General features: G+C 48.5%; 1 protein-coding gene, 1 long non-coding RNA gene and 1 pseudogene across 4 annotated transcripts in view; 2 read left to right on the forward strand and 1 right to left on the reverse strand.

Annotated features, from left to right (window-relative positions):
* The window catches only part of LOC129383637 (uncharacterized), a 25,817-nt gene extending 15,438 nt beyond the window's left edge, over positions 1-10,379 (forward strand). For 2 of the 3 annotated variants that reach the window (XM_055068256.2, XM_072290148.1), the window contains 2 exons: positions 527-790; positions 10,034-10,379. In XM_055068256.2, the coding sequence (XP_054924231.2) occupies positions 527-790; positions 10,034-10,198 (429 nt within the window). In that variant the 3' untranslated portion in view covers positions 10,199-10,379. The remainder of the gene's footprint in view (positions 1-526; positions 791-10,033) is intronic. The other variant, XR_008611495.2, reaches the window with a different exon arrangement.
* A 7,533-nt stretch (positions 10,380-17,912) lies between these two features.
* LOC129383599 (uncharacterized) lies at positions 17,913-22,981 on the reverse strand (annotated as a pseudogene).
* A 2,201-nt stretch (positions 22,982-25,182) lies between these two features.
* Positions 25,183-108,689, forward strand: LOC129383636 (uncharacterized). The gene is made up of 3 exons (XR_008611494.2): positions 25,183-25,317; positions 69,261-69,280; positions 108,552-108,689. It is a non-coding gene; the product is annotated as an uncharacterized lncRNA (long non-coding RNA).
* The last annotated feature ends 35,490 nt before the right edge of the window (positions 108,690-144,179 follow it).

The following is a 144,179-nucleotide window of genomic DNA, read 5'->3' on the forward strand; positions in this document are numbered from 1 at the left end:
CGTCCACTTGCAGATCCAGTGACCGAGCATGATGAAACACGTATGCGAGACAAGCTTCGCAGCGCCGGCACAGAAATCTTTATGTCGTCATTGGAGCAGATTTAATTGGCAGCTTGTTGCTCTCTCTCCGAGGGCTCGCGGTCATAATCACGTTGTGTGATGGAATCAGCTAATGCTCCAGAGGTGTAATTGGATATTCGTTTGGGAGAGGTCGTCATCTTGCAGTAGACATAAATAAGATAATGAAGTTGTTACCTTGACAACACTTGCGAGACACTGCCTCTTCAGGTGTGCTTGCTATGCGTGCTAGCCTTGCATAGATTTCCAACCGACCGACCAACCGACCGACCGCTCTGGACGGTGAGTGAGCGAGCGAATGAGCGAGGAATCAAAAGTACGTGCCTCTTATTCGCAGTTACAGCTAACGTGGAATGATAAGGGAACGCCAAAGCGTTCAAATGTCCACGAGACATGTGGGAACTGCGTCCATCAACCCCGTCTCCTGAGTGAGCGCGCACATGTGCAGAGTTCCGTGGTGCAGCTGGTGAAGCTCGGCTGGGATGGTCAGCTACCGCTGGCACTTTCCCTGACGCTAGCCGTGCACGCGTACTGGCCCGCCGTAGGGTCGCAGACGCTGGGCGACGACTGCGAGCAGGAGCGTCCTCTGGCGTTGGAGAGCGTTTGCGCCGAGCCCACGACGTACGACGCGGCCGACATGACCGTGAACGCGGTGATGCTCCGCGGTTCAGTGCTGCTCGCCTACGAGGACGCGCGGAGCGTCCGCGAAAAGGTGCGTGAGCAGCGCTGCCGTGTGCGCGACGGGCCGCGATGTGCTGTGGTGTGCCGGGAATATTAAAGAGACACCATAGGAAAATATTAAGTTGAGCGAGTTTGAAAGATTAGTCTTTTGCACTAACGAATTCGTCATTCGTAGCGAAACAGAGCTTTCATAAACGAGAAAAAAGAAAATGGAAAATCGGAGTGGCGCCAATGGTAGGTGGACTGTGGTACCTTTCGTATGACATCAGCACTGGCTCAAGTCGTGTGGAAGCAACGTGGACTCGTCTGTTTTGGCGCGTGTGGTTCAAATTGAGGAGTGGCAGTGGGACCTTCGGCGGCAATGTTGTACGCTACGAAGTGACATATCAGTAGACTGACAACGATGATAGACTTCCACACAAATATCCTATCGATCTAGCTCGATTTAAAATCATTGTTTGCTGTTGCTTTAAGAGCAAACGGTGGCCTCTTGTGCATGGCGACTCTTGTGCAGTTGCAATAACGTAGGCAAATGGACAAGTCGCTAGGATGAAGTTTAGAATAGCATATGTAAGTCCCGGACTGCTGATTCGTGATGACTACTAACTAAATGTTCAGAACCGTAACGGATCCTATAAGGAAAACAAATGCCATTTCTATAAAAAATATTAGGGAAGAGTGCCAATACATGCAACCTATGGAAACGCAACTTTTTTTTCAGATAGAAGCAAGAGAGCGCGACAAAACGAAAGAAAAATACATATTCGGGTTTAGTTACAGCGCAATAAGGACGAGAAAGGTTGAATAATAGAACAAGAAAGCTTACTGAGCTATTAACGAGCCTCACAAAATGTGCCAACTCTCCCATCTCTGGATCTCCTGAATATGTATTAGAAATTTGACACTCGACATTTTTTATAGACTAGGTACCGTACAGCGAAGTATACTTATGCCGCTGTAGCTTAGGAAGTTAATAACCTCTAAAATAGTAGACTGTTTGCTGAGCTGGGTTATAGTTGGCCTTTGTTGCATGCTGCCGCGTGTGGCATTGTGCTTGGGAAGGTCGGCCAATGAGAAGACGAGTGAGCCATCCAGAAGTTCACGATGAATGCGTCGGTGATAAGCGAACTTTATGATGTATGGAAAGCCTAACAAATATTGTACGTCATGAATAACATGCACTTAATTTTAAGCAATTGCATATTTGCAGTGCTGTAATTGATCGACCGTAGTGTTGTCTCGGTAGCGCTACCTGAAATTCTATTACTTTTTCCGTTACCCAATTACGCGTAACGAGACAAGCTGTTACGGGGAAGCAGCTTTGGGCATTTGGATTTGGCGGGAACTACAATAATGAATGCCACGCACAGGCGCACAGTATTTGTCTCTGAACGGACCATAAAATGTTGACGAACAACTTCAAACGGCGTTGCTTTGGCTCCATAGCGATGGCCACTTCAGAAATAACGCCACCAAATCACCCCCAACTAATACCACCCGCTTTTCATGGGCCCTGCCATTGGCGCCTTATCCGAACGACAGCAGGAATCGCGCGCTTCGTTTTCAAGGGCCCAAACGCCAGCGTCGCGGAATTGAGCAACCACTGTGTTGTGCGTAAGGTGTTTGTGCTTATAGACAGCATGACGGTCACTGAATTTGCTCGCTGCTGCTGCCGCACTTCATCACGCCAGTGTTTTAAAGCGAGTGTCCGCGGTCATCGAGTGTGATGGGTTCATGTTTGCATGCGTACGCTGACACCATGCTTGTTACTTTAGTTAGTAAGCGAATGTTTCCTAGTTTATACGGCTGATATAAAACTACTATCCTTACTCGTATTGCTGCCTTCTAATTCGCTATCACAATCGCTACTATGCCTTTCTTGCGAAACTGCGATTTTTTTTTTTGCTACGAGGGCATTTACATTTGTTTAGGCAAACTAGTGACGCGGCAGCTTTTTCTTTCTTTTCCGACAAAGTCGTAACATTTTTTGGGCAACCAATTTCTAGTTTTTTTGTCGGAAGTTAGTCATAGAGTAGTCACTAATTCTCGGAGAGCTTGTTTGCAAGAAGCCTGAGAAAGTGTTGGGAGGTAGTTCGTGCAGTTCTGGTGATAAAAAGGAGTAATATTGTATTTAAGCTTTTAAGAAGAAATACAACATGATAGACTGATAACTTTCTATAAATTACTTTATTAGTTAAAGCAGATAGGCGACGATTGGTCGACACTCCGTTTCGAATTGGATTCCAAAACATCGTCGTCATCATCTCCACAAATGTAGTTAAGGAAAATCTTTACTTTGAGGCCAATTTCAGAATACAGATGATGCCGCCTCCGTATTATAAAGTGGAATACAAGTTTTCCCGAACCGACATCAAATGCAGCTAAATCTTTCGTTCATATTGTGCTTTTTAGCGATCTAACTCAACTAGTTAAGGAACCCACGCTCACCCAAAATTCAGTGCCATCGACCTTGCATTTTTTCCTTGTTAGTCATTTGTTGTATGAAATATCACATCATAAATTGGTGTTTGTGAATGTCATGATTAAGGAAGTGACTAGAAGCCAAAAAGACAGGAGCGCATGGTCATATATTCTTAAAATTAAATTATGGGGTTTTACGTGCCAAAACCACTTTCTGATTATGAGGCACGCCGTAGTGGAGGGCTCCGGAAATTTCGACCACCTGAGGTTCTTTAACGTGCAGCTAAGTCTAAGCACACGGGCGTTTTCGCATTTCGCCCCCATCGATATGTGGCCGCCGTGGCCGGGATTCGATCCCGCGACTTCGTACTCAGCAGCCCAACACCATAGCCACTGAGCAACTACGGCGGGTGTCATATATTCTTACCGGCTAATGACGTCGAAATACTACACATGTTAGACTTCGACATTTTCTCGATTTACCATGTTTTCTTAATCAAGAACATGTACTGTTAATGATCCTTGGTGCTTTTTTTCAAGAACCTTGTATTTCAGCGCAGTTGTGAGTTTGCACCAACAATTGTAGAACTCATAAGAAATGCAAGCCAATGGATTACTAAATCATTGGTACGCTCGTAACAAAAGGCGAAGAAGAAAAGAAAACAACATAGTAAAAATCCATCTGTGCCTAGCGTGCACAAAGCCTGCGTCGCGTGCAGAAAGTTGAAAGACAATATCAAGAAAGCAAAATATTATCATAATGTCACTATAAAAGCTTCTTTCGTCTCAAGCAAAATTTTGGCAGCTCTTCTGCCCTAGGAAGAAGTCGCCCCTCAACATCTCTGCAAATGTTATGTCATTTCCGTAAATGGGACTATTGTGACTAACAAAGATAGATTCGCTAAGTGCTTTGACGAGATTTTTATGTTCAGTGTTCACTGATGATGATGGTGGGATGCCATGTTCTATGCGGCTTACCGTATACTTCCTATAAGTAAGATCGTCATGTCTGGCGAAGGAATTCTGTCGCTGCTTCTTAACATCGACTCAAAGAAGTCCTCTCGCATTCACGGCAGACCTAACGCTTTTCTTGCTATATGGGATGAATGTGACTCAAAGTTTTTTTACATAATATTTAACAAATTATTGCCACAGGGTGAGCTTCCAAGCAACTCGAAGTTTGCAAACAATATTTCCATATCGCAAACAAACAACGCCTCTATCATGTCTTCCTACAGACCGATTTCCCTGCTGTGCTCATGGGCAAAAACGTTAGAACAGATCATATTCAAGCACCTATTACTTTTTATTGAAGAGCACAATTTCACTAGCGACCAGCCGTAAAGGCTTTTTAATGGCTGCACAATTACTGGAAGGTGTTCATGATATTACAGCGGTCCCAGACAGCAAGACCAAATTGATATGGTATTTCCAGGCTCCGAGAAAGCATTCGATCGCGTATCCCATCGGAATTTTTCGGCAATACTGAAACCTGTACTGAAAAATAATTCTCTGGTTTCATGATTTGAGGCCTACCTTTATTTCCGAAATCAAATGGTTGTTATCGATGACTTACGTTCGCAACAGGTTAATTCAGGAATTCTTCAAAGGTCACTGGGGTACTTCCTTCGCTATTTTAATAATCAATCAACAGTAAAAAAACTGTCTTTTGTTTAAACCTATAAAGGCTTAGGTATTAAGTTCAGCACCGATATTAAGTGTAATGAGCGTGTTGCTTACATTTAAAAGAGAGCTATGGGAAGTCTATATAGGCCAGGCAGGTAGCTGTGGTAATAAGCGTCTGAAAGAACATAACGCATCCTTAAGCGGGGACCAGGCAAGCAATCTGGCAGTTCATTGCAGCAGCTGCAAGAAGTGCAAAAAAAGTGCGCCACTGTTTGGTCAGGGGGCCATTTTAGGGAGGACTAAGACTAGATACGAGCGAGAAATCTCGGAAGATTTTCACTTTGGAAAGGAGAAAGAAAATATTGTCAGCGATGCGCATTTGTGTTCACCCACAGTGAACGTGCTTACCAATTGGGCAGGTAAAAGGTGATTAAAAACTGACATAGATGCATGGGTCTTGGGAGGAGTAGAAATTTCGCATGCGTCGGCTGTTTTCGTGCGGCAAGGTACTTTTCGAGGTGTTATCAATGCACATGTCTTGGGAGGAGTTGGAGATGCGCATGCGTCGAATGTTACGTGCAGCAGTTGGAATTCCAACAAAGTACAGCTGAAAGTCTAGCGTCCGTCCGTGTCTAACGCTTTTTCCTTGTGTGCGCGTCCTTTGTGTTTCGGTGGTACCCCTTTTTTTAAGTTCATTAAGAAGATGTTTGCGTGGATCCGCCTCTAAATTAAAGCGACTTGAGTAAAAAGCTTTTGTTCGTTCAGTCCTAGAATCTGTGGTATGGAATCCCCACAGGCAACTGAAGATTAAAAAAAAAAAAAAAAAAACGAAATAATTCATACGGCTATACGGCTTGTCTGAAATTGTTACAGTTCGCTTATACATGCCTCAGCATACTTTTAAAGAACGCTCACCCGGATACACTACACACAACACGATTACCTGACCGGCTAAAGTATATGTACCTATTTTACTAAGAAAAGCTACCAATAAATAAGAACGCGTATATAAATGATTCCATCGTCACTCAACGCAACCATAGCATTGGAAAAACTGAGGTAGTTTCCTGTGGAGCACAAGCAATGAAAATTTTGTTTTTTTCCGGGCATGGTCAGTGATTGGAACGCCCTGTTTGCAGATACGGTCGGCTGCACAACCGTTCAGTCAATTCTGTTTATGGTGGACCAACAATAAGAGCGCTTGTTTTTCCTCTTTCCCTCTTTTATTTAATTTTGACATTTTGCATAACGAATCTGTACCCTATTCCAAATTATTTCTCACTTTCATGATACTTTCTGCATGCCTTCAAACAGCATTTCGTTATCGCACTCTGCATCGATTCTCTCGCTTATCTTTAGTGCTCTCGGTTATCCTTCGCACAGTTACTTATTTTCTGTATTTCCAGGCGACCTACATTTATCTTTCTCTATTGTATAGGTACTAGAGTTTATTCAAATATTGTTTTTATTTTGCTGTTTCTTCCTAAGCGAAAGACTGTCACTCTGTGCATAAGTATTCAGAAGTTAATCAAAGTCGTCTCGTCCATGGTGTCCTGCTGCCGCACAGCTATTACTCTTATTATTACTACTGCTACCCGCTGTGTTTTTTCATTGTATGACCCATTCCTGGCTAAGGCCTCGTATCAGAGGTCGGCAGTATTTCTGAAACAAAATAATTTTAAATTCATCCCTAGCACCTGATATATAGCTCCTTTTCGCACTAGTCAGTAGATACGTGGTGTGCAATTTTTCTAGGTAGTCTACACTTGATTCGATTGATACTTCACATTCGATTCGGTGTTCGATACTTATTTTTCGTATTCGATTCGTATTCGAAAAAAGTTGAAATTCGCCCAACTCTACTTGTAATAAATTAGTGCGACATAATTTATTTGTTTGTTTTTTTTTTACATTTTGAAGGTGCTAGCGGCGCTCCTGTTGAGAGGAGGATTAGAGGAGAAGAGAGGAAAAGTTAAAATGGCGCTTTCGTGAAACACGCCTACGGAGCTTAGTTTTGAGTCGAGGTAGATTTTAGAATACGTTCAAGAATAGCTTCAACACTCCTAGGAGTGCTGAAGCGAGATGCATTTTGAGCCCGAAAGGATAGCTTGTTCAATGTCTGCCTTCCGTGTGGCAGTCTGTACATTGCTTGCGTTGCGTGTGCAAAAGACTGCGCTACGTATTTTCCGTTTCCGTGGAGGTTTCCGTACCCTATTTGTCCAGATCAGTTCAATCGAGCATAAGATCTCCTTATCTGTGTATGCCACACACTGCGTACTGCCTATAACTAAAATTAGGCTACGCATCAGCTGCAAAGTTTTTTTTTCGAAATTCTTAGGCACTGTACTGTGCATATATACGTCGGTGTAGTTCTGCGTGTAAATACTTTTGTACGCCGCAGTCAACGCTATATCAACGAAATCATGTGTTTGACATATGGAAGACATTTACCTTACAGAATCATGGTTCTTGCTTACAACACCCTATTTTTTTCTACACCTTATTACTGTCTGCTCGCGTAGGGTACCATATCACCTACGAATCTAAAGAAGATACATATATTTCAGAAAAAAAATTGTTCGAGCACTATTTAACTTAGCTTACAATGCCCACACATCAGACTTATTTCCGAAAGTAAATATAATACCCGTGTTTAACCTGTATAATTACAAGTTAAGTCAAGCTTTCGAATGGGAGGTAAAGGATAATTTAAAGGTTCTTCATGAGTTATCTAATCTCAGCAGGAACACACATTCTTACATGACAAGGTGTACGGAACAGTGGAAGGTGGTCACTCCGCGAGCCAATTATTCTACACAAAATATATCATACACACTACCAACACTTTAAATTTGTTTCGGAAATCAAGTCTTGATATTGATATAACTGATGTACGAGCTTTACGTGAACATTTTGTCACTCATTCTTTCTTAAATAATTGAAGAGCGTTTTTCAGGTAATTTGTGTTTTTGCGTTTATTTTTTCTGCGTATTTCACATGTAGTCAATTGCTATGTATATATATATATATATATATATATATATATATATATATATATGGCTGATATATGGCTACGTGTATATATATATATATATATATATATATATATATATATATATCCTCTTCAATCGCTGTTTGCCTTGTAAAGGAGGCTGCGGGCTCTAGTCAAGTCGCTTGCCTCTAAGCGACTTTTACCCGCAGTCGCCTCCATCACTGATGGAAATAAAGAAATTATTATTATTATTATTATTATTATTATTATTAGCGTGTATATTATTGTCTGCTCAAATGGAATTGAGCAAGGATGAAATGGTACAGTGGCACGTTTCGGAATGTGCTGGCGCTATTTTGATGTCCTGTGCATTGCAAGGAGTATAACATGCACTTCATTTTCAACAACTTATTTCGGTCAGCTGCACTGACCTTCATGCGTAAAGAACTGCAGCGATGTTACGAATATTGGCCCTCTGTACTGGATGAGGCGATAGTACCTCGAGCCTAAGCAAGGGGAACGACTACTCGCTGAGATGGACAGGTTTAAAGCATCTCACAGTCGGACGGTGCTGAGAAGAACATAAGGGCTGCCAGCGATGGCCCCACAATGACAGACGCTTGGAATTTGCTGTAGATTCGGAGATTGGGAGCGTCCTAAGGCTTTGAGGTGGCTGGTGACGTCATTCGTTGCCTGTGCCATCCCGGAGACATTTTTACAATTGCTAGTAGGTACAGCTGCATGGCATGGCAAGAACTTTATTTTGGTCCAGAGAAACTAGGGCCTGAGGGCAGAAGCCCCCAGGCTAAGTCGGTGGCTCCGCCCACGTAGGCACCGGTAGGCCAAAGGCTAGGCGTGGCGCTGTTCACAGTGCTCGACGTTTCCGCGCAGGCACGAGTAAGAGCGGTTGCGAGAGAGAAAATCTGGGGGGCCTTTGCACCTTGAATATGCGAGTCTACATAAGCAGAACAGAGGAGGTTTCTTAACGCGTGTTGTATGCGTTTGTCCCCTAGGCATGCCGGCATTGCGGAGTGCGGTCCAGTTTGTTTACGCTCCGCCGCTGGCTACCCGCGCGGTGAGGCAGTGGGCACGGACGACCCATTTGGTGATCGCTGTGTCTGAAGGGGCAAGGTCCTGACTGGTGTTGTCACGGGTCGCTTATTTAGTCGCGACGATTGGATTGAATTTTTACAAGCACTGCTACAGGAGGGCACATGTAACCGGCAAACGCAGGCCTCAGTAGAGCACCTGAGGTTATATTAAAGCAGGCGGCGCAGGATCTCCAGGGCACCCACGCGGTAGCGGGGGGAGCAAAGCTCGAAGCAGGGCGGCCCGTGGGTTGGGGCCACGGGGGTTGTTCCCGGGGGCGTGCCAGGGGGTGTTCGCATAAAAATTGGCTGTGCGCGATATTGGACAACCAATCTTGTACTCCCCTGGCACGCGCAGGCCTCTGCGAGCCCCAACCCACGGACCAGTCCGGGTTCTGGCTTTGATGTCCCCGTTGCCGCTTTGGTGTCCTGGAGACGCCGCTATTAATGCGAAATAATAACACGTTGTTTTAATTAGTAAGAGACACGATTGAATCAATATCTTTGCGTCGAGCCGCCAACTTGCAATGCTAAGTTCAGCACTACCGCGCCCCGCGACTTCTGCCGGCACGCCTAGGGACAAGCGCATACAACACGCGCTAAGAAACTCCTCGGTGGTGCCTAGGCAGAGTCGTATATTCAAGGAGCAAAAGTCCCCAGATTTCCTCTCTCGCACCCACTCTTACTCGCGCCTGTGCGCAAACGTCCATCGTCTCCGCAAGTGCCACGCCCCGCTGTACCTACTGTACCGCTGTATTGGAAATACGCATCCCGTGGAGGTAGTTTCAGGTGCTGGAGCCAGAACATTCGCACTACGCGGAGGGTTCCCAGTCCTAATGCTCTGTGGACCAGTTGGTGCCGACCTTGGTTGACGTCGTTACATGGCCCTCTTTGATGTCAGCCTTCCGCCTGACATGGCATTTCAGGAGCTTTTGCCTCTATGTTGGTATCTTACTTTCCCTTCCTCAACGCGATAATTTTGCTCATCGGCGTCGTTGACTTCGCGTCATTGGCTGCTGAAGTCGTCTACTCGTTGCTTTAGTTCGCAGGGTGGTTTTCCCCATGACTCAAATTGATTGAACCTGTAAATGAATGAATGAATGAATGCGTTAATGCAGTGTTTTCTGCGTTTATTCGTGAGGTGCAGGTGCGTGCGGTGAGCAGGGCCCTGAGTTCCGACGGCGTCGTTGGCCAAGTGGGATGGGCGCTGTTCGAGCTGCCGTTCGAGGATGCCGCTGGAGTCTGTGCAGCCAATGAAAACTTCCCGCGGGTCCGCGCGGCTCGACAAGAGCTCTTCCCTACCGGAAAATGACTGTGCGAACTGATAATATACAAGCAGTCACCAACATATCTAGAAGAGGGCGGTTAGGTGGACTTGTTGGTCAGATATATATTAAAGTGGAATTAGCCGTAGCGCAACACCAGGACATGGACACAAGAATCCCTCCGGATCAGTCATTTCTCGTTTCCATGTCCTATTGTTGCGGTACAGTTCATCCCTATTCAATGAGAAACGCTTACTAGTGCTTTTTTCAGGTATTGTGGAACGCAGTGTACTAGTGTCCTAGTGAGAACGACCAAAACAATATTTGCACGGGACACACGCTAAATTTGAGCAATGCTCGCGGACGCGTTTTTGCGACTATGAAGAGAAGGCTAAGGAACCGAAGCGCGCGTGTGACATCGCTGCTGGAAGTAGTCCTGCAATTTTGTGGGCATTTCAAACATTAAAATTTAAAAACGTGATTGTTGCATTTTCTGCAGCACGTAATATGCGATAAAACGTATCATTGATCGATCGCTTATCGATAAGTAATCTTATCTTCATTTTGTCCTCTCGAGTTTACCCAATTGAGGCTGTCGAGCGTTTTACTCGTTCCTCAATATAGAAACTGCGAACGCGTATTCTTGTTTGTGTTCGTCGTATGCTGACCCACCTGGCAACACCCCTCGGATCTTGAGGACCAGCTCCTGAAACATGTGTATTGGAGGAAAGGAAAATAATGCGCTGTTCCAAACCCGCATGGACTACGCAGTGTATGAATACATATCTACATATGTGGAAGCTCCACCCTCGTATACACTTCGCTTCATGGCTAAGAGAAGCTGTCCTCGAGTATGGTCATTACTACGTGCAAGTATCCGAGTAGTGCAGGCAAAACTTGCAAGTAGTGCAAGTATCCGAGTAGTGCAGACTGGAAAACAGTTAATTAGGGTCTGATTTATCTTGCATGAGTAATAGACAAATCGCGCAACAGAAGGTCCCCGGATTGATGTAGGATGACGACATTCTGCCACTAACGGACAACGCATGTGATTTAGACACTTGCGAATATTTGTGGCAAGGCAGCGACAAACCTAGACCTTAAGTTTACACAGAAAAATCGGGACTTATAATCTGTAATGAAAGGACGAATAATTACATGGTGTCAATTCAACAGCAAGTCATACGCATAGTCAAGCACTGTATATACCTATGCGTATATACAGGGTGTCCCCTGTAACTTGAGCGAAACATTAAAAATATGCAAATACAACGTAGCTGAACAGACTCAAGGTAATGTTGTTTGCCATCGCTTGGAGATACTCAGATTAATTTTTTTATTTGGCCTAATTAAATAACTAGCCCTAAATAATTATTCAACTTCTCAAATATTATAATTCGGTTAAAAGTGCCAATGAAAAAACTGTATAGCAACACGAATACTCCCAATCAAACAAAAAATACAATGCCTCATAGCCCCCTAAGACAGAGGCTACGAGCCCTCAGTAAAGTAAAGCGAACAGTACTTAAATTCTTTCTAATCACGCATACAACATACAAAGCAGCATGTCGAAGAATGTCATCATCAATGGCTCATACCCCAGTAAGCAAGCAAAAAATGCAATGACTCATAGTCCCGTAAGTTTCATGGCTACTCACTTTGCGTGAATTAGCTGCGATGACACTATCTCTGTTGTTGTTGTCTGTGATTTCAATGTGTATGTGTGGGCATCGAAAAGGGAGCGGTTTACGCGTTCCGTGTTGCAGACATACCCCTTGCGATGCCACACTGATCAGGCCCAACAGTCCATCCAGCGGCGTACGTGCACCGATTTGACATTCTCAAAGAATGTGATTGCGATTGCGAGTGAAATAATGACGACCCTCAGGACAATAAATGAGTTTGTACCTTTTGTTCAAAATTATGTGTCACCTCCGAGTCATGTGCTAAATAGCTTCGCTCGTCAACCACCTTCACGGAGTGGAATGGCTCATGATTTTTTTTTACTTTCTCTTTGTCTTTCTTTTTTCGTTTCTTTCTTTGTTCTCTCTTTCATTCTTCTGTTCCTTCTTTCTTTCCTTCGTTCTTTTTTTCCTTTGGTTTCTTCATTCATATTCAGCCACTGCATCTTTGCTTCCTTACGACGGTATTAGCCATGCCTGATTATGTCGTTCTTTTTTCGGGAAGGAGCTGCTGGTATTTTTTGTACCATTCCTCTACTTATCTTGTATCACTCTTCTACTTTGTATCACTGGACTAGACACCGCTTATTGCGGGAGGGGGGTGTATGAGCTATTGCTACGAGCCACTTGAGCCCTTCGCCTTAATAAACCGTGTGCCAATGTAGCCGTGTGGTTTGGGGCTGCTTCCACCTCGGGCACTAGGGTCGGAACTCATGTTTCCCTTGACTAGCATACTTATGTCAACATTAATTCTAAAAAAAATCCGGTATTTTCTTTCTTTATGTGTTCACAATAGACACTTAAAATATATGCGGCAAGGAACTCACCCCAATACTTCAGTACTTTTTGTTCTAACACACATGTGCGCGCTACTCTATTTGATACAATGTACTAAAAGTTATCCGTTGCTCTCCACCCGGCAGCTTAATGACGCCAGAAAACCGACCCTGATGCCACCAACGCTTATATAGTAATCGGGAGCACGCACAATGTTCTCGCACACCTTGTGTGATATACCGTAGCGCTGAAGTGTTTCTTGTATAGCGTAGGAGCAGAAGCAGAAGTGCACTGTTGGGCACAGGTGCTTAAGTTGATGAAGTTGAATTGCGCCAAGAAGACCCATCGAAGCAATCGCACCTGCTTTTTAAGAAGCCTACTGCACCATGAATATCAAGGCAGTTATTTTTTAACGGCGCCAAACTTTAATAGAGCAATATAAATCTTGCTGACATTATTGTTATCATTCGAGTGTTGAAATTGCTAGCCTCTAGATACGGTGTAAGTTGATTAGTTGTTTGCGTAATAAACGAAGGTACGATAATTAAATTGTCAATAATTGATCTTAGGCAGCTAACGGACATGATTAGCTTGGAGCCAGTCTTCGAGATTATCTAGCTGAGCGAATAATTATTAAACGTGCGTCTGTATTGCACAAATGTTTTAGAAGTAATCTATTTGAAAGCATAACTGATGCTGAAAAAGAACGTTTATAAGGGCGACCTGACCGAGCCCAGTCTTTTGTGATAATCTGATCAATGGCATCGCTCCGTCCGTGAGTACTGTACATTCCTTGCGGCCCGTCCGCTTTCGATGTACATTCGTTTTTGCTCTCGAAATCAAGCAGTTTAAAGCTTTAATGTCAATACAAACGCGAACGTGTGCCGCCGAAAACTTGCTTAGTCGAAGGAGGGATGCACGACGCAATGATGGTGCAGATTTAGCGCGTCATCGCCGTCAAGAGGCAAGGGAGATAACGAACGCGAACCGCTAGCAGCTCCTCGCGAGACCGTGCCGATGGTGATAGTGCCGTCGAGACAAAATACAGGGCGGCAGTACTAACTGCACAGGCGCGTTCACAGCGGAGCTATGTACCTTTGGCCCGAAATGCATTTGTCGTGTCAGGGAGCAAAAATGCCGGCCGATCCCGGAGGTTGCGGAGTATCGGACTGTCATGCGGCGGAGGTGAAGCAGGCTTCGAGTGCTCCGCCAATAATAATAATAATAATAATAATAATAATAATAATAATAATAATAATAATAATAATAATAATAATAATAATAATAATGAAGATGCATTGTTTTCCGTCGATGGGTATGCTGGAATCGCACATGGCTTCACGCGCAGAAGGCATTGCCATATATGCAGAGGAGGAAATGTATGTATACTACCATACAACCTTAACTCGTAAGAGGAGAGGGGCACCGACTGTGGAGTTGTGTGTGCTGTACAAACGAAAGACGGAATTATGATATCCACTGTCTATATATATTCAGGCACACCCAACTGTGGTATTAAGAAGTTCATGACCACGCACTTTGCATTGGTTAGCCGCGATGACACTACCCTTGCGATCACCATTGGAGGCTTCAATGTGGGCATTTCAAAACCAGAAAAGAAATGGTTCACTGAGCTTGTGCAACAAGAATTTGGTTTGAAGTGCTAGACCAATCGAAGTAACTCAATTAAGTAGCAACGGTCGTGCATAGATTCTACTTTGGCCAAGGTTCTGTCTAAGGTTGTAAACGGGCCAACCCGCATATATCACAGTAACCACAAGGCTATCGTCACTACCATTACCAAATGGTGAAAATAAATATATGACCCCTTGTCTAATCCTATCTGATGTGCTACAGCTTAAATGGTCATCCATCTCCACAGAGTGGAATGGCTCCTAATATCTATTTTTTTCTTTGTGCGATGGTTTCGCTTTCAGAAAGTGATAATGGTATAAAGGCAGTGCCATTCAATCTTGTCTCTGTGGATATAAATAAGATTCAAGTAAACTCTATATCCGCGCCGTGCTTGCTTAGTGTGTGTGGTGTTGGGCTGCTAACCCTTACAAAAATGACTTTAGACTGTCTATAGAAAGTCTATAGACTTTTTATAGACGACCTTGCCTTTCTATAGATCCTATAGAACCTATAGATTTGAACTTTTGTTGATACAAAGTCTATAGACTGTCTATAGACAAAAGTCGATAAAGTTTCTATTTCTTTTTGTCTATGCGCAGTCTATAGAAAGTGTATAGAAAAAAGTCGATATGGTGTTCGTTTCTTTTTTGTCTGCTTTCCCACAACATACACCTATAGACAAAAGTCGATACTGCCTCTATTTATTTTTCTCTATCATTTGTCTATAGACTTTCTATAGACAAAAGTCGATAAGATTTTTATTTCGTTTTGTCTATTCGCAGTCTATAGACAGTCTATAGAAAAAAGTTGACACGGTGTTCCTTCCTTTTTTGTCTACTTCCTCTCTATACACTACATATACACGAAAGTCTATACAGCCTCTATTTATTTTTCTCTGTTATTTGTCTATAGACATTCTATAGACGAATGTCGATAATAATTCTATTTCTTCGTGTCTATTCCCACTCTACGTAGTTCTTCAAACATGCACATGCACACACACACACACACACACACACACACATACACACATACACACATACATACATACAAACACACACATACACACATACATACATACACATACACACACATACACACACACATATATATATATATATATATATATATATATATATATATATATATATATATATATATATATATATATATATATATATTGTCACGAAAAGACAATGTAAGATGTGCCTGGCGTAGGCGAGGCAGACAGTTGTACAAGATGGCGTACAATAAATTCAAGCCGGCGTCCTCAGCTTCTACTTCTTCTACCCCAGCGCCCGTCTCTTGCTGAGTGCGCGTTCCAGTCCCAACTTCTTTTTCAGCGCTGGCTCGTGACACCTAGCGGCAATATTGCTGCGCGACCAGCTGCTCGAGTCACATTCCTTATTACGTCCTTATTCTACCAAGCACAAATTTACTAATGCATGTCATCCGAAGACCAATGGTCTTAAGGAGCGGCTTCATCGAATAATAACAGACATGCTCTTCATATATGTTTCTGATGACCATCGTGACTGGGATACTGCTCGCCCGTTTGTCATATTAGCGTGCAATTCATCACGCCACGACACTGCACGTTACTCGCCGTTTTATTTGTTGTGCGGCCGAGATTCAGTATTGCTTTTTAATACAATACTGTCTACCCCTCAAGAGTCCGTGTCTTAGTATACAAGCAATGTCATTGCTCGAGCCCAAGAAACACGCCAAGTTGCTCACCGTCGCCTTTGTGGTTCTCAGAACAAGAGTAAAAGCATTTGCGACAGTAGTCACCGGGACGCCGATTATATTCTCTGGGATCTTGTCCCTCTTCGATCTCCCACCCGCCGTTCCGGCCTCTCGGAAAAACTTATATCCCGCTATTCCGGCGCTTACCGGCTCCTCTGTCAGGTAACCTACGCAACCTACGATATGTCTCCGGTCACACCTACTACTCGCTTCATCCAGACTTCCAATGACGTCGTTCAGGTCAGCCGCCTAAGACGCTACCAGTCTTTTTCTGCCTAAAAAGCAGCGGGACGGCGCTTCTACGCCAAGTGGAAATATGTTGCGCAGCTCTGCACAAAGCTGAGGAACATGAGCACGAGCTTAGGTCTGAAGAAGTGAACGGTTTAATGACTAGCCTGCTTTGTCAATTACTGTAAAAAACTGTACATTCTGTAAATAAAAAAAAAAAATATGCGGTATTACGTGACAAGACCATGATCTGATTGTGAGGCATGACGTAGTTGGGGAATCTAGAAAATTTAGACCACCTGGGCATCCTTAACGTACACCTAAATCTAAGTACAAGAGTATTTTCGCATTTTTGCCCCCTTCGAATTGCGGCCCCCATACTGTAAATATGCTACCCGTCTTGCTTCTTCTTTCAGCAATAATATTCTAAATCGAACCTAACCGGAAGCTTTAGCTCCTACATGGGAAATGAGCGATGGTTTCTTCTGACAATCACTGCACCGAAATTAATTAGTTATGTTGAACTCAAAAGAAACCGTTAAAATGAGATTTCAGAAACCACGAATTTTTATTTAGCTTCCACTTTATTTAAATTCTGAAAATATGCGAAATTTAAAGAAACGCTACCTGAAGTATACAACCCCGCACCTCACCAACTAAAAATAATGTCGCAATTCTCTAAGCTGAATTTAATATTTCATTTATTGCGGACGAAAATGATATAACATATGCCACCCTGAAATACATCACTAACTCCTGAATGTGGCATTCGCAAAACCTTGACAAGCATTGTAACAACTTCACATACGTCATAAATTCATACGTCAAACTTGCCCGATTGAGATGCTCCAATACAGAGATGTGATATTAGATTTTGATGCTAACGAGCGGATTTGTAAACTTTGTACTTCTATTCTTTTTTCAGATTTACTGATTTCCGACGTCTTGTCAATACTTCTATGGCCTAAATCAAAATTATTTTTGCTGCAATCACTGCGATTTAACGTTCTCACTTAAATGCTACACGTTCTCTCTTCAATGCAGCAATTCTCATTCAGGTCGTTGAGCTGTTTTTTACAAAATCATGCCTTTTACATGTATTTGAGCGGCCGGCATCGAAGATAGGCCCTAGCTAAAGCTTCCTCTTATTCAATCATTCCAGTTCTATCGGAAACCCACGAAGCACAAAGCTGACTATATGGAAGCTCACGGCTGCAGTGGTGAACAAATAATAGAAACCAAAGGGAAGCTTTGCGGGAGCCGTTATCTCGGCCAGACATCTCACACGGAATGCCGACGAGCTGTCTGGCAAGGTGTCTAGCAAAATCGTCGATTCATTGCCAGTCTGGCAAGTAGCAGATAAGGCCGATACATGAGCGCGCTCGTTTTCAAGTACCGAGGTGAAGCAACAGTCTCAGGGTGCGCTTCTTTTTATTATGTTTTCTTTTGTTGTGCGTCATGCCATACGTCACGGCGCGAATTTCAAATCATTAAGGTGGATGCGCCACGTGGTGGCGAAAAAGGAAACCAAACGCTTGTCCAGAATTCCTGGGTATGGTAATGAACATCCGACAGTATCACTGCGCACCAACTTACCCATACCATCAAGAAAGAAACACTCCTAATTCGACATGTGTCCACAGACTACAAAACATGTTTTTTTAGAGTGATAAAGGTATATAAGGTAGGCTGACCCACAGATATCTGTGCTTCTTGATGTGACTTATCTTTAAGTAATCCCACTCGTTAGGGGAATGAGAGCACGACTGACATTAGCACAGTTGTCGAAGTCGAGGGCAGCTAGTGCCACAACCCCTGCAGTGTAAAACAAGGAAACACTCGGGAGACTAAAATTTGTATTTAACATTGTTGTTGTGCTGACGCAAACTGTAATTCAGACGGGGTCACATTTGTCAAATGTAGTATTTGCCACAAGGCAAAGGAAGCCTATTGACCACACCTTGTGCACTTTCTTTAAATTTGATTTAACGTCTTTCTTTTCGCAGCTAGGACGTACAACTTCGCTGGATTTCTTAGCTTAGAAAGCTTGGCAGGCTTCCCAGGAGAACAAAGTTTGCCACGCGGAAACTAGCTCAGTTTACCATATGAGACTATCCCGAACACAGACACTGAGGTCACAAATGCGTCGGCGGCAAACAAAGCAAAGTCAGGATCAGGTTAGTTCTGCGCTGCAACATGGTTGACAGAAATGAACGCGGTGGTTATTGCAATTTAGCAATAACCAATGACATTAGCGGGTCGAATTCGCAAGGAATATTTCATAAGTAGTCTTTCATAGGCTGACAGCCTTCACTAATGATATGTTCAGCTGTAGGACTAGCTGGAAATGATGCTTACGAAAAATTCTAGCGTAGTTTTTTTTTTTTTTTTTTTTTTGCGAATACGGGCCACGGCTAGCCGAACGCATGTCAAACGGTCGACTTTGTTAATGTGTGTGAATTCTGTTTAGGAATCAGCCGTTGCGTTATTATTTTTTGACGTAATGACAGAAAACGTTTGAATGACGTTTTGACGTAATGACAGAAAAAAAAGCGCAGTTTCGCCCGAAAGTCGAAGCCTCAATTGCGACAGCCAGTTAGTAGACAGCTATACGAAGCAAGGCTATATCGGCCGTATAAAGTTGTAAACAATCGCTTACTAACTGAATTAACGGGCGTGGTGTCAGCGCGCTGAAGCAAACTGAAGTAACCACGTACTCCCAAGAAGATCAACCGAGCAAAGAACGTTTATTACGGTTATCGCGTGCAATATATAGCACACATCAAGAAAGAGGGGAAGGGACAAATAGAGAGTAAGGGACGAAAGTGATTACAGCAGGTGCGCCCAGCTTCATAGGCACGTGCGGTGCCATGACGATACAACAGTCTCCTCTTCTCTTAGGGAGAGAACCTGTCAGGGGGACGTCTCGAACGGGTTGACCTACGTAGTTCCAGGGTTGTGGTCTCATCCGTCGTATTCGCACTAGCGGTCTTGTCGACGGCTCTGTCACTTGCTCCGAGTCCTGCACCACCACACGCGGTTGCACTTCGTCCAAGTGTCGTCGCATTAGTTCAACCTCCGGTCCCTCGCCAGTCACCATACGAGACCCCTCTGTTGTTTGGACACGGGCTTGAGTTCATGGGTTTCCGAGGCAACCGTACTTTTGCACCCAAATTGTTTTATCCTTCTGCAAGAAATCATTGGCAAAAGGGTAACTGTAACGCTCTGTTTCTGACGGCAACAAGTTATCTAATCGAGAGCGTAGCTCACGCCCCATCAGCAGCATAGCCGGCGTTTTTCCGCCCGATAGCGGCGTTCGTCGGTAGTTGTGCAAGATCCTGGCCAGCAGCGTTTGCATTGATCCTTGCCTGTTTTTCTGCATGCTTTGTTTTATGGTACGCACCACTCGTTCCGCCAACCCATTCGATTGAGGTTGATATGGTGCAGTGCGCATGTGCTTTATTCCATTCGCCGTAGTGAAAGTCTGGAATTCCCGGCTTGCAAACTGCGGCCCATTATCTGTGACGATTGTGCGCGGCCACCCAAAAGTGCTAAAGAGGGTGCGCAGTGCATCTACGGTCGTCCCAGTTGTGGAAGTTCGCAACGGCACAGCTTCCATCCACTTACTGTGGGAATCGACCACAATTAATAGCATGTAGCCATCCACCGGACTCGCGAAATCGATGTGCAGACGAGACCACTGCTGCCTGGTTTCCGGCCACGGGACTGGTACCTGGCGTGGAGGCATCGGTGCAGCTTGAACACATAAGTGGCACGTCTTACCGAGCTGCTCAATATGTTTATCAATGCCGGGATACCAAAGCAGCGAGCGAGCTAGTCTCTTCATCGCGGTGATTCCTTGATGTGTCTCATGAATCAGCTGCAACACTGCGTTCCTGGCTGCTTTAGGCACGACGACTCGGTGGCCCCAGAACACCAGTCCTTCTCTCACAGTTACCTCGTTCCTCCGGAATAGGTACGGCTTCAGAGTGACTTGCTTCATGTCTAAATGCCGAGGCCAGCCTTCCTGTACCCACTTCCGCACCACAAGTAACTCCTCATCTTCGGCCGTATAGCGGGCCAGTTGTTTGGCTGACAGCACTCTACTGTCCAAACAGGCGGTGAGAAGTACGTACTCACAGTCATCAGCGCCGTCCTCGTCTCCGGACACTTCCTTGGAAGGCGCTGCCCGTGGCAGGCGGCTGAGTGCATCAGCCGGAACATTCACCTTGCCGTCCTTGAACTCGACGATGTAGAAGTAGGTGCTCAACTGGAGGGCCCACCATTGTATGCGGGCGGCCGCCATGGCTGGAACCGGCTTATCTGAATTGAAAATACTGACTAATGGCTTGTGATCAGTCAGAAGTGTGAATTTCCTACCCAACAAATATGCCCGGAATTTCGCTACTCAAAACACTAATGACAGGGCTTCCTTTTCAAGCTGCGAATACTTCCGCTCTGCGTCTGCGAGTATGCGGGAGGGGAAGCCAATGGGTTGCCTCATCCCCTCAGCTGTGCCGTGAGAAAGGACGGCTCCAATGCCGACTGATGAAGCGTCACATTCTAGTATCAACGGTTTGTCCGGGTCGTAATGGGCAAGAAATTCTGCTTTACTTATCAGTGCTTTGACCTCTTGGAACGCCTGCTGCTGAGCAATGCCCCACTTCCACTCAGCCCTGGCGCGCAGTAGTTCGTACAGAGGTGCAAGGAACGTGGCTGCCTGCGGTAGAAACTTTTGGTAATAGGTGACCAGACCCAAAAATGACCTTAACTCGGGCACTCCCGTGGGTGTGCCGACGTCCAGAATAGCCTCAAGATTTTCCCTTTTGGCATGCACGCCCTTATCGTCGATTTTCTAACCCAAAAAATCAACCTCATTCTCACGAAATCTTGACTTCTCCCGATTCAGCCGCACCCCGAACTCGCGGAACCTTCCCAGAACTCGGCGTAAGGTGGCGGCGTCATTCAGCTTTTCTGCAACGATTACGTCGTCCAAATAGACCTGTACTCCGGGCAGTCCTTGCAAAATTGTTTCCATGCGTCGCTGAAATAGCGCTGGCGCAGAGGCTACTCCGAACGGAAGGCGTGTGAAGCAAAAAAGGCCCTTCTGTGTATTCACAGTCGTGAGCAGTTGCGATTCTTCGTCTAACGCAATTTGATTGTAGGCGTCCCGGAGATCAATAGTTGTAAAAACTTCACCGCCGTTTAACGTCGCCATGATGTCCTCTATGCGCGGGAGAGGATACTGGATGGTATGGCAGGCTTGGTTGACAGTAGTTTTCAAATTGCCGCATAAGCGAATCTTTCTGTTACGCTTTACCACCGCCACCACGGTGCCGCCCACTCCGGGTGTGCGACCGGGGCAAGAATTCCATTTTCAACTAACCGATCAATTTCGGCCTCCACTTTTTAAACGCAACGCGTACTGCACCAGCCGCGCCTTACAGAACCGAGGAACAGCATCATCGCGCAATGGCAAACGGGCGGGCGGTCCCTTTATGAGCCCTAACTCGGGGCGAAACACGTTGGAAAATTCTTGTAACAAGACTTGAACGCCATTGCCAACTTCACGAATGGCTGCACTCTCACCTGCCTGCGTTGCGCTGAGCACCGGCTCCCCAAGAAGCTCCAGCGCTGTCATGACGTCCCGGCCACACAGGTTCGGCCCGGAACAACTCAGCACCGCTAATGTGGCTTTCGTAGCCTTCGAACTCAAGGAAACGTCGAGCTGTAACTGGCCACGCACCGGCAGTGGTCTAAGGAAGCATGACAACTTGAGCGGAGATTCTTGCAGTTTCGGCCAGGAATCTTGATGCTGTACGTAGGTGAGCCAAGTGATGATAGAAACAGGGGACCCTGTGTCCAGCTGCATCTGGATCGCTATAAAATTCCAAAGTAGAGTACACATTATTGCCTTTACGGTGTGAATGTTTCCAACAAAATTATCTGCCGTTTCAACGAGGAACAGAGCTTCTGATCCCGGATCGTTGCAGTTTCCTGCTGACGGATGCACGGTATTAATTTGCTGGTGGGGCCACGTGAACGGTTCCCTCGTTCTGCTTGTCCGGGACTCATCTTGCGAACATGACCGCGCTGCTGGCACCGGTAGCACTTCGCCGAGTGAAACCGGCAGGTTCTGGGGTCGTACCCTGTTTTTCCACACCTGAAGCATGGTGGCCGACTTTCACGTCGTGCGTACATGTTTCTTAACATGTGTACGCCTTCGTCTTCAGGCGCAGTCATCAACGTCTTCACGTTTTCTTCCGCCATTTCCACTGCTAAGGCGATTTCCTCTGCTTCGCTTCTTGTTAAGGATGCCTTGAAAAGCAGTTGACGACGTACCGAGTTGTCTTGCAAGCCACGAACTATACGGTCCCGGAGCATCCTGTCAAGTGAAGTGCCGAAGTTGCAGGTATCCGCCAATTGCCGAATGGCTACAAGAAAATCTCTGAATGGCTCTCCAGGCATCTGGTTGCATGAGAAAAATTTGTAGGATTGGGCTATTTCATTCGGGTTGGGCGAAAAATGCTTCTGCAGTATATCGAGTGCTTCATTGTATGACAGCTCGTTCACCTTTGTTGGCGCGCAGCGTCAACTAACGATGGCCACCATGTGAGTGCTCAGCCCTGCTACGAGCAATGCTCGCTTCTTCTTTTCTTCCGTGATGCCGTTGCCTTCGAAGAAAGCTTCTAGCCGCACTACATATGCCGGCCAGTAGTCTGTAGCTTCCTCGAACTGCGGTGGGCTTGCGTATCCGGCCATGGCTACCGGGGTGTTGCTGGTGGGGCGGCAGGCTCATCCCATCCTCGTCGCCACTGAAGTAACCACGTACTCCCAATAAGGTCAACCGAGCAAAGAACGTTTATTACGGGTATCGCGTGCAATGTATACCACAGATCAAAAAAGAGGGGAAGGGACAAATAGAGAGTAAGGGACGAAAGTGAGAACAGCAGGTGCGCCCAGCTTCATAGGCACGTGCGGTGCCATGACGATACAACACAAACATGAACAAATCACACTCGATGAGCGGGGACACTCGCTGTCAAATCGCTGGTGTGAGCAAGCGCGGCAGCAGCAGCGAGCGAAGTGACCTTCGTGCCGTCTATCACTTCAATGCAAGAGCGGCGAGCACATAGCGCGCACAAACGTATGAGCCATCTGCAGATCCCTTTCAAGGTACGGCGCGCCCCCTCGTTGAAGCCCACTGCCACGCGTGAGATTGAGCCGCGATCGTCAGTTCCCCTTGCACCAGGTGGCGTAATGCGTAAAGCCCCTTAAACTTCGTAAAGTAGCGACACTCTCCTCCTCCGCCTTCACTCCTCCTCGTTTCTCCTCTCTTTCACGCTTCGTCCTCGACCGTGGCGCCGCCTACACTGCTCGAGCGTAGCAAAGCCGTCAACATGCGCTGCTCGCCACTCCGTAGACGCTTCTCGAGCAACAATGGCGCTGATGCACGGCGCGAGGGCCCACGTGATGCTATTAGGCCAATAGCGACGCGGCGTCGGCCTTGGCCAGAGCGCGCGAGGAGGAGGCGGCATTCTTCAAAGCGTGGCACTTTACGAACTTTAAGGGCCTTTAGTAATGCGCAGTTGCTGCCCGAGCACAACGCCCTCCCTCTCTCCCAACCTCCTAAGGCCTTCCTCGTGACGGAAGACCGGCGCGTTTTCTCTCCGCATTTTTCCCTCGAACGCGCCAGATTGAACAGCGATTGCGGCTTTCCCCACGTGCTTTCACTAGCACATACAACACACTCCGCGAGGCGGCAGTGGTGGCACCCTTTGACTTTCTACGGAACCTCACGGCTACGCTGACGGCGAAGGCAGAAACGCTCCTTGAGTGGTCATATATTTGTTATCGCAATAAAAGTTATTCGTTTTCATTCTTGCATTTCGAGAACGCATGGTATGTGTTAATCGCAAGTTTTTTGAGTTGAAGCATGAAAGGGCTAATCTGCCATTCGTCTTGAAAATCGGATAATAACAGCCACCGATATTGAAGAAACTTAACAGATAATGCACTAGTAGACAAACTTGGGCAAGTCGGTGTACATATATACATGACAGGCAACATATTTATAACAGAGACAAGGCCAACGAAATGTTGGGTTACCGACACTTCGCTTTCATAAACACCGTGAAGCAGTTGCTTTTGAGTTGTAAACCTTATTTCTTCATCCTAGTTTTTTTTTTTCTTAACATTGTTGCTCGTCAACTACAAAGAAGTACTGCGTGCTCGGGTGCATACGCAGAATGAAATTGTAAATGGCTATGCAAATATCTCTATTTTGTAATTAGGATTAGGCACCATGCTTCATCCACGGCTGCACGTATTTTCCTCGGTGATAATCAGTTGCAGCAAAAGCGTATGCCACTTTGATTTCAACATCATATTCTAGATATTACGTGCTCGTTTTCGGCCCCGATGTTCTTAATTTCGGGGCATCAAAACGGTCTTATGTAAACCTTACTTACTCAAGCTAACTAACGCTACCCTTATGGAAATACGTCAGCAGAACATAACGATAAGTGCTAATGTACTTGGCGTTAACAGAAATTGGTTCAGGTATTCTTAATCGAGTGCGTTGCGCTAATGAAACAAAAGTGTTTAATGTTGCTGGAAATTATATGACCTGTAATGTTGTTGAATCTAAACAAACGATTAAGACTGCAAATTTCTGCCGCAATATAAGTAGATGCGGAGCAAGCTCTTTTTTTTTTACTTCTACTCACTGAAATTTATGAAGCCATTTTTCATATTCCTGCAGCTGTGGGCACGGTATCGTGAGCTAAAAACGTGCAATGTGTGCAGCTTTTACGACTCGTTAGCGTTTCATCGGCGCTAGGTTTGGAGAAGAGCAAATTGCATCTTTGAACATATTTCTTTGTTTTCGCTGGAAAACGAGCTCGCGGCATTCATTTACAGCCTAGGGTTTATGACAAAAAAAAAAATTCTTCGTGCGCATATCGCTTAACGGGCGCGCCTGGTTGCATTAGTGTGCGCAGCACGGTCCACGACGGCAAGATGCTTCTCGCTCTTACATTTGTAGTTTTGTTTGCCTCGCTATTGCAGGTTCAACAAGTTATCGGCGCTGACCAGAGGTACGTGTTAACTTGTAAAAAGATCTTATTACTTCGGAGGCATACCGAAAAATAGAGAAAGATAGTGGAAGTTGGAAAGGCAGAGAGGTTAACGGGAAGCGAACGCTTTGGCTTGCTACCTCACACTGGCTTTCTAATGTGGCGGGCAGTCGACCGCCGCAATATCTCAGATTGACAGAATGGGTGCCTAGGGAAGGCAAGCGCAGTCGAGTATGACTAAACTATAGGTAGTGTGACGAAATTAGGAAATCTGCAGGCATCATTTGACATTACACAGCTCGTAACCGCAGATCGCTGGGTGAGGCCTTCGTCCTTCAGTGGACACGGATAGGCAGCTGGTGCTGATCCTTATGAATGGGGAAGACGTGAGGAGGAAAATAAATACCGAAAGAACAGCAAAAGAACGAAATCAAACGCGCAAAAGAAAGCCGCTGAGGAACGGCAAGTAGTGTCACAATCACAACCGGCAGCATGAAAATAGGCTACTTGAACGCAGAAACTTTAATGAAAAGGCTATACAAGGGCACAATATTGTAGTAAAGCGACTTTCAAAACAGCGACACTGGAATGTGAAAGAGCAGTGGAAACTGTAGCAGGCTACGATGCTTTAGATACACGAATTTCCATCACCATTCTCAGAAAAAACTAAAAAAAGAAAATAAGCCGCTATAGGCTATATATGTGCGACCTTGTGGAATCGCAAAGCGAACAGGCATCGAAGACAAAGAGGCCTCAGGCGTTCTGTACAGATTGCAGTTCAAGTTAACACAGACTGGTGAGGCGAGAAATCATGTTTGCCGTGAGAAACGCTACACTCTTTAGCAAAATTACACCCCTTGGGGGTATCTTGCCCCACAACAATAATCGTCATCTGTTTCGTCAGCATTTCCTTTCCATAACGCTGCGAGCCCGGTGCTTCCAAGTCACGAACGGTACGCCAGTTATCAGCATGACAGAGCATTCACAACAGGAAAGTAGCGAGCGAAGCGTTTTCAAGAAAGGAAACATCAGCAAGACATTAAGATTGTTATTGTGTGGCAAAGATACACCCCAAAGTGTGTACGTTTGTTTAAGCGTGTATTAAGTTATCTTATCTGGGGACCTTATCCAGTGGCGCATCAACTATTTCTTGAGTGGGACGGTGGCAAGCCATTTCTCTCTCGCTCTCCCTTTATGTATATATATATATATGTTGCTACGGAACAATATGTGCGATCACGAAAAGGTGAGCAGTGCGAAGACAACGACGACGATGAGAAGCTAGCGCGGGCTGTTGCCTCTTGGCCAAGCGCAGCTTATCTTCTTGTAAATATACTTGTACATAGCTTTTCGTCTGCGTCTTCCTACGTAACATATCTGGTGGAGGTGGACGTTCCCTGTACCTCGTCACGGAGCTTCGCAGTGGACGGTACGTCTAGCCTTCCTTCATGGCTCCCGGCGACGACGACCGGACTCCCCCGGCTCCGACACCTGCTGCCACTTCGACGACATACATCACTCGCCCCGCTCCCCGTGATCCTGGCGTATTCGCGGGCAAAGATGGGGAAGACGTCGATGAATGGATCAGCCTGTACGAACACGTCAGCCGCAGTAACCGGTGGGACCCTACTATCATGCTCGCCAACGTAGTCTTTTACCTCGGTGGCACACCTCAAGTTTGGTATCGCACGCACGAAGATGAGCTCACCAGTTGGGATTCACTTAAGACACAGCTTCGGGACTTGTTCGGCAACCCCTACGGTCACCAACTTGTTGACACCCACATGACTGAGTCAGACAAGGTTGCCCACATCCTCAAAGGCATTGCCGATGACGCCTTCAACTTGCTCGTTTGCAACAACGTAGCGACGGTGGATGCCGTTATAAAAGAGTGCCGCCGCCTGGAACTCGCTAAAAGCCGACGTATTGACCAGCAGTTCGCCCGTCTGCCCAACACCCCAGCGACATCTTCCTGTGTCGACACTCCTCGTCCCAACAACACTGCCGATGTTACCAGGATCGTCCGGCGTGAGATCGAGGCCGCCTATCCGGCTGCCTTCCACTCCAGTCCCACCAACACATCTGCAGTCACGATCTCACTGATCCACGCAGTTGTCCGCCAAGAGTTCGAAAACATGGGTCTTCACACCATGTGCTCGGCCCATCGTCCTGATACCCGCCCGGCGTCTTCGATTCCGCCCGGTCCCGCACCTTCTCACCCACCACGTTTCCGCAACCCATCTGAGTGGCGCACTGCTGACAAGCCCATTTGTTTCCACTGCCATCGAATCGGGCACATTTCTCGCCACTGTCGCAGTCGCTGGAGTTCCCCGACCCGGTCTACTTATACCGCCTACTCTTGCCCCCCCAAAAAAATAAATTATGGGGTTTTACGTGCCAAAACCACTTTCTGATTATGAGGCACGCCGTAGTGGGGGACTCCGGAAATTTCGACCACCTGGGGTTCTTTAACGTGCACCTAAATCTAAGTACACGGGTGTTTTCGCATTTCGCCCCCATCGAAATGCGGCCGCCGTGGCCGGGATTCGATCCCGCGACCTCGTGCTCAGCAGCCTAACACCATAGCCACTGAGCAACCACGGCGGGTACTCTTGCCCCCCAGGTGGCCTTTCTCGTCCCTATGCCGCACGCTCCGATAACGCCGCCGCTGATTCTCCTGTACCGAACCGCTCCTATTCTCTTTCGCCTTCGCCCCAACAACGGCAATCTCGCTCTCCCCAGCCCCGTCGCTCCTATTCGCCGACTCCCTTCGGACGCCGCTCCCAGCCGGAAAACTAGACGATGCAGCGCCTCGAGGTGACGCTGCATTGCTCCCTACGCCGCTAAATCCTCTACTCACGTTGCCCACTCATCTGAACCTTCTTGACGTGCAAGTCGACGGTGTTTCTGTGTCTGCACTCATAGACAATGGGGCGCATTTGTCCGTAATGAGCGCTGACCTTCGTAACCGGCTCAAGAAAATTATCACGCCCGCCACGACGCCTGTTGTCCGTGTCGCCGATGGCGGAACAGCCCCCGTAATTGGTATGTGTACCACCCGCGTCTCTTTCGCCGATCGCTCAACAATCGTGCTATTCACAGTCATCGCCCACTGTCCCCATGACATCATCCTCGACTTAGACTTCCTCTCCGCACATTCTGCTCCCATCGATTGTTCCGCCAGTACTCTCCGCCTTGACCTGCCTGTTCTGGATCCTGCTGAACCACACCGCAGTCGCCTCAGTTCCGTCGACTTCGTTCGTTTGCCACCTTCGGCACTGACCTACGTTGACCTAGTGTCTTCCCCACCAGTACCCGACGGTCACTACATCGCAGCTCCTATGCAAGACGTCCTCCAACACACGGGATCACAGTACCTCATACAGTTTTATCTATTACGGCGAATTGCGTCTGCCTGCCAGTGGTCAACTTTGGCTTGACGACACAAGTGCTGCCACGCGGGATGTCTCTGGCCCAGCTTTGCTCATTCGTGGATCACTCAGTAGCATCCATTGCAGTAGACGACACTTCATCCGATGCGCCTCTACTATCGCAGTCGGCAAATTGTACCATCGCTGACTTACAGAAAATGATTGCGCCCGACTTGCCGTCCGAGCACGCTCGTGAACTCTACCGCGTTCTGTTTTCCTACCACGATATTTTTGACTTTAACGATCGTCCTTTGGCCCAAACTACAGCTGTCAAACATCGCATTAATACCGGCGATGCCCCTCCTATTCATCGCCGCCCGTATCGAGTGTCACCAGCTGAGCGTCAAGTTATTCACGCGGAAGTTCGCAAAATGCTTGCCAAGAACATTGTTGAACCATCATGTAGTCCATGGGCGTCACCTGCTGTACTGGTCAAAAAGAAGGATGGCTCATGGCGCTTTTGCGTGGACTATCGGCACCTTAACAGGGTTACCAAAAATGACGTGTATCCCCTACCTCGGATTGATGACGCCCTTGACTGCCTCCACGGTGCTCGCTATTTCTCCTCTATTGACCTTCGCTCCGGCTACTGGCAGATTGCCGTGGACGATCTCGACCGCGAGAAGACTGCTTTTGTAACACCCGGCGGTCTTTATCAATTCAAAGTGATGCCGTTCGGTCTATGTAACGCCCCTGCCACTTTTGAATACATGATGGACTCCCTTCTTCACGGTTTGAAATGGTCCACGTGCCTGTGCTACTTGGATGACGTTATCATATTCTCCCCAACGGTCGCTACGCACCTCGAGCGCCTCTCAGCAGTCCTGCACGTTTTTCGTCAAGCCGGTCTGCAACTCAGCGCATCGAAGTGTCAATTCGGCCGTCGCCAGATTACTGTCCTTGGACATCTCGTTGACACGAACGGAGTGCAACCGGACCCAGGCAAGATCCATGCTGTTGCGCACTTCCCTGTTCCGAAGTGTGTCAAGGATGTGCGCAGCTTCATCGGCCTTTGTTCGTACTTCCGCCGTTTCGTGGAAAATTTCGTGGCCATAGCACGACCACTAACCGAGCTTTTGAAAAAAGACGCCCTTTCCAGTGGGGCGATAACGAGGCCTCTGCATTCTCGCTTCTAATCGACCTTCTCACAACGCCTCCCGTTCTGGTCCATTTCGATCCTTCTGCGCCTACCGAAGTCCGTACTGATGCCAGCGGTGACGGAATTGGCGCAGTACTGGCACAACGCTAGCATGGCCACGACCGTGTTATCGCTTACGCCAGCAGGCTCCTCTCACCCGCGGAGCGCAACTTTTCCATCACTGAGCGTGAGTGTCTGGCCCTAGTTTGGGCGGTTGCGAAATTCCGCCCATACATATATGGCCGACCCTTTTCCGTTGTCACAGACCATCACGCGCTTTGCTGGTTATGCTCACTGAAAGATCCCACAGGAAGACTTGGTCGCTGGGCCTTACGCCTCCAAGAATATTCGTATACTGTCACCTATAAATCTGGCCGTCTACACAAGGACGCTGACTGCCTGTCTCCCTACCCGGTAGACGAGCCTGACGACGCCGACAGTAGTAGCGCCAACGGCATTTTCTCTGTGTCTGCCTTCGCTAACATCACCGATGAGCAGTACCGAGACCTATCGCTGCGAGCACTTATCGAGCGTCTGCACTCAACACCTACCGACGCATCCGTTCGCCGATATGTCCTGCAGGGCGGCATTCTGTATCGAAGGAACTTCCTCCCTGACGGCTCTGATCTTCTTCTTGTCGGGCCAAAACAGCTACGACAGACTGTGCTCTTTGAGATGCATGACGCACCCACTGCAGGACATCTTGGGGTAAACCGCACGTACGACCGCGGCCGCCACCGCTTCTATTGGCCTGGCCTCGCTCGCTCCGTCCGACGCTATATTGCTGCCTGTGATCCCTGCCAGCGTCGGAAAACACCTCAGGTGCTACCTGCCGGTCATCTCCAGCCGATCACCGTCCCTGTAGAACCGTTCTTTCGTGTTGGATTAGACCTGCTCGGTACCTTTCCCACGTCATCCTCTGGGAACAAATGGGTAGCCGTCGCGACTGATTACGCCACCCGATACGCTATCACTTGGGCTCTCCCTACCAGTTGCGCCACTGACGTCGCGGACTTACTCTTGCGTGACATCTTGCTTCATGGCACCCCGCGACAGCTGCTTACTGACCGTGGTCGAAACTTCCTCTCGAAAGTTATCGCTGACATTGTGCGTTCCTGCTCCATTCAACACAAACTTACTACCTGATACCATCCTCAAACCAATGGCCTGACAGAGCGGTTAAACCGTACTCTTACCGATATGCTGTCCAAGTACGTTTCCAAAGACCACCACGACTGGGACATTGCCCTTCCTTACGTAACATTTGTGTACAATTCTTCCCGGCACGACACCGCCGGATTTTCTCCATTTTATATACTGTACGGTCGCGAACCTACCTTGCCCCTAGACACGGCACTTCCTCCTGCTGCGATCTCAACAAGCGAGTATGCGCGCGACGCCATCACCCTCGCCGACCATGCACGCCAGCTTGCCCGTGCTCGACTGACGGCCTCACAAGCCACTCGGCAGTGTCATTACAACGCCTGCCATCATGACGTACAGTTTTCGCCTGGTGCGGTCGTGCTCCTGTGGTCGCCCTCCCGTCACGTCGGACTTTCAGAGAAGCTCCTTTCGCGATACACAGGGCCCTACCGCGTGCTGCGCCAGGTGACGCCTGTGACTTACGAAATTGCTCCTGTGGGTTCAACCTCGTCCTCTCTTCTGGCATCAAGTGATGTCGTGCATGTCAGTAGGCTCAAGGCCTACTACACTGTTTCCGAGTCCGATCTTTAGTCGCTCCGGGACGGCGCTTTTGCCGCCGGGGGTAGTGATACGGAACAATATGTGCGATCACGAAAAGGCGAGCAGTGCGAAGACGACGACGACGATGAGAAGCTAGCGCGGGCTGTTGCCTCTTGGCCAAGCGCAGCCTATCTTCTTGTAAATATACTTGTACATAGCTTTTCGTCTGCGTCTTCCTAGGTAACAATATATATATATATATATATATATATATATATATTGGTCGGATTCTTATTCCGGAATTCTGTTGGCTAAGGCCGCCGCCTTAACTCTTTCCACGAGGGCTCGCTGGTCCTTGAGGGTTGAGCTGGACATGGCTGCCTCCCATCCTTCCCACGTTGGCTGTTTTATAGCTTCTAAGGCACTATTAGCCTGGCAGGCCCATACCATATGGTACAAATCTGCTTTCTGCCCGCAGAATTTACACTCGGCCGAAAAATATTGTGGCTCAATAGAATGTAGCTTGATGGGTTATTAAATGACAGGGTTTGTAGCCTTCGTAAATGACATTCTTCTGATTTGTCTAATCCCATAGTTGGGCCCGGGATTTTCGTCGCGATAAACGCAAGTGTTGTAATACGTCTGCATAAGTTATTAATGGCACTGGGAAGTCCAAGTCTTCGGCGAGGGAGAAAGAGGGACCCCGGGGGAGAAAAGCTCGGGCGGCAGCGTGTGCATGCTCATTTCCCTCTATACCCTCGTGACCTGGCACCCAAATCAGCTCTTTGCGCGAAGCGAAGACCCCAGATTGTTTGAGGATCCTGCAAGCTAGCGGTGCAATTCAGCCCCGCGTGTAATTTCTATATGCAGTTTGTGAGTCTGTAATGATGTATTCTGAACTAGGATGCGAAGCCGCCACGGCGATCGCCGCCTCTTCCAATCCTGCAATTTCCCCGTGCCGAACGGAAAGTCCATTGACCGTCTGCCCTTGATGCACCACCGATATTGTGGAGACTCCTCCCACCGGACCTGCAGCATCCACGAAGAAGGCTCCCTCTAATTTAGAATAGATCTGGTCCATCTTTTTGGCTCTTGTCCTCCTCCTTGCTTGATGATATTCTGGGTGCATGTTTTTAGGAAGGGGCAGTGTCGCGAATTTGCCCCTCCTCTTTCGGAATGTCTTGTCTTGTTACCGTATAGTAAGGACAGCTGATATTTAGGTCCTCTAGTACCTTGCGCCCCGTTTTCGTTCCTGCCAATCTGGCATATTGACTTAATAGGTGGGCCTCAATTATCTTATCTGTGTATTGTGCACCCCCAACTGCAATAAGCGCTCTGTAGATGTTTTGACCGACAGTACTAGTGCCTTCTTATATGCTGTTCTGATCACGACATCGATATGTTTTAAATCGCACCTCCTCATCCGAAGGTACGGAGCTACGTACACAATTCTGCTGATTATAAAGGCTTTGACCAACCGAAGAGTGTCGTTCTCCATCATCCCTCTCGTTTTATTGGCGATACGTGTGATTATTCGCATTACTTGTTCGCATGATGTACGGAGTTGAGTAATCATTGCTGCGTTGACACCCTTGTTGTTAACCAGTAATCCCAGGATACGCACTGTCTCCACTTCAGGGATCGCAGCGTCGTGCACCCTAATTTTGACCGGGGCTTCATCTTCTCGTCTGCGCATGATTAGAAGTGCCGATATTTACGGAGAGCAGCGCAGTCCGCACTCCTCGGCATATTTTTGGACTGTCGAAGCAGCCTCTTGGAGCGCCTCTTCCATCTGCCCCAGACTGCCCTTCGTCACCCAGACCGTGATGTCATCTGCCTAGATGGCGCACCGAATTCCTTCTATGCGATCGAGTTGCTCAGGCAAATTTATAAGAGCAATATTGAAGAGCAGAGGGGAGAGGACGGCTCCTTGTGGCGTACCCCTGGTGCCCATAGGGATTGGCTGGGACCTAAAATCTCCAATTTTTACATGAGCCTGTCTGTCTAGTAGGAAGTCTCTCATGTATTCAAAAGTCCTTCTTCCACACTGTGTCTTCCGCAGGTTCTCCAGGATCTTTGAGTGCTTCACATTATCGAAAGCGCCCTTGAGATCTAGGGCTAAGATGGTTCTGCTACTGCGTTTGTTGGGTGGGTCAATAACTTCCATCTTGAGCTGCAGCAGTACGTCTTGCGTGGATAGGCGCTCCCTGAAGCCAAACATGGTGTGGGACATGTAATCGTTTTCCTCCAAATACGCTGAAAGTCTGGCATGCACTGCTTTCTCCATCAGCTTACCGGCACATGAAGTGAGCCAAATCGGACGGAGGTTGTTAATATTGACCTCTTTGCACGGCTTAGGGATAAAGCTGACGTCTGCCGATTTCCGCGCCAGGAGCAGCTTGCCAGCTCTCCAGCACTCATTGATATAATCCGTCAGCTGGCCTAGCATCTTCTTGTTCATGTTGGCGAGCAAGCCGACTGTAACTTTCTCATGTCCTGGCGTCGTACCTCTTCTCATGGTTAGTAGCGCCGCCTGTATTTCTTCTACTTCGAAGTCTCTGTCGAGTTCTGGATTATCTTTGCCTTGATACTGCAACACAGGCTCGTCATATTTTTGTCGTACAGAGGTATTTGCTCGTCAGAGCTGCCACCAGCTGCTCATCCGTACCCTCATAGCCATGGAGAGCTCTCTTGAGGTTCCGCTGCTGCTCTCCGCTCGTCTTGCTGGGTTCGATGAGGCATCGCAGGAGGCGCCACGTCGACTTGACGCCAAGCCCGCCTCTCAATGAGTCGCACTTGATTAGCCAGTTGTTTTTGGCTAAGGTCCACGCGTATTCCTGCGCTTGTCGTGTAATTTCAGCGATCTTGATTTTAAGCTTGCGATTGTGTTTTTGCTTTTTCCACCTTCTGGTGAGGCCTCTCCTGGCCTCCCAGAGGTGGAGAAGGTGGTTGTCGACTGCCGGGACATCCTCTGAGGTGTGCAGCGTTCTCGTGACTTTCTCTCTGGCAGCTAGAAGTGACTTAGCCCATTGCTCATAATCTTCAATAGACGAGTCGAGTTGAGGACCCTTGGACTCTCGAAAAAGCGACCAATCCGTAAGCCGGGCTTGTCCCCTGTGTTTGCGATGCTTGTTGTGGTCTAGGCAAATTCGGAGTATATAATGATCACTGCCTAAGGTTTCGCGCGTATTATGCCACTCGCAATTTTTAACATTTTTGACTAGCGTTAAATCGGGGCATGTGTCCCTTGAAACGCTATTGCCTATTCTTGTAGGATGCTGCGGGTCCGTCAGAATAGTAAGAGCCATATCCGATATTGCTGCTGCCAGTTTCCTGCCTTTTACGTTTTCGTTGTTGTAACCCCAAAGAAAGCTGTGCGCGTTAAAATCCCCCACTATAATGAGAGGCGCTGTTTTTGCAGCCTGCATTGCTTTCCGAAAAATTTCGTGAAAGACTGCTGTCCTGTATTTCGGGCGGCTGTATATGTTAAGTACGTACGCCCCTTTACTGGAACGAGTGTTAGGGAGGATACGAATAAACACATGTTCTATTTCAGCATTAAGTTCGAGGTCTATAGTTGAAGCCGTACTGTCTTTATGTACAAGTAGGCAAGTCGAAGTGTTAGTTTGATGCGTACTGTACGACCTGAGTTTAACTGCCACATTAACATCCTGTAACGCGATTACATCCGGCCTCTCATCTAGACAGTCCACATACTGTTGCAGAGATTCCCGCTTACGTTTAAAACCCCTGCAGTTCCATTGTAATATTGTTAATTTAGTTTGACGGGCCATATTGCAAACTGGAAGAGGTCAGTTTTTGTTCTTTACTCAGGTCAAGTGCATCATCAGACGCAATCTGTCTGGTGCCCATTTTCCCTGTCAATCTGGGTGTCTTAGTGCGCGAGCATTCAGCGAATTCTTGTAACTTACGGTCAATCCTAATCTCGTAAGCATGAAGTTTTGAGAGATGCGGCTCTAACATTTTATGAATTGTCTGCTCTGTCATTCCTTGTAAGTTCTGCTCAATTTTTTGCTTAGCGTCTCTTCAATTCTTTTTACGCAAGCCTGTAGGCTTGGTAGCATGCGACATTCAATTTTCTCGATTTCCTCTCGCATGCGCTTTTCCATGCTTTCCATCCATGCACTGAATTTCTTTGTAGTTGCGTCCACATCTGCGCGTGTCGTACACTCCTCTGTCGAGGGTGCAGCCGCCAACGCGACACTGCCGCCCGACGCTCCTCGGCCGAATTCTGACATACGAGGGGGTGACTTAGTCGCACTGCCTGACGGCAGGGGGGGAGGGTTGTCCTCCTCCATCGCCTGAGCTGAGGGCACCTGAAGTGCTCTAGAGTTTCCTGTATCGTTCGCTGCCGTCTTCTCCCTAAGTTGTTGTATTTCTAGTTTGAGCCTTTCGTTGTCATTAGTGTCTCATTAGACAACGTGAGGGGAGGGGAGGCAACCACACTGGCCCAGCTCACCTTGTTGCTGCTCGTTTTGTTTCCGGGACTGTGTTCTGGCTCTGGCCCATCGTGCTTGTCTGCTGGACGACCGCCTCCTTTGGGGCCCCCTCTGAGGGCTCCTGCATGCGGTCGAGACGAAGGGGTCGCCCTCTGCGTCCGAGCTTGCAGGTCGGGGGCTTCGCTCCCTCCAGCGTTCCTGGAGTGATGTTGCTGACTGGCTTTTCCATTGACGGGCTTCAGCTTGGCCCAGTTCCAGCACCGCCTCTCCTGTACTGTTGCGTGCACTGAATTGATCCCGTGACATGAGGGCCCCCACAAATCAGGCAGCTGGGTTGACACTCGTGGCCCTCTTCTAGATACGTCTCGCCGCAAGCCTGGCATCGACCGGCCTGTGGATTAGGGCAAACATAGGCGCGATGTCCTATCGTGCCGCAGCGGGGACAGGCTGGCGTCGTCTTGCGGTAAAGGCGAACCGGCACAGCTTCGCCCCAATAATAAACGTTGAAAGGCACCTTCCGGCCCTCGAACGTGATCGCTGCTACGTTGGTCTCTCCTCATTTTCGGACTCCTACTACTGGAGCCTCTGGCGAATAAATGGCTTGAGTAATATCCGCTTCAGTGGCTGTGGGATCCACTTGAATAACACCACGGCTTGTGTTGTCCGATCACTTGAGGTAGGCTTGAACCGCTCGGGCCTGTCCTCCGAGTTGGAGCTGTCCGATCGCAAGAACCTGACGAATAAGTTGGGCGCTCTTGATGCCAATAATAACTATATTCTGGTCCCAGGCCGGCCAAATAGCGAGCGCCTGCGACGCCCGCGGAATGCCGGCGGCAGCGTACGTTGCTTCCCCGATCTGGTTGCTGCCCTTAAATTGTGCGAGGTTGAGAGTTCCCTTTGGCTTGATGATGACCACAGCGTCTTCCGCTCCGAATTTCGGCATGACTTGTGGCTTCCAGCGTTTACTTTGAGCTTGCTTGCCAAGAGCCAGAGTGGTGACGTTGCCGTCACTGCCGCCACCGTGGCTGCGTTGATGTTCGGAACGGGCGCGCGTCGAGGTTGCTCGCTCCCACTGTTCTAACTTTTTCTGGATGGTATACTCCGTAGTTTCATCCAAAACTGGCGTCTCCGCGGTAGAAAGCTCCATTTCTCGCATGCTGTCTGGGTCATAGCCCCGTACGAGAGCCATGGAGGCCGCGTCTGGTGCCGCGTCCGCGGCTACCACGACTACGGCGTTCGCGTGGTTGAAGAATAGAGTCCCGTAGAACTGCTAAAAATTGATCCACCTGGATAATAATGATGTTCACGGGTTCCTGGTAACTTCACGGATGTAGTCCAACTGGTTTCGGGCGGTGCAGAACAAATTTTTGGCGGCAGGACATCGATTCGACGGAGCCGACGTGAAATGCGTCCACTCTCCTTGACAGCTCGCAGCGCCCCCAGTTGTTGAGACGAAAATGATTCATGGTCGTCCGAAGTCAGATGATCAACAGTGGCTAAGGACAAAGTCGCCCTTGAAGAGACGTCAGGGATTGCGTCCCTGGAGGTGGCTGCGGAGTCATTGATGAGTGCGGCTGTAGGAAGCGGGCAGCGAGAAAGAGCGTCCGCGTCTTGGCACTTTTTACCACACTTGTAGGGGATCTCAAGGTCATATTCTTGCAGACGAAGAATCCAGCGACCAAGACGTCCTGACAAGTTCTTGAGTGCTGAGAGCCAACATAAGGCGTGATGGTCCGTAACGATGGTAAAATGCCGGCCGTGGAGATAAGGGCGAAAGTTCTGGGCGGACCAAACGACAGCTAGGCATTCCTGCTCAAAAGATAGTATAGTTCTTCTCGGCAGGTGTGAGTACGCGGCTTGCATTTGCAACGACTCCCTCATGCAAAGAGATCGTCCCGCTGAAGGAGGACAGCACAAATTCCATGGCCGCTAGCGTCCGTGTGCAAGATTGTAGGTGCAGTCTCATAAAAATGACACAGGACAGGTTCAGATGCGAGGGCGCCCTTCAGCTGGTCAAAGGCAGATTCACATTCCGATGACCACATGAAGGGAGTACAAGAACTAAGTGGGTTGTGTAAACGAGCAGCTATAGAGGCGAAGTCGCGTATAAATTGACAAAAATAGGAAGCGATGCCAAGGAAACTGCGTAGTTCTTTTGTCTTTTCTGGTCGAGAAATGCAAAGCACCGCCGAAATTTTGTCGGGATCAGGTCAAATACCATCCTTGCTCACAATGTGACCTAACACCGTGATCGTCTTGCTCGCAAAACGGCACTTTTTGGTTTTGAGCTGAAGACCAGCGTTAGCGAGGCTTGTGAGAACCTCCTCCAGACGTTGCAGGTGCTGGGAAAATGTCGATGAGAAAATAACGGTATAAGCCAGATAGCACAAGCATGTTTTCCACTTCAGGCCGTGCAGAACAGTGTGAATACTGCGCTCAAAAGTTGCGGGAGCATTGCAGAGGCCGAAAGGCATGACGTTGAACTCGTAAAGGCCATCTGGGGTTGCAAACGCTATCTTTTCTTTGTCGTCTTCGTGAATAGGAATTTGCCAGTAACCTAAACGCAGATCAAGGCTGGAGAAGTACTCGGCACCTTGCAGAGAATCTAGGGCATCGTCAATGCGAGGCATAGGCATCCTTGCGCGTAATCTTGTTGAGCGCTCGGTAATCGACACAAAATAGGAGCCTTCTTTCTTTTTGACCAAAACGATGGGAGACGACCAAGAGCTAGCAGAGGGGCGGATTACCTCACGTTGCAGCATGTCGGCGGCGTTTTCGTCAATAATCTTGCGCTCGGCTAGAGACAACCGATACGGCCGGTGACGTACGATGGGTCTGAATGGGCCATGGGTCTGTCTGAATGCGATGCGTTGTGACGGACGTTTGGCCCAATGTCGAAGATGATGAAGTGCACAATAAATGCCCACAATATCAACATTTCTTTAACCTACGCCAAAGCATCCATTTCAAGACGCTAAAGCCAGCAAAGGTAACTGTGTTCTTATTTATTTTTCTATTTTGACTTTTATTCGCGAGGACACTTTGAGCCTCTTCACTTTTCTTGTTCTCGCTACCCGTGGGCTGCCAGAGATCATTTCGATGCCCCCGCCCCATACACACACACAAAAAGACATTGTTGCGGCGCGGCGAATTCTCGCATGGTGAATGTTCGATTTTGTTACTTCTTTTGCGAAAAGTAATGTGCCACGGGACTCTTCAGTTGCTCGATGCTCTTATATTATTGCGGTAGCAATTATATGGACACTCTAGGCGCATACCTGTAGTCGCCGTCATGTTCCGTATGAAGTCCAAGGGCGATAACATCGTCAGTGCGCGCCGGATGCTGTATGTGCGAGTGAAAGTGCGGAGGGGGGGGGGATGAGCCGACGATGGTGGGTCAGTTTTGTGTGCGCAACCGAGAAAAGCGTGGAAGAAGCGCGCCGCCTTTCGTCGCGCGCGGTGCATCGAGGGAGTGGAGGGAGGGTAGGTGGGCCTTAGGATTCTGTGATCCAAAATCATGGGGTTTTACGCGCCAAAACCCCTTTCTGATTATGAGGCGTGCCGTAGTGGAGGACTGCGGAAATTTCAACCACTTAGGTTTTTCTTCAACTTGCACCTAAATCTAAGTACACGGGTGTTTTCGCATTTCGCCCTCATCGAAATGCGGCCACCGTGGCCGAGATTCGATCCTGCGACCTCGTGCTCAACAGCCCAACACCATAGCCAATGAGCAACCACGCCGGGTGTGCTGTGATCTGTGAATCTGCGATTGCGCCACATGTTTATTTGCCTCGTTTGACGCATTATACAGGATGTTTTAGCTAACTTTAGCCTAAGTTTAAAAGTATGCCGATGCACTCTAAGACGACGCGACCAAATGCATGTTGCGCCCTTTGGTATGCAGCGTGTCACGCTATTTCTGTGCTTTGTTTAATTAGATAATTAGTCAAGATTAACTGACTAACTTCTGAAGCAACGAGGCTAGGAAAAAAATTCAAATTGAGATGTGGCAGAGCGGTTTGCAAAACGTCTGAATAAACAGGTTCTGTCTTTCTATCTATTAAGTATTAGTGTTTTTCAACTTACTGCGGATGCCTGCGAAATACAAGAAACAGAACGTCACATGCACTCCCTGCGCGTCGTGATTGCACTGCTCCCAAGTGTTCCGCGGACAAACAGCCATAGGTGCGCTGCCGCTTAAAAAGTGACAGGGCAGCGACGCAAGCGTTGGCTGTTCGATGTAACCTAGCAAACCTTATCTCCTGCGCTGCGTAAACCGACTGACGGACGTGGTGGTGGTGTCAGGTAGTAGTTGCAGACAGCGATAAACAGACTATGGTGCATCGGCTGTTAAAGCGCGGTCAATTTCGTGATGCCTTCTTTCAATGAGGAAAAAGCAGACATTATCCTTGCCCTAGGAGCTGCTGGCGGACAGAGACTGCAGGGTGCAAGAATATTTCAAAGCTGGCAGTCGGGTATGCGACCGAGCTCAATGACAGCATTCAACACCTACGAGTCGCTGAAGCAAGCAGGCAGCTCCACAAGAAAGAGGCAGAGGGCTTCACTCATGAATAAGGAGGTTCGCTCTAACGTTTGTACTTCATCTAATCCACACGCTAGCATGCGCAACATGAGCGCACAGCTCGGTGTGTCCAGCTCAACTGCCTGGATGATTTTGAAACAGCTGGACTGCACCCTTATCACCTGCACTTGCATCAATGCCTGGATTCAAGGGAATTCTCCAAAAGAGACTCGACTTTGCGAATTGGATTTTGATTCAGGAGGAGCAGTATTCTGACTCTCTCACCAAGGTTTCTGGACTGACGAGGCGAACTTTTCCCGAAATTGTCAAGTAAATATCCACAACGCACACTATTGCAGTGAGCAGAATCCCCACTGGCTAGCAATATCCCGCCACCAATATCAGTGGTCTTTTAACGTTTGTTGCGGAGTATATGATAGCATAGTTTTGGCCCAGTGTTTTTTAACAACACTCTGACCAGCAAGAGTGAGTTCCTCAAAGAGCAGGTTGAAGACTTCTGCTGCAACATGCCACTAGCCCAGCTTGACACAATGTAGTATCAGCAGGACGGGGCCCCAGCCTACAGCTGCAATCAAGCAAGGCATGGCTTGATGTTACCTTCTCAGGGCAATGGATAGGGAGAAACGGTCCTGTCCTGTAGCCTGCAAGGTCACCCGACCTCAACCCTCGTTGACTTTTGGTGTTGGACTGCTGAGCACCAGGTCTCGGGATCGAATCTCGGCCACGGCGGCCGCATTTCGATGGGGGCGAAATGCGAAAACACCCGTGTACTTAGATTTAGGTTCACGTTAAAAATCGCCAGGTGGTCGAAATTTTCGGAGTCCTCCGCTACGGCGCGCCTCATAATCAGAAAGTGGTTTTGGCACGTAAAACCCCATAATTTACCTCTCTTGACTTTTTTGTGGGGCTATATTAAGGATCACGTATACACGACGGAAACGACGTCTCCAGAAACCTTACAGAAGAATATAACTGAAGACTGCCACAGCATTTCACCGACGGTGCTCAAGGCAGCGACAGCAAGCTTTTTCAGGAGATCCCAGTGTTGTATCGCTTCAGAGGGTAAACTCTTGGAGCGTTTGCTGTGAAAGAACATAAAAAATAAACGTAAATTCAGTGAAAGACTGCGTCTGGTGAGTTAGGATAGTCTTATTCTACCATTTTCAGCCTCCTGAAAACTGAGTTTCTTTTTTTTTAATTTAGGGATGTTCAATTTCCTTACAGCTATCGCGAAATGATGGACCTGTTACTTCTGGCAGCAAAAGCGATAACCACTGTGTCTGCTTAACCCTATAAGAAACTTTCGCGAGGGGAGCACATCGCTCGCGTAAATAGCAGAGCCAACGCCTACGCCGCTGCCCTGTTGCCTTTTAAGCGGCAGCGCGTCTATGGCTGTTTGTGCGCGGAACGTTGAGGCGCAGTGCAATCAGGGCACGCAAGCGGGCATATCACTTGGTGTTTTGTATTTCGCAGGCATCATCAGTATAAGCTGAAATACACTAATACTTAATAGATATGTAGAAAGACAGAAACTGTTTATTCGGACGTTTTGCAAACCACTCTGCAATTTTCTAATTAGAATATTTTGCCTAGCTTCGTTACTTCAGAAGCTGGCTTATTCGTCTTGACTAAAAATCTAATTAAGCAAAATACAATAAATAGGGTGACACACTACATACAAAAGTGAGCAACATGCACTTGGTCGCGTCGTCTTAATGTGCATCGGCATATTTTTAAACTCTGGCTAAGTTTGGCTGAAACACCCTGTATACAGTGACTTTTGCTTAGATACATAGATTTAGTGAATTCTTATACGTATATTTAAATATCTTGTTGTGAGGTGTTGTGGATACATGCACTGAACTTTGTTTCCAGAGACACTTTTTTGCTTTTTATCAAGCTTTATCGTCACATTTGTGTACTCCATTGTACTTCGCATTTCTAACGCATAGTTTGCAGAACTGCTGCTTTTTATATGTGATCTCTGTTGCGAGTACAATTTCGGTGTAATTACAATACACGACCGGTGACAGCTGCGCCTGCGCAATACATTGGAACCAAGGGCAGCGTCACTGATATTTTTCCCTGACCGTTGCATATGTACAAAACAGCAAACAAGGTTCTTGAATGACAAATTTTCATTTAAATATTTGTCCTCGACTTGTTCATTTCACGGCCTTTACATTTATCATATCAGCGGTACGCACTGCTTTGCTGGTTTCGCAATGATATAGTTCTAAAGTTCGTGTGATATTTTCCTTCTTATTAAACAGTAAGAAATCATGGAAGCATTGATATCCGTTATTTCTGGCACAATTTTTGGGACATAAGAATATATGCTATAATGAAAAAATACATATTTTACTTTTCTTGACAGTGCGTAGCGTCCAAGAATTGGTTTGCAGCATCTTTTCCAATGGCAATAGATTTGTTATTCATGTATTTGATCCCACGGCAAATTCTGTGAGGAGGCCGAGCTTCAACGTGAGCCTCCTCGAACGAAATTTCTGGCTACGCCACTGATGTGTGTATATATATCCCTCAACAAACTCCCTCAACAAAAGCGGTAATAACATTGTGCGGAGAAGATTGAAGTCTTGAGAACGTCGATGTATTTGCAGTTCTTGCCTCAGGAACTGCACCAGTCAGTTTCCCTCTTCAGTGGGAGCTCGACGATGCAGAGGCGAAATCGAACGCCGACGGGGGGGAAGGGGAACGCCGAGTTTCAGACCGGCGATCACTGTGAAGACGACGCGGTGAAAATGGAGGCGTGGCGGCGCATTGTGGTGCGTAGCTGGGCGTGTCAAAGGTGGTGCGCGTTGTTGGGGCACCGCGGCGACAGAAGCGGGCCACATGGCCAGCAATGCCACAGGCGAAGCAGATAGGCCTGTTGTCTTGAGTGCGCCATGTCTCGGATGAACGAAAAAACTGTGGCGACGGTCGGGCAACTGGAAATGAAGCCGGGTGCATGGGCGAGGAAAAGCAAGCTGTCGGCGCAGGTGGCCGTGCAACCCCGGCTGCATAACTGAGCGGCAGCGACGTAGGGTGAGTGGCCAAGTTGGTATGGGACAGCGGCACACTCATAGGATTGGGTGCGGGTTGTAGGAGCTGCAGGAAGCGCTTCAGATATCTGAGTCCGGATGGCTTGCTGCAGCGTTGGAAGCAAAGCTGCCGTAGGTGCGTCGCTGTGAGGCAGCAGCGAGAGCGGCCTGGCCACCTCTTCACGAATGAAATCTTCGATATGCTGCGACAGGGTCGAATTGGTCATGTCGGTAGAAACCGCGACGCTCTAGACGGAATCGGCGTGCTGAATGTTCTCGCGGGCGATGGAACGTTGGCGGCGCAGCTCGTCAAAGCTCTGGCAGAGGTTAATGAGGACGGATACGCTAGTTGGGCTTTTGGCCAGCAACATCTGGAATGCGCTGTCCTCGATGCCCTTGAGGATATGCTTGATCTTGGCATCCTCTGACATGCTTGGATTTACGCGCTTACACAAATCGATAACATCTTCGATGTAGCTGGGGAATGTCTCTCCAGGCTGCTGTGTGAGCTGGCGTAGACGCTGTTCAGTGCGTACGTAGCTTACGCACAGCTGGGTAATCAAACACTTCGGCAAAAAGAGTCTTAAACGCTGACCAGCTTGTAAAATCGGATTCGTGGTTGAAGAACCAAATTTTGGCTACGTCGGCGAGGTAGGAAGGCACGGGGGTCAGCTTAGACTGGTCATCCCATTTGTTATGGGCACTTACTCGTTCGTAAGATGACAGCCAGTCTTCCACGTCATGTTCGGTGGTCCCACTGAAAATGGGTGTGTCGCGTTGACGAGGGAAGCCGGCGCAGATGACAGTGGCAGCCGGTGGTGCAGGCAACGAGGTGGCGGGATCAGGCATAGTGCAGGGCGATCTTGTTGGCAGGGTTCGAGTGTGGAGCTCCAGGACGAGGCGAAGGATCTCAGCAACCTCCACCAAATGCGACGAGGTTTATTGTCGTGCAGTACGCTGTGGAATTAACGCTAGGTATGAAGTGGATCTCGAGAGCGTAGGTGTTTTGAAACACTCAATTCATTGAAGTAAGCTAACGTGAATTAAATCATTTACCTAGACGTTTCATGTTGGTCTAGTGTCTGCGCAGCTAAATAAAAACAGTGAATTTACTAGCAGGGCTTTAACTTTTCTAATGCATTTAATATATGGTGGGTGAATGTTCGAAGTTTCGAATGCGAATAGTTAGTGTGTAATATTGTATTCGCATTCAAAAACGAACTATTCGGTATTTTCGAATATCAAAACTGACCAATTATTTGGCAACAACCGACTGTTAAATAGGGTTACTTTTCTCCCCCTGCTGAACAAACTATCACAAATTATAATTATCATAAGTAAAACAGCCACACAGTTTTTGAAGGAATGCAGAAAGAAAATTGGTAACGCAAGCTTTGTTTTCGGTTTTGCGGTGGAAGTGCGGCACTGGTTAACACTCCTTGGGTTAGATCTTGTACATATACATGAATATCCAAGCATGCATGGAGGTGGTAATTGCCATCGCAGTAGCACAATTGGTGCTGTAACGCGCGCGTAATGCGGTGGTTGTGGGTTCGACTGCCACTGTTAGCAAGTAGTTTTTTTCCTGCATTTCTCTTTAGCTTCTCATTTTTACACTTCAGTGAAAAGCTCCAGATAATTTACCTTATGTTTCCTTTTCTTCATTATCTGTTGGTTTCATATAGTTGCGACTAACAAAAATGTGCTACCATTCTTACAAAATCGGGCACGTCGGCCCCCTCGTTTGGTCCCTTACATAAATACCGGTTATTTTTGTTTCTGGCCTGCGAATTGGTCTTTCTTGTAGTCATGTCATGTAGCAGTTGTACATTTTACGTTACAAGCAGTGATCTTTTTCTTGTGATAAGTCCTCGATTGTGTCTAAGATACCGGAATACTTCAATAGCATTTTCTTTTCTATTTCCATGATTTCTGATATTTTTTCAACCATTTAGTTAGCGTTTCAGGAAAGTTGGTCCTCCAGCAGCCTGTCATTCTCGGAAAGCTTGTTTGCCACCAGGCTCTGAAGGTGTCAAGCGGCGCGGCTATTCGAGACGGTTTTAGTGACCTTACGTTTAAAACAATCCTAATTGTCCATGATAGTCGGCTGTCTATTCAGTACAAGCGTGCTCCTAATTAGGCTGAAATAAATGTGCCTGCAGCAAATATGTGCGTCTGCGTTTGTCTTTTCGATATTCAATACTCACTATTCGTATTCGATTCGTATTAAAAGAAATAGATATTTGCCTACCACTAATATTTACATAACGGATTATGGTAGCCTAATTTTTTTTCGTTACTTTTAGGTTGGACGGTTTGAAATACAGCAGGATTCAAAAGAACACGACCAACGTAGTTCCTAGCATGAAAATGCACAGTCAACATTATCTCTATTTTTTTTTTGTTCTCAAGGTTCGTTGTAGCAGAACTATATTCTGTGCAACGCGCTTGGCCGCATGTTGCTAACACGGCGATGATATTTAACAGAAGTTTTATACAGATTCAATGCCTCATTTCCGCCATCCATTTACGGGAAAGCCCCCGAGAAGTACTGATTGGTCCGAAAACAAAACGGAAGCAATTTATTCATACGCGCGTGAACGAGCTCAGCCATTCCGATATTTACGCATTTTTACGCAGTCGATGTGCCTTAATCACCTGCTGTGTTATAAATTTGAAGACAAAATTTATTCGATCCCGTTTTGGTAAACTATCTCTCATACACGCTTGCACATGTCTACCAAACGAATGGATTTAGTGACACCGCTGAACCCTAAGCGTTTGAACGCGTTCAAGTGGAGACTGCAAATAATAAACACATATTCTGTGAGCACAATGTGAAGGCTATGATGGCCACTGTGCTGTGAAGCACAAGTAGAATGTGAAGGCTACCATTGGTGCATCATGATCACGGAGCCTATGCACCGTACAGCTTTTGAATATTAAAGGGACACTAAAGGTTAATGTTAAGTCAACGTGAACTATTCAAATACCATTCCAGAAACCTCGAAACGCTTGTTTCATGCGAATAAGAGACTTACATTAGGAGAAAATGCGTTCTGAAGCGTCCGCGTACCTCTAGCGAAGTTCAAATCGCCCGCCCTCCGATTGAGGAGTGGTGACGTAATGGTCTCATAGTGGCGTTGCACCGTCGGTGAGTAAAACGGCGCCCGCAGACGGCGCTACGGCTTTTCTGCACAAAACGCAAACGCACGACCAGAAACGGAGCCAAGACAGAGCCGACAGCAGCGCGAAAGCGGAACTATGGTGGCTAGCGGAAAAGAAAGCGCGCGACGATAAGCTGGTTCTCCATTTTATGACGCCAACTTCGACGCTCGTTGCAATGGATGACCCTGACAACGACAGATTGGCTCGCGATGCTGGGCTCGACTTCAGCGATTTAAGCACTAATGAACGTGACTTGCTGGTGGGGGTTCGCGCTGCCGGCGTCGTTGCGTACTGCTACGGCGGCAACTGTATGTCATGGCTGTACATATTCGCACATTTGTATCTTTTCCTTAGTGAAAACCAAATCCGCACTCACCACCCCGTCTTCGACCTGCAGTTGTTCTTGCGCTTCGGAGAATGCAGGCAAGACCGACGGAATAGCGCTATGGGAAAGCATTGCTTTGAAAGGCACTCCACACGACTTCAGTGTGTCGGCGTTGAACTCGTAATCTTCTGGACGAAAGTGCGGCGAGCATACTATGCGATTTTTCGGCTCTTTGCCAACGCGCTGTGGCAGAGGTAAGCCACTTTACCACTTCGAACGGAGAGGTTCACTTGTTGGCACACAGTGGTGAGCAACGTTGGATTCGCCGCTGCAACTGCCCTTGGCCAAGTTCCACTGACCGTTCGCGCGTCCCACGACATCACATGGACGTGGCATTCTCGCTGCTTGTTACAAATGCAAGTTTCGCTAGCCAGCAGAACCAGCGCAGCACGACGCGATAACGAAACAGCTGAAACCCCAAAGCCCGCGCGGCACAGAGTCGAGCGACAACGAAACCTTTCGACTACCCGTACTACTCAAGGGTAACGTCAAAATGTTATTTTTTCTTAGAATCGAATAGAAGTAGACAAGTATCATTTTCTTCCGTCTTATAATCTAATGAAATGATCTTTTTAATACGAGTAATTGAGTACTAGTGACATAAATTATGATGAGGAATGCCTTTGTGATCGGACTAGTACCGGAATGTCGCTGGGGGGTTTCAAATCGTGTCATGCATTTACCTCAATTTCTGGGTTACTAAAGCTCTGTTCGCGATTATATTGACGCCTTAGACGTTCTAGAGCATTGCTTTATCACTTTAACTTGACTTCACAGTAACCGTTATTTTCCCTGTAAACTGAATTCTGGAAGGCCATTTTTAAAGCAACCTTTCCAACTTCAAAGTCGTTAAGATGTCGCCAATTCTTCCATCAGGTCCCTGAAACAAGTCGCTAAGGGAAAAGTAGAAAAATTTGTCGCATAGACAAAGAAGTCACAAAATTGCTAAATTGGGAATCCTGATTAAATATTGGTAAATTACCAAAAAGAAACAGATCTCATTTTGTGTTTTCAAAGATGGTTATATTAGGCGGCCCCAACAAACACATAATGATGCAAGGAGTGGTAAGTTAAACTTGCATTGGACAGCCCAGCGACAGCTTTCTCAGGAATGCAGGCTTCCAGGCACGTCCCATAAGCGGCTAACACAACGACGCTTGAGCCGCACCGCACGCATGCAGCTTTTAAACGTTGAGTGCAGCTACCCGAGCACCATCTGCGACAGTACGTGGCGGCGAGGCCCGAAAGACAATCCTAGCTGCCCAAGCAGGGCGTACGTAATAAAGAAATCGTGCCTACGTGGGCGCAGGTCTGGGAGAAAACTTACCGTTAGCTGTTTTGTTGGATTCGCCACTTCGCAGTCAACAGTGTCCGCTTTCACAAAAGTGTGTCTAGGAGGGGTGTGCAAATGGCCTACTTTTCTCTTCACTTCTGACTGTGGAGAGGGTGGCATTTCTTAAACCTTACCTTGCCCCGGTAGACACGTCTATGACAAGCAATGCATCACGCCCGCAGAGGCAAAATGTAACTATATCTCACTCGATGACCACGAGCACTCGCTGTCACAACACTGGCGTGATGAAGAGCGCCGGCAGTGAGAAGCGTACGCTTCGTGCTAGCGGCGCTCTTTATGGCGCTGTTGAGGTTCCTAGTATGACGAACCAACTAGCGCGAATCAGTGCCTGGCTCAAGTCTTGAAACATCCCTGCAGACGTGTAGAGGTGGGGCAATTTACCAGCTAGAACCGAGTTGACCATGTGTGCTGTATAGATGCCGCTGATGAGTGCCCTGAAGAACCAATGTGGCCGAGACTGCATGCATCTGGTGGAGAGGCCAAACTCCTCTCCGCCCCTTTATCAGGCCTTCAGGCGGCTTTCTGTAGAAACGAATGATTTTTGTCTCGACTCTAGGCGCCGTATTGACGACTTGCAAAAGTGGAGGGAGGTGGGCAAATTACCTTTTTTGCACCCCAGTTTATGAAGTGGGGGGGGGGCAAGTTCTCCCCTGCCCCTCACCCCTATAGATATGCCTAGGGCTTTATGTGGTAGTTAAGCCTACAAATAAGTCGAATGATTGCGCTAATGGCGCCCAGTTCAGTAGTTGCATAATCGAGCGGACTTCAGCTTTAAAATGTTTACGTGTGCTTTTTGATTAAAAGCCGAGTTTTACACCTTATGTAACGAAGATTCAAGGTAGTTTTTGTAGGTGAATATGCATATTGTTGATCAATATGATCAAAACTGATGAACAAGGAGAGAGTAAGGGCTATTCGAAATTATAACCTGAGGAAGACTGAGGAAGCACTAAAAAACTTCGTGGGCGTGGGTGACACGCAAAAGTATGGGTGTTACAGCGCACGCGACGCCATCGGCCCTCGGTACGCCTAAGTGCCTAAATTGTTCGTATCGCAGATTGTATTGAAGGCAGGGCTCCCGCGGATGCGCCATACGCAACAGCCGCCGGTGTAGAACGCCCCCTCACAAATATTTGATTACTAATTAAATTAACTAGCATGGTGTCAGCGTGCACAGGCAAACATGAACACTTCACAGTCGCTGCCATAGCCCTGGCGTGAGGAAGTGCGGCAGCAGCAGCGAGCGATATGACCTAGTGCTGTGTATTGCTTCAACGCAAAGTCAGGGGTGAGAGCACAGTGGGCGCATATAGCTTCGAGCCGTCGGCCCACCTATATTGTGCCCCCAAAGCAGATCGCTTGCAAGATAAAGCCAGTGCGACCGCGTGCGGCCGAAGTACAACGCCTTGTGGTGAACACAAATAAGCCGCGGTGCTGCCAGCGCGGAACAGAGCCGACCGCAGTCGACCGTAGCCAGCCGGCCGCCGAGTGAGGGCCGGCGCACAAAGAATAAAGATTAGTTGGCACCGAGACTCCAAGCCCCACGCCTCGTCTCTGCTTTCCTCGCACGTGCCAATAATTGGGGACCCGGACGTGATCGCTATGAACCAGCCAAGCGACGCCGACAGCCCCACGGTAGCCGCACTTGATGTCAAGCTACCTCCGTTTTGGACTGGCGACCCGGAACTTTGGTTCGTGCAAGTTGAGTCGCAGTTCGCTGCACGCCGCATCACTGCTGACAGCACCAAATACCACCACGTGGTGGGCAGCCTCCCGCCTGCGACGGCCAGCGAGGTGCGGGACCTACTGCTAACACCACCCGCAGAGAACGCCTACCAGACGCTAAAAGAGACACTGATTCGCCGTGTCACACCTACAGAGCCGGAGCGTCTCCAACAGCTACTGCGGCAGGCCGAACTTGGCGACCGCCGACCCAGCCAGTTGCTACGCCACATGCAACAACTGGCCGGCGACGCGACAGCAAGCGACGGTCGTTTAGTGCGGGAACTGTTCCTGCAAAGGCTTCCCACAAGTGCACGGATAGGCCTCACGGCGTCGGGCGAGACAGACCTTGCCAAGATGGCCGAGCTCGCCGACAAACTCATGGCTGTCGCCTTGCCCACAGTCGCGTCGGTGCACGCAGACGCACCGTCCACCACTTCCTTGCAAGAGATGCGAGAGGAAATTTCTCGCCTCGCAGACGCCGTCCCAGCGCTGCACTCGAGCGGAAACCAGCGACCACGACAGCGTACTGCATCACAACCACAACAACGTAGGGTGTGCTGGTACCACCGCAAATTCGGCAACGCTGCACGGAACCGTGTGTCGCCCTGTGAAAATTCGGGAAACGCCCCGGGCCAGCACTGAGGGTGACCAGTGCCTCCGCCCCGCCGGACAGTCGCCCATCGGTTTTCTTCCTGACCGATCGCGAAAGAGGTGCTCGTTTCCTAGTCGACACAGGGGCGGAAGTTAGTGTCGTGCCGGCGTCGCCAGCCGACCGCAAACGACCGTGCACAGCACCGTTGCAAGCTGTCAACAATACGGCGATACAGACTACGGGCAACGCTCCCTCTCGCTGGACCTAGGCCTTAAGAGGACGTTTCGGTGGATTTTCGTCGTGGCTGACGTAAAATTTGCCATCCTCGGAGCGGACTTTTTGCGCAACTTCGGACTTCTTGTCGATGTCCGCAACCGGCATTTACAGGACCCCCTGTCACAAGCAGAAGTGCGCGAGAAGCCATCCAGGCATCCACCCCTCAGCCCCACGCTCGTAGCACCGCCGGGCGCTACACGATTCACCAGCATCCTCGGCGATTTCCCCGAACCGACGCGGCCACCACAGGCAACCGCGGCCGTCAGACACAATGTATGCCACCACATTGTCACCACAGGATCACCAGTTTACGCACGCCCACGCCGCCTGTCCCCGCAAAAGCTGCAAGCAGCTCGACAGGAATTCGACCACATGCGCGAGCTCGGCATAATCCGCCCGTCCGCTAGTCCGTGGGCTCCTCCACTGCACATGGTGCCGAAGTCTACACCAGGAGACTGGCGACCCTGCGGCGACTATCGAGCCCTCAATCGAGCAACCGTGCCCGACCGCTATCCGGTACCTCACATTCATGATGTAACGTCCAGCCTACATGGTACGGCGATTTTCTCCAAGGTCGACCTCATGCGGGCGTACCATCAGATCCCCGTGGCTCCAGAGGATGTATCGAAGACGGCGATAACCACGCCCTTCGGCCTGTTCGAGTTCCTACGCATGCCGTTCGGCCTGCGAAACTCCGGACAGACATTCCAGCGTTTTATCAACGGCGTTTTGCATGGCCTCGACTTCTGGCATGCATACCTCGACGACCTACTCATCGCAAGCACTTCACCGGACGAGCATGAGGCGCATCTGCGATCCGTGTTTCAGCGCCTGGCGGAGCATGGCATCCTGGTGAACACGGACAAGTGCGAGCTGGGTGCCGAGAAGCTGACTTTTCTTGGCCATGTTGTTTCAAGCTCTGGCATTCAACCTCATCCAGACAAGGTTAAAGCTGTCGAGAAGTTGACACGACCCACCACTAAGCGCCAGCTCCGCGAGTTCCTTGGCCTTGTAAATTACTACCGACGTTTCGTACCTCGGTGCGCGGCCGTTCTACACCCCCTCCACCTCCTGCTGTCGACACACGAAGGTGCTGCTAGGGAGCTGCTCTGGACGGACGACGCCGAAGCGGCTTTTCAAGAGATCAAGAGACACCTCACCGACGCCACACTTCTCGCCTACCCGCAACCGGGAGTCCCACAGTGCGTCATGGTCGACGCCTCGGACGCAGCTGTGGGTGCTGTCCTTCAACAACTCAACAAAGGAGTATGACAACCGATCGCTTTCTTTTCTCGGAAATTGACACCCACCGAGCAGCGTTACAGCACTTTCGGACACGAGCTGTTGGCCGTCTACGCAGCAATCCGGCACTTTCGTCATTACTTAGAAGGAACGGAATTCTTTGTAATGACTGATCACAAGCCTCTCACCTACACCTTACGCCCCCTCAAATCTGATGGCGGCACGCACACAGCCCGCGAGCTGCGGCAGATGTCCTACATATCGGAATTGACCACGGACATTCGCCACATAAAAAGAGTAGACAACGCTGTCGCCGATGCTCTGTCGCGCAGCCCAGTAAATGCCATCACTCACACGGAAATAGACCTCGCAAAAGTGGCGGCAGCTCAACGCGACGATGACGAACCGCGCCGTTTGCAGGAAACATCGACGTCACTCATCCTACAGTGGTTTCCCTTGCCCGGAGCAGGAGACATTTGTTGCGATACATCTACAAGTAGCCCTCGACCATTCGTGCCTGCTTGCCTCCGTCGGGAGGTATACGCTTCGTTACACAAAGTTTCACACCCAGGAATCCGGGCGACCCAGAAGCTGCTCACGGCACGTTTCGTATGGCCTGGCATCAACCGCGATTCCCGACAGTGGACTCGCGATTGTCTTAGGTGTCAACGGTCCAAGGTTCAGCGTCACACGGTGACACCATTGGAGACTTTCCCAGGGCCAGACGCTCGATTCGACCACATCCATATGGACATAGTCGGACCATTGACACCTTGCCAGGGCCAAACGTACTTGCTCACTTTGGTCGACCGTTTCACGCGGTGGGCAGAAGCTATCGCGATTCCCGACATGACAGCCGAAACTGTTGCTCGCGCTTTTGTCAACCACTGGCTATGTCGTTTTGGTGCACCTTCCTCCATTACAACGGACAGAGGAAGGCAGTTTGAGTCTGCGTTGTTCGCCAGTCTGACGAAACTCATCGGCGCCTCGCGCATAGGACTACGGCCTACCAGCCGATGAGCAATGGAATGGTCGAGAGGTTTCACCGGCAGCTGAAAGCAGCACTTATGACAAGTGAACATGAATCTTGGGTCGAAGCGTTGCCTATCCTGCTCTTGGGCATACGCACAGCGTGCAAGGCAGATATCGGCTGCAGCGCTGCGGAACTTGTCTACGACACGACGCTACGTCTGCCCGGTGATTTCTTTGCATCTGGCCAACAGCAAGCTCGCATTTCCGCCAGCGACTACGCATTGACATCATAAACAAGCTTCGAGCTACACCTGCGCGACAGCCCACAGAGCGGAGGACACATGTGAGCAACGAGCTTGAGTCATGTAGTCACGTCTTTCTGCGGAACGACGCTGTACGACGACCACTACAAGCACCGTACGATGGGCCATTCAAGGTTCTCCGTCGTGGGCGGAAGACGTTCACTAACGAAATGCGGGGGCGGCGGGAAGTTGTCTCGTTGGACAGACTTAAACCTGCGTACATGGAAACGCAGTGCATGACACCCACTTCCACCCCGTCGCCTGGAACCCATGCAAAAGTACCTCGTCCCAGGGCAGCGGTTTCCACCAGGGCGGAAAATACAGCCACGCCTGATACTCGCACCTACCACACGCGCAGTGGCAGACGTCTAAATGCGCCAAATCGCCTCAACCTCTAATCACACGAGTGTTTTGTCGTGTTCGTTCCGTTCGTGTTCTCGCTAGGCGGGGAGTGCTGTGGTGAACACAAATAAGCCGCGGTGCTGCCAGCGCGGAACAGAGCCGACCGCAGTCGACCGTAGCCAGCCGGCCGCCGAGAGAGGGCCGGCGCACAAAGAATAAAGATTAGTTGGCACCGAGACTCCAAGCCCCACGCCTCGTCTCTGCGTTCCTCGCGCGTGCCAATAGCCTCGCCTCCCTCCCCTCCCCCGGTGCCATGTGCGCGACGGATACGGTGCGCTTATCCCCTTGGGCGAGCTAGATTGAGCAGCCATCGCCGCCTCACCGTCGCACGGTTTCGCTCGCGCACACAGCGTACAGTCTCGTCCACTCTAGCAAGATATATTCCGGCGTAACGCGCGCGCGCGGCCACGCGCGGCGCGGTTAAGCGACGTCGGCGAAAAGCGCGCAGTCTACAATACGGCGTGGCCGGCGTGCCCAGGTGCGCTTCATAGAATAAAGAACAAACTTAGAGAAGGAAAACTGTACCTTCCGCCGTGGTTCGAAAATAAGGAGCGGCAGCGCATGGAACTTACTTTGGGGGACGCCAGATGACGTTGCTCAAACCGGAAGCGGAAGTGCACATTTTTTTTTTAGAGCAAAATTCAATATGGCCGTTCTTTGCCGGTCGCGTACGCTGGTACGCGCCGTGCTTGCCCTGCAGGCTATGCGGCATGCCTCAATGCCTTCGCTGCCGCGTAGGTGGTGCGTTCTAATTGCCAAGAGCCTCTACTGACGCCCATACAAACAAGCCACAAGTGAGTGAACAGAACGCGCGACATTATTGGCAGAAGACAAGCAGTGTACATTCTCGTGCAATAGCAGAAATAAAGTTTGCATGTCGAGATACGCTGGAATCATTGACGCGAGCTCGTAAACGGCTCACCGTCGTCGTCGCACGTGGTGGTCAGGTTAACGAGCAACAACCAGCAGCGGAAACATATTGGACAGAGTGTGCCACTTGTTTGCAGCGACAGTCGCCGTTAAAAATGCCCAAATTGCATTGCGAAGCAATCGGGAGACGCAGGCATCTGCTGCCTCAGCCTACACAGCGACATGGGCTACCCCAGATTTTAGCCATTCACTCCTTTCCAACCTGCACGTTTCTTTTCTTTCGGGGGCCGCTAATGTGTGGCTCACACTTGCTGTCTCACATTGTCTCACTATGGACAAGTCGCTTTCGTGGGCATCGCCTCCATCAGCTACTTTTGCGGGCCTTTCCAACCATCTGGCTATCAACCACATACGCATCGGACTATGTAAGCACGTATGCTGGTCTCCGTTCATGCCTAATCGCGGCCGAGAAAGGCCAGAGGCACAATATGCCCATTGCTGCAGCAGGAAAGCGCGAACGGGGAGCACGAATCACGGTGCATGAAAATTGGGAGTCTATGTCGCTGTGCAGGCTGCAGGAGCGAATGCTTAGTTCGAGAGACTGCTTCCCAGTGCAACCGACCAGGCCGCAATATTCTAAAAACATAACACTGCGACCATAACCAAGTGACATAACAGCAAAATTAAACAGCAATCAGTCACCGCATGAGGTTCAGACAATACATTATACATTGGCGACGAACCATATGGCAACAGTGAGCATTCACATACACGGGTCTCTTAGGGTACATTGAGCTGCCTACCTACAGGCGTAGTGCCTGCCTTCGTCGCACGTGGTGGTCTACTAACGAGCAACAACCAGCAGCAGAAACAGATTGGACAGAGTGTCCCACCTGTTTGCGGCGACAGTCGCTGTTAAAGATGAGCAACTTGCAGTGCAAAGCAATCAAGTGACGCAGGCATCTGCTGCCGCAGCCTACACAGCGACATGGACTACCCATCATTTTAGCATTGACTCCTTTCCAGCCTGCATGTTTCTTTTCTTTTGGAGGCCGCTAATGTGTGGCTCACACTTGGTGTCCCACATTGTCTCAATATGGACAAGTCGCTTTTGTGGGCATCACCTTCATCAGCCACTTTTGCGGGCCTTTCCACCCAACTTCGTACACGTCCGACCATGTAAGCACTTATGCTGGTCTCCGTTCATGCCTAATCGCGGCCGAGAAAGGCCAGAGGCACAATTTGCCCATGGCTGCAGCAGGAAAGGGTGAACGGGGAGCACGAATCACGGTGTGCGTAAATTGGGAGTCTATGTCGCTGTGCAGACAGCAGGATCAAATGCTTACTACGAGAGGCTGCTTCCCAGTGCAACCGACCAGGCCGCAATATTCGAAAAACATAAAACTGTGACCGTAACCAAGTGGCATGAGGTTCAGGCAATACATTATACATTGGCTACGAACCATCTTACGGCATAATGCTTGCCTTTGTCACATGTGGTGGTCTGGTAACGAGCGACAACCTGCGGTACAAACAGATTGGACAGAGTCTCGCACCTGTTTGAACCAACAGTTGCCGTTGAAGATGAGCAACTTCCATTGCGAAGCAATCAGGTGACGCAGGCATCTGCTGCCGCAACCAACACAGCGACATGGACTACCCGGCATTTTAGCGTTAACTCCTTTCCAACGTGCACATTTATTTTCTTTCGGGGGCTGCTATGTGTGGCTCACACTTTGTCGCAATGTGGACAAGTTGCTTTTGTGGGCATCACCTTCGGCAGCCATTCTTGCGGGCCTTTCCACCCATATGGCTATCAACTTCATACACTTCGAACCATGTGAGCACATATGCTGGTCTCCGTTTTGAGCAAATCATGGCCGAGGTAAGCCACAAGCACAATTTGCCCATTACTGCAGCAGGCCAGAACGAACGGGGCGCACCAGTTACGGTGTGTGTATACTGGGAGTCTATGTCGCTTTGCGGACTGCAGGAGCAAATGCTTACCTCGAGGGACTGCTTACCAATGCAACTGACCAGGCCCCCACATCTGAGAAACGTAACACAGTTACCACAGCCAAGTGTGGCAGCAAAACCAGATTCTGCAATCAATCATTTCACTGTAGCTTGCACAAAGACCCAGGCTATCAAGGAAGAGGAGCAATCATCAACGAGACTAGGAATATGGAAAATGAGAAAGCTTGCATTCAAGAGAGAAGCCACTCTGCTCTGCAAGCATTGAAGGCTAAAAACATCAAGAAAAGTAAAATGGTGCATAGCACATGTGCATAGGTTAATGCAAGACGCATGCCGATGCTGCATCAGCTATTTCAGGAGAGGAATTGCGCATGACAACATACACTAGAAGATACTGCTACAGATATGTTAGGCTGCTAGACAGTGACTGGTATTAAGTATCAGCGAAGAATCGGTTGACCTTTATATTTGGATGAGGATGAATGACCTCTAACAAAAATGAGCAATGAGAAAGCTTGCATTTATAGAAGAAAAATTACACTTGGCACAAACGGAATTAACATGGCTAGGAAGCTGATTAAGGGCAAACTGATGGAACTCAATCTTTTGGCCAGCGTCGTCCGTGCTTGGTCAGATGTTGCAGGTGCACCTGAAGACGGAGAATTTCTAGAAAGTCCTTTTTGAGTTACCTGGATGACTCAACCAAATGTCCGTGCTGGTGGAATGGTGGCTGAAGCTCTTTTCAGTCTTGACAGTCCTCTGCAGACTTGATATCTCATTCATATTCTTCTGCATGTGCTTCTTTGTTCTTGGTGTAAAAGCCTTGCAAATTCGGCTCCAGCCCCTTCCTGTTGGCGCAGATAGGAGCTCCTGTGATGACCAAGATGTGCTTGGCATAGACTCTGTTGAGGCAAAACGGTGACACATGAGATACAGCACAGATTAGCCAAATTTATGTGTGTTTTATATGTTCGAACCAATTATACTGAACCATAAATATGAACAAACATTCACATCTGCTGCAAACAGCAAGCCAATACAGCATATATCAAACATATTTATTTCTGAACCATGTGTTGTTTACCGTGTAGTAGTAGCCAATGTCCACACAATGACCTTGTTGTAGCAGGCAGCAGCTTCTGTTTAGTGCGTGGAGTGTGTTGTTTTATACTGGTGCCGTCTTCATTACTGCATGTCTGGAACAGAAATTTTGACTGAATCAGAAATTGAAAAAGCAAAGTTTTAAAATGCAAAAAGGTGTGACATATATGTTGTAATGATTTGCGACTACAGAACACATGCAAATGTACACTGTCTGTTCTAGGGTGCTTAAGCAGCATGTTAAATAAATATTGCTATTGTCCATAAAATTGATGTGTGCCTAACTACAATGCATGTCAACAGCGCAAGTACTATTAAGATCACAAATGAGAACATTTGTGGGTTCATTTATACACTAGAAGTGATCACACTGCTAGTTCCACGAGCAAATGCATGAAAGTCATGAATCTATTAGAACTGATGCATTATTTTTCTGCACGAACGTGATGCACCGCTTCACTACTGCAAAAATAAATGCCCTACGGTAAACCAATCTGAACAGCAAGAACATTTGGAACCAACAAGTACGAAATATGGGTGAATTATCATGCTTGCAACTGTTTAATACATTAAATTCTGTACTTTCACTTCATTTTACCAAAGGATTATTCGGTTTTGTGGACGAAAGACGTTCCCGGCCGACTCGAAAAAAATGTTTAATATGTATATTGATAAGGCTACACAGTCACCTACAACCACGGCTACAATAACATGAAAAATGAGACGCGCGTTCCGATATCGCTCTTTCTTTCCTGGTTGTGTGTGTAAACCAAACGACAGCCTCGCAAGTAAAGGTTTATTTACGAAACAGCAACTGAGATCCTCACTGCCCATATGTAATGCAGGATCTAGTTCGTTAACTTGTGCCCGCCTGGAAGGTAATGACACGGATATTATATAACGATTCAAGCAGCGGTGTTAAACGACTCACCGTTATTGCCGTTGTCAGCCGCAGCAAAATCCAGCTCCCGTTTCGATGCAGACCTGTTCCGAATGGCTCACGACCGAAACCCAACTGCCGGGCTTACATGTCCGCTTGCAAACACGTAACTTCACCCCAAGTTAAATAACGCGAGACATCGAAGCGCAAGAAACTAGTTTTAGAAACAAAGCAGTCTTGAGTGTACGAACGAATGAATCCGTGCCGCCGTGCACTCGGAAATACCGGTAAAAATTTTAAATCCAGGCCAGAGGTCACGTGAAAGATCGATGATGCTGAACGCTATTTGCGTTTATAATGGCGAAAAAACAATAAACTTACTAACAAAGAGTACAATATCTAATTAGCAATGATAATTTTGCCCTGTTTTTGTGTAAAAGAAAATGCTTCAGTAATTGTAAGAGAAAGTTTGTAAGATAAAATTGCGCTTGTTACGACGCCTCTACCGGGAAACGTTGGAACTAACGAACGAATCCCGAAGTGATGCTACTACGTCGGCTTTGTTAGCAGCGGCGCGCGGTCGATTTTTTCGCCCTCTGTGGCCATTTGTTGAACTTGAGAGTGTGCTACCCCTGTGCGCTTGGCGAACTCAACGCCGCCGGCGCGGAGATAGAGCGTGTTCTATTTCACGCAGCTGCCGCTAGACCAGAATGCACTGCGCGCTGTAGCGGCAGCGAGCCGAAGGCAGAATGGCGGCCTGCGGTGCGCGTACTGACAGTGCGCCTGTGGTTTTTTCAACGTCCGTGTGTGATGACAGCGCGAGTGAGGACGCCTGCTTGAAGCGATTCGCAACCATCCATGTGTATACGATGTGAAACGCATGGACTACCGCGACACAGAGCGGAAGAACAACGCGTGGGAAGCTATACGAAAGCAGTGTGGTGTCTCCACAGGTAAGCTGCATTTCGCAGCTCCTGTACTAGCTGGCGGTAGTCGCCGAGTTGAGGGCTCTTGTCGAATAGCTTTCGCATGTACATGGTCCGCTTCCGTTTTTTACGTAGCCGAAGTACTAGCAATATGAATGCGATGTTCTGGCTGTCAGGCACGGCGGCCGCATTTCGATGGTGGCGAAATGCGAAAAACACCGGTGTGCTTAGATTTAGGTACACGATAAAGAACCCCAGGTGGTCAAAATTTCCGGAGTCCTCCACTACGGCGTGCCGCATAATCAGAAAGTGGTTTTGGCACGTAAAACCCTATAATTTTTTTTCTGGCTGTCAGGACAAGTTAACGCCATGCAGCAAAAGTTTTCGTTTTAGGCGCACAAACAGCGCGAGGAGAACCGCGCGCGCTGCCGCGGCCGTGAAGTTGCGCTCCCGGACGCACAGATGGCGCCAGCCTCGAGCTGCGCGCGCACGCCGAACTGTAGAGGAAGCAAATTTCTTGCACCCCTGGCGTCGCTATCGCAGCGTATCCGACTTCGCTTGCCGCGGCCTGGTGCGCCGAGAACGCCGGACTATATCTTGGTAATGGGTGAACACGGCTCACCGTGGCCGCGCTCCGCGGGGCGCCAGTGCGTCCGGCGCGGCGGCGCATCGAAGCGAAGCGGCGCAGGCGCACACGGACCTCGGGGAGGCGCTTCGCATCGTCTGCTACAGCGCTGGAGCGCGTCGCTCTGGCTTTGCTGTAAATTACACTTCGCTAGACCCAGGTGACTGAGGGACCGAGGCGGCGTTGCGGGAAGGCGCACTTCACTAACTGGAGCATTTTCCAGCTGGTTCGGTCTACAGCTTGTGAATAGCCTGATTAATCAATATACATTAACAGAAACGAGCTTCTCACCACATAAATCACTTAGGGTGTTTATAATAAGTGATGAGGGTAAAAATACAGTCCTTTTTTCGCGCTCTTTATTACGCTGGGGCCATTTTATTTCGCTCTTACAGCATTTGGTGTAGTGCATACCGAGACACCTATTAGGCGCGCTCTTCGTTGGAATCATCATGTGATGAGCCTAGCGCGCCGTTTCGCGCATGTCTTGATGCTAGAACGAATTTGCTTAATTTACCTAAGAAAGAGACCGAAACCCACAATAATTTCCACAGAAAGTTATAGAGCGACTGTTCAATCATGCATCATCACGAATTCCATCGATGTTACCATTAAGGAGGGCAATAATATTGCTTCGACAGCAACTAAGAAGTGACATCCGCTACTTCGCGACTCTCTTGTTGACGCGTTATGACGCTGGTAGGGGTGCGTGGAGCGCTTTACGCGATGCAGGAAATTGCTCTCCCCGGCATAGCAACTGATTTGGCGGCAATTTTACTCCCCCTTTTCATCTTTCTACATCCTATAAAAAACAAAATTCATTTTTATTTATTTATTTATTCAAAATACCCCCAAAGGCCCTCATTACGAGGGTATTACATGGGGGGGGGGGGAGGCAATCACAAGCACTGGTCATAGTTAGTACATACTAAAAACAAGAGAGTGTAACAGAAGTAATAATACAGCGAAGCATAGGTAATATACAAGATAATTAGGTCACAATTATTACAGAGAAAACATTAGTACATATTAGGAGAACATAACGCAACTGCAATGAAAAACACCAATTTTGCTAAAAGTTTGGGTCACAGTTTGGGTCACAGTTTGGGTAAAATCACCGAAGCGGTGCCAGTCCTTTGACGGCTACCTGGCGCGAGAAGTAACATTCTCATTTAGAGGAATCGTCGGTCAATTATTTGATTACATTGATTAGGTGAAGTAAAACATGTGGCACCGTCGTTTTTTGGTTTTTTTTTTCTCCTTGGAGTCAATGCACGCCGCATGCGAATGCTGTTTCCGTCCGTTTCGAATAGGTAATTGGAGTGGAAAATCTATAATCTACATGTCTGTTTTCTAGCTTAAATTACGTCTTGACGGGTAATTAAGTCGTTATTCGCTTCTATTTCATTTCAGTACTTCCTCGGAATAGATCATATGCATATTCTCACTAGCATATAATAATTTGTTAATTGTGCGGTATACGTCCCGAAGCGACACATGGCCTATGCGTTACGCCATGTAGGTGTGCATCCGGTAAATTTGGAGAAAAGGAGGAATTGATTTCTCTTTTCTTTAGGGGTTAGGGGGGGAGGGCGAGGCTGAGTGGGTAAAACTAAAATATGAATACGGCACAGGAACCCTTGCCGCGAACAAGCGATGCTGTTGCCGTCGTGGGGAAGTGGCCGGTCCGTGTGTTGGACGAACGCGGCCATGATAATTAAACTGGCGGTCATGAGGCCGGCCCGGTGTCGTCTGCCGACAGCATGCCGGTGGTCGGCCAACGGGCTCGACATTTGTAAAAGCCAAGCCCGGCCCAAGTCAGATTGCTGTAGTCGGGCCAGTCTACTTCTTAACTGACCATTGGCGTCAGCGGGATCTACCGCCGAGCCCCCCGCACCCCCTTCCTTTTTTTTTTTTTTTTTTTTTTGCTTAGGTCATGCTACCCCGTCCTAGCTTAATATGCTGATGCGGTGCAGCCAACGGCTGCTCAAGTGGGTGACTGGCCGCTCACGAGTTAAAGATTTTGGGATGACTCGTCAAATCGAAAGACACCAGAGGTGTTTCCATTAAACACATTTCTGTCAACTTGCACGATGAATTGCATTTTGTTTGGTTGCTGGTTGTCATGGCACTTCGGCGATAAAAACGCTGTAACAGTCCAGGATAATTTTATTTCCCCGGTGAACTTTCGGAAACTAGCCATGTCGCGGGTACCGGAAAAAGAAAGAAGACGCATTGCAGATCTGTGCCTAAAAAACTATTCTCAACGCGTTATATTGGAGATAACAAAAAGGCCACTGAAAACTGTGAATCGAATCGTCTAGGCTTACAAGAAGATGGCGGATGCTCCCCGTAAAGCCCGGCAAAGAGTGACCACTGAAGCTGAATGCATGACCATTGTTGCGGCGGCTGCTGCATACCAGACCTCCACCGTTCGGTAACTAAAGAACAGCCTCAGGCTAGGTTCTCTGACACGACTATCATGGGTCGGCTATACGCCGCAGCCTAATAAAGAGCGCGAAAAAATGACTGTATTTTTACCCTCATCACTTATTAAAAACATGCTAAGTGATTTATGTGGTGAGAAGCTCGTTTCTGTTAATCTATATTGATTAATCAGGCTATTCACAAGCTGTAGACCGAACCAGCTGGAAAATGCTCCAGTTAGTGAAATGCGCCTTCCGGCAACGCCGCCTCGGTCCCTCAGTCACCTGGGTTTAGCGAAGTGTACTTTACAGCAAAGACAAAGCGGCGCGCTCCAGCGCTGTAGCAGACGACACGAAGCGCCTCCCCGAGGTCCGTGTGCGCCTGCGCCATTTCACTTCCATGCGCCGCCGCGCCGGACGCACTGGCGCCCCGCGGAGCGCGGCTAGGGCGGCCACGGTGAGCCGTGTTCACCCAGAGTGGACAAGACTACGGCGCGCGAGGACGATGTTATCCCGGTACCTCTGCATCGCAAACAAATCCGCTGTCAGAGGAGGTTAACACACCGCCCTTCCGCCTACCTTCGTCCTCCGCGACGCTTCGTCTCATTTCTCTTTACTCTTTTCGCCCATTATTACCTGCAAATTCCTATAGGTGGCGCTACTTTGCCGCTCGCTCTTATTAGAATGGGAAGACATCTGCCCAGCGGTTGTTTTAGGCACCACTGGCCCCCTTGAAGCCTTTGGGTTCAGCGAGAGCAGGGGAAAAGTAAACGTCCGCAATAGAGATTAGTAAGAGGCGATTGGAAGATTGGCGGAAGTAGGGAAACGGCAGAAAACGGAGACGTACAAAAGCAGAATTCGCAATAGGTGGTCGGAAAATTTGGTTGTGGGAGTTCATATTGTTTTTTTTTCTTTATTTCTTTTTTAACCTAGGTAGGACATTAAACAGTATAATAGGAAGAGTTTGGTGGCGCAACCCACCGCCCCTTTCCAAAGGGGACGCTCATAACATCCATCCGTCCGTCCGTCCATCCATCCATCCATCCATCCATCCATCCTCTATTGAAGTTGTTTCCTCCTCCTCCTCCTTCCTGTAATAGCGCGCTCGCGCACCTTGGTATTTTCTTCACCTCCGGGTGCCTTTCTCATTCGATTGTTTCCCGGCCTCACACATCTCCCGCCTATTTGAAGAGCTGGACAGTTACTCTTGCACATAAAAATGTACGTGGCATGAAATCAGTTAGAAGGAAACTTAGCGTAGGACAAGCCATGATGTATGATCTGAAAAATCAGCGTGGCAAATTTATCAACAATTTCGAAAATATAGTAATAGCAGCGGAAGAACCCTATACTAATCTGTAAAGTACCCAGAGTAGCCACGCTACCGTCATTCGAAGACGTAATGAGTAGGAACGGAGGCTCCTTCTATAACTAGCGGTGAAGTTAGTAGGGCCTTGCAAGACATGGCCCGTAGAAAGCGGCAGGAGAAGATGGAATAACAGTCGATTTAATCAAAGGTGGAGGAGATATCATGCTTGAAAAGCTTGCGGCCCTTTATACGCAATGCCTCACGATTTCAAGTGTACCAGAGAAATGGAAGGGTACTAACATTATCCATATCCAGAAGAGGGGAGACGTTAAGGAATTGAAATATTATAGAATAGACCCATTATACCTCGCTTTGTGTATTCTATTAGATATTCACCAAGATATTTAACAGAATGAGGGCTTGGCTTTAGTGAAGCAAGAGAACAGGCTGGCTTCAGAAAGGGATATTGTGCAATGAATCACGTCTATTCCATCAATCAAGTAATTGAATAATCTGCAGAGTACAATCAACCTGTCTATATCGATTTCATACATTATGAAAAGACATTTGATTCAGTAGAGATAACGACGTAATAGTTCTGCGGAAACTCGCAAGGTGGAGAGAAGTAATTATAAAAGGAAAAATCAGACATCCACCCGTTCGTAGCAATTGCTACAAAGGAAACCCATACGGGTTCCTCGAAAGAAAAGCCTCAGAGTTGAAGAAAAATTCGTCCTAGTCCGGGAGTCGAACCCGGCACCACCACCTTTCCGGGGCAGCCGCTCTACCATCTGAGCTAACCAGGCGGCTAGCAGATGAGAGGGCGAAGACGAATTTGTCGACAACACGAAGCAAAGGCAAGAGTTTGACGTAATGATTACTTCTCTCCACCTTGCGAGTTTCCGCAAAACTATTACGCCAAACTCTTGCCTTTGCTTCATGTTGTTGACAAATTCGACTTCGCCCTGCCATCTGCTAGCCGCTTGGTTAGCTCAGATGGTAGAGCGGCTGCCCCGGAAAGGTGGTGGTCCCGGCTTCGAGTCCCGAACCAGGACGAATTTTTCTTCAACTGTGAGGCTTTTCTTTCGAGGAACACGTATGGGGTTTCCTTTGTAGCAATTGCTACGAACGGGTGGATGTCTGATCTTTCCTATAATAATAGTAGAGATATCAGCAGTCATGGAGGCTTTGCGTAAAAAGGAGTACAGAAGGCATACGTGAATATCTTGAAAAATATCTACAAAGATTCCACAACTACCTTCGTTGTTCACATGAAAAGTATAAAGTTATCTATGAAGTAAGGCGTCAGGCAAGCAGACACTATCTCTCCAATGCTATTTACTGCATGCGTCGAAGAAGTATTCAATCTTTTAAACTGGGAAGGCTTAGGAGCGAGGATCAATGGCGAATATCTCAGTAGCCTTCCGTTTGCAGATGACATTGCATATTCAGCAACACTGGGGATGAATTACAACAAATGATTGAGGATCTTAAGAGAGAAAGTCTAAGAGGGGGGTTGAAGATTAATTTGCAGATGACAAAGCTAGTGTTCTATAGCCTGGCAAGGGAACAAGAGTTCAGGATTGCCAGAAAGCTTCTAGAGTCCTTGAAGGAATACGTTTACCTAGGTAAATTACTCACAGGGCACTCTGATCATGAAAAGGAAATTTACAGAATGAAGACGGGTTGGAATGCATGCGGCAGGCATTTTCAGATAGTGACAGGGAGCTTACCACTATCACTGAAAAGAAAGGAGTACAATCGCTGCATTCTACCAATGCTAACATATGGAAAAGAAATTTGGAAGTTGACAAACAAGTTAAGGACAGCGCAAGGAGAGATGGTACGAAAAATGTTAGGCGTACCATTAACGGACAGGAAGAGAGCGGTTTGGATCAGAAAGCAAAGGGGGATAGCCGATATTGTTATTGAGACTAAGAGAAGAAAAAAAATGGAGCTGCCGGCCATGTAACGCGTAGGATAGGTAATTGATGGACCGTTAGAGTTACAGAATGACTGCCAAGAGAAAGGCAGCGTAGTTGAGGACGGCAATAAACTAGGTGGGGTGATGAAATTTAGAAATTTGCAGGCGCAAGTTGGAATCAGTTGCTGTTGGACCGGGGTAATTGGAGATTCCAGGGAGAGGCCGTCGTCCTGCAGTGAACATAAATATAGGCTGTTGCTGCTGCTGATGAGGCATATTGCCTAGGACTGGCTAACTTGTTCCTGTTTGCTTGAAATGCCGTCTTTATCGTGCGTTAACTCAGTTCCATCTTAGTTATTGCCTATTGGCATGAGGGACTACATGGCGATTAAATATGCACCGACTGATATGTCTATACAACAAACGGTTCGCTGTATTAAAAACCTTGGACGGCGCCAGCACATGGCAGATTTTTTTTCTTGGAACAAGGCCTTTTAAAATTTAATTACCTATATGAATTTAGGCTAGCTGTATACATACGAGTCAAACTCGATAAAGATGTAAAAATTTTTTTATCAAAAGTTTTTCTCAAGTATCAAGGAATACAGTTTTAGGCATGGCCATTTAGAGTTCCCCTTTGCAGGACCAGCTGCGGTGCAAAACAACTAGCATATTTACTCCCCTCCTTCATAAACGCACATCCAAACACGATCACTATTGCGCGAAGCTTCAGAGCATTGAACTGCTTCAAAAATGCTATGAATATATAGTTGCTTTCTCTTTCTGATTGAGACTGTGTCAGTAAGTTTATTGCGTGCTTTATGTATAATTGTTTTTTGTTAAGTCTGTCTCATATTGTGCTTGTATATGTTTATCCATGTTTTTCTTACACAAAAATTATTCTGTAAAACTTAAGTGTTCCTACTTAGAAAATTTAACAATGATATAAGTACTCGAAGTACGTATGTCTATACTTCATGCTACGTATTTATAATTTATGTTATTGTAACTTAAATTGTATGCTCTGCTGCCTCACCGTTGAACAACGCACGGGTGGTACGGGTGTCAAGGCTTTAGTAAGGCAAACAATGTCCTGCCTTTAGCCTTGCAATCCAAGACCTTCACCGTGTCTGAATTAATTGTAAATAAACTAATAAAATATGATACATGAGCCCACGATGTACTCTAGCCAGCGTTAATCTCGAGGACGGCGTTCCTATGCTCTTCGGTAAAACCGTGCCTGCTCTAAGCGTTCTTGCACTGCCGTGAGTCAGGCACTGCTCCAGCGCGTAGTGCATAACTTTTGTACGAAGCTTCGCCTATGGAATCCAAGCCTTAGAACTTACTACAAAAATTAGTACAAGGAACGCTGGCGCTCCTATACTTCAGCAACTATGGCAATGATGGTTAGTACATGAATTTGCCTTAGCTGCGTGCATGTGGCTTCGTATTGTCTTGTGGTGTTGTTTGTTACACTTTACCGCTCCCAATTTGCGAGCATATTTTTCTAAATACTCAAGGCAATTAGACTGTGCACACGTGCATAATCATTGTGAATTGTTCCACTTAAAATGCCATATTTTCTTTAAAATTATGCGTTTGCAACGTTACAAAGCCATTTCAAGCCACAGGTACTAGATTTAATCAAACACTGTATAGCCTGGTCATTATTCACAATGCTGCATGAATCTCAGTACTTGAAGCTTTTGCACGTTCTTGGCATGATGTCTCATTTCCATGGTAGTTCAAGGAGCTGACGTCAGCAGCAATTGTAGGAAACTTAAGAGGCCACGCAGCATATTTCCATTGCCCGGTGCCTGTCACTTTTGTGCTTGAATGCGAGCTGCAGGACCGGGGTTAGCGACGGTAGTGCCGAGCATAAACTTTCTTATAAAAATTTCTCGATGAGACTCGGCGGTCCAGTCAGGATAAGCATAGTACAAGCATCTGCCTAAGCTTTGCCTTCCTGACATCAGACGATTTGAGACTTCGCAAACTGATCACTTAAACAAAATACTGCGTTGTAAATGCAACAATTCACAATGATTATGCATGTGGGCAGAGTCTCATTGTACCCTGCGTTTTCAAATGCACAGCTTCTTGAGCATGAAAAGGAAAGTACGATAGAGTCACAAGCACAATGATGAAAAAAACCGTGTGCTGCGCAACATTCTTATCACCACTGCATGGGCTTACTGCCAGGGTTTCCTCTAGTAATGGTTGTAAGAAACCGTGTTGTCGAAGTGCTTTTGCACCGGAACTTTTCCGAACGCTGAAGACGTACCTGCGTTGAAGTTGCTGTGGCTTCGTCTACCATATATAGCATAGGAAACTTTCAGTTGTTCCTGTATGTCGCGGACACTGTCCTGTAGCGTCATTCGCAATTGGCGCGCCACTGTCGCTTCTCAGGCGTTGGAAGCCTACCCACGCACCTGAAATATCCTATGCCTGCTCAAAAAAAGGCAACAGACATTCAACGCACAAGCTGACATGCGCAAATAGTCTGAATTACATATGTGCAAAATTTCATATTCGAAGAGAACACGCAATACCACACACCAAGAATTACGAAATTATTTCGTTACACGAAAGGCTGTTTTAGCGACTTCCACGTCACTTAGCTAATTTACTCATACTCGACAATCTTCTCGATCATTTAGAAATCTCACTATTGTGTTCGCCAAAGCATATACCATCCATTACAAATTTCAATTAAACACGTCTAATAAATTCTTTTTGCACCACATTGCGAGATTCCGGCAAGCCGCGGAGGCACTACAAACCGGCATAATTTCAACATTTGATTTTGTTTCCGTTGCTTCTCGTGTAACATTAAGTTGTAGCGATTGTGTTCTATGAGATGTTCAATTAATACATGAAATCTGCTCCATGCATCCACTATTTTCTCTGGGTGCTGTACTCCACAGCATTGAAATGGGACTGGGCAAACAACCATGTGGAGTTAACAATTTTTGCACAGCGTACCTTAATCGCTCTCACGCTTCACCTTTAAAATCCCCCATATTTCTCCGAATCTTAGGATTTTGCGACGTTTCGTTCTTTTAATAGGTTCATGTCTGCGAATACGCGTGTACGTTTACTGTGTCGTACGCCTTATTCGTCTTTAGAGCAGAGAACTAATCCGGCAACAAGAATTCAGTTCCTGATCGTGGAAATGCTAACGCGACTTTCTTTTTTTATTTTATGTACAGTGGAGGATCAGGGAGACCTGGTAAGAACGCCCACCGTTCAACTTTTCTTGGGAAATTACTAGCATGAAACTGCGCTTGTTATGCTGCCAATTTACGTGATCGGTATGCAATATTTCCTTGGCTTAAGAATTCTGTCTATCGTCTATTGTTTCACGATGATTGGACAAATACCTGTAAATGCGAAAAAAGGTGCCGCTTCTATTGGTTCAAACAACCGACGAATGATTAAAAGTTGGCAATAAATTTAGGCTACGAAGATTTGGTGGAAACAGTTAAGGCTGCTTACGTGTGGGAACGCGAAAGCATTACCGTCCATTTGGTGAAACGTTTTATTCCGCGTGTTCCGTGCCCGCACAGGCGCTCCTAACTGCTCCTCGGCAAGGCCGAACGAAAATGCGCCACACGTCCTCGCTCACCCGCGAGGAGTTCGCAATTCGAAGGACCACTCAGCGGCGTTCAATTAGACATTAATGCTTTCTTTATTTGATACACTCGTGACATGACGTCACCTCCTCCCCATTGGCTGCGCCCCCACGTTCCCAATGGTGCGCGCACTAGGCCACAACTTTAGTCCACCGGACCCGCGGATCCGCAGTGACGCCCGGGAAGCGTGCTCGTCTCGAACACCGGGTTCGATTCCCACCCAGATGGAGATTTTCTTCTCAAAGCCATTGATTTTCTTTGTTCACGGGAACCTCCCTGAGAAGTTCGAGCAGTCCGAGCATTTCTGACGTGATTTACTCGTTGCGCCGTCGGCCATTTTTGGTTCGATCACTCGGTGGCGACGCCTATACGACAAGTAAAACTCTTGCATGGGCTAGTTGGTTCATGCTTGAATTACTAAAGGAAAGGCGCAGAAGACCAGGACTCAAGAAGAACACCAACGACAGGACTAGCGCCGGATTTTTGCGTAATAGGGCATATAATGCTTTCACATAAAAACGGAGAAGACAGAAACTTAGGTTGATGAGAAAGTATTTACGACCGCTGAACAGGCTTCATTTATTTGTAAATAATTTGCAGCGACAGCTTGTACCTACTCAAAACAATGTTACATGAATGGCGATAGAGAACTTAGATCAATATGAAGTATTATTCATACGCTGAATTTAACAAAAGCACGCACTCTCGTACAGCAGAATACTAACAAGAAAAACAAACATAAAACCTGTAAAGATGCCCCTCCATCGGTCGATTTAAGCGCAAGATGTGCAACTGCTACTTGACACATTTCGGTGATTTGAATGTCATTTTCTGGAAGTCATAATTTGTTTTTGATTGTGGAAAAAAAGTATTATGTCTACAAGCTCTTACTCCAGGCGCAATTGTGTAAGCATGCGATAAAATTAGTCCTCCTACGCAATTTTCATCTTGTAGAAAATGAGAAATTGTTACTCGAACATGTGACACGCGCACTTCGTTGCCAGTGAATAAGACTAGCAGGAATATAATAAGAAACAACGCAAAACGATGGGCTGTGATCCCCTACTGTCACAATATTTCCCATCTTCAGAAAGGGATTGGCTAATGCCCCGGAGTTAAGGTGTTTTCTTTTAACGCTTCACAAGCTGGACTCACTTTGCATGGTACGCAAAGATGGTGGTTATGGCGCTCGGAAATTGGCGAAAAATACACGAAATTGGTACGTGGCATGCGTGGTGCGTGTTAGGTGCGCAGTCTTACTTACGTCTGGGAAATAGTAGGTGGCCAAAACAAGGTGCCTAAGTGACAGGCTTCACGAGCACGGGTATAGTGCCTATACGACGACATAATTTCAACATTTGATTTTGTTTCCGTTGCTTTTCCTATAACATTAAGTTACCGTAATTGTGTCCTAGGAGGTGTTCAACTGCAAGGGCAAGGGGACTTCAGAATCCATTGCCGAGATTCTGGTTGTGAACCATTTTTTTTAGATTGCGTGGTTAGAAGCAAACGTCTGTTTTAGGTAAAAAGAGAGGTCATTTGGCCGCAGAAGATGATCGTCCAGGAATTCACATTGTCACTGAAGCTACATCAATAGGGTTGGCACACAAAAGGAATATATTACATGCCGCATGCTCCGTGGCTATAAGTGGCTTCTCTCGGCCCATCGTGTTGGACGTATCTAAATTTTGCCTGCTGTAGCGCCGTAGTCTCACTACGATGTGCTTTATAACCGTACTAAGGTTTTCGCACGTAAAACCCCATAATTTGTTCAATTATTATCTAGCGTTGTTTCTTGCCTGAAGCACGTTCTTGCGTCTATTACACAGGTCTTGTTTGTTTAACGTCTGCTTCTTGTCAATGCGTAGTAATGTACCTGGGATGCATCATATAGTGCATTTGCAAAAGCTTCTCCCATTTCACCGCGATTATTCTGTTAGAATTTTACACTTTTGTTTGTCTCTTCATACATGTCCGCCCCGTAGTTTCTTTGAAAAACTTGTTATCATAAGTTATAGATACCAGCTCACCGAAATCGGCACCCTACTCAGCGTTTTTTTTTCCCTCAGATATTTCAACAGGTCGTATCTAACTACTCCTATCTATCTAGCTACCTACGTATCTATCTAGCTAACTCGAAAGCGTGATTCCAAGTAGGAGTAAAAATAGTACAATGAATTCAACTTTGCCTGAAAATACCGAATACGTCAATGCGTCACGAGATTTCTTCAAACAGATTGACAGATAGTTTCCATATGTGGACATCCTAAGTCAGTGTAAGAGTGAGCGCATAAAAAGCACGTCAATGTGCCGCTTAGAAACAAGAAATTCAGGCAAGGTATAATATTTCATTGAACCGGTTATTCATCATGACTCACATGTCGTCATTTCTTTTTAATTTTCCACACCATTGCCTGACTATTTACGTGAACGCGTGTGAGAACCAACGTGTGCCCTAATCAGGTTAACTGCATGTCCACACACATCGAACCTAAACTCAAGGACATACTGACAAATTTTGAAATATAGAACATTAAAGCTAGCCATCTTCAGGCACTGCAGAATCGGCTCGGACACCATATTTGACCTTGTCTATTTGAGTTCTAATGCAGAAGAGCTCGAACAGCTACTTATAATACTTTTGAATATTTGCATCGAGTTAAATCGTCCTGCAATATGTACAGCGTTAAACAACAGGGCGTCGAAAATATCCATCTCACGCAGCGACTTCAATTTAGATAATTGGGCAACACATACTTGGTTGGTTACCTTACCCTGCGAACAAACGAAATGACAGAAAGGTCTTTAGGCAAAAGACAATTCTGACTCTTTACATTGTCGCTTTCTATATGGATAATTATCTTGGAAGACTATGCGGTGCCGAGGAAAATTACGCAGAGACTCGCTTCAACAGAGGTATCAGGTCACTGTCTATTACGCTCACACCCGTTATAATAAAGGAAACGACCTTGCTATAGCGTTCACAAACACAACGGTTAATTATTCGTGCGATATCTAGGAGGAACAGCTCACTGACAACACATGTTGCAGATTCTATTCAGCAGCAGCTGTTATGTATATTTCTAGAAGCGAAGAGAGAGAGAGAGAGAAAGGCAAAGGAAAGACAGGGAGGTTAACCGGAGATTATTTCCGGTTGGCTACCTTGTACTGGGGGAGGGGCAAGGGGATGCGATAAGGTATAAAAGACGTGAACAGGACAATTCACAAGTACTTCCGCTTCGTCATTGTCGCTTTGATAATTGCCGAGAAAAAAATTCTACAGAAATATATAAATTACATACAATATATATAAATGAGAGAGAAGAAGGGGAACTGAGGGGCTCTATTTTTGCTAATTTGGACCATATAAAGCCAACAGACAATGAAGACGAAGAAAGCTTTGAGAAAAATAGCTGTGGCTTCTTCCGTTCTTCTTGTTCATTACATAGAGAGGGTCTGCAATCGGGCAGCCTTGATGCATTCAGGCAGGGCGTGTAGGTTTACTGGCCAGTTGCCTTCATCGAAAAAGTTCACATAGACATGACGCCTACGGCAGAAAGGATGTTCCACATCCGCCGCCAAGGCTGTGAGAGGTAGCGCTTGGAAACACTCCCTCGGCTAGTCCTACTATACAAACAGGAATACTCGTGAAAGTGGATGGGAAAACGGCGACGCGATAGCTCATTTGGTAAGAGCGTGGCTACGTATTTCACCTGCAGCCATGGTTGTAGTTGTGTTACAGCGAAGCTGTTTGCCTCTAGTTAGCCGGAATTTTTCGTCTCCGCGTGCGCTGTGCTTGCACAAAAGAAGTCGCAGTTTCGCCCGAAAGGCCAAGTATCGATCACGATAGAAAACCAATAGACAGCTATATGAAGTAAGGATAGCACTTTTACCCACCGTATAAACTTGAAAACATTCACTTCCTATCGAAATTAACAAGCACAGCATCAGTGCGCACCCTCAAAAAAGAACACATCACACACAGTTACCGCGGACACTCTCTGTCGAAACTTTGGCGTGAGGAAGTGCGGCAGCAGCAGCAAGTGAAGTGGCCTTCGTGCTGTCTATCGCTTCAGCGCAAACTTAGCGGCGAGAACGCCGCACGTACAAAGCTACGAGCCGCCGTTGCACCTAGACTCAGTCCCCGACGTAGATCGCTTTCAAAATAGGGGGCAAGCAGCCGCCGGTTGATGTCGCTCAATGCGCGGTTGCTGCCGGAGTAAAACGCCACCACCCTCCCTCCCCTCCCCCCGGGCCCTTTCGCGCTACGGCAGACGGCCCGTTTCCTCCCGACTTTCCTCCCTCGCGCGCGAGATCAATCCGCGATCGTCGGCTCCCGTCGCCTGCTTTCACTCGCACCTACAGCATGCGGCACGCGGCGATGGTCTTGTCGCCCTTGGACATTATACGGGACATCGCGGCGACGGCGACGACAACAAAAACGCGCCGGGAGTGTTCATATAATTGCTACCGCAATAAAAATGGGGGCCTATAACGAAGACCGTGCAAAGAAGCCGGAAGCGCAGTGTGCTACTTCTCCAAGCTGTATCACATGAAGTCGTCAGAAGACATCATCACTTGACGAAAACGGCATCGCGTGACGTCCTGTTAGACGTGACGATGTCATCAGATTACGGCATCAGGCGCATCTTGTCACTTAATGATGCCGTTATTCTCGTATGTCTCCGAAGTTATGTCTGCAGCTTGTGCGTAAGTCGTACTTCACGAATTTTCTGATGCAATTTACCTTGACAAATCCAATTCGTTCCATAATGCACTTGCACTTGGCGGAGGGCCTATGAGAATTAAGATGCACACTGCACTTCAGCACACGTGTGCGCGCGTGTGATGTGCGTGTGCACACAATGTATCTGTCCTTGATGCATGGGCGCGCTGCCCGTTGCATCCGTCGCACAGCATGTGCTACGACCGTAATCGACTATTTCTAACGTTGTGACTATATATATATATATATATATATATATATATATATATATATATATATATATATATATTGTGACAAAGAAGATCGGCAGGCTGAAAAGCCCCGTTTCCATCGCGTGGCTCGTACCCAGTTCGTTCGCTGGCTGCGCCATACCTGCTGGTGCTGAGTTTGTCGCTGCTGGTCTACGAGCCCAATAAACCCCCCTTACAATTGGTGTAGCTGCGGTGTACAACCGGAATTCTGGAACTTCGTAATCGGACACTGCAGCCCGTCTTCATAATGCCGGAGGAAGGACCACCACAACCCGCTGCCCCGGTGACTACCGTGGTCTGCCCCGGCCCGTTGCGTCAACGCGACCCACCCATCTTTAGTGGTACCGAAGACCATGACGTAGAAGACTGGCTCGCTGACTACGACCGGGTGAGCGTCCACAACCACTGGGACGACACCAAAAAACTGAATTAAGTGCCGTTTTATTTGAGCGGTGTCGCCAGCGTGTGGCACCGCAACCACGAACGTGATCTGACGACGTGGACGGCCTTAAGACTAACATGAAAGAGGTATTTGGGCGCCCCGCGGCTCGCAAGCTTCGCGCCGAGCAACGTGTGCGTGGCCGTGCGCAACAGTGCGGGGAGACCTTTACCAGCTATATAGATGTTGTCGACCTCTGCAACCGCGTTGACGTCACAATGGCTGATACCGAGAAGATTCGCCATATCTTAAAAGGCATTGAAGACGACGCCTTCCACATGCTGTTGGCGAAAAATCCGTCGACAGTCTCTGAACTCGTCTGTCTTTGTCAAAGCTTTGACGAACTGCGCAAACGACGCGTAGCCACCCGCCATTGTACACCTCAGGCCACTTCAATGTCGAGCTTGGCTGCTGCCCCGGATAACACTTTGCTGCTGCTACAGATCAAGGAGTTCGTCCGTGAAGAGGTGGCTTGTCAGCTTTCCTTGATTCCACTTGCACACGGCCAGCCGAGTACTCCGTTGGCGCCCGCTCTGCAATCTGTCATCAAGAAGCAGGAAGCCGACCACATTTCGCCTTCTCTCCAGCAGGCTCCGATGGCCGCTCCCCTGTCGTACGCCGAAGTCGTGATGAAGCCTGCGCCACAGACCTACGGCCCCCTTCGCCTACCTTTGTACCCACCCGTATCCCCTCCAATCCGTCCACTGGTCCACTATGCACGACCTCAAGACCATTGGCGCACGGACGACAACTGTCCGAGTTGTTTTTATTGTGGTCGTGCTGGACACGTGGCACGTCACTGTCGCCTGCTTACGCCGAACGTTCCCAACAATGTGCGTCCATATGCGCCACGTTTCCAACAACGCCGCAACTATTCGGACACCTTTGAATCTTCTCCTGCAGTCGACACCGCATTCTCCGCCGCTTGCCGTTCACCTTCTCCTCGCCGCCACTCCCTTTCCCGCATGCAACAGTGGCGGAGCCCTTTACGCCAGTAAAACGAAAGGAGGCGAGAACTGCGGTGTCAGCGAAATGTATAAGGCCTCAGACTTCCCCGAATAACGTTATTGAAGTCGCAATAGAAGGAACATTGACGCGAGCACTTGTCGACACCGGCGCTGCACTTTTAGCGATAGATGGCCGTATTTGCCGCAAGATAGGAAAAGTGACGACGCCGCTTTCTGGAGTGTCTCATCGAACTGCCAACGCGCAGCACGTCGAGCCATCCGGCGCCTGCACTGCTCATGTCGTAATTCAGGAGGTCCTCTATATCAGAATTAATCGTGTTGCCATCATGTTCGCACGACGTCTATTAGGTTGGGACTTTCTCTCCACAGATCATTCGATCATTGAATGCTCCCGCACCGAAATCGAGCTGTTTCACTTTTCGACCGATATTATCGCTGACCATAAGGACCATTGTCGCAAAATTGCTGTTTCAAAAGACACCGTTATACCTGCCTGGTCTGCCACTCTTGTCAGTATCTCTTGTGACTATGTAGATGACGGCACAGTACTCTTCGCTCCGTCTGAACTCTTATGCCCCAACCACTGGCACGCGTCGGCAAGCTTCGGCGCGCGCCGACAAGCGAACGCTTCGCTTCGCGTTGGTGGGAGGAAGAGGGCATGCAACCACAGGACAGAAGCTCTGACGCGCGTCGAAGCTCGCTCCTCGGCTGCGGCGCACTGTTGCTGGACTATTTTGCCTTCATCCGTCAAAGCCCGGCCTAAAACAGCCTCCTGTAAACTAAGCTTGAAACAATAAGTTAGTGATCTGTATGCGCTTTCAGATATCAAAAACACGTTTGAATAATGAATATACGCCTGCCGTAACAGTCCGTTTTTATTCTTGAATTAAAAATAGTACAATAAATATCGACATCAGCGCTCACGCGTCGTCTGCCTGCAAGATCGCTTTGCAAACACCTGCACGACGATGCCATATCATATCAAAAACTGTTGTACCATTTCATTTTTTGGTAGCTCATTGTACAGCCAACTATGCAAAAATTAGGCGTGCAGAGTATCACTGAAAGAATCTGTGTTGGAAATATTGTCACGTAGTAGTGACGGTAAATAAATAGTGCAGACTCAATCACAACGATAGCGGCTAGCAATGTCGGCAATCGTCGAAAATCTCATCTGCGGGTCAAGCGCGTCGGTTTGCATACATCAGTCGTCGAAATTTACAGCCTATTCGCTGGTGCCCACGCGCCTTCCAGAAACTACTATACAATTCGTGTCGCGTATGCAATCAGATTAACAGGGTTCGTCGACAACAGACAGAACCATCGATAACATTCGCGAAATTTCCGATCCGTTCAGGCGCATCGTGCACCGAGCGATAACGCTTAACATTTTTGAGCCGGTGAAATACTGTAACCAGATACAGATAAAGCATCCGTGTCAATATAATTATGCTTGTTGGTGCATGAAAGAAACGGGAAAAAGTGGGTCCTGAGAAAATCAGCGAAAAAGAATTGAAACACCTGTAGCACTCACAAAAAAAATCTAGAATAGCTAAGATTTATGTAATTCATAGCTTGTCTCCCCCTGATTCTTGATTCTGTAAAATACAGCCCATGGAGCACTTCTATTATTCTAGGTTGTTTTGATGCATCAACACCGCATCCGGAGACCTTCACATTGAGTGTATTGCTACAAAACATTTTCACACTGTAAGCGCTATGTTCTATTGTAACTGGTTTCCACATGTCAAGTTTGTCTTTCTTTACTTTAATGAAATGACATACCGTCAGATAATACAAGCTTGAGAATTGGAGGGTTTCAATAGGGGTCTTTCGTTGCCCTTTGCCAAGTCGTATTATTGAAGCACTTATTCGAATGTATGGGAGCAGCTCATTTGCATAGTATAAGAAATATTTAAACAGGTTATTTTCACGATTTATACATTTTGTCAGCACAAAAAAGAGCAGTTTATTGTTTTCAGCCTGCTATGATGTTTTGACTGAAAGATATATTCAATTTGTTCTGCGAGGCACGCAATATTTGCTGTGTCATATTATTTTATTGCACAACACTGGATACAGTAGCCAGCCATTATTAAAACTCAGAAGAAATTAATAACAATACTTATGACCAGGCACATAGCATATTGTTATTGCACTTTCTTAATTCATGCCCTTTTTTTAATTGCACAAAAGGTACTGCACTGAAATAGTATACTAGTACATACTTAAAAAGCACGATTTTATACTACAGTAATAATCAATCATTCAAATGTTTATTGTAGTGCCCAGGAACAGCTAGAGAGCCTTTGTACTGGTGCACTTAACGAGCACTATGCGAGACAAAATGTACAGAAAACATGAATGTGGTAGACAAAAAAATGCAAGATAGAGAAACAAATAAGGAAAAAAGGAAACGAGGAAAAATAAAAGGGAGTTAATCCTACGTGATTATCTACAGATACACAAAACACAGGAAATGAACTATGAAGTATGTTTCGGAGTCGAGTCTTATACAGCACATTCTTGCAACAACGCCAGGCAACGAATGTGGAATGCTACCTGGTATACTGTTGCGGCACGAAAAAATGCATATTATGAAGAAGCTTTGGGGAATATATAATGTCATGGACCACCTTATACAGGAACAAAAGGTGTGATTAATTAAATCTTGAATCTAGAGGTGCGAGTTGAAGTATATTTGAGAAGGCTCAACTGTGGTCTCCAGAATGGCAAAAGTGATGCTTTAAGATAGATATCAATTTATTCTGGATGCGTTCAATGAGGTCAAAATTAGATTTGCTCGCTGCACCCCCTCCTACAGAGGCACACTCTAGTAGTTGGCGGCGCACAGCAGAATTTCAGAAACACAATAGGTGAGTGAAAATTATGCAATATACGGCATGCGATTCCAAGAGCGCGAAGGGCATGTTGTGTAATTATCTATGTGAAGAGAAGCTTAGCGTTTTGTCGAAGTACACACCAAGATCTTCCATTTCATCGACTATAAGGAGTGGAGCATCACGTAGGGTGTATCAAAATTTCACACGGTGCGTTTTCTGCATATAACTTAATGCCATGGTATCGGAAGCATTTAAATGTACTTATTGTTTCTGCACCAGTTTGAGAGTGAAAAAATGTCTTTCTGGAAGTCGATGCAGTGGTGAACACTGTTGACAGTCTCAAATAGTTTTAAGTTGTCGGCACACAAGGTCATGCTGTTCATTTATTAAAATGCTTTTAGTACTAACAGAAAGCAAGGAATCCAATACCGATTCAAACACTTTTGACGCACTGCAGAGGATAGATATAGGTCGGCAGTTAGTAACTGCACATCTAGCAGCTGATTTGTGCATGGACAATGTCCATGCTGCCTTCCGAGTGCTATAAAAGGTACTAGACTTTAGGGAACTATTGAAGATGTTTGTGAGAATAGGGAACAAGTATGCTTCCATACATTTTAAGCTGTGCGGAAGAAATACCATCACCACCACAAGAAAGGGAAGATTTAAGGCACTTTATACACTTGAAAACAAGCTTTTCATTGACTGATAGCGTAAATACTGTGCCAGATTGAGAAGGAAGGTTACTTGAAGCATATTTCACACCATATAGCAAGAAGAAAGGTTCTGCAAAGGTATCAGCAGTGTTCGAGACAACACCACTGTTTTTATGAAGAAGACGTACATCTTTGGCACTCTCTTTAGAAGAGTGAGAGCGCACAAAGCTCCAGAAATATGTTGAATTATGTGTCATGCTGGCTTCAACACAATCAATGTGGTCGTAGTGATAATAATAATAATAATAATAATAATAATAATAATAATAATAATAATAATAATAATAATAATCTTAGTGGTAACTTGGCACTGTAGACTAAAAAAAAGGCTGATGCCTGTATGTTAGAGCGCCTGATATCCTGCCATCTAGAGTAGGAATTTGCAGGATGCAGAAGACACCTCCTTCCCCTCCACGTGTGCGCACACACACACTTGCTCAATAACAGCACGGCACACACGCACACATTCGACGGGTACACAACACACAGGAGTGCCAATTCAGTCTGGTTCCAAGGAAGGAGAATACAAATGGCTAAGGGGGGTCAAGAGAAAGCTCTGTATGCTAGATATAATCATGGAGTTGTGGTGTCGGGCCATAGAGGCGCGATGAGGGCTCGGGCTGTGCTGACCACTCGTTCAGACGAACTGAAGAAAGATTAGTGCTGTTCAGAGAGCCATCAAGCATTCTGCAGTATAGGCTAGTGCATGGTATTGCAGGGTGTGCTACTTGAGGGGTTTGAGGCAATTCTCGTAGGCTGGCATGAGCTTGCGACAACCGAAAAGACGGGAGTAGAGGGTGCGTGTTGTCCAGCGCTGAACAAGCTTAAGTTTGTTAGCGTCGCGAGTTTGGTACGGGAACTATACTGATGAGCAGCACTCAAGTCGTGACAGAATGATAGAAGCGTAGAGTGCTCGGCAAACCTTACGTCATCAGGGAAGGGAGACACGGGACACAAACCCAAGAATGGGCCGATACTTAGATACAGTGCTGGTGACATGCGGCAAAGTTGAGAGAAGAGCTAAATGTTTCACCCAGAATGGGTAGGACCCGAACCGTCTTTATAGAGGTGCCTCCAAGGAAGTACGTTGGACGTGCAGCAGTTTTGTTGTGGCTGATACGCATGGCAGCACTTTTTGCAGTGCTACTACAAAGTTTGTTATTGTAGGCCCAGTCGTTAACCTTTACGGAATGTATTTATTGTAAGCACATATGCTGTGCATCGGCATATTGTTGTTGCGGAAGTGTTAACTTGTTAATCAAACACATTCTGCGCAGATGCATTAGTAATTTGGTTTTGAGTAGATTGTTGTACTGACTACAATTTATAGTATCGCAGCAAGAAACATTTTAGTAGAAGCTGAAGGGATTCCAGAAGTTTAAGCATACCGACTGCACTCACACAATGCACTCACACCATCTACACTTTACATAAACAAAAAGTGAGATAAAAAATCAATTACAGTTTCATTGACTCAGTACTTGCTGCTTCTGAAGCAGGCATCGAAGCAATCGTGGTATACGCTGCTACATGCATAGGTCTTGCATGATGCAGGTCCTGCTATGTAGTGCACATGGGGCACACGTTGCGAACAGATTTCTTTTTGCAGTGCTCAAGTATAACGACACACTGACTCAAACATGACTGCATTGTCACGTCTGCTTCAGTGCGTCGGTGTTCTTGATTGCTACACGAGCGATTTATCTCCAACTAGCCCAAAAGACGGATGCACTTGAAAGAAATGAGTGAAGGAGCGCAGTGAAATTGTACCGAACTGGATTCACATGCCGAATAGAAGAGCGCAGTGTCAGCTGAAACGGGCGGCACCGCTGATTATGTAAGTACTTCCCATAGTTCGGCTACTAGTGTCTTTCGCTTTCGGAAGTTATCTTTGCCACTGGAAACAGCGCAGAGCTCGCCCGTTAAACTTGGGTCACCAGACACCACACAAAACACGCCGCGGCTGACCACCCCAAGTTCCACACGGTTCATTCACCACATCACACGAAGTCAGGAGTGCCATATTTTAAATCACTGCAGCACCAAACGGACCTGAAAATTCATTTCCTTCGACAGATTTTCTCAGCTCGGTTCGTTCACTCGCCAGTTACGAACTCGATGGACGCGCTAGGCCTACACGTAACGTAAAGCATCGGCGATAGGCGAGTGCTGATTATCGAGACTTCGGAGCTCGTAAACATCTTTCCATTCGTTTTGAGCACAACAAAATACACATACAACAAGCACAGACGTTGCGGCAATCGTGATTCGGTTGGCTGTTTTAGCAGCCGATCGTACCGAGCACGGCGGAACCCATGCAGTGGGCAGGTTGGATTAGTCGGCGTCGTTCGAAGTCGCTTCGGATCCACGTCGCACTGCCACAACCCACGGTCGTGGTCGGTCGGTCGGTCGTGTCGTCGTCGGCCTACTACTACAACACTGTCTTTCAGGAACACTGTCGCGCGCGTCGTGCGTCCAAAGAACTCGGATGATCGTTGGTGCCGGTGCCTTCGCATAGGCGGCCATCATAGGCATAGCAGCCGGAGGATTCGCAGCCTCCGATTGCTTGACGCTTGCGACGCGTCACAGCCTCTCATTGGTGCACGTCGGCGCAGCTTCGCCGCGCGTCGGCCAACTTCTAGCATCGGCAGTAGACATAATCACTGCGCGTCGTCACGCTTCGCCGTTTTCCCGACCGACGCTTTTGACGCTACGGCGCGTGCCGAAGCTTTCCGACGCGTGCCAGTGGTTGGGGCATTAGTTCGCCGCCGTTCACTACCACTGCCGTTCGCCGTCCTCGAGTTCAAAGCTGGCGCCTCTCTCATGTGCGTTTCAAACCCATCGGCTGAACTAATTACTTTACGCCACCGTGAAAGCGTTGGCAGAGCAGAACCACTGACCTCATCTTCAATATTGACTCGATGGACGACTCCACTTATCTTGCTGCTCTCGAGGCATCGCCTCCTCAGTCACTGCCGCGTTCTTTTACGCCAGCTATTGCCAGTGACCTTACGACGACGCAGCACGACGAACTTCTTGGCTTGCTCCAAGGCTTTTCTTCCTCTTTTGACTGCCAAGCAACATCACTCGGCCGCACAACGACTGTTTCGCACACTATCGACAGTGGGAGCCATGCATCAATTCGACAAGGTCCCTACCGAGTATCGGCGACTGAAAGAAGCGTTATCAATGACCAGATGAACGATATGCTCAATCGCGGTGTCATCCAGCCTTCTAGTAGTCCCTGGGCATCACCAGTCGTCCTAGTTAAAAGAAAGACGGCACCATACGATTTTTCATCGATTATCCAAGGCTTAACAAGATTACCCGAAAGTATGTATACCCGTTGCCACGTACTGACGACGCACTTTACTGTTTGCAAGGAGCGCAGTTTTTTTCCTAATTATATCTCCGCTCTGGCTACTGGCAGGTGCCCATGTCTGACGCTGACTGTTCTAAAACCGCGTTGGTAACACCAGCCGGCTTGTATGAATTCACTGTAATGCCGTTCGGTCTGTGCAATGCGCCCTCCAACTTCGAACGCATGATGGACGGCATCCTACGCGGCCTGAAGTGGCATACTTGTCTCTGCTACCTCGACGACGTTGTCGTCTTTTCCCTGATTTTCCGGCCCATCTTCGCCGTTTACATCAAGTTTTGTCCTGTCTCCAGAATGCTGGTCTCCAGCTTAACTTAAAACGTGCCGATGTGCAGCTCCAAAACTGACTATATTAGGCTACGTTGTCTCCAAAGAAGGCATTCTTCCTGATTCTGCTAAACTTCGCGCCGTATCCGAATTTCCGAAGCCCACTAACTTGAAAGCGCTATGCAGCTTCATAGGTCTATGCTCCTATTTTCGACGTTTCGTTCGCAATTTCGCTGCTGTGTCACACCACTAAACCAACTTCTCCAAGGCGACAATGAACTTCCTGCTTGGTCGGAAGCCTCTGATGATGCCTTTACGACTCTTCGTAACCTACTCACATCTCCGCCAATCTTGCGCCATATTGACCCAAGCGCACCTACAGAACTTCACACTGACTGACACCAGGGGTGTCGGCCTTGGTGCCGTGCTCGCAGAAAGCAAAAACACTGATACCGAATACGTAGTCGCTTATGCCAGTCATGCCCTCACGAAACCTGAGATCAATTACTCAGTAACAGAAAAAGAGTGCCTGGCTATCGTATGGGTTCTTCCAAAATTTCGTCCGTATCTCTACGGTCGACGCTTTGACGTGATGACGGATCATCACGCTCTTTGCTGGTTGTCCAACCTAAAAGACCCGTCGGGCCGCCTCGCTCGGTGGGCCATCCGAATACAGGAATATGATATCCGTGTCGTCTATCACTCTGGACGCAAACACACTGACGTCGATGCCCTCTCGCGCTCCCCAGTTCCTTCAGACAGCAGCACTTCTACCTACAGACATGACATCTCACCACTTGACATCATGGACATGGCATCGGAGCAACGAAAAGACCCATGGATCGTCATGATATTCGACTTTTTGTCGAATCCTCCGGAAAGTTTGGCACCTCAAGCGTTACGCCGACCGGCGCAGCATTTCACAATCCGCGACGGACATTTATACCGCCTCAACTACCACAATGACGGCCGCAAATGGCTCTTAGTAGTGCCTCGCCACCTACGACAAGATTTATGCTCCGCTTTTCATTCTGACCCGCAGTGTGGTCACGGCGGAGTGTCAAAAACCTACACATGGCTTCGCCTACGATATTATTGGCGAGGGATATCGACACAAATGTGTCCCGCATCTCTCCACCGCACCTCTCCAACCACTTTCCCTGCCCAGCTCAGCCATTTGACCGTGTCGGCATTGATATTGTTACGTGTAGAAAGACACAGACAAAAGAGGCTATTTACAGACTATTTACACTAGAATGGAGCCAGAGCGCCAGGCCGACATTCACTCGCGCCAAGGGCACAGACCCACTTCGTCGTCGTTCTCACGGGTCTCTCGGGTATTTACCGATCATATCGTAATACTACCCCCCGGCGGCAAAAGCGCCGTCACGGTGCAGTTAAATATCCAAGGCACGTGGAGAGTTGTAGGGCTTGAGTCGGGCGACGTGGACAATGTCACTGGTTGTCACAGCAGAGGACGTAGTGGGCGTGGCGAGAACAATTTCGTAGGTGACATCTGTCACTTGGCGAAGCACGCGATATGGGCCCGTGTAGCAGGAAAGCAGCTTTTCACAAAGGCCAACTTTACGCGATGGTGACCAAAGCAACACAAGGGTGCCGCGGACAAAAGTGACATCACGGTGACGGAGGTCGTAGCACTGCTTTTGTTTGTCTTGAGAGACTTGTAGACGAGCGCGCGCAAGTTGGCGAGCATGGTCAGCATGGGCGATGGCATCACGGGCATAAGCGCTAGTTGATGCTGTGGTGGACGGAAGCACAGTGTCCAGTGGTAGCGTCGGTTCACGGCCATACAATAGGTAAAAAGGAGAAAAGCCAGCAGTGTCGACACGGGAAGAGTTATACGCAAAGGTGATGTAAGGTAGAGCCTGGTCCCAGTCACGGTGGTCGTCTGAAACGTATTTGGATAGCATGTCTGTAAGGGTGCGGTTCAAACGCTCAGTGAGGCCGTTCGTTTGAGGGTGGTAGGAGGTGGTAAACTTATGCTGTATTGCGCAGGCACGCATGATGTCGTCAATGGCTTTGGCTAAGAACGTACGGCCACGGTCTGTTAGCAATTGACGCGGAGCACCATGAATCAAAATGATATCATGCAGGAGGAAGTCCGCAACATCAGTTGCGCAACTGGTCGGAAGAGCGCGGGTTACGGCATAGCGGGTCGCGTAGTCCGCCGCGACTGCAACCCACTTGTTTCCTGATGTAGATTCCGGAAATGGGCCAAGAAGGTCTAAGCCGACACGATGGAAGGGCTCGGCAGGGATGTCGAGCGGCTGCAGGTAACCAGCGGGGAGCTGGGAAGGCTTCTTGCGTCGTTGGCAAAGTTCACAGGCGGCGACGTAACGTCGCACGGAACGGGCAAGGCCCGGCCAGAAAAAACGGCGACGTGCACGGTCATAGGTTCGAAATACGCCGAGGTGTCCTGCCGTTGGTGAGTCGTGAAGCTCTTCTAAAACGGTTGAGCGGAGGTGTTTAGGCACGACAAGGAGGAACTCAGAGCCGTCCGGATGAAGGTTACGACGGTACAGAGTACCATCGCGGAGGACGAAGAGGCGTAGTGTGGCGTCGGCCAGAGTGTGTTCAAAACGGTCGATGAGTGCTCTGATGTAGGCGTCACGACGTTGCTCGTCGGCGAAATGAAGCAGCTGCGACACAGAGAATATGCAAGCAGCACTGGTAATATTGGAGGAGTCAGGGTCGTCAACAGGGCAACGCGACAAGCTGTCAGCGTCTTGGTGCAGGCGGCCAGACTTGTACACCACGGAATATGAAAATTCTTGTAGCCTCAAAGCCCATCGACCAAGCCGGCCTGTAGGATCTCTTAGCGATGAGAGCCAGCAGAGAGCATGATGGTCAGTGACTACGGAAAAAGGGCGAGCGTAAAGGTAAGGACGGAACTTCGCTACCGCCCAGACTACAGCAAGGCATTCTCGTTCCGTAATGGAATAGTTGCGCTCCGGTGGTGTGAGGAGGCGGCTCGCATAAGCAATAACGCGATCCTGGCCACGCTGACGCTGGGCTAAGACGGCACCTACGCCATGACCGCTGGCATCTGTACGCAATTCTGTAGGGGCATCAGGGTCGAAGTGGGCGAGGATGGGTGGCGAGGAGAGAAGAGTAACAAGACGAGAGAAGGCGGCGGCTTCTGCAGTACCCCACGAGAACTGAACGCCTTTCTTCAAAAGATTAGTGAGGGGTCTAGCAATTGCCGCAAAATCTTGAATAAAACGACGAAAGTACGAGCATAGCCCTGCAAAACTTCGAACGTCGGCGGCTTTCTTCGGAAACGGATAGTCTCGGACAGCGCGAGTTTTGTCAGGATCAGGCTGTACTCCGGAAGCGTCAACGAGGTGGCCCAGAACAGTAATTTGGCGGCGGCCGAAACGACATTTGGACGAGTTAAGTTGCAGCTTCGCCTTTCGAAATACATCAAGTATAGCTGTGAGACGCTCAAGGTGAGTGTCGAACGTGGGTGAGAAGACGATGACGTCGTCGAGGTAGCAGAGACATGTGGACCATTTGAAACCGCGGAGCAAGGAGTCCATCATACGCTCAAAGGTGGCAGGGGCGTTGCATAATCCAAACGGCATCACTTTAAATTGGTATAGGACATCAGGTGTGATGAACGTGGTTTTTTCTCTGTCCATATCGTCAACAGCAATCTGCCAGTATCCAGAACGAAGATCAATAGAAGAGAAATAGCTGGAACCGTGGAGGCAGTCAAGGGCGTCGTCTATACATGGGAGCGGGTAGACGTCTTTCTTAGTAATGTTGTTCAGATGACGGTAGTCTACACAGAAGCGCCACGTGCCATCCTTCTTCTTAACCAACACTACAGGTGACGCCCAGGGACTCGAAGACGGTTCAATGATGTTTTTCTCTAGCATTTTGCTCACTTCGCTTTGAATAACTTGGCGTTCCGACGCAGAAACTCGGTACGGTCGTCGGTGAATAGGAGTAGCATCGCCAGTAAGAATCCGATGCTTGACCGCGAGCGTCTGGCCTAAAGGGCGATCGTCGAAGTCGAAAATATCTCTGTAGGCCGATAATACTCGATAAAGGTCTTCAGCCTGCGCAGAAGACAGGTCCGTCGCAACCATTTTCTGTATCTTGGTATCGGCGGCCGAGGCTGGCACGAGAGGCCTGCTAAGCTCGCAAGAAGGATCGGTTGATAAATTTGCCACGTGATGGTCGCCGAGACAATCAACGTTGGCAAGGCAAATACCTTGTGGTAGAATTTGCTTCGCCAATCCAAAGTTAAAGATAGGCATGAAAGTGCGGTTCGCAGTAGCAGTAAGTATACTGTGAGGCACGGTAACGTCATACTGTAGTGGAATGTCGCGCAGAGGAGTGACGAGGTACTCGCCATCAGGGACTTGTGGGGAAGACAAGAGTTCAAAATAGGCTATTGATTTTGGCGGCAGGCAAATAAAGCCAGTGGGGCGTAGGCGGCACTGGGGTGCTTCAGAAGGTTCTGCGAGAATCGGTAACTCAAGGCGAAGGGTACTGGCAGAGCAGTCAATAAGAGCAGAATGCGCGGAGAGAAAATCGAGGCCGAGAATGTGGTCGTGGGGGCAATGAGCAATCACGGTGAAGAGGACAGGAGTGTGGCGGCCGGCGATGCTAACACGTGCCGTACACATGCCGATGATAGGCACAGTACCACCATCCGCAACGCGGACGACGCGTGCCGACGCTGGGGTGAGGAGCTTGTTCAGTCGTCGTCGGAAGGCAGCACTCATAATAGAAAGATGTGCCCCTGTGTCGATGAGTGCCGTGACAGGATATCCATCAACGTCAACGTCAAGAAGGTTTTGGTTCGTGTTTAACGTGAGCAGAGGATTTGAGGGCAGTGTCGACAACGCAGCTTCGCCTCCAGAAGCGGCAGTGCCTAGTTTTCCGGCTGGGCCCGGGAGGTGATAGGCGGCGAAGAGAAGCGGCGGGGTTGGGGCGAACGGGACTGATGGCGTCGAGGTGAGGGCGAGCGGCTGTAGCGAAGGTTCGGAAGAGGAGCATCAGCGGCAGTGGGTTCACGGCGGGTGGCATAGGGAACAGAAGGTCCAAAGGTGCGGGAGTAAGTGGCGGCGTATGTCCGAGGAGGCGGAGGCCATCGGTTGCGGCAGTGACGAGCGACGTGGCCGATGCGACAGCAGTGAAAGCAGATTGGTCTGTCATCAGGGGTACGCCAACCGGACGGGTTGCGGCGAGATGTGGCAGAAAAGGACTGTCGGGAACGAGGAGGGCCGGTGGAGAATTGGGGAACGCTGGGTTGAGATGTTGAACACACGGAGTTCAGACCCATGTTCTCAAATTCTTGTCGGACTACGGCCTGAATCATGGCAATCGTGGTTGCTGGCGGATCGGGAGGCGTCGTGGAGAAAGCTGGCGAACAGGCGGCCTCAAGCTCACGGCGAACAATACGGGTGACGTCGTCAGAGGTGGTGGCCTGACGCGATCGACCCTCACATGTCGACGTAGCAGCGGTGTTGGGTAGCCGCGTGATGTGGTGTGTGATACGACGGCTCTTGGCTTGTTCAAGGCGACGGCATTCTTTAATGATGTCGTCGATTGTCGAGACATTGCCGAAAACAAGCAAATTGAAGCGTCGTCGGCGATGCCTTTTAGGACATGTGACACTTTATCTGATTCAGGCATAGCATCGTCAGCTTTGCGGCATAGAGCCAAGACGTCGAAGATGTAGGAAACGTACGGCTGTGTAGATGTCTGAACGCGAGACGCAAGAGCCTTTCTCGCGGCAACCTTGCGGCCAATGGGGTCGCCGAACAGTTCCCGTAGCTTGTCGTTGAAAGAGTCCCAACTGCTGATCTCTTCGTCATGCGTCTGGTACCACACGCGTGGCGTGCCGCCAAGATAAAAGATGACATTGGCGAGCATAATGGTTGGGTCCCACCTGTTATTAGCGCTGGCATGTTGATATAGCTTGAGCCATTCGTCAACGTCCTGTGCCTCCAGGCCAGAGAACACACCAGGGTCGCGATGTTGGGCAACCGTGACGACGGGAGCAGTCGGACCAGCCGAAGCCGTTGCAGAGGCGGGCTCGTCACCGGGAGGCATGGTGACAAGCTCGACGTACCGACCACCCCGGAGTTCCGTGGCGAGGACGGGGATCGCTGACCTCCACCAGAATGTTACGTGTAGAAAGACACAGACAAAAGAGGCTATTTACAGACTATTTACACTAGAATGGAGCCAGAGCGCCAGGCCGACATTCACTCGCGCCAAGGGCACAGACCCACTTCGTCGTCGTTCTCACGGCGGCTCGTCTCTCGGGTATTTACCGATCATATCGTAATAATATATACGGGCCTCTTCCATCTACTGGCGCTGGCAACCGATGAATTGTTGTCGCCGTAGATCATTGGACACGGTATGCTGAAACCGCCGCCTTGCCTGCCGCATCAGCAAAAGACATCGCCTCGTTCATTCTAAACAACTTCTCGCACCTCGTGAACTGTTGAGCGATCGGGGACGGATATTCATCTCGAACGTCCTGCAGTCACTTTAACCTGAATGCCAAATTATTCACCGCACTACTACTGCTTATCACCCACAGACCAATGGCTTAACAGAACGATTCAACAGAACTCTTGGTGACATGCTATCAACGTATGTTGCATCTGACCACTCCAACAGGGATCTTGTACTTCCGTTCGTCACTTACGCCTATAACACTGCCTCTCAAGCCACTACCGGATTCTCACCATTCTTTCTGCTTTACGGCCGCCATCCCTCCAGCACCATTGATACGGTTCTCCCGTACCGACCGGACCCTGCTGAATGCTCACCTGGTACTGCGGTGGCTCAGCACGCCGACAAATGCCGACAACTGGCCTGTTCTTTGACGTCTGCTCAACAGTGCCGCCAAAAAGAGCGTCATGGCCTCAATCTTGCCCCTCTCCCCTTCCCCGTTGAATTACTCGTGTGGCTTTGGGTCCCGCCTGTTGCTGCTCCTGGCCTTTCGTCCAAGCTCCTCCCGAAGTACCACGGGCCCTACCGCGTGGTTGCGCAAACATAACCAGTGAACTACGTCGTTGAACTCGTATCGGCTAGGAGTAAGGCTAAGCCCACCAGAAATGCAGTGACCGCTCGGTGTAAGGAACACATCACCGTTAAAAATAGTGTCGGAAGCCAGTGTCAGAATAGGCTCATTGCTCGCGGGAATGAAACAGTCGGTAGACTTGACGAAACGCAGGCTATGAGCATCGACAGCGGACGAAGATTCAGTGTCCGTCATATGAATAGTTCGATGACGGCAAGAGATGAAAGCTGAGGCGGAGGACAGGAAGTACCATCCCAAAATCATCGCGTAGGTACACGAAGACAGCACGACGAACTGAATGTGGTGAAGGATGCCATCAATGAAAACGCGCCCAGTGCAAACACCGGAGGGCTGAGCAAGAACTGCATTAGCACAACGAAGGGGAGGGCCATTATACGGTGTCTTCACTTTTCGCAATCGAGAACACAAGTCAGTACTAATAACGGAGAGCGATGCACCTGTGTCAACCAAGGCTTCGATTCGGACACTTTCAACACCATAATATATATATATATATATATATATATATATATATATATATATATATATGTATATATATATGTATATATATATGTATATATATGTATATATATATGTATATATATATGTATATATATGTATATATATATATATATATATATACATATATATATATATATGTATATATATATGTATATATATATGTATATATATGTATATATATATATATATATATATATATATATATATATATACATATATATATATGTATATATATATATATATTGTAAGGAAGATGACGAACGTGCGCGCAGTCAACAGCATCGGCAGCATCAAGCGCGCAGCAGAGGCTCGAGCTCGGGGACTGTGCTCGGTGCATCGTAGAACCGCCGGACGCTACGAACCCCAATAAACCTCCTTTATAAGTGGTGGAGCCGTGCGGGGTAACGTTCCACTCTACCATCCTGGAACTCCATTCTCGGACGCTACCCTCTGCCATTCCGGACGCCGACCAGCAGACTCTTCCATCTCCACCCGTCCCTTGCACTGGCACCGTTCGCCAGCGGGAGCCTCCCATCTTCAGCGGAACCGACGACAACGACGTTGAAGAGTGGCTGTCGTCCTACGAACGGGTGAGCGTTCACAACAAATGGAATGACTCGGAAAAGCTGGCTTACGTATCATTCTACCTCGCAGGCGTGGCCAGTCTCTGGTTCAGAAATCACGAGAGGGATATCCGAACGTGGTCGGCGTTCAAAATGTCGATTACCGAACTATTTGATCGACCCGCCGTCACGAAACTCCGAGCCGAGCAGCGTTTGCGTACACGCGCACAGGACACGGGTGAGACATTCACCAGCTGTATAGAAGACGTTCTCGATTTGTGCAGGTGCGTGAACGCTGCCATGACGGAAGCGGAAAAGATCAAGCACGTCATGAAGGGAATCGACGGTGACGCGTTCCAAATGCTCCTGGCCAAGGACCCGCGCACTGTTGGCGACGTCATCAGCTTGTGCCAGAGCTATGATGAATTGCGTAAGTAGCGAGCTCTGACAAGGCGACATCCGATACCAAATGCGGCATAACTCTGCAGCCTAACCACCGGCCCAGAACAAGCCTCCCTGATAACGCAAATCAAGGATTTCGTCCGCGAAGAAGTCGCACGACAGCTATCTCTGGTGTCCGTCACTCAGGAGTCTGCCAGCACTTTGCCGTCTCATATCCGTAACGTGATCCATGAAGAGGTCGCGGAAGCGCTGCCGGCTGTTCACCAGCAGGATGTCGTGGCTACACCAGTCACTTATGCTACGGTTGCTGCAATGACCCCTCGCACTGTGCCCGTGCGTCGCTTCCAGCAGCCTGTGCACCACCCTCCACCTCCCGTACCCTGGACCACCACTGCCGTCGCTAACCCGTGGCGTACGCCGGACAATCGCCCTATATGCTTCGTATGTAGGTGTCCCGGTCATGTCGCAAGGTTCTGCCGCCGCCGCTCGCAGGCGTTCGATGACGATCGCCGAGCGCGCTATGTGCCACCTGATTCAAATGCGCCTTACGGACCTTTCAACCCGACACCAGCTCGCTCCCAGACTGATCGCCGTCCTCGCTTCGAACGCCTCCGGTCACCCTCCCCACGTCGTCGATCGCTTTCCCCTCTGCGTCGACGACCCGTCTCTAACGAAGAGGGAAACTAGACGACGCAGTTCCTGAGGCAATAACTGCGCAAGTGTCGACATGCCGAAGTCCTCCTCCTTTACCTGCCAATGTCATTGATGTGTTTATCGAAGATGTCGCTACAGTCGCCTCAGTCGATACCGGTGCCGCTATTTCACTTATGGATGCCAGGTTTTGCCGTTCGCTTCGTAAAGTGACGACGTCTCTGTCTGGATTGTCGCTCCGAACGGCGAGTGCTCAACCCATTTACCCTACCGCTGGTTGTACTGCCCGTGTAATCATACAGGACGTTTTGTACACGATTGAATTCATAGTTCTTTCATCGTGCTCCCACGCCGTTATTCTAGGATGGGATTTTCTGTCACGTCACAATGCCATCATCAATTGCGCTCGGGCTGAGATTGAACTTTTCCACCTTGCTGACCTGGCCTCGGTCGATGCTCATCCTGCCGCTAAAATTGTCGTGAAAGAAGACACATGTATCCCCCCGTGCTCGTCAGTATTCGTACCAGTCTTCTGTAATACCATATCCGATGGGACGGTCTTCTTCATGCCCTCTCATCACTTTGTTACCCGAAAAGCACTTCCTTTGCCCTTTGCAGCTCTTGACCTTGCCGCCGGTGTGAGCACGATGCCCATTTACAATCATCTTTCATCGCCGCTATCACTGCTCCGCTGCGAATGCCTTGGTTACGTCGAGTCGGTCGATTCAACACGAATTGTCTCCGTCCTCGACGAAGTGTCTTCTTCTGCCGCACATGAACTGAGTGCCCTCTCCCTACCAGACTCAACATCGACTGGTGTGTTCAGCATATTCATCGCCGAAGATCTGACGCCTTCGCAGCGATCTCAACTTGTCGCAATCCTTCAGCACTTCCGCCTTTCTTTCGACGTTGCGCAAACCTCTCTTGGCCGTGCATCGACAGTCAAGCATTACATCGACACTGGCACTCACTCACCCCTGCGACAAAGACCATATCGCGTGTCCGCTACGGAACGTCGCGTCATTGCAGACCAGGTCGATGACATGCTCCGTCGAGGCGTCATTCAACCTTCCCAAAGCACATAGGCCTCTCCCGTAGTCCTCGTCACAAAGAAAGACGGTGCCATCCGCTTCTGTGTTGACTTTCGACGGTTGAACAAGATCACGCTCAAGGAGGTCTACCCATTACCACGCATCGATGATGCTCTGGACTGTTTGCAGGGAGCCGAGTTCTTTTCTTCGCTGGATTTGCGGTCAGGCTACTGGCAGGTTCCGATGGCAGAGGCCGATCGCCCGAAAACTGCCTTTGTTACACCAGACGGCTTGTATGAATTCACCGTCATGCCTTTCGGACTCTACAACGCACCTGCTACGTTCGAAAGAGTGATGGATAATGTTCTGCGTGGCCTCAAATGGAAAATATGTCTTTGCTATCTTGACGACATTGTGGTGTTCGCCCCTGATTTCCCAGCACACCTGCTCCGCCTCCAGCACGTACTCACTTGCTTGACCAACGCCGGGTTGCAACTTAACTTGAAGAAGTGTCGATTTGCTGTTCGTCAGCTAACAATTTTAGGCCATGTCGTGTAAAAGGAGGGCATTCGCCCGGATCCCGAGAAGCTACGCGCTGTTACTGCGTTCCCAAAACCTACTACTATGAAAGAGCTACGCAGTTTTATCGGCCTCTTCTCTTACTTCCGGCGATTCGTTCGAAACTTTGCGTCAATTATATCGCCTCTCACGCAGCTCCTTGGTGGCGCTAGAGATCTCTCATCATGGTCTCCAGAGTGTGACGACGCGTTCACAACCTTGCGGCGTCTTCTCACGACGCCACCCATTCTTCGCCATTTTGACCCACAAGCGCCAACCGAAATCCATACCGATGCAAGCGGTGTAGGCCTTGGCGCTGTGTTGGGACAGCGTCAACCTGGCCGCCCAGAATACGTCGTCGCATACGCGAGTCGCATGTTAACCAAGGCGGAGGCCAATTACAGCGTTACAGAAAAGGAGTGTTTGGCCATTGTGTGGGCGCTTGGCAAGTTTCGCCCATATTTATACGGCCGATCTTTTGACGTAGTGACCGACCACCACGCACTATGTTGGCTGTCGACGCCCAAAGATCCATCGGGCCGCCTTGCCCGCTGGGCATAGTGAATCCAAGAATACGACATCCGCGTGGTGTACCGTTCCGGGTGAAAGCACTCCGACGCTGACGCGCTATCCCGATCACCGCTTCCCCCGAAGGCCAGTCACGACTCCACCTGCGAGTGCACATTATCCTCTCTGGACGTTCACTCTATCGATGCTGCACAGCGTAATGATCCCTGGACTGCATCTCTGCTCCACCTTCTCTCGGATACGTCGAAAGTTCCAGCGTCACGTACGCTTCGGCGCCAAGTGCCTCATTTTGCGAGTCGCGACCAGCTACTATATCGACGCAACTATGCCCCAGAAGGACGCACCTGGTTACTCGTCATTCCGAGAATCTTGCGATCAGAGCTCTGCTCCTCGTTCCACGTCGACCCTCAGTGTGGCCATGCGGGAGTCTTCAAGACCTACGAAAGACTTCGACACCGCTATTATTGGCGGGGAATGCATAATTTCGTTCGAAAGTTCGTCCGCTCTTCTCATAAGTGCCAACGCCGGAAAGCGCCACGGCACAACTCCGCCGGTGAACTCCAGCCTTTACAATGCCCATCCCGACCCTTTGATCGCGTGGGCATAGATCTCTACGGGCCACTTCCGTTGACTCCTGCCGGCAACAGGTGGATAATCGTTGCGGTAGACCACTTAACCCGTTATTCAGAGACTGCTGCTCTACCAAATGCTACAGCACAGGAGGTCGCCAATTTCCTACTTCGCCGTTTTCTCCTTCGTCATGGAGGTCCACGTGAACTTTTAAGTGATAGAGGCCGCAGCTTCTTATCTGAAGTCATCGAACAACTGCTTGCTGAATGCGCTATTGTTCATCGTAAACGCACTGCTTATCACCCACAGACTATCGGTACCACGGAACGCTTTAATCGAACTCTTGTATGTATGTCTCACCTGATCACTCTAATTGGGACCTAGTTCCTCCGTTTGTCACCTACGCCTACAACACCGCGACTCAGGCCACTACCGGATTCTCACCCTTTTACCTTCTTTACGGCCGTCATCCTTCGCACACCATCGACACCATTCTGCCCTACCGGCCGGGCCCATCCGAATGCCTGCCGATCTCGGAAGCCGCCACACAAGCAGAGGAATGTAGCCAGCTTGCCCGCCGATTCACCTCGGACGACCAGAACCGCCAAAAAGCCGTTCACGATGTCCAGAACTCGACTCCCACATTCGTCGCTCTCGTCTGGTTGTTAGTGCCACACCGCACGCCTGGGCTCGCTTCAAAACTCCTTGCGAAGTACGACGGTCCATACCGCGTTCTCGAGAGAACATCACCCGTTAATTACCTGGTTGAGCCGCTAACGCCGCCGTCCGACGTGCGACGTCGTAACCGCGAAGTCGTTCACATTCAGCGTCTCAAGCCGTATCACAATTCTACCGTCCTTCCAGAAAACTAAGCCGCCAGGATGGCTCCTTTATTTCCTCGGGGCAATTGTAAGGAAGATGACGAACGTGCGCGCAGTCAGCAGCATCGGCAGCATCAAGCGCGCAGCAGAGGCTCGAGCTCGGGACTGTGCTCGAGCTCGAGCTAGGAACCCCAATAAACCTCCTTTATAATATATATATATATATATATTCTAAGCAGTTCTATCGTCATCGCGTGTCGCGCGGCCAGTTCGCCCGACTAAATGAGCTATCGTTGCTGCCGCTGTGTTTACGGCTATTGCTCGACAACTCCAATCAGCCTCGCCACATTCTGTGGACATGCGGGAACGCCTGGAAACCTGGAACTTGGAAGCAGGATTTGGCTAGCCATTCCTGTCATGACGGAAAATCCGTCACCGCGTCCAACGGCCACGATGCCTGCATTAGCCTGCTCGGGTGCGCTGCTTCAGCGCGACCCTACCATTTTCAGCGGGATCCGATATTATGACGTGAAGGACTTGCTCGCCTCTTATGAAATGGTGAGCAAGCACAAGTACAACGAGGCTACGAAACTGAACAACGTCATATTCTACCTCAGTGACGTTGCGATCTTGCGGCACGAACATGAACTGTCGACTTGGGGGCCGTTCTAGACATGCTATAAACACATGGTTGGGTGGCCTGCAGCGCGCAAGCTTCGCGCCGAGCAACATTTGCGAGAACGAGTGCAGCAGAGCGGTAAGACATTAGCAAGTTATATCGACGATGTCATGGATGACTGATGCGATAATGGAAGAAAGCGAGAAGGCGTATTTTAAAGGGGACCGATGAAGATGCTTTTTAGATGCTATTGCCAAAGAACCCCAGTGTTGTGTCTGAAGTTGTGTCCCTTTGACGAAGCTATAATCAGTATAGCACAAGCAGTGGCTTGCCACGCGCAATTCACTGGAAGGCTTGACGGTTGCCGCTGATGATTCTTCAATGATGGCGCAGATGAAGCAGTTTGTTTGTGAAGAGGTGGCTCGCCTAGTTTCGTTGGTCAATCTGACGCAAGAGACACCCTCTTCTTCGTTGACGCCCACGCTGCAGCACGTTATCCAGGCACAAGTCGCGTAGTGCATTACCCCTGCATTCACTCTCGTTGCTGCGCCAGTCATCTATGCGCAGGTCGCTACGATACCTGGAATGCCGACCCGTACAGCGTTTCATGCACCAGCGCAGGCATCACCGTCTCCCGCCCGGTTAGTGCCGCCGTATCCCTGTGCGCAGAACCCATGGCGCACACCAGACAAGCGGCCGATTTGTTACTCCTGCGGAGTTCCTGTCCGCGAGGCGCGTTTATGCCGGTGGCGGGTATAACCTCTGGCTCGCTTCCGACAAGTTCAAGTACCCGCCAAGAGAATTTCAATGCCACCGCTCCATTTCGCCTATGTGGCATCGGCCTACCCCTCGGGCCCAGGAAAACTGGTCACTACAGTAAGGGAGCGAAGAACTGCGTGTCCTGTGAAATCTTCAAGGCCTCTGATTGCCCCTCGTAACGTGATTGATGTGATCGTGGAAGGAGCACTTGTAGCACTTGTAGACACAAGAGCCGCGATTTCGGTAATGCCAGCCCGGTTCTGCCGCAGTCTTTGGATAACGTAGGTTTCAGGTCTTTCGTTATGCGCAGTTAGCGTGCAACACATTCAGACCCTGGGAGCCTGCACAGCCCGAGTCATTATTGAAGAGAAGCTTTATGTTTGTGATGTGTGGTGCGCGACGTGGTGCGGTGCTCGGGACGGTCGAGAGCAGACGACGCTGAGTGCACGCGGGCCGAGCTGGAAGGAGGAAAACGACGACGCCGAAGAGCGCCCGGCACGTGAACGCGCGGCGCAGGAAAGACAACAAAAAGAAAAAAAAGCAACCAATTAGAAAAGACCACGGGGCGTCGGGCAGCCAATCTGAGAATGCCAAATCGGCCAGACCACAAGAAAAAGCGTGGTGCGCTGGCAGAAGGGGGCGACACGCAAGAGGACACGCAGGGAGACGCCGGGGAGACGCCAGGAGAGTCCCAGGAAGCAACGGCAGGAGGAGGTCAACCACCGGAGCGGGCGTTGAAGACGGGCCGTCGGGTTCCGGACCCGAGCCCACCAGGACTTCACCCGCCCGGGGCCTCCTGCCAACCTGTTCCTGTGCGTCGCCCGTCTACCTGAGCGTGCCGTCAGCTCCTCAAGGCCGGTGAGCTTTTGCGCCAGTGGGCAGGACGAGAACAGTCGGGCTTCGGGCCCGAGTTCTACGCCAGCTGCCCGGCCAGAACGCCACCCCCGTCTGCCGTGCCGCCTGCTGCCCGAGGCCGGCGTTCGAGCTTCCGTGCCGTGGGCGAGAGGGGAGCAGTCGGGCTACGGGCCCGAGCTCTCTGCCCGGCCGGAACGCCGCCGCCGTCCACTCCAGCCACCCAGCCGCCAGCGTTACCTCGCCTCGCCAGAGCTGGCGCGCTCCCGGCGCCCGGTCGGTCAACCTACGCCGCGACCTTTGGTGAGACCGGCGCCACTCCTTCTGCCAGCTAGTCGCCGCGTTGCCGCGTCGAGACTGCGACGCGTCCCCGCCCTCGTGGCAAGCCCGGACTCGCGCCCTCGTTAAAGCCCTAAGTGTGTTCTTTACCGCAATGTTTTCTTGAATGTTTATTTTATGCATGCTTTCTGTTTCGTTCTATTTGCTTTATGCCTTTTTATTTTTGATTAAAAGTCTTTGTGTGTGTGTTCAAACCAACGGCTTTGTCCTCAATTGGGTTCTCGGAGGCTCCGCCTAAGAGAACCGTTAAAACATTGAGAACACGAACCTTTGCCCCCATAAGTGGGTCATCACAATGTTATTGAATTGTTTGTTCTCGCCTCTTGTTCTCACGAAGTCATCTTGGGATGAGATTTTCTTTCAAACCATCATGTCGTCATTGATTGTGTCCTCGCGGAGGTTGCGTTCCTAGCTCTTTGTTACACGTCATTTGAAGAGCAGCCTCCTGCCAAACTTGTCACAGAAGACAGCGACATACCTCCGCGGTCGTCGGTAATGGTCCCCTTGTCGTGCGACTCCCTGTGTGACGGTAGTGTGCTTTTTATGCTGTCTGACCTCTTTGCTCGTGGCCTAAAGGTTCCTCTGGCAGACACTGTGCTTGATTTCCGTCCTGGTGCCATTTCCATTTGTGTTTCCAGCCCAACGTCGCTCTCGCTTCATTTGTTACCCACGAGTGTCTCGGTCGTGCTGAGCCGGTGCACTTAGTTTTCAGCAAGTACGGAGACCTGCTGCTTACATCGCCGCTGTAGACCCTGGGCTTTCGAGTTCTTGACCGCACCCCTTTCTTCATAAATGCAGAGCTTCATTTGATTGCCGCACTACTTCTTTGGGTCGTGCGATGGCTGTCTCCCACACCATCGACACTGGTGCTCGTTCTTCTCTGCGGAAGCAAGTTTACCGGGTTTCGGCCAAAGAGAGGAGGGTAGTTGACGAGCAAGTGGCGTTATTCAGCCATTAAGTAGTCCATGGGTGCCCCCAATTGTTCTTGTTAAAGAGAAAGATGGTTCGAGCCGATTTTGCGTCGACTATCGTCGTTTGAATAAGATCACGCGAAAGGATGTATATCCTTTGCTCCACATAGACGACGCACTCGACTGCTTACAAGGAGCCGAATTTTTGCGTTCCTTAGATATTCGCTGTGGATACTGCCAGGTGACCACGACCGACGCTGATCGCTGTAAGACCGCATTTGTCAGACCCGATGGCTTGTATGAATTTAATGCCATGCCATTCGGTATTTCTAATGCGCCAGCGACATTCGAACGAATGGTGGTTACTATTTTGCGTGGCCTGAAGTGGCAAACATGCCTCTGTTATTTATATGACGTTGTACCGTTGTATGACGTTGTATCGTATTTCCGAACATGTACTTCCTGACCCCACTAAGCTACACGCTGTGGCCGAGTTTCCTAAGCCAACGACACTTAAGCCACTAGACCCGCGCTCCTATTTTCGCGGTTTTGTGAGAAATTATTCTGCCACCATTGCACTCCTGATACAGCTTCTTGCCGGCACCAGTGACCTTTCTACCTGGTCAGAAGAGTCTGAGGCCGCATTTGCCACCTTAGGTCATCGACTTAGCGTACCGCCAATTTTACGTCACTTCGATCCGAATACTCTTACGGAAATTCACACGCACACCAGCGGCGTCGATCTGGGTGCAGTGTTAGCGCAACAAGAACTTGTCTTTGGCGAGTACGTCGCAGCCTACGCCAGCCAAACTCTCACCAAAGCTCAGGCGAAGTACTCCGACTGAATATGAACGCTTAGCCACTGTGTTGGCTATTGCCAAATTTTGGCCTTACCTTTACGGTCGATCTTTTGACCGTCACAGACCGCTGTCGTCCGTCAAAGACCCGTCTGGCGGCCTCGCGTGATGGGATCTACTTTTATAGGAATACGATATCAGGGTTGTATGCACAATCATGCGGACGCCGACGCGTTATTATGTTCGCCAATATCACCCGACGTCGATAGCGTTTCTCCCCTGACGCCCTTTCTGTTACCTTTGCACATCATCGAATTGTCCTCAGAGCAGCAAAAGGATCCATGGATAGCCACCCTTATCAAAATTTCTGAAGAATCCTGTCGGACTAACGGTGTCTTGTGCCCTCCGCCGTCAAGCACTACATTTCGAAATTCAAGGTGGGCTTCTCTACCACCGAAATAACCATTGCGATGGCCACAAGTGGCTTCTAGTGGTCCCGCAGCAACTTCCTGGCGATATTGGCGCTTCATTTCAAGCCGACCCGCAGTGTGGCCATGGTGGTGTATCAAGACCTACACGCGCCTTCGACTTGAATATTACTGGCGGGACACGTACAAATGCATAAATAAATACGTCCGCTCGTGCCCTGATTGCCAAAGTCGCAAATTGGCTCCTCATCCAGCCGCTCTGTTGCAGCCACTTCCAGCACAGTCCGCCCCTTTGACCATGTCAGGATTGATTTGTAATGTCGTCTCCCATTTACGCCTGCTGGCGACCATCGGACCATAGTCCCGGTTGATCACCAGATGCGACATGCGGAAACCACTGCCTTCTCAGAGGCCGAAGCGCACGACGTCGCATCTTTTATTCTCCATCACCTCGTTCTACGCCACGGCGCTTCTCGTGAACTCTTGAGTGACCGAGGGCGCGTGTTTGTTTCTGAAGTACCGAACTCTGTCCCCTTCATCAATGCAGCTTTATGGATCGCAGCGCCATCGCCTATCAGCTCCAGACAAATGACCTGACAGAATAGTTGAACCGTACTCTCGGCGACATGCTGCCCATGTATGCCACCGCGGATCATTCCACCAGGGACCTTGTTCTATTGTTCATAACACACGCATACAACACCGTCAAAGAAGCCACAACCGGATTCTCTCCGCTTTTTCTTATCTATGGCCATGAACCTTCTTCCACTATCCACACAATTTTTCCATATCATCCAGGTACTTCAAAGTGCACTCCGGCTTCCACCGTCGCTAAGCCTGCCGAGGAATGTCGGGAGCTTGTCCGCCCGCTCACTACCGCAGGACAGTCTCGCCAGATGCTCCGACGTGAGGCCGGTGGACCTGCTCCTACTTTTCCCCCTAAATCCCTCGCATGGCTCTTGGTCCCACCTACGAGTCCTGGCCTCTCTGCCAAACTACTTCCAAAATTTGAGAGTCCTTATGGCGTCATTGCCAGAGCCTCCCCCGTCAACTACATCGTCCGGCCGAATCATCATCGACGACCCCAAATGTTCACCTTCGCCCATCGCTTAGCCGTCGCCCTAGGTCGCCGGGATGGCTACTTTTTCAGACGTGGGCCGATTGTAAGGAAGAACGGCACTAGAAACATCCACCGGTATCACGCGTCTCGGAGCAAGAAGATTGGCACGCTAGAAATCACTGTTACCATCGCGTGTCACTTTGCTAGCTGTCCCGTCCAGCTGAGCTATCGTTGCTGCCGCTGTGTTTCTGGCTATCACTCGACAATTCCAATAAATCTCGTGAGGATATATATATAAGTTGTATGCAAATTGTGGCGATATAACGTGTTTCAGCTATCACACATTTACTAAAATTAGCAAAATATGCGTTTGATCAAGAAGGTTTTTCTTCCTATTTCGTATTTGCGGCGACAGTTCCCTTCAAGTGTTTCAATTCAGAAGCATGTTTTTAACATTGCCCAATAGGGCACCTTGCCAAGCAAGAAAGGCATTTCTTTTTCAAAGACAATGTCCTTGCGAGTTACCTTCACTTTTTCCTATCGGGTATTGGGGATTTTAACCCTTTGTTGCGATAGCAAATATATGGACACTCCAGGCAAACGTCTGCCGGCGTCGTCGCCGTAATGTTTCGTATAAATTGCATTGGTGATAACATCGTCGCCGCGCACCGTATGCTGTAATTGCAAGTGAAAGCCTGCGAGGTTGAGCCGACGATGGCGGCACAATCTCGCGCTCACAACAGAGCAAAGCGGAGAGGAAGTGGGCCGCCTTCCGTTGAGCGCAAGGTGTCGGGAGAAGGTGAGGGAGGGGGTTCTACGTTGCCGGCTGTAAAACCTCTCAGTCTTCCAAAAGTAGCGTCATTCTTACATGCTTCCGGCACCCCGCTCGCCCCGGCGCTTCCTCCTCGCCGCCTCCTGTCGCCCCAGCCTCCCCCGCTGGCCAATTCCGTGTCATGTGGAAGCACGCGTTACGCTTTTGTATATTTGTTCTTTCCAGCGCGCTACAACCGCCATTGTCGACCCAGTGCGACGAAAGTACGCGCAGACGGATTGATCGAGTGCGTTAGCTGAACAAATCAAGTGTGTTAGGAACGAGAACGTCATTGTGATACCGTGCTACTGCGCCTTCGGTTGTCGCAACCGACAAGTCAAGTGCAAACAGCTTTTTTGTTGACCATCCGGCGAGCGCTACGCACAAAAAGAAAAGCGTGGACAATTAGCGTCGGGCGGGCCGACTTCAAGGCGGTTGCAGAAAAAAACACGCACGGCGTCGTGAAGTGTCGCGGTTCTTCATTATCACTTCTTTTGAGCATAGTCTACGCCTGCCTCATTTTTTTTTTTTTTAAGTGTTTGCATATGTCTGCGTGCAGTGCGGAGTTTTTAGCGCGTTAAAGTTTATTTTTTTTAGGATGTGCTTTCATAAGAGTTTTGCTTTGCCACGAAAGTGCTCGCACATGCAGCAGGCGACTTTGTTCAGACAATTTTTTCTCAGCCCCACCAGACGTTAACACATCCTCAACGCTTTTGTAAGGTTCACTATAAGGCTGACGAACGCAGCCGTTTAGCTTCAATTTACGCCCGAATGCATTGATTTGGTTTGTGTTGTTTAACGTTTTTAACGTCACGAAGCGACTAATGCTATGAGAGAGGTGGTAGTAGATCGCTCCGGATAACTTTATTTAGGTAATCTGGGGATGTTTAACGTGCACTTTGATCAGGCAGGTAGATTTCCTCATTGGCATCCCGTAATTCTCCTCGCACTCGCGCGGTAGCGGTGTGTCAGTAGTTGGTGCCTGGGCGTGATGGTTTTTCATTATTAGATTTTATTTACTAGTTGTAACAACATGTCATTATTTCATGTTATTGACGGCGCGTCTAGGACACCAAAGTGGCGATGGGAACGCCGAAGCTAGAACCAGGGCTTCCCCTACGTCCTTGGGTTGGGGCTCGCCTAGGTCTGTGCGTACCAGGGTGGTATAAGCGGGCAGCCACTTTTGTATGCGAACACTCGCTGCGCTGCCTGCTTGACTATAACTTCGATGCACTCCTGAGGCTTCCGTTAGCGGTTACATGTGCCTTCCTGAAGCAGTAATTGTAAAAAAAAAAATCTATCGTCACGACGACAAAAGCAACCCGCAACGAAAAAAGCGCCCCGCGACTTCTGCAAGACACCGCGCCCGTTCGAGCAGAATTGCGGCATGCCAACGAGCAATCTGGCCAAGGGCTCCTTGCAATTCGCCTGTCCCGGCTACCGCCGGACGTGTCCTCGGTATTAAAGGGATGAGCAGCGGCTACTGGCACGTTTTGTGTGCAGGATTGTCATAGCAGAGACAGGCCGAAAAGAACCACAGACCCCCTAATAAGGATTGAAAATTTTACTGCTTAACGTTAATATTTTTATGCGTCCGATTAAGTGGATGGGTATCTCATGCGTCATGTGCACTTTACGCTGCCTTCCATCTTCTGCGACAAATAATTTGGCTGTTTTTGATTGTGGAGTGAGGACGGAGCTGCCGTGGAAGCTGGCCGTAGAGCAGTTACATTAGTTTGCATCCCAGTAGCACGACAAGAATTAGTGCATCTGTTGCAATTCGCTTTAATAAGTCATCCTTGTTTTTTCTTCCGGTTTTATTGCTTGTGCGATTCTGACAGCCGAGTGGACTGTGTCTATTTGTGCTGTATACCTTCTTTGTCTGCGACACTGTGATCAGCAGATTTATTAAATTCATTTGAGGACTGTTTGGTCCTAGAACCCTATTGTTTTCTTTGTCTCTTTACCTGCCGCGGGGGCGTAACGATTATGGTGTGGCGCTGGCAAGCACACGGTCGCGCGATCAAATCACGGCTGCAGCAGCCGCATTTCGATGGGACCGAAATACACATACGCCCGTGTCCCCTGCACTGGGGGCACGTTAAAGAACCCCAGGTGGTCAAAATTATTCTGGAGGTCCCCGCTACGACATGCCTCATAATGATATTGTAGTTTGGGCACGTAAAATCCAAGAATTATTTTTTTCTGTCTCTATTGTTTGAGTTATAGGGATACTGCTTCCCTGCGAAAACTTACGATGCAAAAGAATACAGACGCGAGAAGTATGCAGATATAAAATGAGCTCTTCAACAAAAGTGTTACTGGTGTCTGTGGGGGTTGGGGGGGGGGATAACTATTCTCGGAACCTCAGTCCAGTTTTCCCATCAAATTCGTTCTTGCTTTCAAATTCCAACCTACCTCTTGCACTGTAATAAGTAAATAACAACGATCCCATGTGCTGCGAAAACTACCGCTACGTTGCTCACATTATCAATACCGTTTACGTGTGAACGCGTTGTTCACGGCTGCCAGAAGCTGCACATCAGCTACACACCTCTGTAAGAGGCGCAGAGCAGAGGCGAGCAAGTTGATAGGCATTGCTGGCCCCAGACAGCTAGAATCTTTCACGCGCCGGCGGAACGAAGGTATTCTGAAGGTGGTAAATTAGTCTACGAAACCACCTTCACATACTTTCACGCAGTCAAAACTCGACTCTGGTAATTACGCGAGCGTTTGAACACACCTCGTGGACGCGTCGCGCTTCAGCATCACGAACTCTCAACTTGCGCACGCATTACACCTTAAAAATTGATACTTTTCGTTATTCTTTTGCGCAATTACAACACGCCATAATTAGGGCCAGTTAATGACTGATGGAGCAAAATATCGGCTCAGAAACTGCTCCGCAGGGCTCGAACAAAGTTTTTTCCGCGGATTTGCTCTGGTAGCGTGTTAGCCGTCGTCTGATACGGCAGGGTAGACATAGGCGGCGCCACTGTCCAGGCTGCGCTAATGCTCCTAAATAAAATTTTATTCAGAGGCATTAGGCCGCGCTGGCTGCGCGGAGTGGGGAAATGGAACGGAGGAGGAGGGAAGTAGTTGGCGCTACTTTAAAAGTTGATGGGTTTTAGGCGGCTGCCGCGTGTGGCGCGGCCGCGCAGGCCCTGTGTTGAAAGCGATGGTGAGAGAGTTCGCCGAGTGCTGATAGCTTCGTGTGCGCTGTGTTTTCGCCACTCAGTTCGCGTTGAAGCGAGAAGCGCGAAGGTCCATTCGCTCGCTGCTGCTGCCACGCTTCCTCCCTCCTGCATTTTCACAGCGAGTTTCTGCGATAATCCAGTGAGATGTGTTATGTTTGCTTGTGCGCGCGTGACACCATGCTTGGTAATTTAAGCTAATCATTTGCTATCGCAATCGATGCTTCGCCTTCCCGGCCAAACAGTGGCATTTGTTCCGTGTGGGCATGGGCCGTTGAAAATGCGGGTCGACCTCAAAGATATCGCAGTCTAAAAAAGCGCGCAATCTCGGTGGGTATGTGCGCTTTTGAAGCGTGTGCCGATCTCGCGGATGGTGAAGCAAGAAATGTGAAGCAGTCCGACGTTCTCTCCACTCCGCTCATGCGAGGGGTGACGCGAAACAGTTCCGTTCGGGGCGATTCCGCCCAATTCTGACCCGCAATTCTTTCACGTTGCTTCTGAGGTACTAAAGGTGGAGGTTAAATTGTCTTCCAACGTTTGCTCATGCATCTCTGCGCTTACTTGTAGTGTGAGTTGAGCGGTGTTATAAAATGCGGGTAGGAAAACATCGTTCAAGTACGAGCGAGTACGCATTCACAGTCAGCCAGTACTTTGACAGTTTGTTTGAGATGATACTTTAGGTAAAATCACATGACTACTTTGTTTTTCACAACGGAATCCCAACGTTACTCAGCAGTGCCACGGGACCAGAACTAAGGACTCATTCACAATGGAGACTCGCAGATGTAGCGCGATCAAATTCAATCGCGAAGCAACCGTTCCTATATAGGCAGGGTGTTCCAGCGTTCACTTTCAAAACTTTTTGAAAGTTAAGTCTTGCAGATATAACAACTCTAGTCCATGAACTGGCCTACACGAAGTGGCGGACATTACTTGAAAAAATAATTGAAATACCTAAATAAATAATTAACAAAAATCACTAATCACGTTTTAAATAATTACCTTAGGGCACATAGTGCAACTTACAAATGCTTGCGGGTCAGACTGCAAGGCAAATTCAGTTGAAAGGAATCGTGTGGATGGCACCGTTTACGAGATATGCGGCGTCAAACTTCCAGTATAAATGCGCTGTCCTTCCACTAGCTTTCTTAAAGCGTTGTTTTATACAATGACGCACAAAAGTATCTGGAACGCCAATACATTTCTCCGCAAAGTTCGAGAATAAATATCTTGAAACTGGTGTCATCCTGAGAATTCGTTCCAAGTGGATGTGCCTTGAGAAATTCCTAGCTAGGATCTGTAAATTGCAATATGGGGCATATAGTGATTAGTCAAAAACTCAATTAGGGAATTTTTCGTTCTTATTCGAGTAATGTCCGCCTTTTCAAGTACACGAGCTCATGAACTAGAATTGGGCTACCTGCAGCAGCGAATTAAAAATAAATTGAAAGTTTTCGCTTAGACACCCTGTATTGCCGCAACCGGTCGCTTTGGTCGAAAACAGACTGTTCTGGGTCGGTCATTCGTTGGCTGCTCTATCAACGGGGTGAAAACTAGCTGGAACGCCGACCCAAAGGTGGGGAAAGAAGAACAGGCATTGTCGCGAAGTTTTATTTATTCATTTTCCCGCCAAATGGAATATTCGGTCGCATGCTGGGCAGGCGCGCGAGTTGCTGAAGGTTTCACACGTGGGCTTTTCTGTGTATATGGGAGTGGCAGCTTAGTCAGAAATCAGGCATAGGAAATACGGCATACGGATTATGATGGCACTAGGCGTATAGTGCTGCTCTTATGCTTGTATACGTGCATTCTCATTAGATTTTCGCGTTATGCTGACGCCGCTAATATGAGCGCATATTAAGGGGAAGATTTAGCTCGCCCGTTCGTTTAAAATAAATAATAACGGAGCAAAAGTTTTTGTCAACAACTATTGAATTGAATATGCTGAAGGTTGTTGTAATAAAACAGGAAATTTCACATCTATTGACTTTAGAAGCAATTTTTTATTTAGGCGGACAATTATCAATGTCCTTGAAATTTGCAAGAATAAAAATATTCAGGTGTCGAGTTTGCAAATGTAACCCTGAAATAAAAAAATGTCATGTTAATTCTGTAAATTGCACGGAATAAAACATTGATACGGAGACAAAATTCATATAATGTACACCGTTCTGAAAAAAAAATTCTTGCACAAAGCATCTCGGGATGACTATCGGGGTTCATGCGAATAGCATTGACAGCAATATAGTGACACAGAGTATTCCACGGCTGATACGCGTTATGTATGAGGCGCGTACTTCAGCCCGGTGTCTCTGTCACGCTTCTCTACGGGCATGCTACCCCATCTAGCGGTGACGCCACGAAGTCCGCGTAACGCACGTGCCTGATTACATGTTGGAAGATTGAACGTGCATTAGGCGGATGCGATCCCAGCCTGCATTGGAGAAAACTTACGCGATTTTTTTACATAGAAGAGTGGACAGACATAAACTTACGTTTCCTTGCCAAATTTCGTAAAACATTTCACATCCTTAATACAACACATGCTTCCCACACTAATTTCATTTAACTTTTTTTTCTGCGAAATGCAACAAATGGGATTCAAACTGGTGAAGCGATTATCTGACATAGCACTACTGCTTTTTATGTGTGTTCCATTAGGAGGATTCGAGTCGCGAAAAATCTAAAGCTCTTTTTTTAAGTGTGCATCCGTCAATGTATTTTGAAGCGATGATCAAGGGTCGCAATTTTGTTGTGTTTACATGTGCTGTTTTTCATTTTTAAACAGTGATCCAAAAGGTCCTGTGCACGGCAGCCATGAAGAAAAGGTGCATGGAGATGCGCCAACAATGTGACATCTCTCAGGGTGTCGCCCAATGCGTGAAACCTTACCCTACGGAATAAAATCCGTTTTAGATGCACAAGATACCACTGCGTCATAACTGAGTGGACATCCCAAAGTCAATACATTCCGAATCATATTGGAAATGTTTGAGATTTGTTCGGGAAAATCGATGAAGCTATAAAGTAAAAACTTGCCACACATTGTTTCACCGTAACTACAGCATACAAGTCCAGTACACAACAACACAGCCATGGTGCCAGACTTGTAAAAAAGGAGTTGCGTCACGAGCTAATGCCGAATACAACGAAGCCACCCGCATATCCAGTGGACAAAAGCGCGAACGCTTTACTCATTGGCTCACGTGCAGCGTACGTGAATATGTTTTCGTTCTTTCAGGGCGAGTGTGCTGCCACATTTTCTCTCTAAGGCATTCGTTCTTCGGCGGGCTGGATATTGCATTTCGTGAATACGTAGCACCTGGTGCGAATAAAATGAAATGGTTTGCTGGACGCTGGAGCGCACTGAACGGGTCAGCCTCGCGGAGCATCGCGCTTACATTTGTGCTCGTGCGCATGTCGCATCGCCTAAGCCGGTCGTGGTGCTGTTGACAATGTACTCGCGGAAGCCTTTCTGCGGCAACGAAGGGAAAGCTATACGGAGGCAAAGCACGCACAAGAATGCTCATGTAAGTATAGTTCCCAACACTCATTCGTGTTACTAAAGATGGGCAAAAGAAAACATTAAATCTTGTTTATTTCATTGCCTAAATAATTACGAGTAAAATAAGATACAACATACACCACTAATGGCAAAATTTGAATTTTGTGTTTTCGTTTTTTTTTAGTAATGCGAATCCGTCGCACGTGCGATCTGTACGCTGATTCAGTATGTGCTCCAAGGAACGAAAATCGCTGCTAGACTAGGCTGGTCCACTTGGCGCAGTAACGCGCGTGTATCGACTTCGTCCCCATGTAGGCTTCGTTTCATTTCCCACAGTACGTTGTTCATGAGCATTTAGTGGCTTGACCGGATCACTGAAGTATGCGTTCAAGGCGCAGTGGGGCACAGTCAGGGATGAAGCGAGCTCGCAGTATGCGTCAACCGTGAAACTTGCAGCGGCACCGATCTAGAAGCACCCAGACAAAGCCTGCGCAAGGAAGGGAGTAGGTGACATTGCCACGGTGGAGTTAACATGTCCACTCATATTCGGATACGGTCATATGGTCTTATGATATGGTCGTATGTTAAGGTTAATGTGGTGGACGTTAAGATTTTCCAAGACGGCTGAAAGTTACAACGTGACGTGTGTTCGATGGTGATCGTCTCCAGAAGCAGACGACGCTGTCATCAAGTTAATTACGTTATCGTGTACACAGAATGAACTGTTGGTTGCTTTGTGTATCTGACATTTTTTTCATATAACCATCTTCACAACATTTCTCTTCAAAGTTTTTTGCCCTCTTCTGGCGTAAGCTTCTATGGACGTGCATATAAAGTGGCATCTTGATTGACAATACAACAAGAACACAACGAATAACCAAATGGACGTTATAGCGCAGCAGGTGCTAGGTGAGAGCTGTTGGGCGACGTAATATGAGATTTCTTCAAATCGGTGGTAACCAGAATATTCTGAAGTACCCGTTCCGATAAAATTAATGAAGAGGAAAGCAGTCCAAGTGTTGTTTGAATGAATGACACCGACGTATTTATTTATTTATTTATTGTACATACCATCAAGGCCGGCAGGCACAACAGAAAGGAGTGGTAGAGTACATTATTTGCAGAACGAGAGAATAATAAAAAAATAATGAAGGAACTATAAGGCACTTTGAACAGCAAGCTTGAAATTGGTGCTGTCACAAATGGTGACTAAGGAGGCGGGAAGGTGGTTCCATGCAGTGGCGGTTCTTGGTAAGAATGAAGAATGGTATAAATTAGTGCGGCAAGAGGGCACTTCAACTTTGTGTTGATGATCGATGCGAGATGAGATGTAACTGGGTCTGGTGAAGAGATTTTCTTTCAAGAAAGGATTGAGGTAGTATATTTTATGAAAAAGGCAAAGGCGAGAATGCTTGCGACGTAGTGAAAGGTCAGGTAGATCTAATGTTTTTTTCATAGATGTTACGCTAGAATGACGTGAATAATTAGAGAGGATAAAGCGCGCTGCGCGGTTCTGAATGCTTTTAAGTGAATTAATGAGATTGGAATGAGCAGGGTCCCATATGGCACACGCATATTCTAATTTTGGACGGACGAGCGTTTTGAACATGGTAAGCTTTAGTGAGGTCGGAGCGGATGCAAAGTTACGTCTTAGATAACCTAATGTTCGGTTAGCATTGTTAGTGATATATTCAACATGCATGTTCCACGAAAGATTGCTAGTAATATGCAGGCCAAGATACTTATAAGAGTTAACAACCGACAGGACAATACCATTAATAGAATAGGGGGGCGGATCAGAAGGGGTAGAGCGGCAGGAGACACGCATATGTTTGCATTTATTTGTGTTAAGCTGCATTTGCCATTTGTTACACCAATTTGATACACTAACCAGATCATCTTGAAGCTTACTGGAATCATTAAGGTTAGTTATTTTGTGGTAGATGACGCAGTCGTCCGCGAACAGCCTAATGATTGAGTTAGAGATACAGTCAGGAAGGTCATTAATATAGATGAGAAAAAGCAGGGTCCCTAGTACGGACCCTTGCGGTACACCGGAGGTAACTGAACAAGGTCTAGAGGTATAATTATTAGCGGTTACATACTGGGTCCTGTTAGAGAGAAAATCCTTAATCCATGCAAATATGTTTGGGTCAATATTAAAAAGAGAAAGTTTGAAAATAAGTAAATCATGAGAAACAGAATCAAAAGCTCGCGAGAAGTCCAGAAATACACAGTCAGTATCAAGTTGCTGATCTACATTAATAAACAAGTCATTGGTAAAAGACAAGAGTTGGGTTTCGCAGGAAAAGAATTTTCTAAATCCATGTTGTGCGTTGTTAAAGAAAGAATTCATCTCGAGGAAATTAATGAGGTGTGAATAAATTATGTGCTCTAATATTTTACTTGGAATGCATGTCAATGAAATTGGTCGATAATTATTGGAGGAATGAGTGTCACCTGATTTATGAACCGGAACCACCTTTCCCACCTTCCAGTCTTTGGGCAGGGTAGAAAGCTGTAGGGACTGGTCAAAAATCTTTGATAAAATAACACTTGAAAAAACTTCAGTACACTTTAGCATTTTTGAATTAATGAAGTCGGGACCACAGGATGAAGAAATTTTTTGATTTCTGATAAGTTTGCCGATGCCAATCCAGTCAAGCGAGATAGGATCCATAGGCGGAAAACTTGGGGACGATAAGAATGGAAAATTTGGCTGTACTGATCGCTGAAAAATGACGAGAAGGTATTATTCAGAATTTCGCAGCACTCGTGAGTTGGAACTGGCACGTCTGATTGGATTAATTGAAGAACATTCTTTTTAGTACCTGCTACAATAGACCAAAACTTCCGTGGGTTAGAAACCAGAAACGAGGGCAGAGTATTATTTAGGAATGTTTTTTTGGCACTGGCTGTTGCCGAACAATATTCACTGGCAATGCGGGGATATCGAGACCAATGATCAGGATGATTTGTAGCTTTAGCGCGGCGAAACACCCGTTTTTTTTTGTTTTTGTTTTTTTGCGCAGGCGCTTTAGTGCACTATTAAACCATGGTGATCGGGGGTTAGAAGGCACTCTTCTTTTAGGTATGTAGCGGTCAATTATCGATAGAAGTTTGTTTTTATAGAGAGACCAGTTTTCATCAACTGTTCGTTGCGAAAAGTTCATTAAGTAGTTCGTAATGAAAGACACAAATTTGGCTGTTATTGACGAGGCATCAGCTCTGTTGTAATCTAGTATAATCTTTGAACTTTTTTTAGTAGTAACATGCGCGTTAAGAGTGAAATGGATCATTACATGGTCGCTTATACCTTGCAGGAACGTTAGAGGTGAAACCAAGTTGGGGGCAGTGGTAAGAATGAGATCCAGGATATTGGCAGAAGTCAGTGTAGTGCGCGTGGAGTAGTGTACAAGTTGAATAAGGTTAAAATCGCGGCACAGGTCCAAAAATTATAAAATTGAGGACAACTCTGTTTCACAACTACGTCATCCTTCGACCACACAACACTGGGAAAATTCAAGTCCCCTAGTATAAAAAAGGGTGATGTGGGGTATCTAACAATGAGGTTATTAATCACATCATGAAGTTCGTGGCAAAACGAAATAGGGGCAGCGGGTGGTCTATAACAGGCACAGAAAATAAACTCGCGATTGGAAATGACAACCCGTACACACACAAGTTCTAATGACGATGTAATCGGAATGATGTGAGAAACAAGAGCATCTTTGACACCGATAAGAACTCCCCTCCTGATCGAATGTCGCGGTCATATCGGTATAAACTATAAGTGTTTTCGCATTCCAGTATTTCACTGCTGCTTATTTTTGCTGACAGACACGTTTCCGTAATGATAACAATGTCAGCAGAACAGGAATCAATGGCTGATGATAAAGCTATGCGTTTGTTGAGTACACTTCGTGCATTAGTGAATAGTATTGATAGGCTTTTGACGTTTTGGTGTACGGCAGATAGCTATGAAGAATCATTCACCTGGGCGGTAGCGGACTCAGGTACGGCGGCTGGCACGTGTGAAGGGGGATACATTTCACAGATGCTATCGGTGACTGCGCAGTAAACGTATGTTTTTTTGTTAATGATTAGTTTGTTATAACGAAGTGTAAAATTCTGTTTGCTGGCGTTTCCGAAGTCTATAAGTCTCTTACGCAATTACCTGGTATTTTTGCAGAAATCCTCACCTACAGATACACCAGAGCCCTTTAGCTTCGCCCTCAAGGAAAGGATGCTTTCTTTAATCTTAAGTGCCGAGAACATAACAATTATGGGGCGGGTTTTATTCGCAGAAAACGACCCCAATCGGTGCGCTCTAGATACAGCCGTGTCTGGAATAGAAATATCGAAATGCATTGACAGTATGTCCCGAATTCGGGTTTCAGACTCAGCCCAAGTCTCTGTGGGACTGTCAGTGATACCGTAAAAGAGCAGGTTATCCCTCCTTGATCGATCCTCAAGGTCGTCAAGGCGAGAGGCAAGGATACTGTTTTCGTTTTTGACTGCTTCCTCGATTTCGGCTATAGGTGGCGAGTTCTCGAAATTCTCTACAAAGGATTCTACTTTAGTTAGCCTGGTAGTTAAATCAGATACGGTTTGAGCGAGTGCGTCTTGTTTTTGTTTAAGCTCACCTAGTGCACCCATAACTTCGGCATGTCTCGAGTCAATTTTAGACGACAGGTCGCTGATTACCGCAAGTAATTGTGTATACTGTGCACTAGAATCATTGAGAGGCCCGGGATTCGTCTCGATATCGCCACAAACCAGTAATGCCCTTGCCACTAGTACACAATCACAAAAGCATTGGAATAACACACTTGGGCACGGGATAAGCAGCAAACAGAGATTGTTCGATCGCTTGCTAAGAAGTGATGGTTTTTTACCAACCTGCATGTAGAACAGAAACGGGTTTGTGAGCGACGAATGCATTGTCGCCGCTATCCCATGCCCACTGAAGGCCGAAGTCGGATCCGCCGCCCTTTTGTACTCTTCTGATGAGACTGTCGGTGACGATGCCGCTGGCCAGCCGCTGACTGAAGGGACGCCGTAATCCAAGTAAGGAAGATAGCATGCTCCATCATGGTCGAAAGTTGGTGCCGATGGCGGGGTTATCGGTGAAACTGCTGATGCTTCGGACGAGAGATATGCTCCCAGCAAAGTGACGATCTGCATGTAGAACAGAAACGGGTTTGTGAGCGACGAATGCATTGTCGCCGCTATCCCGTCGGTGTCATTCATGTTTGAATGAATGACACCGACGTATTGTCTGGTATTGGCCGGATTAGCACTATTCACATCAGTAGTTCACTTCCTTCACAAAATATATGAATGTGCGGTTTAAATATGAAAATTATTGAAATGTTTTCTATGAAGTGTTATCTGTGTCGCTGCCATTTTGGGTGAGGTGACAATGTTACCCTCAGATATCTGAATTTGTTTCATGACTGTTATTTTGCTACTCTCGGCAAACTACAATTGACAATTGAGAAAAACTTTATTAAAGTGTCCTGAGGAAGATGATAGGGGGAACCGAAGACCCCCTAGTGACATCCCCAATCAGCAAACTACGGAGGCACATAGCTTTCGCTTTGATGACGTGATTGGTTCTAGTGAGAATTATTGCTAGCTCGACTCGACTAGAAATCACGCATAGCGCGCTGCTAGATGCTGCCCACTTGTCACAGCTTCATATTTAGGAGACAATAAAACCGCACGAATTGTTACACTTGCGAACATACCACGCAAACGTTAGTGGTGCAGTTTATTCATTCATTCACAAAACATTATCAGTGTCCTGAAGCCCGGTCTTTTCAGACCGACGCGGGCCGCGTCCACGTCGGCACCGCCAGGCCGAGCCTTATGGCGTCATCGTGGACCCTCTGGACAGCCCGTAGCTGATCTTTATATGAAGAGCTTGTTATCATCTTGTGCCAGTAAAGCCATTTTTCTTCGGGGTCAGCGAGAGTCGCGGGACAGCCCGCCAGCATGTGTCTGATGTCATTGATGCCATCGCACACATTACATTCTTTCCTAATTTCTCTTTCGGGGTGAATTTTATTTATGAAATACGGAGTGGGGTACGTCCCGGTTTGCAGTAAACGTAGCGTGACTGCCTGAGCCCTGTTCAATTTTACGTGTGGCAGAGGGAATTGCCTACACCCCAAGTAGTAATATTTAGTGATGTCGTTGTAAGTTAGTAAGTGATCTTTATGCTCCCCGGAATGGTAGTGGGCGTCGGTTCGGTTCTGACCGGCACGGCAAGCAAGTCCTCGTGCCAGGTCGTTCGTCACCTCATTGAGGTTGGGCCGAGTCTCGTCCACTTGTCCCATATGTGCAGGAAACCATCGGATTTCAGTTTTGATAGTTTCGACTTTGTCGATAATTTTAGCCGCAGTCCCAGCTACATAGCCTTTGTCAAAGCTCTTAATTGCTGCTTTGGAATCGCTATAGATAAAAGACCATTTACGGTTCCTGATGGCTAGAGCAATCGCGGCTTGCTCCGCCACCGTGGAATCCTTAGTGAAGATGGTGACGGCGTCCCGTACCTCGCCCCGGCTGTCGACCACCACGGCGGTGTACGCCTCTTTGCCTTTGACCCAGGCAGCGTCTACAAGGGCCGCCTGTTGTCCTAGCTGTTCAATTTCTTTCAACAAAGCTTTCGCTCTCGCTTTTCTCCTGCTAACATTGTGTTCCGGGTGCATATTTCTCGGGAGGGGGGTTGTTCTGATCGCGTCTCTAAGGTTCGCGCTCAATTCTACCTCGGATTCCTTCGGGTTCATCGATCTATTGGGGTCTGTCCCAATCGCTTTGAGTATAAGCCTGCGCGCTCGCGTTTTCGTCAGTCTTTCCTGCTGCGCCATCTGTTGCGCGCTTCCGCCATCTCTTCTATCGTATTGTGCACGCCTAGGTTCATGAGCTTCACGTTCGAGGTGCTGATGGGTATACCTAGGGTAGCCTTCACTAACTTTCTGATCGTAGTGTTTAGCTTGTTCAGCTCGGCCTGCGACCATTTAAATAGACCTGTCACGTAGGTGAAGTGACAGAGAGCGAAGGCGTGCACTAGCCTTAGAGCGCTGTCCTCACCCAGGTCTCTGTGTCTGTTGCTGATTCTCCTTAGTAACCTGATGACTTTGTCCGTCTTGTTTGAAATGTGTTGAATGGCATTCAGGTTGGTACCTCCCGCTGCTACGTGGAAGCCTAAAACTTTAATCTTTTCCACCTGCTTGATCGTGGATCCGTCGTGACAGCGTAAGATAATCTTGGGTTCCACCCCGGGGACGTAGCCCCTGGGTTTTCGACCCCTGCGCCGATGTTTTAGGACCAAAAGCTCCGACTTCGCCGCCGAACAGTTGAGTCCCATCTCGCCTAGCGTGCTTTCCACGGCGTGTATGCTCTCCTGCAGTCTGGTCTCCGTTTGACCTACGTTACCATTGGCGTTGCATATGGTTATGTCATCGGCGTATATTGCAAAGTTTATACCTTCTATACTCTCCAGTTTCCTCGCGACTCTGGTCATTGCTAGATTGAATAACATGGGCGAAAGTACGGCCCCTTGCGGGGTGCCCCTGTTTCCCAGGTTCATCATCTTCGATTTTAGTTCTCCTAGCGTGAGGCTCACTTGCTTACCGCCCAGAAATGCCTTGACTACGCTGTATAGCCTCTCGCCCAACCCCAGCTCGGACAGGACCTCGAGGATGGCCTTGTGCTCTATGCGATCAAAAGCTTTTTCGACGTCTAGTCCCAGAATCGCTCTCGCGTACACCGGGCTAACGTGTATGAGCTGGTGTTTGATCAGGAGCATGGCGTCCTGAGTCGATAGTCCGGGGCGGCAACCGATCACGTTATACGGGATATACGGGAGTATGTCATTTTGCTCGACGTATCTAGTGAGTCTGTTAAGAACAACGTGTTCTATAGCTTTACCTATGCACGATGTAAGCGAGATTGAGCATAGGTTATCCAGATGGAGCGGTTTGCCCGGTTTTGGTATGAGGATGGTGTTAGCTATCTTCCATTCCTCCGGATAGTCTTCCTTTCTCCACAACTCGGTGAAATAATCCGTCAGGAAAGTGATCGACTCATCATTAAGAGTTTATTGGTAATACCGTCGGGTCCAGCTGCCGATCTACTAGAGAGACCATGGAGGGCGGCCCGTACCTCGCCCTCGGTGAAATCGGGGTCCATTTCCTCGCACGGTCCTCCCATGTACTCCACGCGTTCGTCGCTATCGCTCGGTTGTTTGAGCGGGAGGTATTTGTCCGCGAGCTGTCTCATGACTACCTCCTGAGTCGTGTACTGGCTGACTTGATGTACCAGTTTTGTAATTGCCGTTCTCTTGTTTGACTTAGTGTCGCTCTCGTTCAAAAGATGTTTGAGGATGTTCCAACTGCCTCCATATTTAATTCCGCCGTCTGCCAAGTGGCAAACTTCGTCCCACTGCTGTTTCACGAGCGTTCTCGAATGCTCCTCAATCTGTCTGTTTAGCAACGCTATCTTTTTCCTGAGCTTTCGGTTCAGTCTTTGCATTTTCCATCTTTGCAGAATGGATTGTTTGGCCTCGATCAGATGCGCGAGCCTACTGTCTATGCTCTCTATGTTTTCTTCGGTCTTAATTTCTTTAGTGGCCTCCCTGAGGTCCTCTTCGAGCTGGTTGATCCAGGTCTGGAAGGACTGTCTGCCCGCTTCTATCGGTTCCGATTCTAGTCTCTTCGCTCTAACTTTCCTAAAAAGGTACCAGTCCGTGCACCGAAAGGTTCTAGACTCTTGTTTCGGCATACCTATACCTATGTGTATGATATAGTGGTCGCTGCCTAGATCGGTGCCCGAGTTTTCCCAACTAGCTTGTTTCGAGTTGTTGACAAAAGTTAGGTCTGGCGTAGAGTCCCTGCACGTGGACGTGCCACAGCGGGTGGGGAAAGCCGGATCGGTGATCAGGCACAGTCCCAGGTCCGTGGCAAGGTTCCATAACCCCTCACCTTTCTTTGTATTCCATGCCTATCCCCACGCTTGGTAGGGGGCATTAAAGTCCTCTCCGATGATGAGCGGGGAGCTCTTTGCGACTGCGAGTGCCTTGTTGAAAAGTGCCCTAAAGCTTTGCTCCTTGTGGGTGGGACTGCTATAAATGTTTAGGCAGAAGATACTCTGCGCCCTGCCCTTGTGCCTTTTGAGTACGATTTCTACTGGGATATACTCGATTTTACTCAATCCGAGATGGATATCGTGTTCGAAAAGGGTAGCTTTTTGTCAACGAGGGTGGCCAATCCCCTCCCGCAATCTTTTTCTCTCCTTACCGATTTGTACCCGGTTAGCTTTACTTCGTCCGCTGAAGTTTCCTGCAGCATAATTACTTTTGGTTTGACCCCCATCGATCTAATTAATTGGCGCAGCGATGCCTTTTTGTTGTGGAATCCAAGACAATTCCACTGCCACACACTAAAACTGTGGGCGCTATCCATGATTATTGAATGGATTAATTTTGCTGTTACCCGCGATCGATCTCTTTGGAGCGCCCCCTGACGTTCCGGAGAGCGATTTTACGCTTTCTGATTCTGACGGCAAGAATTCGTCGTCGTCGCATCTCGTTTCGAGTTTCTTGAATCGCTGTTCGGCCGTTAACCTCCATTTCCATAGTTTATCCACATTAAAGTTAGTCCTTTCCGTCGTCTCTCTAATTTTTTTGATTACCTCTTTCAGCTCGCTGAGGACTCAGAAAACCGAGTCAGTTGCGGGGCTTACTGCTCTCTATTTCGGGGTGGGGGAGTTATCTCCCTCGCTTAGTTCGTTGCTTTGACCTACTGGTCTGGCTACTGCTACGCTGGCAGGGCTCGGCTGTGAATTCTTTTTCAGTTCTGCTACCTGTTTGGTCAGCCCATCATTCTGTTCTATTCTGGCATCGTTGCTTTCAGTCACTGCCGGCGTAGTGGCGCCACCGACGATTCTCACCCTACCTTTGACTTTATCCGCCCAGGCGGTCCCAACTGTCGGCTTGGCACCAGGTGTTCCATCTTCTAAGCGCGCCTGCGCTCCTCCCGACTTGGAGCGGCTTCTCTCCCTCGCGGCCGATCGCGACCGGGCGCGTTCCCTTTGCACCTGCGCTCCTCCCGACTTGGAGCGGCTTCTCTCCCTCGTGGCCGATCACAACCGGGCGCGTTCCCTTTGCACCTGCGCTCCTCCCGACTTGGAGCGGCTTTTCTCCCTCGCGGCCGATCGCGACCTGGCGCGTTCCCTTTGCACCTGCGCTCCTCCCGACTTGGAGCGGCTTCTCACCCTCGCGGCCGATCGCGACCGGGCGCGTTCCCTTCGGCGAGCTCGTACCACATAGGGTGTTTAAAACCTCTGCTTGCACGCCTTGTCTCCGGTGGGATGGTCTCCTCCACAGAACTTGCACTTGGGCGTGCAAACGTGGTCCGCTCGTGGGTTGGGGGCTCCACACCCTCTACACTGAACAGAGTCCGGCGTGGGGCACACGTCCGAGCGGTGTCCTACCCTACCGCAAGTAAAGCACACACCAAATTGTTTCCTGTAGAGATAACATCTCAACAAGGTCGGCCCGTAGCGCACAAAGTTTGGCACTCTCAGTCCATCGAAGAGGACGATCACTGAGCCCGACGTCTTGATTTGCTTGGCGGCCAAAGCGAGCGGGTTGCGCTCATGCACGATATTCCTTGTGAACGTAGACTGGGAGTCCCTGATGTCGACTTGTCTAATCACCCCTTTGCACGTGGCGTGCGGGGCCGTCTCGTACGCATTGACCTCGTACTCCGTTTCCACGATATTGAAGGACTTGATTCTCACGTACCTTGCCGCATGGTCTGGTTCAGGCGTGCTCACCACCACGATATTTTGTGTGAAGTTGGGGCACACCATGTCTTCACTTGCTTGATCTGCCGTTAGGCCTGAAGCCTCGATCACTGCAGTTCCAATAGCGGTGGTACTTACTTTGCTCAAATTAAGTCCTCCTCGTGGCCTGATTATAATTTTCCGATGCTCCTCGGGCAGTTGGGGCATCCTTGAGGCCTTGACAATACGATACTTGATCGAGCCGGTGTTGGTGGCGGGTCCCTTGCCGCCGCCGGTAGCGGCGTCTCCGCCGGACGCTTGCGAGGTACTTGGCGTCGCGTTCGCCGCGTTGCTGCTCTTCTTTCCAGCACGGGATCGTCGTCCGGTAGCCACTTGCCAACCGAAATATTCCTCGTTGTTGTCCTCTTCCTCTTCCATACGGCAGTCTGCCATGTCCCCCTGGCACGTAGGCCGGCGAGGCCTAATGTGCCCTGCTCCTCGCTAGGGTTAGCTCCGCACGTAGTGGGATGAACAGAGAAAGTCCAAGAAAATTGTCAAAAATTGGTTCCCACCTCGAAACTTCGTTTTGAGAGAAATATCAAAGCTCGCACATAAAGTCCAGCACAATGTTCAGCAGGTCAACGTGCGTGCTCTAAGCAAGCGCATTTGTATACGTAAACAAGAAAACGTAATGTTACTGCGCAGAAGAAACAAGCAAAACGTGACAAATTATTATCGCTAGGCCAATATGTAAACTAACGGAAATAAGAGCCCCTAGCACAATATTCCCCAAAAGGCCATGAAAGAAGTAAGCTAACTTTAAGCCAGCATATGCTTTGGAGGAGTATAAATCAAATTCAAGGTGCTGTTAACTGACAAATTAACTTACTAAATTAAAATAAGAAAGTGGAAGTTTTTCCCAAAAGGCAAAGCTTCGACTGCGACGCCAAATTATTACACAGTTATGTGGAGTAAGACTAGTAGTTTCATCGCCCGTAAAAACTTGTAAACATTCGCTTACGAAATTAATAAGCATAGTTTCAGGCGCGAATAGGCGAACATGAACGCATCTCACTCGTTGACTGCGAAAGCTAGCTGTGGAAACACTGGCGTGAGGAAGAGCAGCAGTAGCTGTGAGTGAATTGACCTTCGTGCTTCCTCTTGCTTCAATGCGAACTAAGCGGCGTGAACACAGCGCACGTGAAGATATCTGCCGTCGGCGCAGCTACAGTCTGAACCTATCGCGAGGTCCGACGCAGTCTTCGGCCTTGCGCTCGACTGGGGAGGCATCCTTTCTATTCCATTATACCCATCACCACTCAGTGCTGTTGTTCAGTTCAGCACTCAGTTCAGTGTTGTTGAGGTGTCTTCACAGCGAGGGACAGTTGCGGCGCTGCACTTCTCCCTTCAGTTTCCTTTCTTTAAAAGGCCCAGGCCACATAGGAAATGTTGGCTATGCGCTGGAAGTTGTTTTGTGCCTGTTGGGGAGCGTTCTGCCGAAAAAAAATTTCGAATTGGTTCATTAATAGCTCAGATAGAAATACTTGAATGCCCCGAACCCATTAATTCAGGGTGTGAGCGTCACCTAAAACCCCTGCAACTTCGCAATATAGCGACACTCTGCTCCTCCGCTTTCGCTCCTCCTCGTTTCTCCTCGACCGTGGCGCCGCCTACAACACTTGTGCGTGTTAGACGACCTTTCGCAGAATGAATGCACGCACAGCAAGGCGATGGGCTTTAAGCTTTCGCGTTGGTTTTGTAGCTCCGAGTAACTTCGAGTACAGCATAGTATTTCTACACGGAGGGTTATACGAGTTCAGCGACTGCAGCTTGTTTTTATTGTTTTAGTAACTATATTAAAAATGTATCCGAACGAGCGCTGAAGCTGTGCCATGACGACTCCGAATGTGTCGCGTACGCTACAATTAGGAACGCGACACATGCCTTGTTTCAAGACAGCGCTTGTTGAAAGCGATTGTTGTTGCAAATGGTTGTGAATAACGCGGTTAAGATCAAGCGCTAACATCCCGGCCTCCAGCAAGCCTTGAGGAACCTAAATAATCCGTGTCGTTCTTACCAGGTGAATTCACTGCACGTATCAGCTATGACGCACAAAGGCTGGCAGAGGGCACGAACGATCGCTGCTGTGAGAGATCGATAAAGTATTACGAACTACAGTGCCGCCAACTTGCGTGCTTGCCTATCGTCTAAGCAAGCGCCAAGGCTCGGAGACGGGCGCTGGTGGCATTATATCTCTCGTGCCTCAAAGTCGATAGAAATACGCGCTGCCGATCATTTAATCGGGACTCTTATCGAAATTCTGCGCTGTAATCGTGGCGCATTCGGGCGCACATAGCGCGCTATCACGTGGTATTTTTTAAACTGTGCGCGCTTTCGTTTATGCCGAATATATATGGCCGCTAAGTCTATCTCGTTGGAAGTGCCTGGGTTGGGCAATATTTGCGGAGCACCACAACTTTCCTATTGACGCCTGAACGTTTCAAGCTATATTCAAATTTTAATTGATTTATCTCGGCTTATTACTCGAAAAAAGAGGAGCAAAAACAAAGTTACTGTTAGTTTAGATAAGAGCTAACAACATCCACGCGATTTTTGTTCTGAAGAACGCATAGGTTTCTTCAAAATCTTGGTCCAAGTTAGCTGGGGCACCCTGTATATGTATACGTGTGTGTATGCATGATGGTTTGCTGCAGACCCCCGTCGGTTACACTTCGCTCCTCCAAGACCGAACACGTGTGTCGAGCGAGCTCCGGAACAGCACTTTGCAATGTGGTGAACGTGGTATCAGTCATGAATCCGGGACCTCACAGTGGTGTGCCGTTATACCCACCGCATTTCTCTAGCATTTACCGCTCAATTACAATTAAATTGTTTCCTTCCCCTTGCGTAGACTAGCCAAACAAAACGTCCCTGGTTAACCTCCCTGTCTTGCTCTTTTCCATTCTCTGTCTTTTTCTCTATGACGTCGCGGTTTCTTTGTCGGTGGCCTGCCTCATCTCTCCTAAGACGAAGTACGAAATGAAACAAACCTAGCTGGGCTGGTTGTGAAAATATCTTTTCGGATTCGTGGTCTTTCTGCAGAGCCCCGTTAGTTACACCTCGCTCCTCGAAGAGGCAAGACGCGTGTTGATTTAAAATATCCACTTCATATCTAAGCTTCAGTGACAGCGTTATAGGCGAGGTGAGTTACGGTAGGTCGTGGGGTTGGAGTCTGGACTGACGACGCTCTTCACGCAGCACTTTTGTCTCATGCGTGATTACGAACCGCGGAGTGATGGGAAGGAAGGTCACACGCCTTCCCCAAATAATACATTCAGAATGGCCCCTTGTTTGACGTTTGGAAATATGTCAGGGGCCCACGATACAAACTATATTTATGTCGGTATCAGCTTGTAACGGGGGAGGCTGATGAAACGTTGTCAAGCAGATAGGCTTTTAATTATCATAAGGATATTTTCATTGAAATTTCCTTCATTGCATGAAGTGAAAGCTGACTCAAGCATTAAAATGTTCTTTATTCTTAAGGCGTTTTCTTAATATGTGGTTGCTGCCCTTTACAACTTGCTAAATTAGGAAGTAAGTTATGAAAAATAAATTGTTGTATTAAATGAGCATACGCACACGCAAGAAACGACCTAGTTTATTTGCCGGTATTCATTCAGTGAAGATGTAGCACGTCTATACTATCAGGTTGTAGTGGTATGAAGAACAAAGCAGTTACAAAAGACTGAGTAAAGAGTCTAACTCATTAGTAGGCGCCCTTGCGCTTGACAAGAAAATAACACCCGAAGCACAACGGTGCCTGTGCGCAAATTAGTGCTTCCTCTGAATCTTATCTACGAATCAAGGCATCGTTTGATCAGATTTGGATGGTCGTACATTGTAGCGCGATCGCGGGCGCTGAAATGTCATCGAGAATGTACGCGATCGAGTATTCGCTTCACGCGCGCAACCTGATTAGATAACGCTCTTTCTCTATTGAATCCGTAACAATATTCTGGATATTAGAAATACCTGCAGGCGCGTCTTGAGATAAGCGACCACGTTGGAACAGTGGTTAGACGTTAAAGAAAGCTCACCGAAAAAAGAAAAAAATAGTGCACAGTTGCTTTAAATATTAGCCGAAACATAGTGCTTGTTGTAAAAAGGGCCCCCAAGATTCCACAGCGGCGCCGACATACCAAAATTCAAGAGATAAACACTTTCCAATTACTGGTATTTATCAAACCGGAATTTTGTGGTTATGTGTGGCCCTGTAGTCGAGGGGCCAGTCCCACCACGGGCAATGTGTCGGAGCTCATATTTCATGTTACTCTACATATGCCAGCATTATTTGTCACAAAATGGCAGTGTTTTCTTCCTTAGGTTTTAACATTAGACAGCCAAAATATATGCAGCAAAAGCCTCATCATAATACTTCAGTACTGTTCATTCTACCGTACATGTTCGCGTTGCTCCATATGTTACAACGCACTGAAAATGTGCCCAATGCTTTCCCCCAGGCAGCTGTTTTTATTGCTGATGTTGCCAGGAAACCGAGCCTGATGCCGCCAACACTCAGAAGTCTAATCTAAAGCGCACACAATCTTCTGCCCCACCTTGTCTGATGTACTGTAGCGCTGAGCTGCATGTTCTATAATGTAGGAGACGCGGTTGTAAAGGCAGAACTGCACGGTTGGGCACATGCGTTTGAGCTCTTGAACTGTATTTGCGCCAAACTAACCTGTCCAAGCTTTTCCACTTGCTTCATAAGAATCCTACTGCACCATCAATATGCCGATTGCTTTTAACTGCACCAGAAAAAAAAAACTATTAAACCAATACAAAACTTGGTGACATCATTTTATTATTCGAGTGTTCAGGCTGGTAACCCTTAGACGCGAGGTTAGTTGCCTCTAATCTCACACTAACCTTTCCATTGAGATTTTCTGTGTCCTAAGTGCGGCTACTTCAGCGGTAAGCTTGTTCTATTTACCTAGTAGTCGTTTCAGAAAGTCTGCTGTTTGAGGGCTACGATTCAATTCTGCATCGTAAAGAAGGAGCCAGCACACACACTACACATCGTGCGCTATGACAGACAGACAGACAATGAACTTTTATTGAGGTCCTGAGGGACTAGCCGGCGGAGACACGTTGGGGCCCCCGGCTCGCCGCTGGCTTCTCCCATGTCGGAATCGGGAGGCCAAGCCTCTCCGCTCTTTCACGGGCCCTCTGGACGGCCATGGACTGGAGCTTGAGTTCCGTACTAGATGTGGCCTCGTCCCAGTCCCGTTCGCTGGTGAAGGACGTATCCCGTAACGCAGGACGCTGCCAGAGCATATGAGATAGAGTGCTAACCTCCTCCCCACAATCAGGGCACTGGGGGTCAATTTCTGGGTAAATCCTGCTTAAGAAACCTCGCGAGGGATGTGACCTCGTCTGAAGCATCCTAAGCGTGATCGATTGAGATCTGCATAGATTCGGGTGTGGAGGCGGGAAGCGCCTGCGTTCCTCTTTATAATGGGAGACGATCTTATGAAAGGTTAACAAGGGGTCGCTGTGGCCGAGCTCCTCCGGATCCAATGTAGCCCCACCGCCGTCGCGGCGCGTTAATTCTCGCGCACAGCGGTGAGCAATCTCATTGGGGTTCGTGCGGCCCGGCAGCACGTTGTCGCCCATGTGAGCGGGGAACTGTATAATATAATGTACGGGGTCACAATTAGTTCTGGACTTTTCAGAATCGCCTCCACCTGTCTCGCAACCATTCCCGAAGCGAACGCCCTGACGGCCGCGCGTGAGTCAGTGTAGATATACGGCCTTTTTGAATCCTGCATCGCCAGCGCAACCGCCACCTGTTCTGCCACGTCGGCCGTCACAGCGCCTACCGAGGCCGCCGATAGCAGCTCGCCCTTTTCGCTGATCACCATGACCGTGAATTTCCCGGAGCGCCCATATTGAGCTGCGTCCACGAAGGCTTCCATGCCGACCGTTTTCTTCAATATCGCCCTGGCATGAGCTGCTCGCCTGCCCGCATTATGCTGTGGGTGAACGTTTCTAGGGAAGGGACCAACGACGTAGGTCCCTCTGGAGTTCTCGACCAGCTGAACCGCCTCGCTGTGACTGTAACGCGGCTGCAAGCCCGCCGCCTCAAAGAGGCGCCTACCGGCGCTGGAGCCCGAAAGCCTCGTGATCTGCGCCGCTCGTTGCGCCTCTATGAGTTCGAGGGTGGTGTTATGAACGCCGAGCTACATTAGCTTGTCCGTGCTCGCCGTGATCGGAATACCCAGCACCTGCTTGACGCTTTTCCGCATCAACGTGTCAAGCTTGTTCCTTTCAGTCTTAGTCCACTGCAGGGCCGAGACTTCATAGTTGATGTGGCTCATAAGAAAAGCGTGATGCACCCTAAGTAGGTTGTCCTCGCCTAGGCCCCCCTTCTTATTGGAGACTCATGATTCATCTGAGAATATTCTCGGTTTTGGCGGTCAGATGCGCAATGGTTTTGGCATTACAGCCCCTGGCATCGAGCAACAATCCTAGAACTCTAATCGAATTCACCCTGGGGATCTTCTGGCCGTCCCGCGTGTATACATCTATGGGGATCTGCTCGAGCGGCACGAGCCCCCAAACCCCCTGCCTTGCCGGTCTGTATAACATGAGCTCTGACTTGGTCGGGGAGAGTTGGAGACCCGTGCCCTCCAGGAAGGACTGGGTCACGTCCAAGGCCTCCTGCAGCGCCTCCGAGCCTCCCGGACACCAGATCGTAATGTCGTCGGCGTACAGCACTTGTCCCACGTTTGGTACGGCGGCCAGCCGCTTCGAGAGTCCATGCATTGCATTGTTAAACAGGAGGGGGGTGATCACCACCCCATGTGGCGTGCCTCTGTTTCCTAGCGAGAATCGTTCTGATTTGGTCTGCCCCACCTTGACGACCGCCGTCCTGCCCCTCAGGAAGGACTCCACAAGCGCGAAAAATCTACCTCCCAAGTTCAATGCCAAAATCTCATTTAAGATGAAGTCGTGCGACACGGTGTCGAAGGCTTTGGACAAGTCTAGTGTAAGAATGCCCCTGACGTCTCTAGTCCTGTTGTCAATAACCTGTCTTTTTAGCAGTAGCATGACGTCCTGCGTGGAAAGAGATGGTCTAAACCCTACCATATTGTACGAGAACAACCCCTCGCGCTCTATGTGTTTTGAGATCCTGTTATGTATAACGTGCTCGGCAACCTTATATAAACATGACGTGAGCGAAATGGGCCGGAGGTTGTCCAGGCTTGGGGGCTTTCCAGGCTTAGGAATCAGTACCACCGTCGCCTGCTTCCACGAGTCCGGAACACTACCTTCCTCCCATACCTTGTTGATTTCCTTTGCAATAGTGCTAATGGACTGGTCGTCCAGGTTCCTCAAAACCCGGTTGGTTATGCCATCCGGCCCAGAGGCCGACCTGCCATTGAGATTGTGGAGCACATCCCTGATATCTGCCTCAGAAAACGGATCATCGAGCTTTGGGGCGTCCTCCCCCACGTATTGAGAGCATTCCCGTAGTTCATCCTTCCCTATTGGAAGATACTTCCTTGCCAGATCTCGGAGAAGGGACGTATCGGAATGACCCCCCTGTTTTTGCTTATGTACAAGTCTATCTACGGCGAGTCTCTGATTACGCTTGGCCTGTTTATCATCGAGCAGGTGCTTAAGAAGGTTCCATTTTTCCCCTGTGTGCATTCGCCCGTCTGCTGCCGAGCAGCCTTCGTTCCATTGTTGTCTGTTGAGCTCCAGACAGTGTGCCTCTATGCTACGATTAGGCTCTGCGATCTTCTTTCTCAGCCTGCGGTTTAGCCTTTGCGTTTTCTACCTCTCCGGCACAGACCTCTTGGCCTCCAGGAGATGCGCCAGGCGCGCGTCCATCCTGGGGGTCTTAAGGTCCGTGGATATTTCCTTGGTGGCCCTATGAACGTCTCTCTTGACCTGCGCGAGTAGATCCTCCAGTGCACCGTGCTCCGACTCATCTTCGTCCCGTATCTTTCGGAAGAGATCCCAATCAACGTACTTAAATATCCTAAGCGGGGCCGCTCTGATCCTGATTGATAACGCTACAATGCGATGGTCGCTCCCTAAATGTTCTTGCAAGTTAGTCCAGGCTGCGTCAGTGTTTCTAACAAAAGCCAGATCTGGCATCGTGTCCTTCGAGACCGAGGTGCCTATCCTCGTGGGAAAGCGGGGGTCCGCCACTAGGGTCAACGCGCAGTCTTCTGCCGTGGTCACTAAGTTCACTCGCTTTGCCGTTTGTCTATCATAACCCCAGGCCATGTGCGGGGCATTGAAGTCCCCTGCCACTATCAGAGGGCTGTCACCCGCTATGACGACTGCCCTGCATAGGAGTCCGCGAATACTCTGCCTCTGATCTGTCGGAGGGCTGTACACATTGAGGACGAATATGCTCTGTTTGATCCTGCCACTAGGGATTATCTCAACCAGCTGCGTCGCCAATCTTGTGCTAGTATCAGCTCTGCCTATTGTGATCTCTTGCTCCTGGAAGGAAATTGCCTTCTTGACCATCGTGATTACCCCTCTCCTACGGCCTCCTCTCGTCGAGGCAACGCGGTAAACCGAGAAGGTCGCCTGCTCAAAAAGGGTCTCCTGTAGGAGCAGGACATGCGGTTTGTCCGCTTGTGCTTTCACAAACTGTTATAGCGAGGCCTTGCGCCTCTTGAAGCTGGCGCAGTTCTATTGCCACACAAGTAATTTCTCTGTGTTGTCCGCCATTGTGTCTCTATTTAGTTAGCATCCCCTTGAGCGCGGTGCACTTGCCCGACGCCTCGGAATCCTGATGTGCTTTCTTAACCTTACCGGCCACCTTCAGTCTGCTTACGTCAACAAGTTTAGCCTCCATTATCCCCATTCTGCAGTTGAGGGTAGCAATGGCCTCAGACTTTCTTGATGGTCTCGGATTGCTGCTCGATAGCTCCGGACTATGTTTTAATCGCCTCCGCTAATCGATCGACGAGTTCCGCAAGCGATCCTTTCGCGATGGTCGCGGCGGGCATGGAAGCCGACACGAACGCCTCCTCCATCAGCTCCACCGCAGCCTCGGTTGACTCGGGAGGGGGAGCCTTACGCTTTGCCTTACCCAGCACTGGTTTTAGTGCTGGTGCGGGCGACGTGCTGCCATGACCATGTTGTGCTTTACGAATCAATTCGAGGTCTGCCCTCAACTTACGCATTTCCGCCTTGAGCTGCGCGTTCTCCTGCTTTAAAGCCGCAAGATGCGGATCCTCCATTTGCTCTGGCAGTGTACCATGCGTTACCTTCTTTCCAGTTGTCGTCTCCGTGACCTTGTCCACCCAGGTAGGCCCCTCCTGGATGTGAAGACTGGAGCGCGAGCGTCCCCTGGAACGAGAGCGCGCTCTGCTGACGGGGCGCCCGCTGGATCGGGAGCGCCCTCTCGTTGGCGACAGGCCCCGGGAAGGGGCCGCGCCTGCCACGCTGGCATCACGTGATCCTGCAGCCACTTGCGCCCCCCGGGCGCGCCGCCGGCGCCGCCGCCTCCGACCCACGATGTACGGCACCTGGAAGCGCTGGTGGTGGTAGAAACATTTATTGCCAATGATATGAATGGTGGGGGCGAAGCCCCCTACATGGCACTTGAGTGCTCCCTTACTATGAGGGGGCACCCTTGCAAAGCGAAGGAGAGTCCTTGAAGCGCAATCTTTCTTATTGCACTGGAGATGATCCGGCACAGGTCTTGAGCGGAAGTGCAGGTCAGAAGAGTCTCCCAGTAAGACACCGCCAAGGCAGGTGATGGGGGATGAGGGAAGGTGGGGCATGTGAGGAGGGTGTGCAGGAAGTCTCCTGGTTTGCCGCGAAGTTTGCATGTTGAGGGGAATTGGTCTGGGTATCTGGCATGTAGTAGTATGGGGTATGGAGCTGTCCGAGTTTGTAGTCGACGCCAGTGTGCGGCCTGCTCTATGGTGAGGGATGGGGCTGGGGGTGTGTATTCCCTTCGTTTGTCCCGGTAGTACGAGAGAATATCGCGGAAGGAGAGCAGGCACTCCCCGGCCCGTAGAGGGGGCTCGGCTCCCACTGCCCGGAATGTGAGACCTCGCGCGAAGGAGTGAGCCTCCTCGTTGCCGGGGAGGCCAGCATGTGCTGGCGTCCAGATTAGGGTTATGCGGCGCCGGGGCTGCCAGAAGCGTAGTAAGCGCGCAGCGGTGCGGGATATGTAGCCATTGGCATAGTTGAGAATGGCGGATTTGGAGTCAGTGATAACTTTGGTGGCAGATGAAGAGATGAGAGCAAGCGCGATGGCTGCCTCTTCTGCCTCTGTGGTGGAATTGGTGATGATTGAACTGGAGGTTAGAAGCTTTGCTCGATTGTCGGCTACCGCCAGGGCCATAGGGGAGCCTGACGTATATTCCGCTGCGTCCACGTAGACCACCTCATGGTACTCGCCATACTGTTTGTGGAGGGCCCGAGCCCTTGCTATTCGGCGGTTCCGGTCTCGCTCAGGGTTCACGTTCTTGGGGACATGGGGTATGTTGAGGTTAGAGCGGAGGATAGGAGAAAGGAGGACCCTCTCGGTAGGGTGTGTAATTGGGGTTAGGCTTAATTGGGATAACAGAGTGCGGCCAGGCTCTGAGTTAGACAGACGGGATATTTGTGCCGTAAAGGTAGCTTCTCTGAGTTCCTCAAAGGTGTTGTGGACACCGAGTTTGAGGAGTCGGTCATTGGATGTGCTGGGAGGAAGGCGTAGAGCTGCTTTCGTGCAACTCCGTAGGAGCGCGTTTACTCGATCTCTCTCCTTCTGTCGAAGGGGTAGGTAAGGAAGAGCATATGCGGTGCGGCTTATTATGTAAGCCTGGGTGAGGCGAAGCGTGTTTTCCTCGCGTAAGCCAGCCCGGCGGTTCGCTATGCGGCGAATCAGTCGGGTGGTCTGTTGAGCATGTGTTCGGAGAGTTTTTATGACTTCTCCGTGCGCGCCATGAGAGTGGATAACTAGCCCCAGCACTCGGATTTTTGATACTAGTGGGATGGGGTGAGTACCTATCGTAAGGGTGATGGGAGGAACGACTGAATCGTGTTGCTTGTGGCGGTATAGAAAGAGCTCCGATTTTGATGGGGAGCAGGTCAGGCCACGCTCTCGTACATATGTGTCGATGGTGGTTAGTGCCAATTGTAGGTGTTGTTCTATTTCGGCGTTACTGCCTCGGTTTGTCCAGACAGTGATGTCGTCGGCGTAGAGGCTAAAATGGACGTCGGGGATTTGAGCTAGTTGTTGGGGTAGGTGAAGGAGTGCTATATTGAATAATATAGGGGGAAGGTCTTGTTGTGAAACTTAATAAGAGCTACAAAACGAAGGTTGTACAGGTCTACGCCCCTACATCCAGTCATGATGACCAGGAAGTCGAAAGCTTCTATGAAGACGTGGAATCGGCGTTGGGAAAAGTCAAAATAAAATACAGTATACTGATGGGCGACTTCAATGCCAAGGTAGGCAAGAAGCAGGCTGGAGACAAGGCAGTGGGGGAATATGGCATAGGCACTAGGAATAGCAGAGGAGAGTTATTAGCCGAGTTTGCGGAACAGAATAATATGCGGATAATGAATACCTTCTTCCGCAAGCGAGATAGCCGAAAGTGGACGTGGAGGAGCCCGAACGGCGAGACTAGAAATGAAATAGACTTCATACTCTGCGCTAACCCTGGCATCATACAAGATGTGGACGTGCTCGGCAAGGTGCGCTGCAGTGACCACAGGATGATAAGAACTCGAATTAGCCTAGACCTGAGGAGGGAACGGAAGAAACTGGTACGTAAGAAGCCGATCAATGAGTTAGCGGTAAGAGGGAAAATAGAGGAATTCCAGATCAAGCTACAGAACAGGTATTCGGCTTTAACTCAGGAAGAGGACCTTAGTGTTGAAGCAATGAACGACAATCTTGTGGGCATCATTAAGGAGTGTGCAATAGAAGTCGGTGGTAACTCCGTTAGACAGGATACCAGTAAGCTATCGCAGGAAACGAAAGATCTGATCAAGAAACGCCAATGTATGAAAGCCTCTAACCCTACAGCTAGAATAGAACTGGCAGAACTTTCGAAGTTAATCAACAAGCGTAAGACAGCTGACATAAGGAAGTATAATATGGATAGAATTGAACATGCTCTCAGGAACGGAGGAAGCTTAAAAGCAGTGAAGAAGAAACTAGGAATTGGCAAGAATCAGATGTATGCGTTAAGAGACAAAGCCGGCAATATCATTACTAATATGGATGAGATAGTTGAAGTGGCTGAGGAGTTCTATAGAGATTTATACAGTACCAGTGGCACCCACGACGATAATGGAAGAGAGAATAGTCTAGAGGAATTCGAAATCCCACAGGTAACACCGGAAGAAGTAAAGAAAGCCTTGGGAGCTATGCAAAGGGGGAAGGCAGCTGGGGAGGATCAGGTAACAGCAGATTTGTTGAAGGATGGTGGGCAGATTGTTCTAGAGAAACTGGCCACCCTGTATACGCAATGCCTCATGACTTCGAGCGTACCGGAATCTTGGAAAAACGCTAACATAATCCTAATCCATAAGAAAGGGGACGCCAAAGACTTGAAAAATTATAGACCGATCAGTTTACTGTCCGTTGCCTACAAAGTATTTACTAAGGTAATTGCAAATAGAATCAGGAACACCTTAGACTTCCGTCAACCAAAGGACCAGGCAGGATTCCGTAAAGGCTACTCAACAATAGACCATATTCACACTATCAATCAGGTGATAGAAAAATGTGCGGAATATAACCAACCTATATATATAGCTTTCATTGATTACGAGAAAGCGTTTGATTCAGTCGAAACCTCAGCAGTCATGGAGGCATTGCGTAATCAGGGTGTAGACGAGCCGTATCTAAAAATACTGAAAGATATCTATAGCGGCTCCACAGCCACCGTAGTCCTCCATAAAGAAAGCAACAAAATCCCAATAAAGAAAGGCGTCAGGCAGGGAGATACGATCTCTCCGATGCTATTCACAGCGTGTTCACAGGAGGTATTCAGAGACCTGGATTGGGAAGAATTGGGGATAAGAGTTAATGGAGAATACCTTAGTAACTTGCGATTCGCTGATGATATTGCCTTGCTTAGTAACTCAGGGGACCAACTGCAATGCATGCTCACTGACCTGGAGAGGCAAAGCCGAAGGGTGGGTCTAAAAATTAATCTGCAGAAAACTAAAGTAATGTTTAACAGTCTCGGAAGGGACCAATAGGTAGTTTACAATAGGTAGTGAGGCACTGGAAGTGGTAAGAGAATACATCTACTTAGGACAGGTAGTGACTGCGGATCCGGATCATGAGACTGAAATAATCAGAAGAATAAGAATGAGCTGGGGTGCGTTTGACAGGCATTCTCAGATCATGAACAGCAGGTTGCCATTATCCCTCAAGAGAAAAGTTTATAACAGCTGTGTCTTACCAGTACTCACGTACGGGGCAGAAACCTGGAGCCTTACGAAAAGGGTTCTACTTAAATTGAGGACGGCGCAACGAGCTATGGAAAGAAGAATGATTGGTATAACGTTAAAGGTCAAGAAAAGAGCAGATTGGGTGAGGGAACAAGCGTGAGTTAATGATATCTTAGTTGAAATCAAGAAGAAGAAATGGGCATGGGTAGGACACGTAATGAGGAGGGAAGATAACCGATGGTCATTAAGAGTTACGGAATGGATTCCAAGGGAAGGAAAGCGTAGCAGAGGGCGGTAGAAAGTTAGGTGGGCGGATCAGATTAAGAAGTTTGCAGGGGAAACATGGCCACAATTAGTACATGACAGTGGCGTAGCCAGAAATTTCGTTCGGGGGGGGCTCACGTTGTAGCTTGGGTGCTCCTATCTAAATACTGTAGAAAGGTTATTCGTTTTTGTCGGCAACCACTGCACCAAATTTGACTATATTTGTTAAATTTAAGAAAAACTTCAATTCTAGTGACTGCTGGTTTCGAATTTTCTTATTTAGGTTGTCATTTTTTTTAATAATTCGCTTTTCAGAAAACGAAACAATCAAGTTTAAATCTCTGTAACTCAACAATGAATAACGATGTCACAATTCTGTGAATTTCAACTAATAGCACATCTACAGCGGACAAAATTGATATGTTACACATGAATCTAAAACAAATAGTATTATGGAAATACGGCTTTTGCAGAACACTTGTATACATCGTCACCAATTCACGTAAGATACAAATTGACATACGAAATTTGTCCGCTTTGACTGTTATAATTGATGCCGTTGACAGAACCGCGATATCTGTTCTTGATGCAGAGCTATCAGATTGTAAACACCGTGCTTCTATTCTTTTCGAACTTCCGAATTTTTCGAACTATTTTAAACAAAATTCAGGCCCTAAATCAAGATTCCTCTTCCAACAGACACTAGAATTTAACTTTCTCTCTCAAATGCAAAAAAAAATTCATTAAAAGTGATCTAGAGATTATCTCAGCAAAGCGTTTCTGTGTTTTACATGTATTTGAATAGGCCGCGTCGGAGTTGGGCCCGAGCTAAACATTCCTTTTAAATAATTTGTCGAGGAATCAAATGCATGAATAATAATTGCATTGCCATTGCCAATGGTGCTGCAAACGAATTCTAGAACGCTACGCACTGTCAAAACAAGTAGAATATGCCATTTTTTATAAAAGAATATACTCGTATGTGCCAGAAATTGTGCCCAAAATAACTGATATCAATGCTTCCATTTTTTGTCTATTTAATAAATAAAGAAAATGTCACACGAACTTTAGAACTATTTCAGTTTGAAACCAGCAAAGTAGCGTATGCCGCTGATATGAAAAAATGTAAAGGCCATGAAATGAACAAGTTGAGGACAAAGCTGTTAATGAAACTTTGTCATTCAAGAATCGTCTTTACATTCATGTACGTATGCAACGGCCAGTGAAAAATCTTGATGACGTTGGCATCCATTCCAGTGTATTACGCAGGAGCAGCTGTCACCGGCCGTGTATCGTGAGCAATTTCAGCGAAATTAAAGTCGCAACAGGGAGCACGTATAAAAAGCAGGAGTTCTGCAGAATATACGAAGGCGAGTCAAATGAAAGTGAGCCAATGCGAATATATGACAAACGGGGCACTTTATTTAAAAGTAGCCGCCATGAGAATTTAGACATTTGTCCTATTGACTAAGGACTCGCGTGATTCCGGTCTCATCAAATCACTTGGGTTGCTGCTTTAAAAAGTCTGCAACTGACTCTTTCACGTCATCGTCCGACACGAACCTGGTGCTCTTGAGCTGTTTTTTTCGGTTGTCCCAAAATGTGGAAGTCGCAAGGCGACAGGTCTGAGCTGTATGGCGAATATTGCAGCGTTTCCCACTTGAATTTTGCCAGTTTTGTAATAAACACATCAGCGATGTGGGGACGGGCATTCTCGTGGAACAAGATTATCCTATTCGTCAATTTTACACGTCGTTTGTTCTCAATTGCGACACGCAGTCGTTCCGGCGTTTCCCATTTTCAGAAACAATTGATAGTCTAAACATTTAGCGAATTCTATCCTTAATGGTCCCTGACGATCGAAAAAAAAAAAAGTCAACAACACCTTTCCGGCAGAAATGACGGCCTTTGCTTTCTTTGGGCGTGGTGAATTCGAATGTTTCCACTGTAAGCTTTGCCGTCGTGTTTCAGACTCGTAGTAGTGGCACCACGGTTCGTCCCCGATCACAATAGCAAACAAGAAATCGTCATCCTCATTGTGATACGGGATCAGATGAGCCAAGGCAGCGCCGAACCTCTCCGTCTTCTGGCGGTGGTTCAAAATCTTGGGCATCCATTGCGCACACAAAAGCCGATAACAGAGGTGTTCATGAAGTATGGCGTGAACCGAACCGTGACTGATGTTCAAACACTCTGACAGTTCATCGATGCTTATCCTCCGTTCTTGTCTCATCAGTTCATCAACCTTTGCAATTTTGTTAAGGGGGATTTCACGATGGAATTTAGCCCCGTTTTGGATCGTCTTTGCAATTTTCACGTCCTTTGAACCGTTTGCTCCAACGCTTCACAGTGACCAATGAAATGCGATGTTCAACGTACACAGCAGCCATGCGGCGTCTAATTTCTTTTTGCAAAATACCTTCCGCAGTCAAAACTTCATGGAACCACACTGTTCAACTTTTGGAGTTTCCATTATGTCACGCAACTATGTTCAACCCAGTGTCTGAGAGCACTACAGAACCTTTATCCTCGCACCTGCGTGTCACTTTTGTAAATGAGACATCCCTCTCTTCTATGCATATGCCTCGCAGATAATGAACCGAACTATTATTGCGCGGGGTTGGTTGGCTCACTTTCATTCATTTGACTCGCCATCGTACATTAGAAATGCGAAGATACAGCTCGATAAAGGGCAAAAAAGTGTAATTGGAAAAAAAGTTCACTGCACGTATACACGAAACCTCCCAACAAGATGTTTAAATATACGTATAAATCTCCAATAAATCTGCGTATCTAAGAAAAAGTCAAGGTATATAATGTGTCAAGGCAAATAAACATGTTGCGCAATCACAGAATCCTAGATACCGCCCCCATTCCATCCACTCCCGCCGATGTATCGCGCGCGACGGAAGACGGCTTGCTTGCTCTCCGCTTTTATCCTTTGCGCACGCAAGACAGTCACCATCGTCGGCTCACCCATTCCAGCCCCCCCCCCTACCCCTACGCTTTCACTCGCACATACAGCATGCGGCGCTCGGTAACATTGTTATCACTCTTGGTCTTTATACGAAACATGAGGGCGACGATGACGGCAGGAAAGCGACTGGAGTATCCATATAATTGCTATCGCAATAATATAGTAAGAGTATTCCGCAACTGAAGCGTCCCATGACCCATTACTTTCCGCAAAGGAAGAAGTAACAAAATCTAACTTTCACCATGCGACAATTCGCTAGGCCGCAACAATGTATTTTTTTTTCCTTTTCCTTCCGAAATAAAAATACGCAAAGGAAGATATGTTGGCCACAATCGAATGCCTATATTGCGCACCTAATATGGCTACCGAAGAAATATAAAAAAAAGGTGAGATACTTGATGCACCAAGAACCATACGCATACTGCTCGGCATCCTAGACCGGCGAGACAAGACTTTCTGGAGAGGTTGCGCTCAAGCGAGCGCGGTGAAATCCATTGAGTCCTCACAATGATGGCGGCGAGTGACCATTGTTTCTTTTTCTAGTCTGCTAGCCAGAAAGCGTTCAAAACTCTGCCAGGCAAAAATACACTCAGCCAGAGCAAACCGAACGCGCACCGAAGTGCGCCGCTCGGTGGTCGAGGCAACACGAGAAAACCGTATGCAGTCTGGCTAGCTCTGGCAGCCCGCGGGTAGGGCAGCGAGAACAAAAAAAAAATGAAGACGCTCAATGTGTCCTCGAAAATAAAAGTCAAAGTAGAAAAAATAAATAAGAACGTAGTTACCTTGGCTGGCTTTAGTGTCTTGACATGGATGCTTTGGCATAGGTGAAAAAAATTTTTTTGATATTTTTTTATGTGACATGACGGCACAAATGAAGGACCACAACGTTTCGTCTCATCGAACCTCGCTGCGTGCTTTGTCAGCTTGTCTAATAGTGTGCTGATTTGGCTTGTCTCGTATGTTCCGATGTCAGACTTTAGAATAGTCAATACACCTTAGGTGTCAAATGCTTATAACAACATTAAACCCACAAAGTTCCGAAATTGAAAATCAAAACCACAACTTTGGAAATATCAACGCACCTTTCACATCAAAAGTTATTGAGATTTATACCTATAAAGTTTTGGAATTGATATCCACGCGCTCTGTAGATTCCGCGACGAGCGCGTTTGTCATCAAAGCGCCCTTGAAACTTTGTGCTCGTATGGGGCTAATTGGAGTTATGCGACTCCCGGTACATAGGCTTTGCCGCGAAATCCAGCCCGAGTTCGCAATGTTTACGGTGAAGTGTCTTTTAGAGCATGAAAAAGACGTTCTAGACAAAATACAGAATGATTTCCGGCGCCGGGGGTTGCTTTGGTCGGCGGTGCATGGACAGCACGAAAAAATTTCGGGGGGGGCTGAAGCCCCATAAGCCCCCCCCCCCCTGGCTACGCCCCTGGTACATGACCGAGGTAGTTGGAGAAGTATGGGAGAGGCCTTTGCCCTGCAGTGGGCATAACCAGGCTGATGATGATGATGATGATAGGGGAAAGGACGGCTCCCTGGGGCGTACCTCGTGCACCGAGTGTGATACCTGGGAGGCTGTGGTCACCGAAAGTAAGTGCGGCTGTGCGGTGGCTGTAGAAGTCTCGGATGTAGTTGTACATCCTGGCTCCGACTCCCAAGGTTGTAAGGTTTTGTAGGATAGCTGAGTGTGTAACGTTGTCAAATGCCTTAGTAAGATCCACACCTAGAATAGCTTTGGTGTCGTTGGTTTGGGAATCTAGAATGTGATGTTTTAGCTGTAGGAAGACGTCCTGTGTGGAAAGTCCAGGACGAAATCCAAACATGCAGGTGGGCATCAGATCATTGCTTTCTAGGTAACGGCAGAGCCTGGTCTGGAGTACGTGTTCCATCAGTTTGCCCACCGAAGATGTCAGAGAGATGGGTCTGAGGTTAGAGGTGAGCAGAGGTTTCCCGGGTTTAGGTATGAAGACGACTTTGGCCTCTTTCCATTGCGATGGGAGGGTGCCCTTTTGCCAGCACCCGTTAAAGTATTCGGTAAGGGCCGCAATGGATTCAGCGTCGAGATTCCGGAGTGCCTTGTTATGTACCCCGTCCGGACCGGGGGTTGAGCACGTGTTAAGTCTCTGGAGTTCAGCCTGAACTTCTGCTTCTGTAATGGGTTGGTCGAGGAAGTCGTTAGGGGGGCCTGCATAGTCGGGGTGTGCTAAAGGAGGGTGTGTGGGGAAGTACAGATTTCGAAGTTCTTGGAGGAGTTCCAATGGAGGTGTATCGGAGGTATGTATGAGTTTGGTGAGGTTGTGTCTTTGTGTAGTCTTAGACTGTGTGGAGCCTATTAAGTGTCTAAAGAGGTTCCAGGTCTGAGGTAAACTCATATTGCCATCTAGTTTGTTGCATAGTGACTCCCAGTGTTGTCGTGAAATAGTCGCTGCGTGTGTCTCTATCTCTTTGTTGAGACGGGCGAGGCGGTGTCTAAGTGTCCGGTTCCAACGCTGCCTTTGCCAGCGTCGTTCTAGGCTTGCTTTAGCTTCCCATAAATGTAGGAGGCGGGAGTCAACTGTGTCGCTGGGGTAGTCTTCCCATAGGGGACGAGTTAGGAGTCGGACATCACTTTGTAGTTGTTTGGTCCATTCGGTGATGTCCTTGATGGGGGCGGAGGTGCGGGCTGCTCTATATGATCGGAAGGAGTCCAACTTCGTGAAAGTGGAGCCTCTGGGAGGTCTGCGGGGTAGTTGAATGTTTAAGAGAATTTCGATGATGCAATGGTCACTATCCAAATTCTCTTGTGTGTTGAACCATGTGGCGTGAGGGAGGCGATGTGCGAACGTAAGGTCTGGCGTAGTGTCTCTACAGACGCTGGTTCCCGTGCGTGTAGGAAAGGTAGGGTCGGTGAGTAGAGAGAGACCGGCTTGTTGCGCTGCTAACCACACACTACGGCCTTTCGGTGTGTCATATGGGTAACCCCAGGCCGTATGCGGGGTATTAAAGTCTCCTACAACGAGTAAGGGGCACTTGTTTGCTATGCGCTTCGCAAGTGTAAAGAGGCGTTCGAAGTTGCTTCGTAGGCACTTTGGGTGGCTATATACATTTAGGATGAAGAGACTGTTCGCTCGAGCGTGTTGCGGCACAAGCTCAATTAGAAGGTGATCAGTGTCTTGAATCGGTAGGGTATGGGAGATGGTGGTGATTGAGCGACTAACTAGAAACGCTACCCGGGAGGGTAGGGGGGATGTGGGCAGAACAGGAGTATAGCCAGGGAGGGTAAGTGGGTTTGAGGGTTCCTGCAGGGCAAGGATGTCGGGCCCCGTTGCGCAGGACAGCAGTTGGTGGACCACACGACGCTTCTGGCGAAAGCCACGGCAGTTCCACTGCCAGAGTGTAAGATTATGGTTTGGAGCTGCCATCATGAGAGTCGACAGCAGCTAGGGGAAGGTATAACGGGGGGTTGGGAGTCATGAGCTATGACAGGCATAGGGATGTCGTTTCCCTCCGTTGCTTTAGCCTTCTTGCGTCTATTTGGGGTGGGGTCCCGCTTCGGGAGGGCGGTTGAGTAAGAATTGAGCTGGGACTCAAGATCGCTACTTCGGTCAGAGAAGCCTTGGGTTAGCACGTCTAATCGTTGGTTAAAAGCCGTATTGTCTTGTGTTATGTGGATTACCGCGTTTTTGAGGGTTGCACATTCCTGGTTGATGTGAGTAATAGCGGCCTGCAATTTTGCCTCAAAGCGAGCAGCGAAGGACTCAAGCAGGGTGGGAATGTCGTCTCGTGAGGTAGCGGTGGAGGAAGTGGGTGCTGTGCATGGAGTTGAATTTGCGGAGGGTTCGGTGTCAGCTTCCATTGCTAGCAAATCAGGAGAGGAAGTAGGGTTGGAGTGACTGGGTAAGGTATGGGCGATGGGTGGGTTGGGGGTGGGAGGCTGGGATGCGGCAGGAGCGGGGGCAGGTGGAATGGGAGATCCAGAGGCAAGAGCACTTATCTGGGTTTCCAGTTTGGCGATATGTTGATGAAGGGCGGCGGCTTCTTTCCGGGCTGTTGTAGCTTCTGCTTTGGCCGCCGCTGCCTCCTCCTGGGATTTTGCAAGGGCGTGTTGTAGATTGGGAGTCGCTGTCATGGATGGCATGTGCTTGTGAGATGAGAGGGGAGTGTCCCAGGCTTGCTTCAACGGCGCTGTCCAGGCTTGCTTGTGTTGGTTGGGCGACAACTGGGGAAAATTGTCACCGGATGTGATCAATTCTTGATGCCGCGTTTGTGGGTGGCTCGGTTGTTTCCGTGTCTGGTGAAGGTTTCGTCCCTTGCAGGATCCCGTGCCGGTAAGGTTAGGGCCCTCGCACACAATGCAATTAGGCGTGCAAGAAGGTTCTTGTTGCGGATGTTGTATTCCACAGCGGGGGCAAACATTGGTCTTGGGGCTTGGGCATACGTCATGACGGTGACCCGGTTGTGTACAATTTGTGCAGGCTTCCGGACTGCCGCGGTATTGGGTGCAGCAGTGGATGGCTCCCATGTATTTGATAGAGTTCGGGACTGCGCTTGCGTCGAAGGTGATTAGGATGGAGTGCGTCTTTTCCATGCGTCGGGCTGCTAATATGGTGTGCTCTGGATTTCTTCTGACCAGGTCTTGGTAGAGTTGCATTGGGGTCTCGTCGTCATAGGCGTTTGTGATGACTCCTCTGGTAGCCCCCGGTGGGGCTGCCACGTAAGCTGCGCACGGGTAGGTTCGGTCTCCAATGGTGAGGGAGGTCAGCGTCTTCAGAGTCTCGGCTGTTGGGAAACGTGTTGCTGCCATGGTGAAAGTATTGTTGGTCGGGTGGATGCGAAGGCAGAAGTCGTCCGGTAGAGTGATTTGGAGCTGGGTCTGCACTGCCTTACGGAGTCGAGGTGTTGGGATGTCTAAGAGTCGCACTTCACCTCGCGGGCGAACGACCACTCTAATAGCGTTGGGTGGGAGTGGCGGCAGTTGCTTGCTGAGTTGCACTGTGAGGCGAGCCTCCTTGGTCGCAGGTGGTACATAGAGAAAGAAAAAAAAGTTAAGAGTGGACACTCCCATACACCCCCATCGGCCCAATCGACCCTAGCGCGCCTGGAGGTTGGTGAGAGCAACTGGCCTGCACTTCCTGTTTCGGTTTCGCTGGCGCGAAATTTGGATTACCCCCGCGTAACCGGCGTTAGGCTGTAGCGGAAGCTTGTCATTTCAGACCACTTTTCATCACCCAAATGGCAACGCTTTTATTTGTCATTTTGGTTTAGCGATTCCCTAGTTTGTCGAGTTCAATATTTGGTGTAAATGGAGGTCGTGACGAAATTTTTATTTCGATTAAGTTATAACTGATGGAGATAGAGGTAATCATAATTCACTACGGCTGTATCCATCGCGCTTGTCTTCCGTGTTTTGGTGCAAGCGGTCATATGTATCAAAGAGACAAAGTTTCCGCAATGTCTTTATTCCAAAGCAAGATAGGCTTCTTCTGGGTTCTGCCTTTGTTAAAGCACCACGACACAAAGCAGTAGCTGCCGTAGCTTGGACCGCCAGACGGCATGACATCAGCACGGTCTGAAAATGTCAATAACTGCACGCTTCGTTAATTACCAAAAACATATGTACACGTCAGAAATGAACCAGGAAACCGCTTTGAATGAATAGCGAAGCGATGCACAATATAACACCACCGACACATTCTGACCTCTGACCCATAAAACTCGGACTTACAAGGATAAATGTTAAGACCCCGTACAGGGGTGTTTAAAAGTTCCCAGGCCGCCATCCTATGTAATCCCATGGCATGGCGGCCTGTGAACTTTTGGACACCCCTGTACGTACTCAGCATAAGGGGTACATTGGTAGGCAAAATAGCAGTTCACATAAGCGCAGTAAAGATAAATTCGAAACGTCCAAATACGAGGCCTTTGTTCAAACGCACGCCACGCCTACGCGACAATACGTTGTGCGATGTATTCCACCACGAAAAAATGCTAAGGAACCGGAAGTTACTAGAATGCGCAGTACTTCCCAACACAGCCGCCGCAATAAGTACATGCCGTAGTCATTGGGGACTTTTCCCCACCGTTACTTTTCTGTATAAACAAACCGCACGGACGTATACACCACTGTTCGTTCGTGCGCCGTAGATACAGACTTCGCTGCAATACAAAACGCAATAAGCTACGTTCGCTGTTTATGTCACATGCCATTGTTTGCTAGCAATATTATTAAAATATTCAGGAGCCCTTACTCTAAATCGGAAAAAAGCAAGCAATGCTTGGCTACAGCGTGCCTAACGTCCTCATTTTTTTTTTATTTAGGTAGCGCCCGTCCCCGTAACGCCGTTTTCGGTCTGAATCGGCATGGTGTCTTTTAGTTCTTTCCAGCGTTCCTCAGCCTCTAGAACGGGCCAACGAAAGGACCGTCAACCGTCACGCGATCACGTAAACGCGGGTTAGGAATTCAATTTTCTCGAAACCAGAATTTTCCTGAAATGTGCAATTCATGATATTGACCTCAAGCGTTGTCCAGCAGATCGTTTTTAGTCCGCCAACACGAGCTATTTCAATGGAACGCCGATAGCGTGGTTATCGCAAACAGCGCTGGGCAAGAACGGTTTACCCTCGCAAACCGAGACGCAGCGTCTCGATGGCGTCTGACAGGCTGAGTCTCAGTGCAGGGCACAGCCGTGAACCGGTGCAAGTTAATGGCACCTTCGCGTTGTTATGATTTTCACGGAACGCAACCAACAAAGATTATTCCGTTCTCGGCGGGGGTAGCAAGAAAGTACATGGTACAGCCCTCTCGCTACGCGTTTCTTGAGGGGGCATGCTTTTCGCATTGTTCGCGTCTGGCTGCCTCATACATATAGAGCCGCAAACTCTTTTTTAGCGAACCTCATCGCCCTCACAAGTCAGTTACTCCAAGCTTCGCTTGAAAACGTGACTCACCTGTCTCACACATGAAAACACCGCCGCAGCCGACGTTCAAGAAACCTTTCCGCTGGCACGCCGCTGGTACACGAATCGTTGATTTTTTTCTCGATGGACGAGTGGTGATTGGGTGTTGATGGCAGCACGGATGAAGAACAAGAAGCCCGGAGGTGTCTTGGATAAATTCTGTTTTTATGCATAAGAAACACGCCAAATTTGGGCGTATAATTATTATATTGTAAAACGATTGAGCAGAATTCATTACAACATTTTCCTTTTTTTGCGCCTGCGTCCTCTGGCGTTTGGTGAGAGCACTAGTTCTTTACGTAGCCGTGACGCAGTTCCTGAGGCCAGATTTGTCGGAGTGCCCGCTCTTATGCCTCGGACGCTGGCGCCGACGCCAGATGTTTGTAGGGTACGGGGCCCTTAAGACTGTCGCCATAAAGGCATTCAACAAGTCCGGTCACTCCCATAGAGCCCAGCGGCCGAATTGACTGCAGTACATCAAGCCGTCC

This window comes from Dermacentor andersoni, chromosome 8 (genome assembly GCF_023375885.2).
Source record: "Dermacentor andersoni chromosome 8, qqDerAnde1_hic_scaffold, whole genome shotgun sequence".
In the NCBI taxonomy this organism is placed as follows: Eukaryota; Metazoa; Arthropoda; class Arachnida; order Ixodida; family Ixodidae; genus Dermacentor; species Dermacentor andersoni.